Raw genomic sequence first — 130577 nt, forward strand, 5'->3', positions numbered from 1 at the left:
AGTAATTTTTTTTATTATTTCCCTTTGCCAAAAAAAAGAAAAGGTTAAAAATATTTTTAAATGATTTTCTTAGGAAATAATGTACATGCAGTGGAATATGGAAAAAGTATGTTTGGATTGATAGTCTTTTTATAAAAATGTTATTATTTTCAAAATTACGAAAATTGATCTAATGATTAGATGGAATTTATTTTAAAGGATTAAAAATTGTTAAGGTATGTAAAAGATGTTTGAATTTTAAGGTGAGGATTTTTCCACCCATAAGTGAGATTTTTGAGAAATACTAAAAAAATGTTTGGAAATATTTGAAAATTTTAAAAATTTGTTTGAGATTAGATTTAGGAAAATTAGATGGAGAAATTTGAATAAAAACCATTTTAAAATAATTATTGTATTGGAGTTTGTAATAATGGATATATAAAGTTAAAAAATTATTTTATTATGATTTTTTTAAAAAGAAAAAGGATATCCGATATCTATACTTATAATTTTACTTACATGACTATATATGTTGAAGTGTCAGTTATTAAATTGGTAAAAATTTTGACATTTGAAATTCAAATTAAAAAAAAAATACGGATAAAATTGAGCAAATACTCAATACATATAGAATAATTCTAAACACAGTTTAAGAATATGTAAACTCCGTACATTCTCTTTGATAAAATGAGATACACTATTAAAAAAATTATTTTTTTATGTGTATCTCAAATTTATTCATAATTTTTAAAAATAGTGATGAACCTTACATATCTTAAGACTACAAATATAATTTCTTATATATATAATATTATGTGTAATACTATACGTATATATAGCACTATTATTTTTTAAAATTATTTTTTATGTTAAAATTTGTAAAAAAAAAAAGTATTCTTTTTGTGTTTAATTAATGATTAGATGAAAAGTTAAAATTTTATGTTAAGAGATATTGTTGAAGAATTTTAAGATTGCCAAACATGGCCTAAAGTGGTTGGGCATACACCAGACGAGCGCAATTGTTCATTTATTTTCTTATGGTGACTTTGATTATGATAGAACTCAACCTCAAAATTTTAACTTATATCAAATGAAAGTCATGGGGATTTAATGGTGATAGTTTAAAATTTTAAATATAATTAAATAATAATGTCACGTTTAGATTTTTGGTCAAAACTATTTCAGGAAATTTCACAAACTTATAAACATGAAATCTTAATTAAATTATATTTAACAAAGAAATCTTGTTCACGGTGGAGTTTTAATATGGATGTAATTAATTAAGGTCGAGTACAATAATGAATGATCGGTGTTTGAAAACGTTTCAAAATTATATTGATTTCACTTTCATTTTAATTTTTTTTTTCCGAGACAAATGTTAGTGTTTTAGACACAGGGATGTTAAGGAACCTAAGGATGTAATCCAGCAGAGATCTTAGGAGTTTAGCATCATATATTATGGGCGAGATTTCCATGAACAACAGGGTAAAAAAGGGTCGTTATTAAACTGATAAATGCAGGGCCTATATGGGAAGCTAGAGATTGATTATAATATTTGTTTTTTTTTTTTTTTTTGCAATATTAGAATTGAATAAATAGTGTTACATCTACCGACAAATTTTTAATATCACAGTATATGACTCACCGACTTACAAAACATTATTATTATTATTATTATTATTATTATTATTATTATTAATGTTTAGTGGTATTGGAGTCATTGGTCTCCTACAAAAGATTTTGGTTGTCTTCACTTGGAGAGTCCCCGGAGATGTCATATAGTAAATCCAGATTGGAGAAGTGCATGGATAGTTTTATTTGCTTTAGGTTGGAAGTTGGAACAGATTGGCCATTCTCTTTGGGCGAGGAAGAAGCCATGATACACCAGATCAAACAAATTAGAATGAAAATATTAACAACCTATTGAAATCATGGCGATTATAAGAAGAAATGAAGAAAAAACCATATGATTGTTTATAATCAGATGAAGGGTTAAGAGTACATGGCACGATCTGCTAACACTCCCCCCCATAAAATGATAGTAATAAAATAAAAATTACAATAAAATTAAAATTTACATTAAATTAATTCGAGTTTATTTCGACATAGACACGGATATCTCACTTTTTTGATATTCAAACTCTCTACGAAATACAAATTTCAAATGAACCGGTACATTAGACATTCTCTTGAGTCTTAACTTGTTTCCTTTAACATACAATAGCTCAACTGATTGTTGTATAGTTGGAACCAATCTTATACAAATGGTTGAATCCAAAGTTCCACAAGAAAAAACACCTCCCTTATCTAAGAAGTTCTCAAAAAATATCTACATGCTGCTCTTTTATTCTCTCTTGTACGTACAAAATAGGCAACTACCCAATTATTATGTTCAAAAAATTGAGAAGCCTGTGAAGATATCAAGTGAGCAGATGGAGTCTTGGTATGTTAGGGCTCGTTTGTATGTTAGAAGCATCTGAGTTCACTTCAGTAAGGCTGTTCAATCGAATTCTAACTCGGAAATTCAGAATTATCTAGACCGAAATCTAGATTTGAAATTCGGACTGGAACTCGGACTGGGTTATTCCGGATCAAATCTGGACAGAAATCCGGATGAATCTGAATTTTTAAAAACCCGGATTCCGGATTCCGAGTTGAAATCGGATTTTTTTTTTTAATTTTTTTTTTTTAAGTCTGCATGCTATTATTATTATTTTTGAAAAACATAATATTGGAAAGTTTTATTTTATTTTTTTCTTTCTTTCTTTCTCTCGCTAAAAGCCTCTACTTTATTATAAAGAAAACCTTTACGCATGCCATCAATTGTCCTCTCAAGTCTCAAATCTGTTCTTATCCATCCAGATTTTTCTTTTCTTTACGCAAGCCAGACATCGTCCTCTCAAGTCTCAACTTTGTTCTTACCCATCCAAATCTTTCTTTTCTTTACGCAAGCTTTCTCTTTCTTTCCATGCTGCATAAAACCTCCACCACAAAACGCGAAAAACGCAAGACTCCAGCTGCTGATTTCTCTCATGCCATCTTAAATAAGAAAAATGCTGACCATGATAACTTTTCTATTTCACCAATTACAAAAAAAACCCGGCGTCCCCTGTTACCTGAGATCCCAGCAGCGCGCATGACCCAGCCATCTTGTTGCTTGTTATTGGTGGATATGCTGTCCTTGAGCAGCATAGGAATGCCGTGAGCTCTCCCAAGCAACCGACGACTGCCTCCTCCCTTTGGTGATCGGCCTGCAAGAATGGGACTTGGGAGAGAGAGAGAGAGAGAGAGAGAGAGAGAGAGGGGGGGGGGGGGGGTTGGGGCGGCGGAGACAGATTTATCACAATGGTTTTAATTCTTATGTTTTATACGTAAATCCGGGTATCGGTTTTAAAAATCCGGTACCCGGGTTTTAAACCCGTATCCGGATCGGGTAGATCCGGATTTTACAATCCGAACCGAATTTCTGAACTAGAATCCGGTTTTCCGAATTCCGGATCATCCGACCCAGATAAATAATCCTACACTTCAGTTTTAAACTCTATTCAAAATCTAAATATACAGTAGAGTAAACGTTGAGCTCATTTAGGTACTGTTTGGCTATGGAAATTTTTCATTTCAAAAATAAAATTCTCATCTCATCATTATAACTTTCTCAAATTCTTATACAAAATATAATAAATAATTTAATTTTTTCTTAACTTTTTTAAATCTCAAAATAATAATAATATTAAAATATAATATTTTAATATTTAATTTTAAAATTTAAAATTCTCATTTAAAAGTTCTCAGTAATCAAGAACTTCCATAAGATCCACAGCTAACAAAAGGCAAACAAAATTAACTTCCTTTCACATTTTGGTGTCTCAATTCTCAGTAGAAAAAAAAAGGCAAATAACTTTATGCCTCCATGAGACCTACAACTGATAAAAGGAAAATTGAAAATAAGAATATTTCCCCCGAGCGGTTAACAAAATTTTGGTGTTTCGCTCGAGCATGCCACCGTGAGTCTTTATTTTTTTCCCTCTCATCTATCTTTTTTTTTACTATTAATTAAATAATATGTCATTAAATAATATAATAATATGCATTTGGAGTAAGAAAATTTTGTTTCTATAGCACTCAAAATATCTTCTTGTAATATTTTTTATATATTGTGGGAATTTATGTTTGATTTACGTTATTTATTAGTAAAAGATTTAATAAATTAATTATTCAATCATTGTAATAACTTTTTAATAATTTGTGAGTCTTATACCTTTTCAACTTCTTATAAATAGTATTAAACCCATCTTAATATTTAAATACATATAAATTAATATTAAATTGGCTCTATATAACTCTCTCTATTATCTCAAATCATTATTATTTATAAAAAAATTCAATTCAGTTTAGTTTAACTCAACATCTAAATGCAACTTAAGAGTTTAAACTTTAAACAATGTAGCACATGTGCTTGCCAAGAGTGCTTTAGATCTCTCCCAGGATAGTATTCTTTTATAGGATTATCTTCTATATATTCAATCTTTGCTATAAAATGAATAAAGAAAGTCTTTTCTAAAATATTATATATATTTATTATTTTTTTCAAATAAATATAACATGTTTAAAAGTGTTTTAAACATATTATTATCAAATAATAAATAATTTCTTAATATTAAAATTTATTATTTAAATTATAATTATAAGTCATAAAACTATAAATTATTTTTAACACAACAATCTCAAACATGTAATTAACAATTTAAAATTTTTAAAAATAAAAAATAAAAACACCTTAACGAGTGCTCCCAGATTCTAATCAATAATGCTACATACCACCGGGAGCGTAACCCCGCCGCGTCCTCGTGACTGACGTGGCAACTGACTGACGCCACGTCAGCCGGGAAAAAAAAATAAGAGAGAGAAAAAGGCTTAAGAAAGCAGAGAACGCGGGAGGAATTGGTTTGAGGTGATTTTGAAGAGAAGCGGGCAGAGGCGAAACCGGAAGCTCTCATCGCCGAACCGGAAGCTCCCATCGCCGAGGAGCTGAACCCTTCATTCCTCTGTGCAGTCATCTGTTTTTGTGAGTAAGTAAGAGAACGGTGAAGAAAACTGTGCAGGATCTAAAAACCCCAAGCAGAGACGTTGCCGAGGAGGTAGAACTGGTTTTTAGCTTGTTGTTTCATCTGCATTTGTGGGTAAGAGAACGGTTTTAAGTGGCTTTTAGTTGTTGTTACACATTTTCTAGTTTGTTTATTTGTTCTCCTGTGTTAAACTTTATTTTTATTTGTTTTTGGGCATTTTCTATTGCTTAGTAGTGGGTTTTTTTGGGTTTTTTCAGTAGCTTGGGTTTATTTTTTTGGTACTTGCGTTTGATTCACGAAGGAGAAAGCTCATTCAGTAAACTGCACTTTAACCGGGGATGTATCTAGCATTATTGTTAGACTTTTCCTTAGAATTTGTAATGAATTTGAGGGTCACGGAGGTTTGAGGCTCTGTGATTAATTTGTAACGTTTTTGAGGTTCTGTAATGAATTTGACACTTGTGGAGGAATAGGCAAATGAGAGGTATTTTGGTGAACACCAGTATCTAGACTACTGAATTGGCAAACCAACAATAACCTTTTGTTCTTATCATGAAAACATACATCAAAAGATGAGAAAGGAAAATAATTACCACTTGGATATTTAACAATATGTTCATCAACATCAACACCTAGAAGGCTGAAGCCTGCTCTAGTCAAAAGATTACCTGCATCCCGCACCTAAACAAGAAAATCTGAGAATGTCCAATAGGGCCTGTAATTGACATATATTTCTCATTTTATGTTTTTTATTCTATTATTTTCAAATTGAATTCTCAAAATAAAAATAAAAAATTTTGAGCATTTTTTTTAGAGTGGGTAATGATAAATTTTGAGCATTGGTAAGACTGGCGAGTTAAGACTGGGAGAGCTGGGGTTTGTTTGGATTTCTCTTCATTTCATATACATATGTGTATTTGCATGTACATGCATGTTCTGGAATAGTACATATGTACATGAATTGATGATGTCCATTAATTATGATTGGCCTCCATATTTATTAAGACTTACTTAATCCTAGTTGTAGTTCTATTATATTTTCCCAGCATGGGAAACGAGAATGAACAGCCAACTACATGTCCATCATCTAGCTCAAATCCTCCATCGGAGGTATGTATGTTATATAATTGTGCACTTCAATAATATTGGTACTGTTGATTTTTCTTGTTAGAAAATATATCAATAACTTTATCCAATAATGTTAGGCCATACCATCAACCACGCAAAACATTCCACCTTACATGGCTGGTTACTTTGGACCAGTGCCTACGTGGTCACCAACTTTTCTACCATATCCGGCTGGTAACCAATATCCAATCAACATACAAGTAGTGATAACTTGTAGCGGATTTTATGTGAATAAGTTGTCTTTTTTGCAACTATTACAAAAATAAGATGCCTTAATTATCTGCAGTTAGATTGATGAGCTTTTATAATTTGTTGCAGAAATCTGGTTACGGATTTCAAGGAATCATGGAACCTCCGACTCCTATCAGCAATACAAGCTCTGCCACGAGCAAGATAGTTGGTTTAGAACTCGATAATAGAGCTGATGGTTGGGAATCTGAAGCGCCTTGTGGATCTCCTATGGTTGAACAGCGTACTGAGGAACGACCAAATCATACGGAATCTAATATTGGCAGTCCCTTGAAATCTCAAAATGTCGAAGTGGTTGATGATGATACGATTGAGGAGCCAAAGTCGGGAATGGAGTTTAATTCCCTTGAAGAGCTATTATGTTATTATAAGGAATACGGTAAAAAATGCGAGTTTGGGGTGATGACAAAACGGACTGATAGGGGAGAAGATGACTCTGTTAGATACGTCACTCTTTGTTGTGCCCGAGGTGGGAAGGCCCGAAATAGGACGTTGAATGTTGCCAAGCCACGTCCAACAGGAAAGACAGAATGTAAGGCAAGGATTAATGCCTTAAAGCAAGATGGAGTGCTGAGGTTGACGACAGTACATAATATCCATAACCATGGCCTCAGTCCGAAGAAATCCCGCTTCTTTCGATGTAATAGAGAAGTTAGTGATGCCGTAAAAAGGGTCCTAGATACCAATGATTTGGCTGGCATCCGAGCTAGTAAGAGTTACGGATTTCTCGTTGTTGGAGCGGGTGGATTCGAGAATCTCCCATTTCTCGAAAAGGATTGTCGCAATTATATTGACAAGGCAAGACATCTACGACTTGGCGCAGGTGGTGCTGGAGCGCTTCGACAGTATTTCTTACGGATGCAATATAAAAATCCTGGATTTTTTTATATGATGGACATAGATGATGACGGGAGGTTAAAGAATGTCTTTTGGTCAGACCCCCGTAGTAGAGCAGCGTACCAATATTTCGGCGATGTGGTGACATTCGATACCACATACCTAACAAATCGATATGGGATGCCCTTTGCACCATTTGTTGGTGTAAACCACCATGGGTAGTCAATTCTGTTGGGAGCTGGCTTGATTTCTAGTGAGGATACTGAGACATTTGTGTGGTTATTTGAGACATGGTTGCAATGCATGGATGGTATCGCTCCGAAAGCAATTATCACTGATCAAGATAGAGCGATGAAAAATGCAATCGCTCTTGTCTTTCCAAATACCCGGCACAATTTTGTCTTTGGCATATACTGAAGAAAGTTCCCGAGAAACTTGGCTCATATGGTTCCTACAAAACTGGGATGAAAAGTGCCTTGATGAAATGTGTATATGACACCCAACGTGTTGATGAGTTTGAGAAGTGTTGGGATGAGTTGATTACCACTTACAACTTGCATGAGAATGCGTGGTTGCAGAGCCTTTACGTTGAGCGTGAACATTGGGTACCGACATATTTGAAGGAGTGTTTTTGGGCTAGAATGAGTACAACGCAGCGAAACGAGAGCATGAATGCATTCTTTGACGGTTATGTACATTCTAGGACAAACTTAAAGGAGTTTGTAGACCAATTTGATAACGCGTTGAAAAAGAAGATTGAGAAAGAAAATCTCACAGACTTCCAGTCATTTAATGTCACAATCCCCTACATATCTCGATCTCCAATTGAAAAGAGGTTCCAAGAGTTGTACACAATTGCGAAGTTCAAGGAAGTTCAGCAGCAAGTCAATGGCATCATTGACTTGAATCCGAAGTTACATAAAAGTGATGGTGCAGTAAAGACATATATGGTTGAGGATGAAGTAGCTTTGGAGGAGTTCACTAAGTTGGTTCGGCATTTTGTGGACTTTAGTGAGGATGATGCAGTTGCAAAGTGCTCTTGTGGTTTATTTGAAATGAGGGGGATATTGTGTCAGCACATCTTGGCTGTATTCAGGTGTAACGATATTAGACATTTGCCGGAAATATACATTTTAGATCGATGGAGGAAGGATATTAAAAGGTGATACACATTAATCCACAGTAGCTATGATGAGGGGGACCAACGGCCAGATGCTAATAGATATTCAAGTCTTTTAAGTATTTGTTATCATATGATTACTCATGCAGCTAGCTCGAGAAAGCATACTGAGGATGCGAGAAGTAAGTTATATGCCATGATTGAGCTGTATCGTGCAAATGAAGAACCCCCATCTTTCACTCAAATTGGTTCTAATGTGGATCCTTCGGCAAATGATACTACGGTCGGGTGTCCTGGGGAAGTACACAATCCACGTGTTGTGCGAGGCAAAGGCAGACTTCTATCTCTAAGAAGAGCATCCAGGATGGAGATAGACATGAGGAAAGCAAAAGCAAAGACAAAGAAAGCACCGGTAAAGAGAAAGCGGAAAGAGGTACCATACTTTTTTGTTATTCGGGTGTGGAATTGGTTTATTAAGACTTCCAGTATTTGTTATTAATGTATTTTTTTTATTAATTAGCGAGATGGAGGAGATACTCGGGTCGTGGAGAAAGGAGATACACCTGTTGCGGAAGTATGCAGGAGTTTATTTGGCACTTCTGTGTTAAACTTTGATTCTGGGTATTAGTTTTAACTGATTGATGAAGGTCATAAAGAATAGAGAGGATATTTTTTGTCAAATCGAAAAGATAAAGAATAATATTTTTACTGAGTATGAGCATGGACAACGTGATGTAGAATTCCAGAAAAGTGCACATTTAAACATCTCCAATTTACCACAATTATTTGAGGTACACCTGCTAGATATTCGGACGCCTACATGTCCATCATGGTGCTGTCCAACAGCAATTTGGCCTATAACCGATAGACCAAATTGCTGCTAGAAAAGAGAAGCACCTGGAATCATGCCAATAGATCAATTCCACAAGGATATTATCCAAAAAAATATTTCATCAACCTTCCAAAAATAACATCTCAACTAACTATAATTTCCATCACATTAATCCACAAGAAATAATTACTAAGAAACAACACCATTTTCCAATCAAGTTTCTTCCATCAATTTCATATAACCAACCATTTGGGCAGAAACAAGCTGAGCTTTTACTTCAATTACATTCATCTCCATCTCAGTTAGATAACTAGGATAATATTCCACAAAATACAACGAACTAGTTAACAACAATCCCAAATTCACTTATAGTTAGCTAGGTAAAATGCATGTACAAGTACAAAACAACAATAAATCCAAAATAGCGTGCACAATCCCTTTCTTCTAGCTTCTTGTGCGTTAAGCACCAACTCCTTATTCGTAACCTCGTCGCTTTTATTGGACAGCACCATGCTTACCCTCTCGAGGCGATCCACTATCTTATGGAGCTCAATCTCCCTCTTTTCCAGCATCTCAAGTATCTTCTCTACTTCTTTCTCCTTCATTAACAGTTCATCAATTCTTTCTTAAACTTGTAGCTCAATCACTTCATTACCATCCAACTACTTGAAAAACTTACAATATGGTAAGCCCTGCTCAGAAATATTTCATGCATTTATTAATAACAGGAACTGTGCATTATATTAATGCATATACAGTTGCAACAATGGAGGATGAGTAGCGAGTCCCAAGACTCACCAAGTCGTAGATAGCATCGGAGTCTGACTTATTAGCCATACTAGTATTCTCTTGTTGCAACATGGCACTAATGGTAGCTGCAGAAAGGACAGGAGGTTGAGATGCAGAATGCCTCATGGATGGATTTAGAGAAATGCTAGAGGAATGAGCCATTGACAAGAGAATAGAAGGCTTAAAACGAGAATGTTGAAAGAATGCAGATGAGTTATAGAGATGAGAAGAAAACTTGATGCGGATTGGTTGAACTTCAGGACTGATTTTATAGAGATAGCACAAAGAACCAGACGAGCTATCATCCAAGTCAAAGAGTAATGTAATTTCGGTGAAAATGACATTTCTTAGAAACTCGGAGCCTTCAATCTCGTTTGTCAACAACATCAGGCGATTTTTTTCAAATCTCTAGCCACACTTGTCAGGTCACGGATGGATCCAATCATTTTTTTCAACTTTCAAATCTCCAGCCACACTTGTCAGGTCACGGACGGATCCAATTATTTTTTTCAACTATCTACAGTGTCTACTAACGCACCGTTTTCTTCAGTCCACACATAGTCCTCAATGAATCGAACGAAAGAAAACAAAGTGCACAGAACTAAGCAAGCAAAACAAACAATCAACATGAAATATAAAATCAAAGCAAACGATCAAATAAAAACAAAGCAAGTAAAGAAAACTGTAAAGAAGGAGAAGCAAATCAAAACACTTCCCTGGGATTTACAATGTACGGCCCACTCCATCGGGATTTGCAAAATTTTTGAAACTGTTTTCTTTGCTCGGAGAGAAACCGACGTTTATTTTGGGTGGACCATTCAGAAGGTATTCGCTCAGTCTCTTGAAATGGTAAAGAAGAATCTGCAAAACAATCAAAAAATTCAAAGTCATCTCCATTAATATGATCAATTTTCTCATCAAGTAAAAATTCAGGTGTCTGAAAAATAGAATCATTATCAGAGGAAGGAGAATTTGAGCAAATAAACTTTGTTGGTGTCAAACTCTCCACAGCATTCAAATCACTTGTTTCGTCAAAATGTGCTGGCATCTTGCAAGCGTTGAAAACGTTCAACTCAAGTGCCATGTTCCCAAAGGTAAGTTTCACAACTCCACTTTTGCCAGCTGCCAATCTCTGAGGATAGGGTACCACAGGTTGGTATCCCTTACTAGTTTTAGCATCTGCACTCACAGGCTTCTTCTGTTCTGGTCTCGCTACCTCTGGTTCTTTTTCAGCTTCATCCATCTCTGCTGCATCTTTAGGCGTAGGAGCAATTACCTCTGTGTCTATGGTCATCTCAGGTCGGGGAACTTCCTTCCCACTTCTCAAAGTAAGAACAGCTTTTGCTGTCTCAACAACGTCTCCTGAGACATTATGCACTTGATGTTGTTATTGTCTGTATACTTGAGGATTAGGTTGAGGCTGTGTAGGAAATTTCCCTTTCTCTATGGTGCTCAAGGTTGTGCTCATCTTATTAACAGTGCCACGCAACTCATTTATGGTCTGAGTATTATTTGTCGTGGCCTGAATGAATTGCTGAAGTGTATTAGCCATCTGTGCCATACTGTCATCTAGTGTCTTCTTTGCAGATGATGAAAGCTGAGGACTTTGTGTAGCTACATGAGGCTGAAATCCAGGAGGAGCTACATAAGGATAGCTCTGAGGATTTTGATATGACGGATACTGGTGCTGAGGAGCACCTTGATTAAATGGTTGCTGCTGAGGTGGTGGGGACCGACCAGGCTGATCATTTCTCCATGAGAAATTTGGGTGATTTCTCCACCCTGGATTATATGTGTTGGAGAAAGGCTGATTCTGTGCTCGATTGACCCAGTTAGCTGATTGTATTGGCTCAGACCCACCTTCTTGAAATACTGGCATGACATGATACATCAATCTAATATGGTAGAGATGAGTGGTTGATGTAAATGAGATGAGTCACCAGAGATAATATGGTAAAGAAAAATAAAATAAAATAACAAGTTTAAATTTAAGTTAAACAACTTATCCCCGGCAACGGCGCCAAAAACTTGACTCACTCAAAAATGAGTAGCACTAATGCTATTCCAAGTGCAGGAGGATGTCGTGTAATTATTAGGAATAAATTCCTAGATCGTCTCCTCAGGGAAAGTTGCTTAAAATTAAACTTGTTGAAAAAATGTGAAAATCTTCACAAAGAGAAAATAAAATGATGGTATATGCAATGGATGGAAAAGGGTACTAGTCATGGACTAGATTCATGTCTTTTGAATTTTTTTGTTTGTTGGATTGGAATGTGAAGGACTTATAAATTAAACTCAGAATTTAATAAAACTAAATTAAGCATTAAACTAAATTAGAAAGTAATCGACAAAACATGAATGGAAAATTTAAAATACCCAAAACCAAGATTCTAGAATTCATTTTTGTATTTAAATCACGAATTCTTAAAATAACACATAACAGTTGTAATCACCATTAAATGAAAACTTAAAGAAGTAAGACAAATAAATAACATGAAATAAGTAAACAGAAACTCAAAAGTATTCTATAAACTTTAAACTGAAGTTAAATAAAATAGGGAACGAAAAGTCTAAACGAAAACGTCCTTTCACGATTCAATTGAAATTTGAAACGAAAAGGAACAATTTCTTACGTATAAAAACTCTAGAACAATTCCTCTGCTCTCTACGTATGATGTTCAGAAAAATCAAAAACAAAAACAAAAGCTTAAAACCAAACATTTCTTGCAATAAATTAAGGTAATACAATTAATTTAGAACTTCTAAAACAATTCTTTATGAAACAAAATAGCACACTTGATTAAAAACTTATAAAACAATTTCTTTTATTGTATGAAACAAACTAGTAATGAAACAAACTAGTAACTTAATGGAAATTAAGGTATTACACTTAATGAAATACAATTCTAGAACAAATATTAATACACTAAAAAAAATGCTAAAACAACAAAGCTTTGAAACTAAAAGGAGAAACAAAATTTCTTAAAACAAAAAGGAGCTAATTCTTTCAAGTATACAGCAGAAAATTGTGTGTGTTGACAAGTGTTTTTCTAAGATTGAGTTGTCCTCCCTTCTTCTTCTAAAGCTTCGGTGTGCACCTCATTTTATAGCCAAACATCTTGCCAAACTCTTGCCTAACTCTTGCCAAACTCTTGCCTAACTCTTGCCTAACTCTTGCCAAACTCTTACCTAACTCTTGCCTAACTCTTGCACGGTTTCTTCATTTTGTTTCTTCAATTTGTTATTTCAATTTCAGCACATGTTCCTTCATTCACCTACTGCTTTGACCGGTCCAAACTAATTCAATTCATTCCCCCAACTACAATTCACTCTAGCCGACTTCTCTTCAAGATTCAAGCACGGCATCTCTTCAATTTGTCACATGTTTTCTTTCTTTCTTCCTTCATTTCGGTTCTTGTTTAATTCAATGGAAAGGAAGCAGCCTTTTATGACTTTTTCAATGTTAAATTTGGTGGAGAGCAGCAGCCTTTTTCTTCATATAGTTTCGGATTCACTTGAGCTACTCCTTGTTGGATTTGATTAAACTGGTCTCTTGAAGCTCTAAGCCTATATTCATCACCATATATGCTTGGATCCATGATATCTTCATTAAATCACCTTTTTGTTGTAGAACAAAGGCCTGGAATAGGCATTGCATGAACAAATGGAAATGAAAAGTAGAGAATCAATAGAAGAGAAAGACATAACCAAACATGCAAGATAAACAAAATATACATATATTTGAAGTATGTGAACTCATAACTCATACACAAAGAGCAAAAATATGTGTCCAATGAACTGTGATAACGAAAATGAAGACATGTGAAGCTATTCCAATATTGACCTAGTTCAGTTTATTTTGTTTCTCAATTCTAGAGGAACAGATTAGAATGCACAGTAATCTATAGTTGGTAGAATTCAAGCAGAAATTCATGCTTTTAATCAATTAAAATCACAACTTTGATTTATTCATTTTAACCATTTTTCTATTTAAAACCAATAATAATGTCATGATGAATTTAAAATACATTGATTTTTAATAGCTAAAATGTGTAATATTTCAGCTCAATCACTGGGTATTATACTTTGAATACCCTAAGAAGGGTCTTCTAGGATTTTTTGTAGTAGTTTTTCAATGTGGCTTCCAGCTCGCAGAAGCACACTTCTTTTCCCAAATTACGTTTGGGAAAAGATGATGAAGATATTGATGATGTGGATTTTGACATTCTAAGATGAACCCCCATAAAACAATTGAATAATGATGGAATAATTGGTAAAGAGCAGCAAGTTTTGACAATTTAATGAAGAGCAGTAAGTTTAGAAAGTATTCTGTTCAGTATAATTAGTTTTTAACTTTCCAATTATGCCAATGAAGGGAAGTTAGTGAAATACTACTCTGAAACACATAAACCAACAATCCTGAGTTATAATGGTTTTTAAAAAAGCTTCTAATCCCAAGTTTTCAATGTGGCTAAATAAAAAATAAAACTCCACAAAATAATTTTAAACAACTGCTGACAGAATTATCTTCTTCTCTCCCAAGTTTAGAACTATATTTATGTTTTACAACTTCCTTATACCCAAGTTTAGAACCATTTTCTTGTTATTCCAAATAATTATTTTCCTTGTATTTCTTAAACCAGAAATTTAACGCCCTACCAACAAAAAAAAACTAGCATTCAAAGTTCAATTTGAAAAAACCTAGCCAATGAAAATTATATCTTCCTACCAAAGCTTCAATTTGGTATATCGTTATGTCATAATGCTGCACGCTACTCTGAAATACGCTTCTCGCATTTCTTCTAACAAGACAACACTACTCTGAAATTATGTGCAACCCAAGAAAAACCATGGATTGATTCATACTAGGGCCAAGAAAAAACATTTGAATGCACATACGCGAAACATTCATCAATTAAAGATCCGTATCTAAATAAAAAAGGGCTAAAAAAAACACTATTGTCTAACTTCATGAGAATCCATCCACACCGATCCAAATAGCACCAAGTACATTCTTAGCAATATCCGTCCATCCATTTCCAAGAGCAACAACAGAGAAATATTCAAATCAAGAATTGAATAACTAAATGAGAATCATGAGAATCCATCCACACCGATCCAAATAGCACCAAGTACATTCATAGCAATATCCGACCATCCATTTCCAAGAGCAACAACAGAGAAATATTCAAAACAAGAATTGAATAACTAAATGCAAGCTTTAGTTGTAGCGTATATATGAAAAAGTCTAAACTCGAAAATGGGTATAGAAGGTAACAAGGCAATAAGAATATAAAGAAACGAAATAAACCTAAATTCCTTCGGTCTTCCCACAGCTTATCTACTGCCCGTGCAGCTCGCGGTGGTTGTTTCGTTCTGGAATGGGTTGTTTCTCAAGCAAGTGTCTTCATGGGTTCCCCTAATCTTTGAGTTAGGGTTCGTCTGGGTTTCAGCTTGGAGGTTAGGGTTAGGGTTTGGGTGGGTTAGAATGGGATGAGTTAGGGTTAATCCTGGAGCTTGAGGGTTCGGCTGGGTTATGGTGGGATGAGAGGGAGGATGAGAGGAACTATGTAGGCAACGGGGACGCAAAGGGGATGCAGCCCGGGGATGTTTAGAATTTTCCAATTCTAATGCTGCCATTATTGCATTTGAAAAAAAAATTACAAAAATTCTATTATTAAAAAATACCAACAAAATGTATTGATAAGACAAGCAGGCTCTCAATTTCTACTAACAAGCTTAGGGTCGTGCGTTCGGATCTGGATTCAACTTGTTTAAAACCGGGTGGATATCCATCCAAATAATTTGGCTAAAACTTGGGCGGGTTTTAAATTTGAGCTCGGATATCCAGTTTAATATATATTTTTTCACATTTTTTCTAAATTATTTTTTTAACACTTTGTAAACAGTTTTTTTCAAAACAACATTTTTATCCATTTCTAAAAATAAATTCTTTTAGCACTTTTTGAAGCTTTTTTTTTAAAAAAAAAAAAAACCATATCTTTTAAACACTTCAAAAGCTTTTTTTTTTTATAAATAAAAATAAAAAATATTTTTAACACTTTTTAAAGGGCCTTTTTCAATAGGCCATTATGTTATTATTTTTTATAAGCGTTTTTTTTTTTTTTTTTTTATAATGAATATCTTTATAGGCATTTTAAACTTTTTCTTGTCCATTCAAATTTTTATAAAACAAACTAATTAATAATAAACATCAACACACACAATGCAGTATATATAACATTATTGTTTATATCACAATGCAAAACATCAACTTTACAAAAAGTAAATGTGAAAAATTCAAAAGAAAAATAAGATTGTGAAAACGAAACACATAATAGAAATGCCTCCCATGATTCAGAGCCATCGTCCTGCAAATTTGGAGGTAGCTCCATTGTCTTGAAGAATCTCGTCAAATATGGATTGACTCATCAAGACCACTAGCTTGAATCTTTCTATAAGAACAATGTTTTGTATGGATTTAGATTGCAACTGAAGCTTCTAAGTAGAAGTGAAAAAAAATTAACCAACAATTATTAAACAGATCTAAAGATAAAAAAGTTCACATGGTATCAAATCAAAGTAGTAATATCAAAGAAGCAAAAATAGCAATTAAAAGCATAAAAGAAAGGAGTCAAAGTTTAAGTGAGTAGAGGCAATTGCTCCTACTTAAAATTTATAAACTTGGGATGATTGGTTAAGCAATTATGTAATGTCCAGATTCAAAGATGGAAAGAATGAATGACGACATACTCCATAAAATTGAGCAATGAATCATTTCTTTAAGAGTTTTACTATATATAAGCACAATCGCACACTAATTTATGTATTAATATTGATTTATTTATACTTAAAATTTAAATTAATACTGTTTTCAATAAAATTTATTTTTTGATCAATTATATCACATTAGTGTACAGATTAATGCATAATTATACTTGTAACTATATTTTTCCAGAAAATACCTTAATAGATGATCAAAGGAAACAAGGTTATGCCCTCTTTATATCAAAAGTGTATATATATATACATATACATATATAATAACTTCTAACCGGGTATCTTATGATTCCATTTCAACGGAAACTAATAGATGACAGTCATGTAGGGGAATCAGTGCAGAATTTTTAGATAAGAATTTTGAATTTTAAGATTAAATACTAAAAATATTATATTTTAATGTTATTATTATTTTAAAATTTAAAAAATTAAAAAAAAGTTGAATTATTTATTATATTTTATATGAAAATTTAAAAAATTTATAATAATAAGATAAAAATTTTATATTTGAGATGAAAAATTTGGCTAAACAGTAACTAAAACTTTGTGCATTTTGCTGCAGGGGAACAATCAGTCAGGACCCCCTTCCCCACCCCACCCTCTCTCTCCCTCTCTCTCTCTCTCTCTCCTGTAACCTCTCTCGAACCCACCCCTGTTCCCTTCCCTCCATGAAACCCTAAATCCCTCACCATCTTCGTGCAATCCCGAACCCTAGCATCTCCTTTCCTCTCGTTCACGAACCCCCCATTTTAATAAGAAGGCTCGATTTAGTTAGAGGCCGCGAAAGGTAGAGAACTGAGGGCAATGGGTATTTGTCGCCATTCAAAGGTGGTCTCAACTCTCAAGCCCGATGAAACATCCTTGTACAATCCGGCCCCAATTGTTCATCGCAGCTTCCTTTTGTCTTTTCGTGTGAAATTACTCTCAAGATCGGTAGAAGAAGAGGAGCGAGGAATACAGTAGGAGTTGGAGTACTGACATGCTTAGCATTGTGCAAAGAAACAAGCAGTTGGTGTGGGGGAGGCGGTCTTTAACTCGAACTTCCAGGAGAAAATGGAGAAAAAGAGGGGGAGATGAAGAAATGGATTTGTTGTTCGAGGGAATGGTCCTCTTTAACCCTTCCCAATTAGTTGCAGACCAACAAGAAGAGGAAGAAAAGAATGATGAAGAAGAAGAAGACCATCATGACGATCACGGTCCTCTGGTTCCGATTGATGCTCGAAGTACAGCATCGGCCTCATCTTAATCACATACATATTCATATACGTCATCTCAAGCCCTCGACGAAAACCTCTTCTCTGACATCACTATCGTCACTCCGCCAGAGACCCAATCTCAATCTCAGCCCCTTTCCTTTGCTAATGATACTGATCCTACTCCAATTTCGATAAAGACGTCCACAACACCAGTAACCTCTCCTATCTCCTGGCAGATTTCCAGAAAGAAAAGGCGAGCTAGCTTGCGAATTGGATACCGTAGAGATGCCGTTTCTCCTTTACTTCCCGATGCTATTAGGGATCAAATTCATACTTTTAATAGATCTGATGCCAATGCTCCGGTCACTAAGGATGAAAAAACAATTGAACATGATGATCAAATTCTGCAAGGACAACAAGAACAAGAAGAGCAAGACGAAGAAGAAGAAGGCGTTGTTGTTAACAAGGAAAAGGGAGTAGGGTTCTCGTTTGACTTTTGAGAGAGATTACACGAGAGAGAGAGAGAGAGAGAGAGAGAGAGAGAGAGAGACGGTTGGGAGGGGGGCCTCGACTGATTGTTCCCTTGCAGCGCGGCGCATAAGATTTGAAGATATTCCCTTTACGTGGCTGTCATCTATTGGCTTCCGATGAAATGAGATTATAGGATAAACCAGTTGGTAGCGTTTCTGGTATGGAAAATGATACTCTTGACTCAACTACAATTTATCTATTACTCTTTTTATATTTGATTTTTTTTAATTTTTTAATTTACTTAATAATTAAAAAAGTTTAGTATTAATAAAATTATATTTTTTTAATTTTTTTTATGATTAAAGATGTTAAAAAAATACTTAAAAAATAAAAATTAAAAATTAAAAAATTTAAAATACACGAGTGGTAAATAAGTAGTAATAGAGTGGTAACCCTATACTATCCTTCTGATATGGAAAACACTTCTGGCCGGTGTCTCCTGTAAATTGGCTTTATCAGAGACGAATAAACACCTGCCACGTAATGGGTTACTCAAGAGTTTGGTTTGGAAGCACAACTGGGGATCAAGCTCTCATTCCCTCTCGAACTAGATCTCTCCCCTCCCGAGGTCTACTCTATCTTGAATTCTCGATCTCTCTCACATTCCCTCTCCTTCACCAAAGGCCTCCCTCTCTCTCTTTCTCTCTCTAGATGCTGACTTCTTGGGCAACCTTACTGGGTTCCCCATTAGACCATTTCCTCTGGCTAAAACTTCAAATATCCAGAGTAGTAACCCAGCACCACAACCACCATTCTTATTCGAAAAAACTTCAACAAAAATGGCTTGTAATCAAGCCTATAAAAAGATAAAGACCTTTAAAACAAGAAATGGGGATAGAAATGGGTGATGTTTTCAAGGTTTGGTGGCACGTATTGAAATCAAGGAAAACAGAGATATTTGATAGATTAAGGAACACCCAAGAATCCTTGCGAGCTAGAGAGAGAAAGAGAGGAGAGTCATCTGCTTTGGCGTTGGTTCTTTCTGAAGGATTTATGGTGGGAGTCAGAGGAATGGAAGTCGCCCTCCTCATTTCTGCAAGGGCAGTTGTGGGATGTCAACCAAGTTGCTGTGTGGATCTCCCAAGCCCTCCTCGTTTGCTCTGTGGGGGTCTCCCTGCACCACTTGCCCTCCTCTTCTAGAGCCCTCGAAGAGTCTCCAGTCTCGAACTCCCTCATGGCCGCCAGGCGAACCTGAGGCGCCACCCGTAGAGCTGTCACTTGCACCACCAAATGATTCAAGGCCAGCAGCAAACGACATCGCTTTTAAAAGTCGGGTTTTAGGTGAGACAGGTTTCCGAAGTTGCGACATAAAGATAGCAATTATCCACCCGACCGTATCCTGGTTCTCAAGGACTCGATTCTCGCCAGTTTTCCTCTATAATCTGACGAATTCAGACCCGGTACAACGTAGTTTCAACTTGGAGGTTTCTGGGGACGAGAATTCCAGAAGAATCGCTCAAGTTTTACTCAAAAAGACTGGGAAAAACCCGTTGCTAGTCGGAACTTGCACTATCGATGCCCTTCGAAGCTTCACTGACTGTATGAACAAAGGTAAAGGGAGTTCTTTGCCAGCTGAGCTAGCTGGGTTGAGTGTAAGCAGCGCAGAGAATGATATTTCCGAGTTTGTTAATGGAGGTGGGGGCGAGGACAAGTTGGGATTGAAGTTTAAGGAGTTGGGTAGTGCTGCTGAGCAATGCTCGGGGCCCGGAATTGTCGTCAACTTCGACGATTTGAAGGCGTTGATCGTGGTTGCCCCTTGATCAATTGACTCCTGAGGTCTGGTGGGGTCACTTTTTGTTTGTTGGAGAAATGATGCAACGACTGAGTTAAGACAATTTTTTGTTCCTGCTGCTAAGTGTTTCATTAGGATAGAAATGAGTGACGTTTTCTTTTCAAGTTTGGTTCTTTGATATTACAAACACATCCTCTTGAGTTTGCTCTTATAAATTAAGCACGATGATCGTGAAGGAGAGACAGAGAGAAGTTTTTGTGAAGGAAGGGGAAGAAGAGAGACGGAAGGCGTAGAGAAGCGTTCCTAGGTTAGTGATGATTTTCTTAGAGGGAAGGAGAGAGGAAGGGGAGAGAGAGAGTTCTGAAAGGCCTCCCTTTGCTTGTGGATCCCTTGCAACGCGGCTCTTAGATGTGAAATTATAGCTCTTACGTGTCATTTAGTTATTAAATTCCGATAAATAGAGTTGATAGGAGGATTTAAAGATATTCTCTTCTGATATATATATATATATATATATATATATATATATATATATATATATATATATATCAACAGTTGCAGACACACGTTATGCTCATAGGGGCCATGAAACTTTTTAAATATATAAAATGCCCCTTAAAATTTATACATAATTTTACAAATATATAAAATGACCCATACAAAAAATTTATAACCCCTTGGCAGTTCGAGAAATTTGGCCGTTGAAAATATATGTAAGCTATTTCCCCAAAGGGAAAAAAATCAATTTTTTTTTTACCATTTTAAAAAATAAAAGATTCTAAAAAAACAAAAAATACATTAAAAAGACAACTATGGTCCTTTTGCTTATAGTAAGAATGTTTGAAAGAGAAAAAAATTTTGATGAGTTTTTTTTTTTTTTTGGAGCAAGTTTCAGAGGAACCATTGGCTATATATTTCTAATTGAAATCTGATTTCTATCCTTTTTTCCAGCATCACAACACAACATAGCTTAAACATCCCAAGAACACCCAATATAGACAACTGAGTTACAAAGCTAATATATAAGTGCAATAAAAGAAACTAAAGCCTCACACCCTTCAAGCCTCTACAGCTTTCAATTACTCACAAACAAAGACCAGATTACAGTACAAAGAAATCTATATATATATATATATATATATATATATATATATATATATATATTTTATCACCACCAGCTCCTTAGTTCATTTTGGCAATGAACGGGTGACAGATGCCCTCCAGCTCCTTCATCTTATTCTCAAACTCCCCTGCCTCGGCATTCTGGTTCTTATCAAGCCAAAGGATAGTCTGCTCAATTGCATCTTCGGTCTTTGTCAAAGCGTTCTTCACAGCTCTGATTTTGTACCTCATGTAATAAGCACAACTTTCCAAAGCATTTTTTGCCTCAACCTCATGCACCTTAGCTTCGGCCATGTTCTTCTTCTCAACCTTCTTCTTCCCCTTCTCTGTCTCCTTCGTCTTATGCTCCTTTTCCTGATCCATATCCTTCTCAGCCTGCTGCATTTTGGTTTTGGTCTCATTCTTGGGTTCCTTATGCTTTGGCGAAGCTTCACCCATGTCACCATTAGCAACCTGATAAGTCCTGGCGATGACTTGGTCGCAGATGCTCTCCAGTTCCTTCATCCTGACCTTATATTCATCTGCCTCGGCATTGTGGTTCCCTTCGAGCCAATGGATAGCCTGCTCAATTACATCTTTGATCCTCTTTTTGTCAGCTGCAGGGACCTTACCTGAAATCTTTTCATCTTTTATAGTGTTCCTCATACTGTAAGCGTAGTTCTCCAGTGCGTTCTTTGCCTCGACCTTGATATTACACTCCTTTTGCTTATCAATGCACTTCTCAGACTTACCTTGCGTAGTTCCACTCGTGTCACCTTCAGCACCTTGATCAATTTTGGCAATGAAAGGGTCGCAGATGCTCATCAGCTCGCCCTTCTTGAACTCAAATTCTTCTGCCTCAGCAAGTTGGTTTCGTTCAAGCCAATGGATAGCCTGCTCAATTGCTTTTTCAATCTTCTTCTTATCTGCAGCAGGGACCTTAGCTGCAATCTTTTCGTCTTTGAATGCGTTCATCATGTCGTAAGCATAGTTCTCCAGTTCATTCTTTGTATCAACTTTCATTTTATGTTCCTCGTCCTCAGCCCTGTACTTCTTAGCCTCCTGCACTAACTTCTCAATCTCTTCCTTGGAGAGCCTGCCGATGTGGGTGATTGTGAAGTCAGTCTTCTGTCCAGTGGTTTTGTCCTTGGCAGAGGCGTTCAAGATACCATCAGCATCGACATCAAAGGAAACAGTGATTTTTGAAACTCCACTAGGAGCAGCAGGAATACCAGAGAGTTCGAACTTGCCCAGCAAGTTGTTTTCATGAGTACTGCCACATTCACCCTCATACACCTGAATCAGCACGCCAGGCTGGTTATCTTTGTGGGTTGAGAACTCCTCCTCCTTCTTGACGGGAATGGTGGTGTTTCTTGGTATCAGCACACTCATGACCTCTCCAGCAGTCTCCAATCCAAGGGATAGAGGAGTGACATCTAGGCACAAGATATCCTTCACTTTCCTACCACCCTCGCGGTTTAGAATTGCGGCCTGAACAGCAGCACCATAAGCAACGGCCTCATCAGGGTTAATCCTTTTGCAGAGCTCCTTCCCACCAAAGAATTCCTGCAACAATTCTCGGATCTTGGGGATCCTAGTAGACCCTCCAACTAGAACCACGTCATGGACACTGTCCTTATCGATCTTAGCATCCTTCAAACACTTCTTAAGGGGCTCCCTACACTTTCTGAACAAATCCATGTTAAGCTCCTCAAACCTTGCTCGGGTAATGCTTGTGTTAAAGTCAATACCATCAAACAGAGAATCAATCTCAATTGTAGTTCGAGTATTAGATGAGAGGATCCTCTTGGCCTTTTCACAATTAGTCCACAACTTCCTAAGAGCCTTTCCACCAGCAATCTCCCGCTTATGCTTTTTTTTGAACTCTTGAAGGAAATGGTTCACCATTCTACGGTCAAAATCCTCACCTCCCAAGTGGGTATCACCAGCCGTAGCTTTCACTTCAAAAATACCCCCTTCAATGGTGAGAAGCGAGACATCCAAAGTACCACCACCAAGATCAAAGATGAGCACATTCTTCTCACCAGCATTATTCTCCTTGTCAAGCCCATATGCAATAGCAGCAGCAGTTGGCTCGTTGATTATTCGCATCACATTCAGGCCTGCAATGACACCAGCATCCATCGTTGCTTGACGCTGTGAATGATTGAAACGAGCAGGGACAGAGATAACAGCATTTTTTATCTTCGAACCACAGTAAGCCTCAGCAATCTCCTTCATCTTTATGAGAATCATTGAAGAGATTTCCTCGGGCAAAAACCGCTTTTCCTCGTACTTGTATTCAACCACAATATGTGGCCTCCCATCAGGGCCAGGAACCACCTTGAATGGCCACAGTTTCATGTCATTTTGCACTGAGGCATCGTCGAATTTCCTTCCAATCAAACGTTTAGCGTCTTCATACCACAGGCAAAAACATCAACATACAACAAATCATTACATTAGCCTCAGAAATCTAAACCATCAGAAAGCCAAAAACAAAACAAAAATAAAACGGACACTTCTAACAGGTTAACTATTTTATGCTAAGATAGAGATTTCTCTAAAGCCAAACAAAGATCTATCTACAACTCGGACATTTTTCTTTAACATCATCTTCAAGAAAGAAAAACAATATACATAAAAAGAACCCAACTTCAACAGAACCCATCTGAACTCGTAACAGTACCAAAGAACAAGAAACATACCAAAAACAGTGTTGCTATGATTCATGGCAGCCTGGTCCATGGCCCCGTTACCAATCAAACGGTGGGTCTCATTGAAAGCCACATAAGATGGAGTCTTTCGGTACCCAAGCTCATTGGGTATGATCTCCACCCGGTTTTGTTTCCAAACTGCCGCACACGAATAGCACGTTCCCAAGTCGATCCCAATTGGCGGACCATTGCCTTTGCCAGCCATAGTTAACAAAACTTAACCGCAAAAAGTTACAGAAAGACAAGGAAGAAAATATCTAGGACTTTCTGATTTCTAAAGAGAGAAATCTGCACTAAGTTTTGATGAGTCGAAGAGAGAGCGCAGTGTTTAAGCACGCACTACCGGTTTTATCAGGAAGGTAACAGGAGAGATCTACTGTCATGTACAATGTTCAGCAGGCAGACTTAGCCTGCAAGTCTTGGGATTCTTTGCAATTATTTGCTTGCAGAGCTTTTTAAGTCGTCGTCCTCGTTGTCGTACGTTTTCCTTTGCCATTATTGTCCATTTCTTTCTCTCTTTACCCCCCGCAAGGCTAAAAGAGTAAAGCATGACTAGCACAAAGAAAAAGCCGAAATTAAATATATAAATAAAGCATCAATAATATTATAATGCTATAAATCTGAAAGTAATCTTTTCTCTATAGCCTAGGGATTAATTCCGTAGCTATATCAATCATCATCTGGATTGGAAAAAGTAAAAAAGGAAAAGCTTTATCCTTTTGAGATGCCTTTTTAATGTTAGCGTAGTATTTATTATAATAGATATATAAAATAAATTTCATAATTATATTTTAAGAAAAGGATAAAGCTACTCATATTTTAAAACTTTCATACAATTTGATATTAAAATATTAATTTTTAATTTAAAAAAATTATAAAAATAAAATAAAATACTTCCACCAGCTAAACAGGTTAAAGTCTTGGTCGTGGTCGCCTAGATGAGTGTCATCGATCCACGTCACGAGGTGCTAACCCGCTAGCTAGCCTCTGTTGACTTATTAGATTATAAATAATTAAAATTGTTCAATAATATATACATATAATTTTTTAGATTTAAAAATAAGCATGAGACTACAATAGCACAGGAAAAAGATAAGGTAGGGACCACGTAATATTTAACAGTTCCAAGGTTATAACTTTCCAAAGACATATGATATCTATGCGGAAAAACTCTATTTATAATTATTTCTCCGTTTAAAGCACCAATATATTATTTATTATTTATTATTTTAATAAAAAAATAAAAAAAAAATTACATATAAGTGTATACTATGAAAATAATAAATTCATTTCACATTTATACGTTCATAAAATGTTTTTAAATATTAATGTATGAAGTAAGGATGACAAGCAAAAAACATTTTACTCCCTTTTTTTTTAAAAAAAAAAAAGGTTAAAATTTTTTTAAATAATTTTCTTATGAAATAATGTAAATGCGATGGAGTCTGTAAAAAGTTTGTTTGGATTGATAGTCTTTTTCTCAAAATTTTTATATTTTTAAAATTATGAAAATTGATCTAATAATTAGATGGAATTTATTTTAAAGGATTAAAAATTGTTAGGCTATGTAAAAGTTGTTTTAATTTAAGGTGAGGATTTTTCCAACATTATGTAAAAAAGTGAGATTTTTTAAAAATACTAAAAAAAATGTTTGGAAATATTTGAAAATTTGTTTGAGATTAAATTTGGAAAATGAGATAAAGAAATTTGAATAAAAATATTTTTTTAAAAATTATTATATTGGAATTTGTAATCGTGAATATATAAAGTTAAAAAATTATCGATTATAATTTTTTTTAAAATGAAAAGGGATATCCAATATCTATATTTACAATTTTACTCACATGAGTGTACGTGTTGGAGTGTCAACTATTGAAATGTTGAAGATTTTGACATTTGAAACTCAGATTAAAAATGAAAATACTGATAAAATTGGGTGGATACTCAATATATATGGAGTAATGTTAAATATAGTTTTAGAATTTGTAAACTCCACACATTCTCTTTTAAAAAAATGAGGTACAGCATTAAAAAAAATAATTTTTTCATGTGTGTTCCAGATTTATTCATGATTTTTAAAGTGAGTGGTGAACCTTACACACCTTAAGATTATAAATACAAAATAGGTAACTACCCAACTATTATGTTCAAAAAATTGATAAGCCTATGAAGAATAGTAAAACATTATCTCAAAGTGTAATTTTACATACAATTTTAAAGTGCGTAAATGACGAAACCAAAAAAACTATTAGGGTTTATTTGAAATTGTGTTAGGAGTCTAACAAAAATAATTAAATAATCTTAAAAGTTTTTTCATAATAAAATTAGGTTGTTTGAGTATTACATATTAAAATGCTTTTTAATCTCAAACAATCTAAAAAGTACAATATTTTTTGAAAAGATTATCATTGAATGAAAAGACTTATATAATTTTAAAATAATTATAACTTTAAAATTTTTAAAAATATAATCATAATTTTAAAAAAAATTAAATAAATGTCATTTTTAATTTAAAAAGTATATTTTTATAAATTAACTAAAATGTATTTATTAATAAAGTAAATTGCAAGGTGGGGATACAAGTAAAAGTGAGAAATTGGGATAGCAAAATCCTTTCAACTTTAAAGGCAAATTTACTTTGTACTGATGAATACTTTGTACAACTATTCAAAATTGGGATAGCATGCCTTGGAGAAGCTGTTGCAACTTTAAAGACTTTCAATACTTTGTACTGAATCGGGTTTAAGATAAGATAATTATGGAAGGAGATGCTTTGAACAATGCAATCAATAGTACTGAAGGACAATCGTGCCAGACAGGAATGATTATTAAAGATATCAGGCAACTGCTGACTCAGATAGAATCTTGGCCTGTTAAACAAGTTCCTAGAGGCTTGTTTGGACGTTACAAGCGTCTGAGTTCACTTCAGTTTTAAATTTTATTACATCTAAATATACAATTGAGTAGAAGTTGAGCTTATTTTAACTTAAAAAAAATTTAGTTATAAGTATACTACATATTAATATATACATTAATTTAATATAATTGATTAAAAAATAAATTTTATTAAAAATAATATTAATTTAAATTTTAAATATAAAAAAATCAATATTAATATACAAGATTAATATGTAGTTTTATTAATAAATAGCAAAACTCTTTCAATTTTAACCTCCGTAAGACCCACAACTAACAAAAAGCAAACAAAAGTAACTTCCTCTCGCATTTCGATGTTTCTCAACTCTCAGTGGAAAAAATGCAAGAGTAACGTTATGCCTCTATGAGACCCACAACTGATAAAAGGAAAATCAGAAATAAGCATATTTTACTAGAGTAGTTATTAAAATTTTGGTGTTTCACTCGAGCATGCCTCCGCGAGTCTTTATTTGTTTTCCTCTCACATTACATGCATTTTTATTACTACTAATTAAATAATATGTAATTAAATAATATAATAATATGCATTTGGAGTACTACTAATTTTATTTTTATAGTGCTCGGAATATTTTATTTTTATTTTATTATAATTTTTTTATATGCATTGAGGAAATTTATGTTTGATATATGTCATTTATTAGTAAAGGATTTAATAAATTAATGATTCAATTATTATAATAACTTTCTAATAATTGGTTGGCTCCATTAGGACTGTTCATCCGGGCCGGATAAAATCCAGCCCGGTCCGGATTCCGGTTCCGGGTTTCGGTCCGGATTAAATCCGGGCCGAAACCCGGATGACAGAACCCGGACCTATGCGGTCCGGATCCGGATAGAAAATCCGGGTTTCATATCCATCACCCGGTTAACCGGGTTTCTATATAAATGACCAAAAAGAAAAACCCTAAGTTTCTTCCCCTCCCCCCCGATTCTACGCCTCCTTCCCCTCCCCTCATCTGCTCTCTCTCTCTCTCTCTCTCTCTCTCTCTCTCAACCCTAGCTACGAAACCGTAGCCGCCGCCGCTGTGATGGTCTCAACCCCCCTCTGTCTGTTCTCTCTCTCTCTCTCTCTCTCTCTCTCTCTCTCTCTCTCCATCTTAGAGCATTTTCTGGGCAAGAACATGACAGGTTGGTTCCGCGGTGGTTCTGTTGTGCCGCTGTCGCTTGTCTTTCCTGCTTGTGTTTAGTCATGGTGGGTGGTAGTTTATAAAAGTGCAGGGAACTAAAGGCGTTTATTGGATCTTAATCTGGTGTTGGTGTTTTGGTGACTGGTATCTGAAAATGATGGGGGGCTTTATTTGGGTTCTGTTGGTGTTTGTGTTTTGAGGTATTGGTGTCTGAATCAGAAGGGTTTCTTTGCTTTTTTGTTTCTTATAGGCAGAAGGGGTTTGTTTTGGCTGTTGTTACTTGTTTTAGTGTGGGTATTTTGTGGTGGTGTTGGTGAAAAGTAGGAGTGAGATATATATGGGGAGATCACCCTGCTGTGACAAAAGGGGTCTGAAAAAGGGGCCATGGACTCCCAAGGAGGATGAGATTTTGTTGAGTATATCAACAAGAATGGTGGGCATGGAAGCTGGAGGTCTCTCCGTAATCTTGCAGGTTTTAAGCTCTCCTTTGTGCTAGTAATTGGTTAGCCATAAAGAGCCATTTCAAAAGTTTTTACTCGAATTTAAGGATTTCGTGTGAAAGGACGACTCTTCACTTGAAACCCTTAAATTTGGGTCAAAACTTGATGAATAATTTTGATTCGTTAGTTACAATGGCCTGTAAAACTTCTCTTGCAGCTGCTCCCACTACTTCTGTAGTGCCGTCTCTTGACAAAGTTGATTTCTTAAAGCTTCAAAATGGCAGGTATAGAATAGGCCACCATTGCATGTTCTCAGATTTTAAAATATTCTGTTCTCTGGGATACATAAGAGTTGCTGTAGCGTTGATTAACATATATCTATTTTCTCCTGTTTTAATCTTACGAGAATTGTGAATCACCAATGGATTTATGATTTTCAATTGCTCCTTGCATTGATTTGAAGTTAATACTTGCCAATCATAGTTTTAAGGAGAAGTGATGTCTTGATCTAATTTACAAATGTGCTGGTGAAATGTTTTGTTTCAACACTGTATTCCCCACAGGAATAACTTTCAGTTTGACATCTACAGTTATCGACTGATCGGGACATGCAGTAGGTTCCAGACAATGAGAGAGTGGTGTAAAATAAAAACATGAGTAGAACTTTCCATAAAGTTTCCATGAACCCTTGAGAGTTTTATGTAGAGCTCTGCTTACGTAATGTGAAATGATGAAAATATATGGTCAACTTAATGCCGCTATCACCTCCTCAAGCATACAAAACCTTCAACGGTCAACTTTCAAATCTATGGCTTGTGATTATATTTAACCGGTAGCAGTAACAGCTTTCTGCTGGTCTTTTGGACCAAAATATTGCCCATGTTAATTTCATTTTCTCTGACCTGTTTTACAGATGGTGCCTTAACCTCTATTTCCTAACAAGCATATGATTGGTGTCACTTATGGATGATGTTGAATGTACACAGTGATATAAGGTGTTTCGTTTCTTTTTTTTTTTTGTGTTGATCCTCTTGTTGGCAGATGCTTTAGGATCTGCTAAGATCAATGCTTTAGGATCTGTCATTTGTTGTTGTTGCCCGCAGTTTGAGTTCGAGGCTGAGGCAGGGAAAGACTTGAGGATCTCCGAAGCCTTGTGAACTGCACAACCTGCTTTCATATACGTGTATATATAGTTGTAAATTCAGAACATGATGACCATTATTGACATTAACAAATATTATTGCATACTGCTCCTTCCTATATGTACTGCTGGTAAAATTGTGCAGTGATGATGACATATGCGATAACTCTCTTCAATACAAGAGCATGTTAGAGGATTGGATGGACTGCAAAAGAAAGAAGCCAACTTTTTTTTATTTCACTCATAAATTATGCTTGTTCAGCCAACCATATCTTAGTCTACCCATGGATTTACTCAAGTTTTTGTTTTTTGCAGGATCTCTTTCGGTCCAATCACTTGAAGTTGCTATTTGGTGTGGAGATTAAATAATTGATGGAAATGCATCTGATTTTGTAATTTATATATTGTAATTTATATATTGTAATTTTGTATTTTGTAATGTATATATAGCAAATAATGGAATATGTAGTGGATTGCATTATGATGCATGCATAGATGAATATTGGTGTTTTTTTTTTAGATGCATCTAGTATTTTTAGAACACAAATATTATGCTTTGACTATGTTTTTGTAAGTATTTTTTTTTCTCTCTGAATTTGGTCATCTTTGACTTTGTTTTGCATCAAACAAATGAAACATGCATAGCTACATGTTTATTTTTTTGTTTTTCAAACTCAAGTGCACAATCAAATTTATTCTTTTGATTTTTATAAAAAAATCAAAGCTACACGTGAAAATATTGTATATACATTTAGGTTTTTATATGGGTTTAGAAAAAAAAAAAAATCGGGTTTAATCCGGAACCCGGAATCCGGGTTTTGAAAAACCCGGATTCATCCGGGTTTCGGCCCGTTTATGACCCGGGTTAATCCGGTCCGGGTTCCGGCCTAGATTTGAAATCCGGGTTCCGGTTTGGGTCAACCCGGATTTCCGGGTTGGAACCCGGATGAACAGGCCTAGGCTCCATAACCTTTTTAACTTTTCATAAATAATACTAAACTCATTTTAACATTTAAATACATCTAAATTCAGATTAGATTAGCCAACATAACTCACTCCACTATCTCAACTCATTACTATTAATAAAAAATTCAAATCAACTCAGTTCAACATTTAAACGTAACTTAAGAGTTTAAACTTTAAACAATGTAGCACATGTGCTTGCCAAGAGTGCTTTAGATCTCTACCAGGAGAGTATTCTTTTAGAGGATTATCTTCTATATATTCATCGTGGCTATAAAATGAATAAAGAAAGTATTTTCTAAAAAATTATATATATATTTATTATTATTTTTTAAATATATATAATATGTTTAAAAGTACTTTAAACATATAATTACTAAATACTAAATAACTTTTTAATAGTAAAATTTATTATTTAAATTATAGTTATAAGTTATAAAACTATAAATTATATTTAATACAAGAATCTCAAACATTCACTTAATAATTTAAAATTTTTAAAAATTAAAATTAAAAACACTTTAACGAGTACTCTCAAATCCAAATGCTGCCATTATTGCATTAGTCAAAAAATAAAAATTACAAAAATTCTATTATTAAAAAATACCAACACTGTTATTAAACTATCGAAAGGAGAGAGAGAGAGAGATAGAACTCAGAGAAGTTATGAAACTTATGAATTTCTTAAAGAATTCAACGATATATATAGGCGTACAAAGGGAACTATGCAAGTTACTATGCAGTACTATGCTGGTACTGTGCATATTTACTATGCAGTACTATGCTGGTACTATGCACTGTGCGATGTCGGCCATTTACTATGCCAGTTACTATGCAGTACTATGCTGGCACTATGCGCACTGTGCGATGTCGGCCATTTACTATGCCAGTTACTATGCAGTACTATGCTGGCACTATGCGCACTGTGCGATGTCGGCCATTTACTATGCCAGTTACTATGCAGTACTATGCTAGCACTATGCACACTGTGCGATGTCGGCCATTTACTATGCCAGTTACTATGCAGTACTATGCTGGCACTATGCACTGTGCATTTGACGGCTAGCTCAAGGTGGTCATACAATTTTACAATGTTATTTTACAACACTCCCCCTTTGGATGACCACTTATAATGAATATGCCTCGTTAAAACCTTGCCAAGGAAAAACCCTGTGGGAAAAAACCAATGGCGAAGGAAAAAGAGTACAATATTCATGTGTACCGTAAAATGCTTTAAGATTGCCTCATTAAAACCTTGCGAAGGAAAACCCAGTGGGATAAAACCTTAGCGAAGGAAAAAGAGTACAATCAGCATAAGTCTTCAAGACGTTACTCCCCCTGAAAAGTGCATGATAAAAGGTCTTCAAGTCTCCGCATTCCAATGTTCTGCACAATCTTCTTAAATGTTGCAGTTGGTAATGCTTTTTTGAATAAATCTGCCAGATTATCACTTGATCGTATCTGCTTGACTTTAATTTCACCTTTTTCTTGAAGTTCATGAGTATAAAAGAATTTAGGTGAAATATGTTTGGTTCTATCACCTTTGATATATCCTCCTCTAATTTGAGCAATACAAGCAGCATTATCTTCGTATAAAGTTGTTGGACTATCATTAATCACTGGAAGACCACACTTTTCTTGAATATGTTGGATCATTGATCTTAGCCAAATGCATTCTCGACTTGTTTCATGAATTGCAATGATCTCTGAGTGATTTGAAGATGTAGCAGATAGTGTTTGTTTGACAGATCTCCATGATATAGCAGAATTTCCATAAGTAAATACATATCCAGTCTGAGATCTACCTCTGTGTGGATCTGAAAGATAACCTGCATCTGCATATCCAACTAATTGTGGACTTGAACCATATTGATAAAATAATCCCATATCAACCGTACCTCGAAGGTATCGAAGGATATGTTTAATGCCATTCCAATGTCTTCGAGTTGGTGCGGAACTATATCTTGCAAGTAAATTAACTGAAAATGCAATATCAGGCCGAGTGCAATTTGCAAGATACATCAGGGCTCCAATTGCACTGAGATAAGGTATTTCAGAACCAAGAATTTCTTCATTGTCTTCACAAGGACGAAATGGATCCTTCTGCACATCAAGTGATCGAACAACCATTGGAGTACTCAGGGGATGAGCTTTGTCCATGTAAAAGTGTTTCAAGACTTTCTCTGTATAATTTGATTGATGAATGAGAATTCCATTTGGCAAATGCTCGAGCTGCAGGCCGAGACAAAATTTCGTTTTGCCAAGATCTTTCATTTCAAATTCATTCTTTAAATATGTAGCAGTTCTTCTGATCTCTTCAGGAGTTCCAACAAGATTTAGATCATCAACATAAACCGCAATAATAACAAATCCGGAGTCTGATTTCTTAATAAAAACACATGGGCATATTGGATTATTCTCAAATCCTTCTTTCAATAGATATTCGCTAAGGCGTTTATACCACATGCGTCCGGATTGTTTTAACCCATATAAAGATCTTTGAAGCTTAATAGAATACATACTTCTGGATGTACTCAGATTAGAAGCTTCAGGCATTTTATATCCTTCAGGGATTTTCATATATATGTCATGATCTAATGATCCATATAAATATGCGGTGACCACATCCATCAACTGCATATCCAATCTTTTTATAACTGCCAAACTAATCAAATATCTGAATGTGATTGCATCCATAACAGGAGAGTATGTTTCCTCATAATCAATCCCCGGTTTCTGCAGGAAACCTTGTGCAACAAGTCGTGCTTTATATCGCACAATTTCATTACTTTCATTACGTTTACGTATAAATACCCATTTATATCCAACGGGTATTACACCCTTTGGTGTTTGTATAATTGGTCCAAAGACCTCTCGCTTTGCTAGCGAATTTAATTCAGCTTCAATAGCTGATTTCCATTTTGGCCAGTCATCTCTATGTCGACATTCTTCGACAGTTCTTGGCTCAATTTCTTCATTACTTCTGGTAATGTCAAGAGCCATTTTATATGAGAATATGTTGTCGACAACAGTTTTATTTCTATTCAAAATTTCTCCTGTATTCATGAAATGTATCGAGATCTCGTTATTTTCAGGTACCTGTCCCTCTTCAAGGGAAGACATTTCATGAAATACCTCTTCAGGAGGTTCTTTCTCAGGAGATTTACTCTCTTCATGAGCATCAATTACTCTTATGGCCTGTGTTGGTATGGATTCTTCAGGAGTACCAAATTCATTTTGTATTTTCTTCTTTCGAGGAATTTTGTCCTTAGCACCAATAGGCCGTCCACGCTTCAGGCGTATCTTAGACTCGCCTATTGCTATTTTGGCAACTTGTCCTTCAGGGACTGCAATCCTTGCTGGAACATTAACAGCAGGAATATATGATTTTACCACACCTTTAGTGTCAGTAAATGCATCCGGTAATTGGTTTGCAACACTTTGCAAATGAATAATCTTTTGAACCTCTAGATTACATTCTTTTGTACGAGGATCAAATTGGGAAAGAGCTTTATTTTCCTAAGTAATTTCTTGTCGTGCTTCAGGCACCGACTTCTCTTTACACAATGTTTGTCGTGCTTCAGGCACCGACTTCTCATTACCCATTGTTGGAAAAATGGATTCGTCAAAATGACAATCCTCAAAACGTGCCTTAAACATATCCCCTGTAAGAGGCTCAAGGTATCTGATAATAGATGGAGAATCAAACCCAACATATATCCCAAGTCTACGTTGAGGGCCCATCTTTGTACGTTGTGGAGGTGCAATTGGAACATATACAGTACATCCAAAAGTACGAAGATGAGAGATATTTGGTTGCTGACCAAATGCAAGCTGTAATGGTGAATATTTGTGATATGCTGATGGTCTAACTCGAATTAATGATGCTGCATGAATTATAGCATGTCCCCAAGCAGAAATAGGAAGATTTGATTTCATGAGTAAAGGTCTAGCGATTAGCTGAAGCCTTTTAATCAATGATTCAGCTAAACCATTTTGAGTATGTGTGTGGGCAACTGGATGTTCAACATCTATTCCTATTGACATGCAATAATTATCAAAAGCTTGAGATGTAAATTCTCCTGCATTATCCAATCGAATAGTTTTAATTGGATAATCAGGGAATTGTGCTCGTAGCTTAATTATTTGTGCAAGAAGTTTAGCAAATGCAGCATTTCTAGTGGAAAGTAAACAAACATGTGACCATCGACTTGATGCATCAATTAAAACCATAAAATATCTGAACGGTCCACTTGATGGTTGAATAGGCCCACATATATCTCCATGAATCCTTTGTAAAAACGATGGAGATTCAAAACCAACCTTTGAGATAGATGGTTTGATAATCAATTTACCTTGAGAACATGCAGAGCATGGATATTCATTGGGTAAGATAATCTTCTGATTCTTTAGGGGATGCCCATACGAATTATCAATTATTCGTCTCATCATTATTGATCCCGGATGTCCAAGGCGATCATGCCAAGTCATAAATATTTTAGGATCAATGCACTTCTGGTGCATTACAACATGTGATTCAATTGTTCTCATTTTTGTATAATACAATCCAGATGAGAGGGCAGGCAGTTTTTCTAATACGAGCTTCTGGCTCGAAATTATTTTAGTAATGAGAAGATGCTCTTTATCGTCTTCGTTAATGGTTTCAATATGACAACCATTACGACGTATATCTTTAAAACTTAATAAATTTCTTCTGGATTGTGAAGAAAATAGAGCATCATCAATGCAAAATTTGGTGCCATTAGGCAACACAATATAAGCTCTTCCGGAGCCTTCAATTAGATTCGATGAACCGGAGATGGTATGAACATAGGCTTTACTCAATGTTAGATTTTGAAAATATTTTTTATCCTTAAGAATTGTATGAGTTGTAGCACTGTCAGCCAGACATACATCTTTATTATTCATCTCGGAGATAGAAAGTTCATCAATAAGACTCATGATTCTACAAAATATATAAAACTTTCATTACTAAAAAAAAACATTACAGAATAAAAATATTTTACAATAATATAAAGGAAATACATTAATTAAAAAGGAACACTTCCATGATCAACTCTACCACTAGAATCCTCAAAGAAATCAGAAACATCAAGACTTGTAATATCTTCTCCATCTATAGAATTTAAAGCATATGATGGTTCAGCAAAATTTGTTTCAAATTTCTTTGTTTTTTCTTTTATGGAAGATTGGTATAAGTCAACCAAGTGTTTAGCTGTACGACAGGTACGAGACCAATGTCCAGTCATACTACATCTATGGCATTCATCTTCATATTTCTTTACAAATTTATTTTGAGGACCTTTGCCCTTGTCTGAGTTGAACCACTTCTGGTGGTACGGTGTATATCTATTATTTTCCCTTTTAGTGTGGTCACTTCTAGGACCTCCACTTCTATAGTTTTTCTTACCACGTCCACGCCCTCTTTTTCTTTGAAAAGATGCACCATTCGCTTCTGGGAATGATGTAAATCTAGTACCATTCACTTCAGGGAATGATATAGAACCAGTAGGACGTGACTGGTGATTTCTTAATAAAAGCTCATTATTCTGCTCAGCTAATAGAAGACAAGATATAAGTTCAGAATATTTCTTGAACTTTCGCTCTCGATACTGCTGCTGCAGGAGCACATTCGAGGCATGAAAAGTAGTATATGTCTTCTCTAACAAGTCATCATCAGTGACTTTTTCACCACATAATTTCAATAGCGAGCTAATTTTAAAGAGTGCAGAGTTATACTCACTAACACTCTTGAAGTCTTGCAACCTCAGGTGCATCCAATCATGACGAGCTTTTGGGAGGATTACAGTTTTCTGGTGTTCATATCTCTCCCTTAAATCATTCCACAAAATAAGTGGATTTTTTCACCGTTAGATACTCAGTTTTTAATTCTTCATGAAGATGGTGCCGAAGGAAAATCATTGCCTTAGCACGGTCCTGCAGGGACCCTTGATTTCCTTCTTTAATTGTATCTCCCAGGTTCATTGCATCCAGATGGATCTCAGCATCAAGGATCCAAGATAAATAATTTTTCCCAGAAATGTCAAGAGCAACGAATTCCAATTTTGTAAGATTTGACATTTTCTACATATATAAATCAAGAACATAAGTATGTTTAATATTTCATATTCATTTTGAAAACTATAAAAAAATATATTGAAAGACTTACTTGAAGTAGAGGACTATTAGCTTCAAGATCGTCAGAACTCTCGTGCTGATAACGTGTTATTAAACTATCGAAAGGAGAGAGAGAGAGAGAGAGATAGAACTCAGAGAAGTTATGAAACTTATGAATTTCTTAAAGAATTCAACGATATATATAGGCGTACAAAGGGAACTATGCAAGTTACTATGCAGTACTATGCTGGTACTGTGCATATTTACTATGCAGTACTATGCTGGTACTATGCACTGTGCGATGTCGGCCATTTACTATGCCAGTTACTATGCAGTACTATGCTGGCACTATGCGCACTGTGCGATGTCGGCCATTTACTATGCCAGTTACTATGCAGTACTATGCTGGCACTATGCACTGTGCATTTGACGGCTAGCTCAAGGTGGTCATACAATTTTACAATGTTATTTTACAACAAACACAATGTACTGATAAGACAACTAGCTGCTAGCTTCTATTAACAAGCAGGACTGTACATTCGGATCCCGATTGGGCTTATTTAAAACCGGATAGACATCCACCTGAGAAATCCGGCCGAAATCTAGATGGGTATCGAATTTGGGCCCGGTTCAATACTTCTTCTTTTTTTAACACCTTGTAAACTGTCTTTTCAAAACGACCTTTTTATTAATTTCTAAAAAAAAAAAAAAAATCTTTTAGAGGCATGAAAAGCTTTTCTTTTCTTTTTTCTAAAAAATATTTTTAACACTTTTTAAAGGGCCTTTTTTTAAAGGCAATTATGTTTATTATTTTTTATAAGCATTTTTTATATAATGATTATCTTTATAGGCATTTTAAACTTTTTCTTGCCCATTCAAATTTTTATAAAACAAATTAATTAATAATAAACATTAACACACACAATACACTACATATTACATTGTTGTTTATATCACAATGCAAAACATCAACTTTATAAAAAATAAATGTGAAAAATTCAAAAGAAAAATAAGGTTGTGAATACGAAGCACATATTAGAAATGCCTCTCATGATTCAGAGCCATCATCCTACAGATTTGGAGGTAGCTCCATTGTCTTGAATAATCTCGTCAAATATGGATTGACCCATCAAGACCACTAGCTTGAATCTTTCTATAAAAACACTATTTTGTATGGATATAGATTGCAACTGAAGCTTCTAAGTAGAAGTGAACCAAGGAAATATAACCAACAATTATTAAATAGATTTAAAGATAAAAAGTCCATATAGTATCAAATCAAAGTAGTAATATCAAAGAAGCAAAAATAGCAATTAAAAACATAAAAGAAGGGAGACCAAATTTAAGTGAGTGGAGGCAATTGCTTCTATTTGAAATTTATAAACTTGGGATGATTGGTTAAACAATTATGTAATGTCCATATTCAAAGATGTAAACAATGAATGACAATGTGCTCCATAAAATTGAGCAATGAATCATTACTTTAAATACCATAATTGATGATAAGGGGAAGGATTACAAGGTTATGCCCTCTTTCGATGGAAAGTATATATATATATATAAACAGTGGCGGACACACATTATGCTCATTGGGGGCCGGAAACTTTTTGAAAATATAAAATGGCCCGTAAAGTTTATACATTATTTTACAAATATAAAAAATAGCTCCAAAAAAAAAATTATAATCTCTATATATTTTCCAAAATATTCTAAATTTTTAATATAGAATATTAAAAATGGGGTACCACGTTCGATAACGGTGGTGTGGGGGTGGACTCCCCCCCCCCCCCCAGGGTCCGTCCCCCTTTTCTATCTAATTGGGCCTTGGCCCATTTAGATTATCTGGACCATTTTGGACCCAAATCAGTTTTTTGGGCTCAAAATGATCAAGAAACACAATCCAGACCTGTTTTTAGACTAAAAATTTAACTACAACTATATTTATATATTAAAAAAACTGAAAAAAAAAATTAGGAATACAAATACCAATTACTAAGTTTCAAGTTCAAACTTCAACGGTCAACCTAATACTATTAGCCTATTAAGTACTAAGTAATAACCATCACCAAGGCACGCACTAAGCTATTACAAATTTACAATGATACAAATTAAGACAACTAATAAACAATTACAAAATTATAAAGACATAAAAATTATAAATACTACAAATTGTACCATTAACATTACAACTAATTATAAATTAACAAAATCATAACATTGGGAAGTTTGATCAATTTTGGGTGACGGTGAGTTCACTGAGACTCTGAGTTGTGTTGAGTTATGTGAGAATCAAATTCAAGATCATAAATCTTGCAATAATAATAAGTAAAAAATAAAACGAATTAGGATTATAAATATAAAGTTTAAACTTATAAATTAAGGGATTAATTGTACAAACCATGAGCAATGTGGGTCTAGAGTCTAATATAAACAAAGTCATACTACAATGGAGGTAGATGTAGACACCGTCCCAGGTATCACTACAATAATTAAATTTGAAATTAATACCAATTAAATGAAAATAAATAAATAAAAATAAGAGAATTGAATTCAGGTGACAAATTACCAGATCCAAGTGCATCATCACCCTCCTCCTCGGCGTTGACCTGACCATAATCAATAACATCCGAAACATAAATTGGATTCCCTGTGATCCATTTTGGGGTACAAATCAAAACCTTAACAGTGGTAGGATCTAATGAGCTCCAGAATGGATCCAATACGCTCCCTCCAATGCTAAAGGCCGACTCCGAGGCTACGGTACTAATAGGGATGGCCAAAATACTGCGGGCTATTTGTGCAAGGACGGGATAATTGGGGGCATGTATCTTCCACCAAGTTAAGATATCAAAATCTCATACATATGGTTCAAGGTCTAGACCAAAGTATCTGTCCATCTCTGACTTAACCTCTGTACTACTGCTCTTGAATGGGTTCCCTTCCATCCTGTCACCCCAGTCCATTCTACATTTTTCCTCAGCCATGGCATCTGAAACTAGTGGGGGGATAGGTGTAGGTGCCGTAATGTTTCCCTAACCCTTGATGCAATATGTTCCGTCCATACGTGCCCATAAGCAATATCCAATCCATATATCATGCCATCTACCTTAAACTAGGGGTCAATGGCAACAACTACATATAATAACATGTTAGTCCTATCAAAATCTCCCCCCTAATACTTGTCATACTTGGCTCTCATCAACAATGCCATCTCCCGCAACCTAGTGTGACCGCTCGTGATAATCTCATATAATATTTCTTTTACCTTACATATTTATTGACAAAAATGATGGGATGTAGGATACAAAAAATAAAATAAAGTCGTGGTAATCTCGTAGAAAAGCTTTAGAAAATTTACGAAATTAGATACAACATCCCAGTACTCAGTCATAGACTTCCTCAATCCCGCTTTATCTTCAAAATATTTTACATATTGGATGTCTTCCTCACCTAATAAAGCAAATGCCAACTTATACTCTTGAGCCGCCTCCAACATAAAAAAATTGAGTTCCATCATATAGTCAAATCAGTACAAAGTCCCATCTTGCAGGAGAAGATCTCAGCCATCTCACAGCAGTTCTGACCTGAGCAATAGAGTCATGAAAATTTTTCATACCATCACTGATAATAAAATTAAGAATATGTGCTGCACACCTCACATGCAAATACTCACTACTCAAGATTGTCTTATTTGCCTCTCTGAGAAAGGTCTTAAGATATCCCAATGCGACATCGTTAGACGAGGTATTATCAACTATGCATGTCGCAACGCGTGTCAATCTCCATTCCTTTATAGCGGCCTCCAAGGCCCTCCCAATCATCTCACCCTTGTGATCCGTAATTTGATAAAATTTGAGAATTTTCTTATATCATGTCCAATTGTCATCAACAAAATGACAAGTCAAAGACATATAATTAAAATTTTAAACCAATGTTCAACAATCAATGGTGAGGCAAACAAATGACCCACCAAAAAACCCCTAAACTTCTCTTTTTCAGATCGGTAATTTTTTTTACATCATTTGCCACCGTGTGACGAGAAGGAAGTTGAAACCTTGGTTCCATGTAGTGATAAAACGCTTTGAACCCTTCTCTACCCACAATTTGAAAAGGTAGCTCATCTATGATGATCATACGAGCTAGGTGTATTCTACACTCCTCAAGATCATATTTCGCGTATTCTTTCAACTCAATACCCCCACTACTCCCATCCTCCATTTTTTTAAATCCAATTTCTAACCTAGATTGACTCTTCTCTTGCAAAGATCTTAGAATTGGACCTTTTTTACATTGCTCTTCTAAGTGCACCTTTAATGGTGAGATGCCATGTTTTCTATAATGGCATCTATAAATTTTACCGCAATGGTTACACTTGGGCTCGAGGGTTATTAGAATCACCACCCTCTAGTTTGGTGAAGTGAGACCAAACTATGGAAGCAAATTTTTTGTTAGGCTTGGGGGCTGGGCAAGGCTCCGTAGTGGTAGGCATAATTGTAGGGGTAGGGGTAGGGGTAGAGGCAGGGGTATTCTGAATAGGGGTGTTTGCACTAGAATCTGTTGGCATTTCCGTTAACTCAAGCAAAAAATAAATATGAAATTATAGCAAACATGAAAAGTATTAACATCCAATCAAGTGCAATGCATTCCAAAATAGGTTTATAATAGTAATTAAGAATCCTCATTAATTTCAACCCACATAAATTAGTAACATGCCAAACATATGAAGTACTGAGCCTTATATATAACATATTTATTGTTCAACTTGCAAGGCACTTTTATAAAAACATATTATTTATTAATTTATTTGTTAATAGTTAAGAAAATGATTATTAATAAAATTATATATTTTTTAAATTAAAAGAAAATTAAAAAAAAAGTTTGACAATGGGGAGTGGGGATATTAATTTAAAGAAATTTATTTATGTATTTGTCTTTTGTAATTATTAAATATTGAGAAAAATAATGTGGAATATTGGGGAGTGGGGATCAGCAATGGGACTTGGCTGTGAGGGGATTTCACTTTTCTTCCCCGTTAATAAGTTTAACAATGGAAAGCAATTAGGGATCAGTGAGAAATGGTCCATCCTTAATTATCATCGATGAAACAATTACGTGCCTACAGTACTACGTACACACAAAGAAAATTAATATTATTTATATGTATTGTCAAATTATCACGACCCATTGACATATTAAATCATGAAAAAATTTCCATCCCTTCCCTAACTTTCTTCCTACTTGTATTTAATTAATTAATCCCAATTTATTAGTTTATAGCGTAACTTGTTTAGAAAGATGATTGATTCTCATCTCCTGCTCACATAGTCAAACAAACAACCGTTGTAATGCCAATTTTTCAATAATCATGCCACTCCATTTTCTTAGTTAAAATATATATGATATATGCTTTGAAGATATAAGGGGGTTCATAATTTTATAGTTTTATGAGATTAAAAAATAATTTATACTGTAAATTGCAATAAAAAGGAAAATAAATAACCGTGTATTTTATAATTTACAAAAAAATCGAAATAAATCACAAAACCCTAAAAATATTCTAAACAGTCGGATCATTCTATAAAATCCAACCATTAAGAACTGTCTTATTTTATTTATTTACACAAAATAATAATTGTTATATCTATAAAATGATTTTATAAAAACAAATTTACACAAAATCGAAATAAATCACAAAACCATTTTAAACAATCAAATCCATCACTGATAACTCATCACACACATGCATATTCAATCATCCACAGCACACAATTCACAAGCTCATCCTCCATCTCCATTAATCTCATCCTCTATTTAATTCCATAAAAATTTAAAATTTAAGAGAGAGAGAGAGAGATGAGAATTCGGACTTACGTTTGACGACAACGGTGAGCACAGACGACGAGGACTCAAGGAAGCAGCTGCGGTGGCGATAGGGTGCACAGATGGCGATGATAGGAGTCACGGTGCGAGGTGAGGGGGCACTGAAGCAGCAACTTCTCTTTGAAGGGGGGTGGGTTACGGGTACTGGGGATTGGGGGGGTCAGATCAGGGGGCGGGGTTTTAGGGCAATACTCGATAAACCCAAAACGACACCGTTTTGGGTTTACTGAGTTAAATAATAATAATAAAACCTCAGGTGCCAAAATGACGCCGTTTTGGTCACCTGAGGGGGTTTTTCTTAAATATATTTTATAATTATACAATTAATCCGAGGTGAGGCGGGGGACCACCCCATACCACCCCCGTCCTTGCCCACGAGACAGACTACAAGCGGGGTAATCCATCCAACCACACAAGTGCGAGGCGAATTAGCAGCGGGGTAGTGGGGGCGGGGCCCCATTGCCCACCCTTAGGTTTGGGATGTCAGATGAGACACAAAGTTATTATCTAATCTCATTTCATCTTATTTTATTCCTAAACATAATTCAAATACAAAATTTTAAAACTAATCATTACAACTTTTTCAAACTTTCAAATAAGAAACCAAAAACAATTAAATCTCCAAATAAAAATAACATTATAAAACTATATTATTACAAGATTTGAACTTTATAATATTTTTTTCAATTTTTTCTCTCTCATTTTTCAAAACTTAGAAAATACTTAACTCAAACTATCTCACTATTATTCACAATCTATCTTACTACTATTTATAAAAGGGTGGCACTAGGAGCCAGTAGGGTGGGTAGGGAGTTTTTACACCAGCTAATCTAAGTACAACACATAGGTTTCTCCCCATAATTCTATGTGCACCCTCACACAGGTGATAAAATCACTTTAAATCACTTTTTGGTTCCCCACCCACGTGACCTGCTCTTCACTCTCTAATCTATCTGTCTGAACTGTCTCTCTCTATCTCTCTCTACACTTTTGGTTTTCGAAGATTTGTGGGCCTTGCTATTTTGTTTTCAAGATTTGTGGGGTTTTGTATTGGTGAAACTTTACAAAAGGTAGAACTTTTTGTTTGTTTAGTCTTTTATTTTTGTTTTATCTCACAAAATCTACCAATTATTTTAGGGTTTATGAATTTGATCAACTAAAATGTGCAACTTTTTTTTGATCATCTGAAAGGTGAACTTGTAGGCATTTCTCTTTCTTTTTTTTTTTTTTTATATATATATATTTTTTATTTTACATATCTCACGATTATATTTTTAAAATCTAAAGATCATATATATTAATTTATCTAACATTCTTTTTATGTATCAATCATTTTTTTGGGTATAAATGTGTTGTGGCCCTTATGCATGTCTAGTCTATAAGGCAAACTAAGTGGTCTCGTGACCTTTCCTTGTCATTCTATTTTTTTTTTCAACTTGTGTGGTGCACCACATACAGTAGAAGCACATATATATACATCGTGTGATTTTCTAACAAGTTTTACATTGAAATCTCTCTTCTTTTTTTCTTTTTTTCTTTTTTTTTTTAATTCTAGAGTTTTGTATTGAGCTATATATACTATACTTAATTTGATTGTCTATTGAGCTATTCTTGCCCTATAAATCATATCAAGTTGAGTGAATGATGAGTACATCAAAAAATCATGTTGAGATTTTAGATAGTTGTAATTCTAGTCCCGATGAAGTTAAGATGATTGAAAAGGATGGTGAGGTTGAACAAGACAAGAATATGCCCAAGGAAGGCCATATGATGTCATTTTCATATATCTAGCCGTATGTGAGTCTACAGTTTGATGATATAGAGGATGCACATAATTGCTATAAAGCCTTTTCCAGAGATGGGGTCACTATCTATCAAGAAATATGAGCATACTTCTAGGAGAATAGAGGAGATTCATCAATAGTTTCAACTGATGACTGATGACGATTGTAACACAAAGGGACATATAGTCCATGGCCAAATAGTCTCCAATTTCTCATTGCAAGGTCTATCACATATTGTTTCTAAAGGAAGGCCCAAATCATTACGACAAAAGAACCCAAAGGAAAATATACCAATAAAGAAGTGATGGTGCAGCCTAAACAAGAAGGGCATGTAAGAAGCAAATGCCCATCACATAGGTATTTTTTTTTAACTTCTATTTTTATTTTTATTTTTATTTTTATTTTTTTTTTAACTTGGCATGTAAGAAGGGCATTTGCTAGTTGGTTGATGAATTTGTTTTTTTGTTTTTTTTTTATTTTTATTTTTTTGTTTTTTGCAGGAATATGGGGGAACCAAGCTCCACTATATTCTCTCCAAACTCGGCCACGATGTCAACTACATTTGATATGTATAGATACCATGTTGATCTTATTTTTTTAAATTGGTGTTTTTTTATTATTTTTTATTATTTTATTTACTTGGCATGTAAGAAGGGCATTTGCTAGTTGGTTGATGAATTTGGTTTTTTTTTTCTTTTTTTTTTTGCAGGAATATGGGGGAACCAAGCTCCACTATATTCTCTCCAAACCCGGCCACGATGTCAACCACATTTGATATGTATGAATACTATGTTGATCTTATTTATTTTATATTTAGACTTTTGATTTTGTCAGTTATTTTAATATTTATTTTTTCTGATTTATAGGAATATGTAAGACCCGGTAATGTCACAAAATGAAGAGTTTGAAGCATCGTGGAATTTTCATATACTAGATGATCATTAGACTCATTAAACATTTTCTATGTTTTGGTTGTAAAAGAATTCGCAAACTAGATGACTATAAGCCAAGTGATATGTGAGATGGATATAGTTGTGTGAGACTTATGGATGCTGCACTCTATTTGTGTAAGACTTATGGATATGCACTCTGTTTATGCCCTTTTATTCTTACCGTTTGGGTTATAGATAGATATCTCTTCCTTTGTCTAATATAAGCAACAGTTTTTTGGCAATTATTTATTGTATAAAATAGGGACATGTTTCATGCATAATGAACAATTATGATATGCAATAGCATAAAATGCAATACAAGAACGATTTACATGAAACGTTTTACAATAACATTAAACGATTTACATTATCATTCACTTAAAAAAATCTCAAACAAACTAATAATGCAATAAATAAAACTAACGATTTACATTATCATTCTTTTTCCACAAGGATGCGCAAGTGATTATCTGTCATTACTCTCAAGTTCTTCTATATTCAGCTGCAACCTCATGTCCATATAATGGTTGTTGGATGGCAGACAAGTAGGTGATGAGGAAGATCTTTGAAGGAGTTTCAGTATTTTGCAAAAACTTATTATTAAAAGAAACTATTAATCACATAATTTTGAATGTTCAAAAGAAAGAAAAATAAAAAAAAAATAAAATAAAAAAAAGCAATGTGGGATAATTCATAAGATAGAAAAGCAATGTTCCTTTGTCGCTAGAAAAGCAATGTGGGATAATTCAGAAAATAGCATACATGTTCATGGAAATCCATCAAAGAATCATGACTGGAAAAGAGTTTAGAACCAAATTAGAACTGTCAAAGAAATACTTGAAAAAGAATATTCTATATACACAAGAAGAGGTTATAACATTTCACAAATTCAACCCAAACAGATAAATCATGTTTTAAATTATTAGACAAGTTTTTTTAAAGATCGAACATCTTAGTTTAACCATATCCAATCCCAAAAAATGAGCTTATCTAAAGAAGGCAAGCAAAGAAATTGCTCGTTGCTATGTTAGCATCATGTTAACACGATCACACAGGTAGACTACTCAAATTTGGCTACAAGGCTTAGCATGCCAACTTAAACCACTTGATTGATTAAAAGATCCATATAGGTAACATGTTTGCAGGAATATACTATTCAACAATGACATGAACCCATACATTTTAAATGATCTTAAAATAAAATCAAATTTTACGCAAACATCAAGTACATTGAAATACTTCTGCAAACTCTGTTACAGTGTCATACAAATTGCTAAGCATATGCTGTCTACCAAAAGATATCAAGCAAAACAACCTGAATGATAGGATCAAGTAAAGCAGATATATTTTACTCAAATAAAACAAGCTTTTCCCCCCTTATTTTGTACTAAAATAAAACAAGAAAATAGCACAATAATATATTTTAGAATGAAGAAATCCAATCTCCCATGTTGCTTGATGTCTAAAATCCTCCTAGAATTCTATAGCGAGTTGAGAGCATACTTCATAAAATGCTAAAGCCTGTGAGATTTTACCACAGTTCCTGTAAGAAATCAAGTCTAACATCCATTTACTAGAGCAAACTCTAAAATTCAACCCCTATCAAAACTAGTTAAGTGATCACCTAGCAAATTCTAGTTTTATGCATAAGTTTGCTATTAGTACTTTGTTGGGCTCAGGCATGGATTTCAAGATAACAGACTGACGAATATATGACTAAATTTAAGCACTAATATTCAATGCTTTCAAATTTGAAGAGATAACTAAACAATCTCCATGCGAAGTGTGTTTACGTGGGTGTGTGCTATTCAAAAACTAATTACGGTAGAGAATAAAGATGGAAGCTAGACAAAAAGAAAGCATTTTTCTAGCTCATTTTTTCACCCCTTTGGGAGAACAAGTATGAAATGAGCTTTAGATCCAATAGACTCACCGTAAGAAGAAGAAAGCCTGAAATGTGAATTGGAGGGGGAAAGAAGCTGAGTCGGAAGACCCCACTTGAGATTTAGCCTGAAACCGAAACCCATTGTGTTTCTCGGGAAAAAAAAAATGGTGAAGATGCTTGGTCCATTAATTCTGGATGGAGCTCATCATGAAATGCAAAAATAAACCCATTAATTCTCAGAACAAAAATGGCACAGATGCGTCGGTAGTGTCACAAAAGGAAGAGAGAACCCTAGAATTGCATGAAATGAAAAAATAAACACATAAATCAAACCCTAAATCCCAACAGAAATTGGCATGTGAAATGCATAAATTGAAAACTTACTCACACAAGGAGAAGATTGCGCGAGAGGAAGGGGTGGTGAAATTGACGCTGCGAGAGGGAGGGGATGGTGTTTGTTGGCTGAAATGAAAGGGAGAGAGAACTCTTTAAAAAGGGCTGCAAATGAAATGGGAGAGAAATGATTCTAAAGAGTTGGATGTAGGTGTTTGGAGGCTACACCTCCTATGTGGCAAATAGTTATTGGTCGGTGTGAAAATAAGTTTTATACCCGACTGACCTTGAGCTTTTCCCTTTATAAAATGAGTTCTTCTACAGGCAAGCAGTCCTGCGCACCATTGTGCACCGATGCTGACCTGGGTGTTTAATTAAAAGAAGAAAATATATTAAAAAGAGAGGGAAACGAAAATAAAACAAAACTTGAAGAAGAAGATTTGTTATTTTTACCATTTTCATCTCTCTCGTTTGTCTCCCCTCCACGACCACTACCTCCGTTGATCTCTCTTGCCATTTTCATCTTTGGTTAGCAACTCCTCTCATTTTCTCTATCTGCAGCTGCTACTTCTGATTGATATCTTCCTGAAGTACTATACAAATCTCTCTATTCAGTTTCAAACTTTACAAGTACATAGGAGTCTCAATAAGCCTCGCACCCAGCATACGACGTTTATATGTAAAAATCTCCTTCCTGAAAAGAATAAAAGAATTGAAACTTCTCATATGTCATCTCTCGCACTCCCTTTCTCTAGATTCCGTTGCACTTCAAGTAGTTTTTTTTTTTTTGTACTAGTGATTGAGGTTGAGGTCGTTTGTCAATACGTTGTGTTTTATATGAGGCAAAGAAGTAGTTGAGAAGCGCGGGATACTCGTAAGTTTCCGAGAGGGAGGATTAGAAATTGGAAGCCGTGAAAAAGTATTTCTTCACGCGGAATCACTCCACTATTTTTGCTTTTGCGATCGGTAAAAAGTACGGCTCTCTTGTATTTTCTTTACGCGGAATCACTCCACTACCACTGCCCCCAAGGCTTTGGGTTGTACATGATATAATTAAGAATTATTTTCTTTTGGGGGTGGTGGTTGTGCATTGATTTTGTGTTAATAGAGCCTTGGTTGTAGTTGAAAAACCTTGGTTGCTGATTCTTACCGCCATAAAATGGAGATGTAAAAAAGGCTAGAAAAATTATTTTTGATTCCCAGGATATGATTTTGAGTTGTACAAGATGTATCTGATGTAATTAAGAATTATTTACTTTTGGGGGCGGTGGTTGTGCACTGCTATCATTAAGTTGGTACTCTTCTTCTTCTACTTCTTGATTTTTTGGGTAAGCTGTAATCTAACTTCTATGAGCAGGTGTTAACTTTTCTGCTCAATATTTATACAAATGTATTGTTACATTGACAATGAGTTCGTGTATACTGTTGTGTGCTTTGGTTATGATATAGGAAGCAGTGAAAATGCCTTTGATTTCAGGAAGATAATGAGTAGACAGTTGAACTGCATCTCTGATTTTCAGCAAGAAAATGAGTAGATTAAGTGTTGAACTTTGACTGCATCTCTGATTTCAGCAAAATGAGTAGATTAAGTGTTGAACTTTTTACTGCATCTCTGATTTCAGCAATAAAATGAGCAAAAAATGCCTATGATTTCAGCCTAAGACTGATATTGACCAGAACAAAGTAGCATGGTTGTCTTTATGTGTCTCTTATTTTACTGCATATATGATTTTATTGCATCTCTGATTTTACTGCATCATTTAAGAATGATATTGATCAGAAAAATAGGTGTCTTCAAGTTTGTCATGGGTTACCCTAGAGCCTTGTGTCTGTTCATTTTATATAATCCAATGAAGCCATGAAAACTCTCTTTCTTGTAAATTGGAAAGAGTTTTGCTACATACAAGCACAGTCACGCACTAATCTGTGTACTAATACCGATTTATTCATATTTAAAATTTAAATTAACATTGTTTTCAATAAAATCTACTTTTTGACCAATCGCATCACATTAGTGCACAGATTAGTGCACAATTGTGCTTGTAACTATATTTTTCTAATTGGAAAATAGTAGTTGATTTTTTAGAAAATATTTAAAACTTGGTTGTCATCAAAATATTGAAGTATATTGAAAAAATTGTGCACGTCTATTTCTCTTACTTTATATCCTGTTAAAGTCTTGAGGAAGTAAATTCAAGAAAAAGAAAGCAAAGTTAAATTGGGTTCACCTAAATAAGTTCCAGGTAAAACTTGTTCCAAACATGAGTGATCTAATGATCATTAGAGAAAAAGTTGTCTTCCAAATCTGATCCAATTGCACATCCATTAAATCAAAGTGAAGAAAATACACATGACTACATCCATTAAATCAAAATATTCATGTTTACATGTCTACATCCATTACAAAAAAATACACATGACCACGTTCATTAAATCAAAATACACATGACTGTCCATTAAATCAAAATCAACTGGCTACATCCATTACAACAAAATACACAACTTTGTCATCACAACTGCAAGTTGATTTGGCGCCTTCCTTGGCCACCAATAAATTTGGCAATGGAGACATTTGAGTTTGATTTGTTGGAGAATCAAGCGAATTAAAATCATAAGGATGTGAGCGTTTCTTCTTTGGCCATGGAGGAGGTATCTCAACTGGTTCAATGGAGTTTTCAATGCTGCTGCTAGATGCCCAGACCACCTAAAAGCAGTAAGTGAAAAAAGGTTAATGCAGAGTAAAGATATAACTAGACAAACCCCCACAAAAAATGTACTCTATACCGCTTATACCAAGAGTTTTCCTTTGTGTGATAACCTTGAATAGGAAATTTGAGAGCAAGTGAAATCGTATCTCAACATAATATCATAATATTAGCTTTTATGATCAGAAAGGCTTGGAGAAAGTGAACAAAGCAGCGAAGGAAGCATCACTAATTCCCATCTTGGACTCTTTATAAAGAACAACATATGAAGTTAAAAGATATGTCATGTGAAAGATGCGCTAAACTCAAAGATTTGGAATGCAACACAGTTACCTAAGTTTTTTTCAACAAGTCAAGTCAGTTACCAACCAAAAAGAAATACAACATACCGTGGTAGAGAAAGCATTATTGTGTTCCTTACCCTTGTACTTCAAAATTATAAACATGTAACCCCTAGAAAATATATACACCAAGGTTCAGGTAAACAATAGTACATGCACCCTCTCCCATGGATCTAAAGATACTCTAAAAAATTGTTTCCTTCTTTTCCTAGATGAGCATTTTCCAAATATTTGGATAAGAAATATTTCATCACAAGATGGAGAAATCGGGTGCAACAATGAATTTATACAAGAGAACCAGACGGCCCTAACTGAAAAATAAAAGGAAGGTTTTGCATTTACACAGCAATTTAGGACATGACCTCGCAAAAACTCAAAAGGAGGGTATCCTTACCAGGGGCTAGACTCAAAATTGCCATTTGGAATAAACATTACCACTCAAAATTATAAACAAGATCACAATATATCACCTCAACACAAATGCCGGCAAAGATATATGAGATCCTTTGTTTATTGGTTTTAAATCAAGTGCCCCATTTACCTCCTTTTCCTGTTAGGACTTCGATTCCTCTATAATAAGAACAAGCATTTGCCTATTCAAATAAAAGTCTCAAGCCTGTGTGCTGGGCACTTTATAGATGTTGGTACCAAATATCTGGATGTAATAAGGAAATAAACTAAATGCAAATGAATGGATTCAAATATGGGATAAAGGCAACCCGGGGAAGTGTTTGAACTCAACCCAGTTAGCTTCCGAACAGATTAATAACTTCAAATTGCTTTAAAAACCTAAAGTAAATACATACCAGATCCAAAGACCTAAATTCGATAACTAAATTCAATACCTAACTAATGAAAACCACAAAATCAACATATATCCACAACACAAAATCGACCAGCTCCAACATTTAATGAAACTACTGCTGTGAGAGAGAGAGCGGGGGAGAGAGAAAAATACTTGACGAGAGAGAAAGAGAGGGCACTTCTCGGCAGCAAGGATGTGATTAGTTGAGAAGGGAATCCAACGAAGAACAGAAGGCCACAAAGACCTTGGTTTTGTTGGGGACGCAGAGAAGATCGCATCTCGGCGTTTCTGATCTCCTCCGTCATTTTTGACCACCGAAGGCGAGATATGCTCATGTAAATTATAATTCTATACGTTTACCAGAACGGAAATAGCCCCCGGTAGTCGGGAAGTGGAGGAGAAGTGTTTTGCAAAGAAAGGAAAGAGAATGGGGATGACGGGAGAGGAAAAGAAAATGGAGAGAGAGAAAAATGGAACCTATCAAAACGAAGAGAGAGAGAGAGAGAGATGTAACCTAGGAAATGGTGTCTTCCTCTCAAATTCATTTTCATTCCCGCTTTTACTCCAAATGTACCGTTTAAATAAATGGTCCACATACGACATCGGTGCGCATCGGTGCCCCTCCATGCCTATACCAAAGTTTTTTTTATAAAATTCTCATTCTATCTCATTCTTCAAATTTGGTCGTAGAGGAGAATAGACATACAGTAAATTCAAGAGACATTAGGTATTTATTATTATTTTTTTATTTTAGATCCTAAAATTTAAATTATATTTAAGTTCTACTTGATCACTGAAAATTTTCATATGAGAATTCTGAGTTTTAAGATTAAATATTAAAATATTATATTTTAATATTATTATTATTTTGAGATTTGAAAAAATTAAGAAAAAATTGAATTGTTTATTATATTTTATATGAGAATTTAGAAAAGTTACAATGATGAGATGAAATTTTGTATTTGAGATGAAAAATTCAAATGGTCAAACAGTACCTTAATTACTGAATCAAATTCAATTCATCCCAAATAAATTATTGACGAGATCTATTATTTTTTTCATTTCTTATAAAAAAAATTAAACTCATCTTAATAAAACTCATAAATTATTATTATTTACCATTCAATTTAACTTATTTCAACGTACCGATTAAATACTTAGGCACGAAATCCTCGAAGGACCGTCGTCACCAACACGAGCTATTAAACTTGGATGCAAGACGCTACCCTACCCGAGCGCTAAGTCGTATATTTCCCCTGGATCCCTCTCTCTTTCACACGCAAGCACAAACACGTTGAGGGCATGTCGACGCTGAAAGAGATCCTTACCCGGCGGCCCGTGGCCGCGACGATCCGTCTCACGGTCCCAGCCGGAGGAGCTCGCCCAGCACCACCGGTGGGACCTGCTCTGGGACAGTACCGGCTGAATCTGATGGCCTTCTGCAAGGACTTTAATGCCCGCACACAGAAGTACAAGCCCGACACACCCATGGCCGTTACCATCACCGCTTTTAAGGACAACACCTTCGAGTTCATCGTGAAGTCCCCCTCTGTCACCTGGTACATCAAGAAGGCAGCCGGGGTCGAGTCCGGCAGCAGCCGACCGGGCCACGAGGTCGCCTCTACCATAACTCTCCAGCATGTCTACGAGATTGCCAAGGTGAAACAGTCTGACCCTTATTGCCAATACATGCCCTTGGAGTCCATTTGCAAGTCCATCATTGGGACCGCCAATACCATGGGGATTAAGGTTGTGAAGGAGTTGGATTAACAACATTCCAAATCCTGTTCTTTTGATTTGGTTGTCAGCCCCTTTTCTCGTTCTTTTCAATTTTTCTAAAAGATGGGCTTAAAATTGTGATGATGGACTTGTGGGATGTTGTACTTGTCTTGAATTTGTTTTAGTTTGAATTTTTGTTTGATCAGTAGAGTCTTGCATAATTCCTTGGTGATAAGATATGAAAGTAGTTAGTTGGAAATGATACTGGTGAGAAAATGAAAACCTTTGCAATATGTTCTTTATTACTTATCCTTCAGTTACTGACAGATATTGATTAGTATTTGACAACTTTTACAGATCATATTGATTTTACTTCATTTTTGTTTTCCTTTGGAACAAATGTCTGTATTTCAGATGCATGTTTAGAGATCTTGTTCCATAAAATTTTGTGTTGCTTTTATAGGATAGAGTTGGGGAACTTGGATAGCCCATTCTATCGAACGAGCTGGAGAAATGTAATCAACCAGGTCTTTTGAGTTTAGGATCAACTAGCTTCCCAAAATTGGTAGAAATTCCCATTGCATGTAAGAGGAGTCAAGGGGAGAAGTACTGAGCTGATGAATGCATCGCATGGTGTTAGGAATTTTTTAATTATTTCTTGAATTATTTTTTTGACAACTATTTTATTTCTTGCATTATTGGAACTGCATGTTGGATATATGCAGATATCAGATTCAGTAGCAGTGCACGAGTGCGTAGTGAATATTGAACAAGCAATCTGGTCCTGCATTTTCCTGTCTAGTTTACTAAATTTAGTAGATTTTCAATTTTTAAAGACTTGTGAATGCACTGCAATTTGAGCTTTTGGATTATTATAAGAGCTTGGCAAGCCATTTATGGGAGTGAAAGTAGCAAAATTGGGGAGCATGTCCAACAGTTACAGACCTGCTGTGCTTATATTAGCATTTTGTGCTCAGGTTTACTTAAGATAAATATGCTTTTTCTGTGTTGAGATATAAAATAAATATTAAAATCTACCTCTTTCCATTAGTTTAAACTTTTGGGATAAGTGGTGATTTCACATAGTATCAGAGCAAAGTTCTTGAGTTTGAACCCTGATTCTATACTCTACTCCATTTAATTAAATATTTTACGTGCTGGGCTACCCATTGAGGGGGAGTCTGACCACACGTCAGGGATAGTGTTTAATATCTAAAATAAATAATAAAATTTACTTCTTTTCATCAGTTTAAACTTTTGGGAGAAGTGGTGATTTTACAATTTGGATGAGAGATTTATAGCCATTTGTATTTGGAAGCTTGTTTCCGAAAGGGTCTTAGATCTTGGGTTTAGAATCATGGGTTTCGTTGCTTTATTCAGCATTGAAACTCAACCATCCATCTCCTTGATTTACACCTTTACATATTATGGTATGTTAGAATGGGCACTTTTTTTTGTCTATATTGTTTTTTTAGATGGATTTCTATTCTTTTGTGGCTGGTTCTTAAATTGCTTGTCAAACGCTTGGAAACCTTGGCTTCTAATATTGGATAATTATATTTTTATTTTTTATTTGGTGCCGTTATCTAGCAACCGTGAATAGGGCTGGTTAGCGAGGCACCCAGACCCAACTTGCCTGCCCAAATCGCCAGCTTGTTGAGCAACGAGCTGACAATTTTTTTTTTTTGACAAAGCTAGCGGGCAGGTGGGATACTCACCTGCTTGATAATCACCCGTCCGCGCACAATACATGTATATTTGAGAAAAGAAACCCAAAATACCATTACACATTCACATTGTCGCTTATCTCTTCTTCTTTCTTCTTCCGATTTATTCTTCTATCATTCTCTCATCTCCTCCTCATAGGTCTACCTCCTTTTGTTCTCTCTTCTTCTCCTGATGGATCTAGCTCCATTTCTTCTTCTCCTCCTCTCCTTCTTAGTCTTCTCTTTTTTCTTGTTGTTCTTGTTCTCTTCTCCCTGTCATCGCACTACCGCCCATTTGCTTGATCCCACACCGTGTCGCACCCTATCATCTCCTTAGTTCATCAAAACGCAAGCAATGATTCTCGAGATTCTTTTTGAAATTTCATTTTCTTCTTGTTTTCTTTGTCTTCCTGGTGCCCTTTTTTGGCAATTTAGCCATGGCAAATAGTGTTGCAAAAATGATGACAATAAAGTGAAAGTAAGCAAGAAATAATCAAACAATCAGTTACACGATACAAATTTACGTGATTCGGCAACGTACCTACATCTATGAAGTTGCAGAGGATTTTATTATGTTGAAGAATCACTAGATACACTTTAGGGTGATTTTTCACCGTTCAAAACGGTCAAATTATACAAAATAAGTGTATTTTTAGGGTTGCATGATGGAAATCCTAATTTTCAATTTTCTGTCATACTCGCTCAAGCAGAGTGTCACGTGCGCATCGAGTAAACTCTATTTCTGGTTTTTGCTCTAGCGTCGAGTCGAGCGAACTTTTTTATTTGATCTTTGCTCTAGCTAAAAGTCTGAGTGAACTTTCTATCTTGAATATTCTTGAGTAAAAAACAGTGCCAAAAACAGCTTAATTGAAAATCCACTTTAAAAAACTATAATAAATCATTATTGGGTCGAATCATCAAATGGGGTTGCCACAACGATAAACTAGACTATACAAAACCCAACAAATGGGAGGTTCAATGATTGGGCAGGTTTGATTTTGTGGTGGTTCGATATATGTTGAATGGTAGGGAAGTCCTGCCCCTCACTTATCTGCCTATAGGATAGGGACAAACAACTTCTCTGTGAGGTAGGGGTTCTTGTTGGAGACCTCGGTCAAGCCTCCAAACACTAAGGGTCTAATTCTCGCTTTGTTGCACCTCTAGTGATCGATGAGACTCCTTTGCTTGGTGTAGATCACGTGTAACCCAAATGGAGCTTAGGTGTGATGAGGCTAGGGTTCAATGGTGGGAAGTAGGATAGTGTTTGGGTTAGGTGATCACGGGTTAAGTGATTATGGTGCACAGCTAAGTGACCCTTGGTATGCTAGGCGCCACTTGTGTGCTAGGGTTGGATGATGGGCTATCTTGGCTAGGGTTTAGAGATGAGTGAGTGAGGCTAGGTTGGATGAGGAGTTCGTCCAAGGCTATTGGGGGTGTATTCGGCTAGGGCAAATGTGGTTTGTGAGATATTAAAAGTTAGGAATTGTGAAATTCTTAAAAAATAGAATTTGAGATCTAGGAGGATAATGGCTGGCCGAAAATGGGTAGGATGGATAAGAAAAATGTATTTTGGTGGGAATATGGGATTTGACAATCAAGGAAATTGACCAATCAAATGATGGAGAAAAAAATGGAAGTAAGACTTTTTAGGATCTAGGGTTTCGGCCAAGCCAAGGAAGCTATGGCCGAATCTCTCAAGGTGAGATCTAGGGTTTTTGTGGTTTTTTTAGTTATGGGATTTGATGAGTGGCGCATAAGTCTTGATGGGAGGCTAGGGTTTTGTGATTTGAGGCAATTGAAGGTGATGGAAAAAGGCAAAAGATAGGTTGACCGAAATTGATGTTTTGGAGATGGAATTCTTCAAGAAACTTCAAGGAAATCTTATGAACATGCAAGAAATCACATGAACACAAGAGATCTAGCAAAACTCCACACAATCTGAATTCCCTAATAGAGGATTCGGCCTCGACACTCCAAATCAACCAACAAAAAGATAAAATAAAAACAAAAGAACCAAACAATCTTCGATTCACAAATTGCACAAAGAATTGAAAGGAATCCTCGATATATTAAAGGATATATTGAATCAACACAGATTCATGAATTGCACAGTAAAAATCCTCTCCTTGGGGATTCATGAATTGCACCCCAAAAGAGTCCAAGTGCATGAGCACCGAAAATATCACTCTCCAAACCCTATGGCTGGCCACTCAATGTTCAATTTGTCAAAAGATTCTAATGAAATGTCTGTCTAAGGGTCCTATTTATAGAGTTTACAAAGTGGAAACCTCCAAAAGGTCCCTAAGCAAAATAAAATAAAATAAATAAATAAATGAAATAATAATTAATCAAGTCTTTAAATAAAATAAATAAAAATGATAATTTAGCCATGGTGGCCGAGACATGCATGGCCCATGGTGGGCTAAGGTGGTGCATGGTTCACGGCTAGGCTAGTCATGGTCTGGTCCGCGACTCGCTGCATAGCATGGCATGGTGCCACGCGTTGGTCTGGTTGTGGGCATGACATGGTGTGAAGCCTAGGCCTAATGGTGGGCACAGAGTGATGCCGTACTGCTACTGTGGTGCTCAGTCAAGTGGCTTGGGCGGTAGTCCTGCATGGCCCGAGCTGATGGTCTGGGTGATGAGCATGTATGGCCCAAACTGACGGTCTGAGCTATAGGGCTTTAAGGCACAGGCTAGAGCCGTGCGCTGGATGGCGTGCATGTGGGAGCACGCCACTAGCCTTGCCTGCAAGGCACAGGTTGGTACCGTGTGCTGGATGGCATGTTTGTGAGGGCACGCCACTAGCCTCACTAAGTGGTGTTGGGGCACGCATGCATGCTCGCAGATGCACGCACAAGCCTGCACACCTGGTCTGCACACGACCATTAGTCTCCATGGTTGCCCACTGCGTGTCATGGTCTGAGCCAAGGCATGTAAGCAGACTAGCCATGTGACTGTCCTAACCCTCCATGAGTTGTGTCGATGTGTGGTCCCAGGCAAATTTCCTGGGGGTTGTGACCGTTCTACCCGCCTCGCGGATAGGGTGCAGGAAGGGGCCACCCCGCTAGGCGGGGGGTGGGTTGAAATTGCACCTCGACACCCCTCGCTCAACCCAATAACCCATGGGGTCTATAAATTAATTTTGGATCTAAAGTTTTTTTTAAACTCAAATTATAACATAATTTAAATTATAAATTAAAATATATATACATTCAAAAAGAATATAAACTCATTAGAGTTTATTTTGGATTGCCTTGACCTCTTAAGCCAACATTTATATAGAAGGCCAAGATAATACAATAATCAAACTTAAACAATGTAGGACTTAACAATTCACCACACATTATTCAAGTATGATTATAATATTGCCTTAGCCTCTTATATAAAAGTTGGTCTAAGAGACCAATGCAATCCATTAACTCAGAATTCAATTTCAAACTTTTAACAAATTATATATACCTATATATAATATATTTATTTAAATTATTTATGTAAATATTAAAAATATAATTTTTTATATTAAATAAAAGAGGAGTGTGGATCGGAATGCGGGTCGCTGGAGGCAGGCCCCCGCTGCCTGTGAGGTAGGGGAGGGGGAGGAGAGGGCAGCTAACAACCTGTACAGGGCAGTTAGTAGCCCTGACCTTGAAGTCTAGTCTTTACAGGCCTTGGGCGTGGACTTGTTTTTACTTCAGAACTAGCCTTACCCGAAATGGCAAGATTGCAAGGCTACCAATACTTTCATATTAAATGGGCCACGTGGTTCATTATCCTCCAATACCATTGATTAGTCACTTTTGATTGATATGTACTCTAATACTATTTATAAACAAAAATAAAAATAAAAATATTATTTTAATAATAAACTTTATTTTAAAAAAAAAAGTGTACTAATTACATAATTTATAACTGTGCCTATTATCTAGTATTATTCATAACAAAAATTTATTAAATAATTTTAAAAAAAGTGTAATGTGATAATTTCATTTTATCACAAAATTTCCGGCAGTAAAATTACTTGCATGATGATCAATTTTGAATGACATGAATAGCCCATTTGTGCTAGAGAAATACTTTTTGCAGTTGAAAAATGCAGTCGGCGTGCAGTCATGGAGAAAAAAGTAAATTAATAAGGGATCTACATGAAAAAAAAAATTATTTTTATAACTTTTTTTTATTCATGTAGGTCCTCCTGAATATAAAATAATTTTTTTATTCATTCCGTACAGTCGACTTCACGCCGACTGCATTTCCCGACTGTATGTAGGAAAGCCCTTTGTGCTAACGAGGTAAGCCATGTAAGTTAACAGAGTCACTCAAGTTTCCTCCAACGGAGATATGCAGTGGTGAAAGTTTAGATCGAAAATAGTTTTGTTACGTATAAATAAAGTTATGTATTAATTTATGTATTAATATTAATTTATTCATATTTAAAATTTAAATTAGTACTATTTTTAAAAAAATTTAATTTTTATTAATCATATTAAATTAATGCACATATTAATACGTAATTGTACTTGTAACTAGATTTTTTTAATCAAAAAATTGGAAAATTAGTTGGTTGGTTTGGTTTTAGATCGGTCCGGTCTGAAGGATCGATCTGAAATCAATTTTTATATTGTAAAAATTAGTCACATCCAATCAAATTTTGGTTATTTACTTTTCAAAATTAGATTGGACCGATTTAAAAATACATATATACAAATTAAATTGTTAATATTATATAAAATATTATATATAATTTTTATATATAATATATATAATGATATATGAAATTTTTATATATATGTACATATAGTATATAAAATAATTTTATATTAAAATTTTATAATCTTGAATATGAACATTTATAATTTATTTGATCATATATTATAAGAGTTGACTAATATAGTTAACTTAATATGTTAGTATTAATACTATGATATTAGTATAATATGATACTATGATATATATTAATATTATACTATGATATTAGCATAATATTATAATTTATAGTAGTAACACTATAATATTATGATACATTAATATATAGTATAAATTGACACGATTAAAATTAGAAAACTTGACCGAATTAGTAAAATCGAAAATACTAGTTTAAGAGAATAACTGGTGTGGAATTGATTATTGAAAATAAAAAACCGATGTAATGGGTTCAGTTCTAAAAATTCTATAAAACTGGACTAAATTGGATCGGTTACATATCTTTCAAAAAAAAAAAGTTTGGTCTGGACACAAATATTACATAAAAATATTTACATGTGATGAGATTGTAATTCTTTTTATTATAAAATAAATTTAATGGATAATATTTATCAGTTGAAAATTTTTACTCATTATTCATACATTACACACTTATTTTTATTTTTTCAACAAATGTATAGTATAAGGATGATAAGTAGAACAAATTTAAGAAATGATATTTATAATCGTAAAATATACAAGTTCTAAATAATTTAAAAAAAAATAAATACGAGATTTATAATAAAAAAATTAATTTTTAAATATAAATATTAGTCTTTAAATCTACAGGATTTGCGTATCAAGCAAATATTTCTCTTTGACAAAATTTTTTTTGAAGAATTCCTCAATTCTCACACGTGGAATTCGGACATTGGGTACAACAGTCCGTGATCAACCCGGCGAATTTGACTCATTTTTGTATTTTGCCCGTTCTTTAATTTAGTTTTACATATTTGCCACCTTTACGGAAGAATTTACTCAAAATATGGATAATTCGATCGAAATTATATTATTCTACGTTCTCCACCATCGATCGGTCTTATACCTTCCACCACCGATCCCCTCATCCCCCATGAGAAGCTGAGCTCGTTTCATCACCCTCTTCTCTTCTCCCATGGCGAATACCGTTATTTCATCCCCATCCTTCATCGGCCCATCCCTTCCGTCCCTCTCTCGCCATGGCCTCCACACCCTCCCTCACCGAGGTCGGCTCTTCTCCACCACCACCAGAGTCAAGCTCAGCTTTCATGACATCCCTCCCATCGATTCCGTCCACTCTCCGGTTGATTTATCCGCTCTCCTTAACAGGGCCGAAGGCCTGCTTTACACCCTGGCGGACGCCGCTGTCGCAGCCGACCCAGCCTCAAGCTCCACTGAGGCGGCCGCGCAGAAAAGTAACGGGTGGTTCGGGTTTATCTCCGATGCCATGGAAGCTGTTCTCAAGGTAAAACATATATGAATTATTTGTCGGTAGTTGTGTAATTTTGCAAAAAAAGGTGGGCGAAATGATTAGATTTTTGTTCTGTTATAATTTGCAAGAGACAGACGAAGTAAGTTTTGAATGAATTGCTTGTTGACTCCTGTAGGTATTGAAGGATGGAATTAGTGCTGTGCACGTTCCATATGCGTATGGATTTGCAATTATATTGCTTACAGTTATTGTTAAAATTGCCACATTTCCTTTGACAAAGCAACAGGTGAGTCTTTCACTGTACATGCATCCGATTCCAGTGTGCCTGTACGGGCCTCGGCAGTGTTGGTATTTTTGGTTCGTGACATTCAATACTGTTTGTAGGTTGAATCAACACTAGCTATGCAAAACCTTCAACCAAAGATTAAAGCCATTCAACAAAGATATGCTGGTAATCAGGTGAGACGGTATCTCGGTTTTATGTGATCGCACCAAACATTCAGTTTGAGCAAAAATATTTCATACTTATTAGTTTGTTTTGGCCCAAAGTAGTAAATATTGTACTTTCTGATATCTCTATCCCCTTTTTCTGTGTTTAGGAAAGAATACAACTTGAGACATCAAGGCTATATAAGCAAGCAGGGGTTAATCCTTTGGCAGGTGTTCTTTTCATAAATCTGTTAACGTTGCAATTAACACTCTCAAATTCAACCTGTTGATACTTATTCCAATTATATGTTCATTTGGTCGTTGGTCTTTAGGCTGACACAAGTTCAAATTCGTTGTCCGTGGACCGTGGCAGTATACTAATTGTCATGCAAAGATGTTCTTAAAATGCTAATCAGCTTATACACACACACATGCATATATTAACATCTTACTGATTTTCCTGCAAAGGTTGTTTCCCCACTTTGGCTACTATACCAGTCTGGATAGGGCTATATCAAGCTCTTTCAAATGTGGCAAATGAGGTAATTAAGAGGTTAATATCTTAATATCGTTTTGGTGATGTTATTGGACATAAATCTTATACCTTCACAAAAAGTTGGTCATTGCTAATTTTTGTAAAAATTGTATCTGAAGGGACTGTTGACAGAAGGTTTCTTTTGGATTCCCTCTTTGGGTGGCCCAACTTCAATTGCTGCTCGGCAAAGTGGATCTGGCATTTCTTGGCTTTTTCCATTTGTGGTAATTACACTTTACTTTCACTTGGCTTGTGGAGCTAAAAATTGTATTGCAGTGTCTTTAATTATATTGCAAACATTCAATCTCTCATAGCAATTCTTAAGTTAAACACCATCTTTATGGATGTTTTTATGTTAATTACTGATCATGGAAGTGTTAGCTTGAGCTCTCAATTTGGGGCTCATATCTGAAACATGTAGTGAAGCACAGATTTTTGGTCAGTAGTCAGGCATCAGGATGCTTTTGGTATTGTGGCCTGCTTCCCATACTGTCCTGTCTTCCCTGTCATCCTTAGTCTCCTCTATTGTGTGCCTTGACCAAGACTTAACAGCCAAAAGAAGAGAGATAGGTCATTTCTGACATTTGGAAGGTTAGGCTTGCGTTGGCAGTTTGACATTTCTTCCTATTTTGTCTGCTTCCAACATTAGTTAGGTAGATGCATGCCATGGTCCATGGATGGTAAGCATGTCCTAGGATATAAATGAGCTGTGTTCCACACGTATCTTTGAGGATCTAAAGCATTAGGTCCACAGTTTACAAAGCGGGTAAGGGATACTCCCTCATTTATCAGTTGTATTTTCTACATGTATGGCACTGAATACCCAAGTTGTCTTGCATTCTTATGCATTTGATGTGGCTTTTACAATCTATAATTCTTCGTGCAGGATGGCCATCCACCTTTGGGCTGGAATGACACTGCAGCATACCTTGTTTTGCCTGTACTCCTTGTTCTTTCTCAGTATATTTCAATGGAGCTCATGAAGCCTCCCCAGGTAAAGCATTAGCCTCTTCCCTGAACCTTTTCATTTCTCTGTTCTCAAATTTTCCTTCTATCGTGAAGCCTTAATTTTCTTTTTTTGGCAGACTGATGATCCATCTCAAAAGAACACTCTTCTTGTTCTCAAGTTTCTTCCACTCATGATTGGTTACTTCTCCTTGTCTGTCCCATCAGGATTATCCATTTACTGGTTGGTTTCTCGTTAACACTTTCATTTCTCTGTATCAGCCCCATTAGGATTATCTGCATCCATATGCTATTGTTGATAATTGCTTTGTATAAATTTATTCTTTTTTTTAATAGGTAATCAAGAAGTTTTATTCATAAAAGTAGGCAAAGCCCAAGTACGCAGGGAGTATACATAAGAAGTACCTAACTAGGGTTTACCACCGAAAGTAGAAAATCATGGACATTAAATCTGTTAACAACAATGGGCCCTGCTCATAAGAACAAAGTTTTAAAAAAAGGAAAACTTTAAGCTCAACCATTGTTCTCTCGGTCTTCGAAACTTCTATCATTTTTCTCCTACCAAATACACCAATACATACATATGGGAACAATTTTCCAAATTGCTACCACTTGTGAACTACCTTGGAGGCTTCTCCAGCTTGCAAGGAAATCCACAAGTCTAAGAGGCATGACCTATGATAATCCAATTCCAGCAAAAAAATCATCCCACATGGTCTTGGCCACCTTGCAACGTAGAAGCAGATGATCTACTGATTCTTCATTTTTCTTACACATGCAACACTAGCCCAGCACCATTACCTGACGTTTCCTTAAGTTTTATGTAGTAAGAATCTTGTCCAATTATGATGTCCAAACAAAAAAAAAAAATGACTTTTGAAGGAGCTTTCGTCTACCGTATACTCTTTCATGGGAATGTGGTCATTCCTGAGCTAGTTAAGACATGGTGAAACGGTCTGACAGGGAACCTACCTTTCTTGGAGGGATTCCAATTCATCTTATCTATGTTATCCTCAATCGTGCTTACGGATACAGTCCACATAGAACTCTATGATAGCCTCCAACTCCCAATCTTGGGCTGCCTAATGAAATCTACATTCCATTGAGGGGAGCCTCTAGAAAAGACCACAAGGTCAGCTATCGCTACATCCTTCCGCTCGAGCTCAAAAATGGCAGGGAATGTGTCTTTGAGGCTTTGTTTACCACACAATTTGTCGTACCAAAATCTGACACGAGTACTGTCCCACCACAATATGTTCATGTCTCCAGAAGATCTCCCACCATTTTCTAATATGTACTTCCACAAGCCCACCCCACATGGATCATGTACCTCATTTGAGCACCATCCTCCCCATGCCTCCCCAAATTGTGAATCTATAACGGACATCCATAGGTCCTCCCTTTCATGTTGGTACCGCCACAACCATTTACCCAACAAAGTTTGGTTGAATTTCATCAAATTTCGAATCCCCAATCCACCCCCAGAAATTGGAGGACAAACAACCAACCAGTTTATCAGATGAAATTAGAACTCTTCCCCCAACTCACTCTAACAAAAAGTCTTGTTGTAACTTTTTGATACAGTTGGCAACCTTTGGGCTTTGTGGGGAGCGGGAACAAGGACAGAAAAGTGGTGGGTAGGTTAGAAAGAGTACTTTTAATCAAAGTGAGCCTACGATCTTTAGACAAATACAACCTCTTCTAAGAAGCCAATCTGCATTCCACCTTCTCAACCACTCTTTGTATAAATATCACTCTTTTGATACATGCAGAGTGGTTTGTATGTCCGACAAGAATGTGAAATAGTATAAAACTTTGAGTTAGCCCTATGACCTTTTTATGATTTTGTTGCACCTACTGATTCTGCCAATAATTTTGTGATTTGATCTACTATGCTGAGAATTCTCACAATGATAACAAATATGTTTGCTCAGTCCAATATGGTGGCTCTGAATCTTCCTTCTAGCATGAGTTATTTTATTTTAATTCAAATAAAATAATTAATGACAGAAAGAAGATTCCGACACTTAGATTAGCAGATTATCCAATTGATTATAAGAACACATACACCCTATTGGACTAATAAAATATATTTATTATCATTATGAGTATTTTGGGTGTAGCCAATTGGTCAAAGGGTGGACTTGGGATGAAAGTTAGACTCAAACATCCTGGGTTCGATTTTAATTTCTTTTTTTATTATCTGGTACATGATATGTTGCTCGGCAGGTTCTATGTGATTGCTCTTGTAACAACTAACATGTCATGAACTGATTGCATTAGATATTTTGTGATACAAAGTTAAATCATAGGGTGTTTGACCGATATATTTTCTCTTCACCCTTTTTAAGCTTTATGCATGGACATTAAAAACTATGTATTCTGAACAAACTTGGTGGTTTGTTAATTCATAAAATTTATTGTGTGATTGTTAGGTTCACAAACAATGTTCTCAGCACTGCTCAACAAGTATGGTTACGCAAATTAGGTGGTGCAAAGCCTGTTGTAGCTGAGAATGCTGGTGGAATCATTACAGCAGGACGTGCAAAACGATCAGCTTCTCAGCCAGTACAGCCTGGCGAGAGGTCAGTTTTACATTACGGAATGCATACAAGTATCTTCAGCTCTTTCAAAGTTTTCTTACTGGCAAAATGGCAACCAACAGGTTTAGGCAGTTAAAAGAAGGAGAAAATAAGAAAAAGTTGAGCAAGGCCATGCCTACAGAAGATGTTCAGAATCTGGCTTCGACATCTGATTCTGAGGATGATCCAGATGAAGAGACTAAGGATAAGGTAAAACTCAACTTTTAGTTTCGTACTATCCATTCAGTTGGAGAATTGTTGCTGTTGTCCTCCCGAAGCACTTTGTTATGCAACAAATATCATGTTTTCTTTTTGTGAGTAACTGTTAATGCAAATAAAGAAGCAAAGATGAAAGAGCTCCATATTCTGTTGTTATGATAGTAATTCACATGGGCAGATTACCCTCCATCTTGATTGCAATTTTGATATCGTATTATGACTGCTACTTTTTTGAAATTATATTTTAATCTTTTAAAATAAAAAGAGCATACTAGTTGAATGTTTAGGCTCATTGTTAAAATTTATTGGACCAATGAATGGAAGATGCAGAATTCATATGGCAGCATAATCATGAGCTGATTGTGTTAACATCCTGTTGGCAGTCGGTGGTTCCACTACCTCAAGTTTTTCATTTCAGCTATTGTTGTGAAGTTTACATTGATTAGTCTTTGGCTAACACCAAACAATAAAGAAAACAGGCTGTGTTGTATTTGTGTCTGTTGCCTGCATGCACGTCTATGGAATTATCTAATATGGTATTTGTTAAAAGGAAGACCACAGATGAGGAGGAAGTTCTCCTGTCTCACCATCCTACAATCCCAGTGAGATTAAGAAGGCATGTTGGTATACATATTGCATAGAGACAATGAAGTGAAAATCAGGCCGGGTGCCTTTATTTCAAGATAGAAGTTGATCCATATGTGAGCATAGTCCTAAACAAATAAGGGCAGTGGGCACGTATACTAAAAAAACACTGCGCAACCGCTTTATTTTATATTATGAATGGAGAATCATTATCAATCTTGACAGCTTCCAACTCAATTATGATCTGAAGTTAGGGTGCATAGTTTTATCTTGTAAACAGCATTCTTACCTGGTTTTCTTTTACTTAACACAGGATTTTAAAACTAACTTGAGATTTTGACAGGGTGAGGAGGCTCTTGAAGAAGCACATGCTCCTAGTAGCGGTAAAGAGGTACCAAATTATCCACGCCCAAGGCGGAGCAAGCGATCAAAGCGGAAACGTGCTGTATAGAGAGACAATGTACTATATTTTGTAGTTTATGTTGAGTCTTGTATATCTCAGCAAATTTTATCTTGGTTAATATATAGTGGCCATTCTTTTTTATGTCGGTTCATTCATCTTAAGTCGATATCCACGTTCCATGTTATTTTAAGCAAAGGTCTAGCCACCACGATTGTTATGCGTGTTTTGAGTAATTAATTACCTTTAGAAAATGGGGAGGATCTATAATTCTTTCTATAAAATGAAGCGACGCAGCATTTCAAGCTCTGTATCAGAGCAATTCTCATTCTCGGAAGATCATGTGAAGCAACATGAGTTTATGTTGATGGAGTTCATGTCGTAGAACATAAATAGCAAAACTTACAAATTAGTGGTGAAAATAACCTCAATGGTGATTCCATGGAGATGATTTTTCTGCATTTGGCCTCGAGATATACGTTTGATCATATCGGTTTCTCTCTCTCCCCCTCTCAACTCACATTGGCCTGAGAGCTGGCCTAGAGTTTTTTTTTTTTTTTTTGGGACAAGACAAACTACCCTTTTTGAGGTGTAGAAAAGATAAATAATCCGATTTTGCAAACAGGGGGGATCCACTGATATGGTAAAACATATGAACATCTTGGGCCCCTTCATCTCTGCTGCAATGCATGAGTACCATAACATTGTTCTGCAAAGAAATTTTATGCCTTGGTTTCTTTCCTTTTGAGCTTTCATAGGTTGGATTTTAAATCATCTGTTGGAAGATTTTAATGGGGATTCAGCTTATGGTGATTCTATGATAAACTTTGCTCTGAATAAAGGCTTCCGCTTCTATAATACACACCCCCGACTAATTTCCATTTTTATACAAGCACAACACCCCTAAAGACACGGATTCTCAAACTAATGGATACATCTGACTTTTCCTAATCCTCGAAATGTGCTGTAAGACTAAAACTTCTAACTTTTACTTGCTTTTGCAGCACGTACAAGTGCATCCATCTATTTATGTCTAAACGGGGGGCGGTGATTCCCTGCAGGGTTGGGGCCTGACGGAGTCTTATGAATCTTCTTTCCTTTAACCTGTTTTTGGTCATTGGACTAATCAAAGAGTGCAGGTGTATGACATTTGTATTAACTTATTATCCATATAAATGAGAAGAATAATTGAACTTGAAAATAGAGTATTCCTTGTTCTTACCCGACTAGGTGAGGCATCCCTATTGTGCGACGTTGAGCTTGGTTGCCCTTGTCTGAGCCTCAAATGAACTGTGTTCAGCATTTAGAAAAACAGAAAGGCAAGGTACATTAGAGCCTGTAACAAAAAATGGTCTGCTGGCTTGTTTTCCTCTGTATTTCAGTGTTATCATATAAAGTAAAGAGTTTAATCTATCAGTAAAAGAGATTGATGTATACTGAGCAGGGGAAAATGGGGTACTGGCTTACCTGATTCTATAGGCTGGACACTCATGGTGAAGCAAGGGCATTGAGAAGCTGCAAGCAAGAGCCATGCCAAGATAAGATGGATTGGAGTGAGTCTTCTCATTTTTGCTCATGAGTTTGGTGCATGCTGCCTGTGGAAGCTTTTAATATTGTGTTCGAAGAAGCATGAAGAAATCATAACAAGACCTGAAAAAACAAAATTGTGGGAATGTTTGTTAAAAAGTGCTCGGGAATCCTATGCCATTACAAGTTGATCTGATAAGATCAGGAATGGATAGCTTGTCCTCATTGTAGATTGACTACTCTCAGGTATCATTGCATCCATGATAGATTTCTTAAGTACTTGTTATCATTTTATTTTGAGTGGCTTGAGCCATGCTGTCGGCATGGGACGTAGGGACCCGCCAATTCATTTTTAAATGATTGAGCTCCCTGATACTGTCATATGTTTTGATTTATTCTTAATGTAGGGGATTTAAATTCGTTCTTAATTTGTCCATTTATGCATAGACATAAGTTAAATTTCCAAAAGGAAATATCAATGAATAAATTCATTAAATGTTCATAGATTTTATGTTGAAGGACCAGAACTTTTTCTTTTATAGTATTAAGCATACACAAGTGCATCCAGTGATGAGGTTCTTATTGCTTACCATGTGAAGGAAAAGCCTTCTACTGCCGTGACTCAAGTCTCAGGGTTTTGTTCCAATGAGGTTCTTTGTTGACCAGCCACCCAAGTGGCATGACTTGTACATGCACCGTAAGGTGCATTGTCTTATTAGGCACCATTCGGTGCCTTGTTTCTATTAGGCTCTCACTCCGTATTTTTAGCAGCTGAATGCTGCACCGAAATCAGCAGCTGAAGAGAACTTCTCCTATAAATAGGAGAAGTTCTGATCAGCAGAAAGAGGCAGTGGGTGAGAAGAAAAATAGAGAGAAAGAGGGACGTGAGAGAGAGATAGAAATTTGTAGAGTGATTTGTAAATCTCGTACAAATTCTATAAAAGAGGCTCCAGTGGATGTAGGCAATTTGCTGAACCACTTTAAAATTATTTTGTGTGATTTTCGGATAGACCTGTGGCGCAACAATTGGTATCAGAGCCACTAGTTTTTTTTGTGGAGTGGATACGTACAGTCTAAGGAGGTTCTGTCTAGGAGATTGGAAATTTTAAGTGTGTCCATTGTGACCCTCCAATCTTTCCTGGGAACTGACTTAGTGTGGTACTATTCATTTCTACAGTAAAAATTCATCAAGAGCTCTGGTTCAAGCTGTCCGAAAATTCAAGTTGGTCAAAATAAATTTTTGACACCTCCAGGGTGTTCCTCGCGTTGAGACGAATCCGTTGACGCAAACGGAATCGAAAACGGAGGTCGGAAGAGCCCACACGCGCCCCTAGAAGATCGGCGCGTGCATCTGCTGCGCTTCACGCACCCCACGCGCTTCAGAGGAAAAAGACGCGTGTCAGACACGCTCCTCACGCGCCCCCACGCGCGCCTACAGTGGTTCAGCGCGTGAAAATAACTCTCCCACGCGCCCCCACTCGCACACAGTGCTGTAGCGCGTGTGTCACACGCACCTACTCGCCCCACGCGCACTGTTCAGCGCGTGCATCACACGCGCCAGACATATCACAACCATCCGTTTTCCAGATCCATTTTCGGCTTGATCTAAGCCATTCGGAGTCGGATTTGAGCAATCAAATAGTGCTTTCCTACTATTTGGATCGTTCCGGACTCATCCGTACGATTAGAATTTTGAAATTTTGAGTCTAAAATTTCGAAATTCAAATGGAAAGATCTGGAAGAGATAGGAGTTCTGATAATGCCAGTAGCTCCGGGCGTCGGTCCACTGTGTCAAATGCCAAGTTTGAAGTTGAAAAGTTCGATGGAACAAGCAACTTCGGCATGTGGCAGTGTGAAGTCATGGATGTGTTGATCCAACAAGAGTTGGATATTGCGTTGGGAGGAAAGCCAGATGATATGACTGATCAGGATTGGAAGAAGCTTAATACTCAAGCTTGTAGTACAATCCGATTATGCCTTACCAAAGAACAAAAGTATTTTGTCATGAGAGAGACAAATGCTAAGGTACTTTGGCAGAAATTGGAGGATAAGTTCATGAAGAAGAGCATTGAGAGCCGTTTGCACTTGAAGAAGAAGCTCTTCAGATTCCAATTTCGTGAAGGTATTTCTATGTCTGAACATCTGAATAGTTACAACCAAATTCTTGCTGATTTGTTAAATTTAGATGTTGAAATTGAAGATGAAGATAAAGCTTTACTTTTGTTAAATTCCTTGCCCGATACATATGAGCATCTAATTACTACTCTATTGTATGGGAAGGAAAGTATTAGTTTTGACGATGTATCTAGCTCTTTAATTAGCAATGAGTACCGGAAAAAGGATAAGCAGGTACATCACGATACATCAAGTGAAGCTTTAACAGCAAGAGGGAGACCACAGTCAAGGTATCCCAGAAAGAAGAACGGTTTTCATTCGAAAACCCGGGCCACATCACGTGGTTCATCAGTCGGCAGAAAACTCGCCAGAGACGAGTGTTCCTTTTGTCGTAACAAAGGACACTGGAAGAAGGATTGTCCCAACCGGAAGGGACAACAGCAGAATCAACCCACCACAGCCAATGTCGTGGACAGAGATGATGATTCGGATTTTTCCTTGATAAGCTCATCATCCATTTGTCATTCCGATGAATGGATTATGGATTCCGGATGTACCTATCATATGTGTCCCAATCGGGACTGGTTTACTGACTTCACAAAGATCGAGGGTGGAGCAGTACTTATGGGCAATGACAGTGCCTGTAAGACTCAAGGAATAGGTAGCATTCGGTTAAAGCTGCACGATGGCAGCTTCAAGACTCTGACAGAAGTTCGGTACATTCCGGACTTGCGAAAGAATCTCATCTCACTGGGATCTCTGGATTCGAAGGGATTCAGAATCGTCATTGAAGACGGAACTCTCAAAGTACTAATGGGAGTTCAGGTGGCAATGAAGGGCTTAAGGCGAGGAAACTTGTACTTCTTGCAAGGAAGTACTGTTGCTGGAAGAGCTTCCACAGGCTGTGAGAAGCTAGATGAGACTGATGATGACACCACCAGTCTTTGGCATATGCGTATGGGACACGCAGGAGAAAAAGCTTTGCAGACACTGGTGAAGCAAGCCTTACTCAAAGGTGCCAAGACTGGTAAACTATCTTTCTGTGAGCACTGTGTATTGGGGAAGCAGAGGCGGATCAAGTTTGGAACCGCAGTACACAATACACAAGGAATACTTGACTATGTGCACTCCGATGTTTGGGGACCTACCCAAAATGCATCTTTGGGAGGTAAACATTGGTTTGTAACTTTTGTTGATGATTATTCTCGTCGTGTGTGGGTGTATACGATGAAGAATAAAGATGAAGTGCTGAAAATCTTCCTTGATTGGAAGAAAATGGTTGAGACTCAGACCGGCAGAAAGATCAAACGTCTCAGATCTGATAATGGAGGTGAGTACACTTCAGACCCCTTCATGGAAGTATGCCGGAGAGAGGGAATTGTCAGACACTTCACGGTACGAGGTACACCGCAGCAGAACGGTGTGGCAGAACGAATGAATCGTACTTTATTAGAGAAAGTGTGATGTATGTTGCTGAATGCTGGATTGAGTAAACAATTTTGGGCTGAAGCTGTGACATATGCCTGCCACCTCATCAACCGACTACCTGCAGCTGCCAATGATGGGAAGACACCCATTGAAATGTGGAGAGGTAAACATGCTACTGATTATGACTTTTTACACATTTTCGGATGTCCTGCTTACTATCATACTAAAGAAAGTAAGCTTGATCCTAGAGCCAAGAAAGCAAAATTCTTGGGCTTTAGTACTGGTGTAAAAGGGTACAGACTCTGGTGTATAGAGTCCAAAAAGGTGATCATCAGTAGAGATGTAACATTCAACGAATCTGAGATGCTTAAGTCACATAAGCATAAAGAGTCCAGTGAAGGCAGCAGTAATGGCGAAACATCAGATGATTCGCAGAATGTGGAGTTTATTACTTCAAAGAAGCATGGACAAGATGAGACTGATAATCCAGTCACAGTACCTCCATGTCAACCCGAATCAATAGCAACCAACAGACCGAGACGAGAGAAACGTGTACCAACACGTTATGCAGACTATGTGACATATGCATTACCAGCTGAAGGGGGTGAAATCCCAACCACTTACAGAGAAGCCGTACATTCCAGTGAACAAGTTGAATGGACAAAGGCGATGAATGAAGAGATGCATTCTCTTCACCAGAACCAGACTTGGGAGCTTGTGCCGCTTCCAAAAGGAAAGAAGGTAATTGGCTGTAAGTGGATCTTCAATCAGAAAGATGATCCAGCTGCTAAAAATGGAGTGCGATACAAAGCTAGGTTGGTAGCCAAGGGCTACGCTCAGACAGAGGGAATTGACTACAGTGAAGTATTCTCTCCGGTTGTGAAGCATTCATCCATTCGGATATTGCTAGCTTTGGTTGCACAATATGATCTGGAGTTAGCACAGCTTGATGTAAAGACAACTTTCTTACATGGTGATCTGGAAGAGGAGATTTATCTGTCTCAACCAGAAGGATTCAAAGAAGCTGGCAAAGAAAACTGAGTATGCAGTCTGAAGAAGTCTCTCTATGGCTTGAAGCAGTTACCTCGGCAATGGTATAAGCGGTTTGACCGCTTTATGATGGATCTGAAATACACTCGTTGCCAATACGATCATTGTATATATTTCAGAAAACTTACAGATGGATCTTTCATTTATTTACTTTTATATGTAGATGATATGTTAATTGCATGTAAAAGTAAGGGGGAGATAGACCGCTTAAAAACTCAGTTAAGTAATGAGTTTGAAATGAAAGATCTGGGAGAAGCACGAAGAATACTGGGGATGGAGATCAGCAGAGATAGGGTGAAAGGTACAGTTCACCTTACTCAGAAGTAGTATCTGAAAAGAATACTGCAACGATTCAACATCGACTCGAAGACGAAGCCGGTGAGTACTCCTATGGCCTCATATTTCAAGCTCAGTGCATTGCAGTCTCCTAAAACCGATGAAGAGCGGGACTACATGAAGAATGTCCCATATGCAAGTGTTGTTGGAAGCTTAATGTATGCCATGGTGTGTACACGACCTGATATCTCCCAGGCCGTTAGCTTAGTTAGTCGCTATATGCATAATCCTGGAAAGGTTCATTGGCATGCGGTTAAGTGGATTCTACGGTATATTGTGGGGACCGTAGATATTGGTTTGAAGTTCGAGAAGAGTGAAGATAGTCTAGTAACTGGGTATGTTGACTCAGACTATGCAGGAGATCTTGACAAACGCCGATCGACAACTGGATATGTGTTCACTATGGCTGGAGGACCAGTTAGTTGGCGATCAACTTTGCAGTCGACAATTGCACTATCATCAACTGAGGCTGAATACATGGCTGTAACAGAAGCCGTGAAAGAAGTCATTTGGTTACAGGGACTGGTAACAGATTTGGGCTTTGAGCAGCAAGAGGTTACCGTTTACTGTGACAGTCAAAGTGCAATCCATTTGGCCAAGAATCAAGTATACCACTCTCGAACAAAGCATATAGATGTCCGTTTCCACTTCGTACGTGAGATATTGGAAGAAGATGACATCAAACTTCAGAAGATTGGCACTGAAGATAATCCAGCAGATATGTTGACGAAGGTCGTCACAGGAATCAAGTTCCAACACTGTTTGGACTTGATCAGTATTGTACACTGCTGAGCACCCTCGGGTGCAATGGAGCATATTCGATAGCAGAAGTCTCTCATGTCAAAGAAAGAGGTGTATTCATTTGAAGAATGAATCAATTTGCAAACAGCCGGGTATGACACACTTGGGTGGAGGGGGTGATTGTTGACCAGCCACCCAAGTGGCATGACTTGTACATGCACCGTAAGGTGCATTGTCTTATTAGGCACCATTCGGTGCCTTGTTTCTATTAGGCTCTCACTCCGTATTTTTAGCAGCTGAATGCTGCACCGAAATCAGCAGCTGAAGAGAACTTCTCCTATAAATAGGAGAAGTTCTGATCAGCAGAAAGAGGCAGTGGGTGAGAAGAAAAATAGAGAGAAAGAGGGACGTGAGAGAGAGATAGAAATTTGTAGAGTGATTTGTAAATTTCGTACAAATTCTATAAAAGAGGCTCCAGTGGATGTAGGCAATTTGCTGAACCACTTTAAAATTATTTTGTGTGATTTTCGGATAGGCCTGTGGCGCAACAGTTCTTATGGCTTGGATTCATGGCTCTCTCTTTCTTGTACTTTCCCTGATCTTGGACTCAGCCTGAGTTACACATCCTAAACCCATGAACTCATTCTTCACTCTATGTTTTATGAAAGGAGGATTTGTGTTAATTTATCCCGAGTTAAACTCACCCTTTTCCCTGAGTCCATGATGCTTTAGTTTCCTTTGGTTTGGAGGGCTTCAAATGAAAAGGAGAGATTCTGGAGCAAAAGAGAGTAAATGATTGGCAATGTTTATTGTATGATGAATTAATAAGCTAAATTTTGATTCTAAAGTCAAATCGTAAATGCTACTTGCTTCTTTCTTCCTCTTCCTTCTTCTTCTTCTTCTTTTATTTTTCCTTTTTTTGGTAGGTGCTAGTAACTCGTTTGGCTTAGATTGATTTCCACCAACATTAATCACTAATCCACTAATGAGTTTAATATAAATTTTAACCCGAAAATTTTGGCTTTGGCCAGGATGAGACATTTAATAAGAAAACTCTACCACAAAGAAATCCCAAAAAGAGAAGAAAGAAAATGACTGTTGGTTGATAATCATTCAGATGGGAAAGTCACCCAAGTCATGATTAGGATCGTGCAATCCATGGCTTGATGTAGATACATGTCCTTGATGTCAATGCTCAGACGTGGGGCACGGGCCAATACGCCGGGTAATGATGAAAAGGAAGAGGACTTGAGATTTTTACTCTCAAATTATAGAACTTGCACGAATTAAGCGTTGGATCATGACATGGCCCATGGGTAGTAAATATCAAAGCCTACATGAAAAGAAGCCGATGAGCTTTTACCCAACAGATCCAAGAATTTTGTTATTATGGCCCAAAAACATCATTCAAATGGGCCCCCAAGCTCTTGAGCTTTGACAACCCAAAATTAGCTAAGATCCCGTCAAAACCCCCATGGACAAGACATGAAAGAAGTAACACAGGAGGGATCTTGGGTTATGCCAACCACATAAGAGGGTTGCCGAATGGAGCGAGCATCAAGTTTCTCTAATATACTAATGTACACATCCTTCAGTTCCCGCAGTTTCCATTCTGGCTTCCAAGTTCCAACAACGAGAGAAATCAAAAGAAATGCACCGCCTCAAGTTTTTCTATAAAGAAAAGTATAGTTACAAGTACAATTATATATTAATCTATACATTAATATGATGTAATTGATCAAAAAGTAGATTTTATTAAAAATAGTATTAATTTAAATTTTAAGTATGAATAAATTAATATTGATACACAGATTAATACACGACTTTACTTATATGTAGCAAAAACCTTTCTCTAATTTACTACGTGCTCGTGCATTTTCCTCCCTCCCTAGAGTCCCAGTACTTCAATCTGGCCTGGGGGATGGTGTCCTAAAACCCACAACAAAATCAATATAAAAAAAAAAAAAAATGCCTAATTTGTGCAGTATCCACGTTCATATTTCATCGTGCGTTTATATTTACCAAGATGAGTAATCCTCTTCAAGTTGTGAACCAGCAATCAAAGATGGATCGACCCAAAATAATCATATTTCGGACCAGCACTAATTAGATTAATATAAACATATGAAAAATAATATTTATAATTATAAAGTCAGTAAATGTCATATAATTTTTAAAAAATTAATAATAAATATAAATATTTTTTTTAAAACTAAATTTTTTAATAATCGACTTAATTATTTTTTAAAATAATTATACTGTAATTACACAGTCAGCCGACGACTCGGTAGTAATCATTTCTTTCTGTACTTTTTTACGTTAGTAATAATTTCTTTCTTAACTTTTACAACGTATACAGACAACAGGACCTCGGAGACGGTAATGCTTATCCTCTCTTGTCTTTTGCCAACGTGTTTGTCGTGACTGTCCGCCTCGAAATCAACACTTCTTTTCTCTCACGCATGCACCGCGTCTTCAAATACCACCTGTTTGGACCATTTTCAGTTTTCACTGATTTAAAGTAAACAGGTTTAACACTAAACAACCCACTAAGTAGAAAATATCACTCTTTTCTGGAAAAATATTGTAGGGTTACCTTCCCTCTGTGCCTTGCTAAGTCTGACCACTACAGTTCACGGCAATGAAAAACTAGGGCCGCAGCCCGCAGGACAACTGCCCACAAAAAGACACAGTACTACGTACACTGCATGAGAAGAACACAAAACCTTTGGCATAATTAAAAGTAATAATTAAGTAAATATTTTTTAATAATATTATATATATTTTTTAAAATATTTAAATATATTAAAAAGACTATGTAAAAAAATAAAAAATCTCAAACCACTAGCGAGAGTCCAGCTGGAGCTCCAAGCGGTGGGAGTAGACCGCCCTTTTAAAATACACCACTAATAAGGACAGTTTAGTCTTTCCAGCCTCATTAAGAACACAGTAAATCGCACTCAATTGGCATCAATCTCCTTCCTCTTGACTATAAAACTCCAAGCAAACCCTATGCCTTTATCTCACGTCAAGAAAATGGCTTCTACCTTTGTTTCTCTGCGTTTTACCCTCTTTTTCACTGCCACATGTCTTATCTCGTGCATCTTCACCGAAGCTACACCTCACTACAACCACCACCCAAAGTTCATTTTAACCCTGGTCAACAACTGCCCTTTCACGGTCTGGCCTGCAATCCAGCCTAACGCCGGCCACCCCGTCCTCGAGCGCGGCGGCTTCGCGCTCAACACCCTGACCCACCGCTCCTTTCCCGCCCCAGCCCAGCATTGGTCTGGCCGGATCTGGGCCCGTACTGGCTGTAGCTACAACCACGGCCGCTTCTCGTGCGCCACCGGCGACTGCGGCGGTCGGCTCGAGTGCAATGGCCTAGGCGGCTCCTCGCCGGCCACGCTAGCTCAGTTCACCCTCCACCACGGCCACAACGACCTCTCCTCCTACGCCGTCAGCCTCGTTGACGGCTTTAACGTCCCCATGACGGTGACCCCTCACGAGGGCAAGGGCCTGTGCCCCGTGGTCGGTTGTCGCGCCAACCTTCTCGCCACGTGTCCCGACAGGTTGCAGCTCCGTTCGCCACCGGGTCACGGTCCGGTCGTAGCATGTAAGAGTGGGTGCGAGGCGTTTGGGACGGACGAACTTTGCTGTAGGAACCACTACAACAGCCCGCAGACCTGCCGAGCATCGAGCTTCTCTGATTTCTTCAAGCACGCATGTCCCGCCACGTTCACGTACGCACATGATAGCCCATCTCTCACGCACGAGTGCTCTTCGCCACGCGAGCTAAAGATCATCTTCTGCCACTAGGCACCTAGATTATGCTACCAATGCGTTGTCTTGCTGGGAAAAATAAGTTAAGTTTGGTTTCTTATTCTGTGTCATATGCTGTATGTGGCGTCCATGGCCGCTTAGCTTTAAGACTGGAATGAAAATATTGAACTCTCTCGTGTCTGTTTAATGTTTTGTTAATTGGTAGATATACGTATTTTCCGTTCTCTTTTTTCATTTTTTGTTTATAACGTGAGGGAGTGAATGATATGGACCTACTAATAACCAAGTAATGCAACGTACACTTTTGGAATGCACTAGTGATCGGCAGTTTTGGAATGCAGTGCAGTCGTCAAGAATTTACTACGCAGCAAGTGTTATTCTAAAAGATAGTAAAATTTATTATTAAAAAATTAGTGTTTTTTTAACGCAAATTCTGTATTGATTTAAATATTTGTCTGTCTAATAACGAGGGCATGCTCCAGTGAAGAAAGTGAGTTCATTCATAGCCACGATGCATGATTGCGCTGACCAAGGTATGCTTAGGTGATGCATCTATACAGTGAATTTACTTCACAATTTAAGCATAAATCTGTTTTGGTGATTAAAATATTTTTAAATTATTAAGTATATTTTATTATCCCTTTATTTTGAATCCCGAATTTTTTATATATTTTCTCGCTGTAGTTCCATGATTTGGTGAACGTTGGTTGCATCCAAGTTCGAACGCAAGTATCTTACGTACTTTCCATTAAGCACTCATTAGATAAGACTGTTTGTCTGGTCACCATCACGAAAATTACTGGCGTAGTGCATGGACGTATCTCTGCAGAATATCTCGTGGGAGCGGGAAACATTTTTGACAGAGTTTTTCTGAAAACACAAATGATGTTACAACTTACAACTTTTAGCATCGAAAGTTATAGCTCCTACTCCGAGACCATCACTGCTACTGCTCTGTTTGCTTTTTTGTTTCCTTTAAGGGGCACTGCTTTTTCCTTTTTTTTCTTGACTGAGGCAGCCCTTGGGCATGACGAGGGGGCGCGCGGTACAGTGAGTACACCCCTTCCAAGGAAGTAGTAAGAGTGGATATTGGCCCTTTGTATAAAGTTAGCATGTCAAAATTGTAAATTTCAATATGAAAAATTCTATTTACTATCGGGTCCACAAATCATAATCATCTTTTGACTGGCATGTGTGGGACATCGAGGTCCTCTCCACTGCCTTTTGTACACTGCCATTCCAGGAGTTTCATGTTTCGTCCTTCGATAGCTTGGGCATGGTGTTCTATGACGATTGCCTTAAGTGAGATTGTGTACATGGCATATTTCACTATAATTTGCCATTGGATTGACCTAAAAATCACCCAAGTAGCGATAGGTTCTTGATTTCAAGCCAAGAAACACGAGACTAACTTTTTATAGCCATTTTTCATTTATTTGGTTTTGATTTTTTGCTATGTAAAACGTGTTAGGTACATCTACTAGCATTCAACATTTCAATATTTGTACCTCTTTTTAATTTAATAAAATTATTATCCTACCATAAAAAAGATGTAGGTCTCTATGGGCTGCAATGAAAGGTATTGACATTTGACACCTTTTTACTTGTATTTTTTTTTTTTTTTTTTTTATCCAACCTCTTATCTCTTTGACGATTGACTTACTTGCATAACTAGATGCCTAGCTAATAGGAAAGGAAAGCCCTTGGCGCCTTATTCTCTTCGCGGCAGGAGAGTGAGGACTGTAAAGTGCAAAAACTACACTAGTTTGGTTTGATCAAGAGGCTATTAATATCTATGCCCTCTATGTATGTCCGAGGCACAGACTGGAGAGCACCTATTGATTACATGCCAGTTCACTAGAATACCATATAGGGAATATTCCCCATGGCCTATAAACACTTCAAAGTAGGGGTGCTACCCGCACCATACGGTATGGTGCGGGGTAAACCCCCCCTCCCCCCCGCCCCGGCCCCCCGCCCCTGTATGGGGTGGATGGGGTAAATCACCCCCGTCCCGGGGGCGGGGTACCCCGTCCCGCATGACGGGATACGGGGTGGGGGGGCAATCCGTCCGGCCCCCCGCACCCCCCTTCTGGGCCTTGGGCCCAGAAACCGTTTCTGGGCCCAAAATGGCCCAGAAATTGCTATTTTTGGCCCAAAAAAAGTAATTTCTAGACCATTTTCATTTTTCAGCCCATAAAATTATAAGTAAAAAGGAAAAGAAAAGTTAAAAAACCAGATTAAAAAAAAAAGTGTTATGAATGGTAAAATAATAATAACTAAGTTATTACAAAATTGAAAGGCTAAACAATTACAAAATTACAAACATAAAAGTGTCCAATGGACATTGTATCAACATTACAAATTATTGAATACAAAATTCGAACAAATAATTAAAAAATAAATATTCTAAAGAGGCTTGTCAGCTGTGGCTTGTCTTTGAGTCAAGGGGTGTGATAGTTGGGGCGGCCCGGGCTTCAGCACATTTTTATGTTGCAGAGGTGCTAGACGTCTCATGTGTTACTACAAATAATAATATTAAAATTAATAACGATGAAATGGAAATGAATATAAATAAATTAAAATAATAGAATAAAAAACATTTACCAGGTGGTCCAAATCCAGACTGATCACCACCCTCATCGGTCTCCTTAAAATCTAAAATATCCGGAACATGAATATCCTTTCCTATCGTCCAACTCTATGTGCATATCAATGCCTCTACAGTTGTAGGAGACAATGAACTACGGAAAGGATCCAATATACGACCTCCGGTACTAAAAGCTGACTCTGAGGCAACGGTGCTAATAGGGATGACCAAAATACAGCGGGCAATCTCAGAAACTACGGGATATTTCTTTGAGGCATTCTTCCACCATCCTAATATATCGAAATGATCATTATCATCTTGGACCATATCCGCTAACAAATAGTTGTCTAACTCAGAAACAACCTTCATAGATTGATGGACAAGTGTGGGATTCTGTGCGAGGGTCTTAGTCCACGGCATTCTGCGCTTCTTTGTAGGAGGCCCGGTGACGGTGTCTGTAGTTGGCGTTGGGGTCGGTGTATGTGTCTTCGATGTAGTACCACCCTTAATTGCCATAAACTCGTCATACAATTTTTTCAGTGTCTCTCGGGCCATTTCACCAATAATTTCAGTCCATACCTGATTGTGAACAAGTCCCAACCCATATAACAAGCCTGAAACTTTCAGACGGGGATCAAGAATAACAGCCACATATAAGAAAATATTCATTCTAGTCAAATCTCTCCAATACTTGTCATATTTTAGCATCATGCTCACTGCCATCCCCCTCATCCTTTCATTGGAACCCCTACGCATATCTTCTAATTCTTCTTTTACCCTACATATTTGTTGACAAAACCCATGGGATGTAGGGTACAAAGAACCAGATATATTCAATGTGACATCATAAAATAATCCAAGAAAATCAACAAAGGTAGAAACTACCACCCAATCATCATCATTAGGCTTTCGTGATCCACCGTGCTCATCAAAGTATTTGACATATTGGATGTGTTCATCACCCAATAATTGAAAGGCTGCCTTATATTCTTGGGCCGCCTCCAACATCAAGAAGGTTGAGTTCCATCTGGTAGGCACATCAGTACAAAGACCTTTCTTCGATGTTATGCCCGCAGCCTTTGCAGCAACTTTGAATTTCTCCAATCTAGAAGGAGAATACCTCACCTATTTCACAGCCATTCTAACTCGTGCAACCGAGTCATCAACATCTTTCAACCCCTCAGTCACAATTAAATTCAAAATATGTGCAGCACATCTAACATGCAAGTATTCACCACCCAAGAATGTCTTATTTGCATCTTTAAGATAATTCTTTAGATACCCCAATGCGACATCATTAGACAACGCATTATCAACTGACACAGACAAAACTTTTTCCAACCCCCACTCCTTTATTGCGGCCTCCAAGGCCTTCCCAATCGTCTCACCCTTATGATCAGATATTTGACAAAATTTAATAATTTTTTTGTGCAGAACCCAATCAACATCAACAAAATGCACAGTCAACGACATGTAATTCATATTTTGGATTGAAGTCCAAGTATCGGCAGTGAGGCAAACTACCAAACCCGCCAATTGGCCCCTCAAAACATCTTTGTCACGGAGGTACATCTTCTTAATATCCTTTGCCACAGTGTGACGAGAATGAAGTACAAATCTCGGTTCCAACTCTTGGACAAACTCTTGGAACCCTTTACCCTCCACAAACTGAAAAGGCAGCTCGTCCATGACAATCATACGAGCTAACTTTCTTCTACACTCATCGGGGTTATACTTCGTATACCCCTTCAATGTTGGCCCCCCGGCCCCACTACTCCCATCCGCCATTTTAAAATCTAGTCTAGATTGACCCTTCTCTACTAAGGATTTTAAAATTGGACTCTTCTTGCATTGTTCCTCTAGATGGACCTTCAGCTGGGATGTACCATGTTTCCTATAGTGACATCCATACATTTTTCCACAGTGATTACATTTAGCTTGTGGGTTGTTGGGGTCACCACCCTTTAGTTTGGTAAAGTGTTGCCAAACTATGGATACAGGTTTCTTGCCCTGTGTGGGCTTCGGACCAGGGCAAGGTGTACTCGTTATAGGGGTAGAAGTAGGGTTAGTTTCTGGGGTAGGGGTGTTGGCTGGGGAAGGCGAGCTATCACTGAAATCCGACGACATTCCTGGTTCTCCAACAAAAAAGGATAAAAATAAAATTCAAAGTGCAATCCAACACAATCAGGGCAAAAATGCATACAAACAGAACAAGTCACAAACTAATCTTAAAATACATAAAATAAAGCTCTATAGACCACTTGCCACAAACTAATCCGAAACCCTAGCTTTGCTTACATGTGAGCACAAAATGATTTTCAAAACCGATAAAATCCAATACTTCTAATTTAAATAACTCAAAGAACCCAAAAGTCTAATCTTTAAAGTCTAATCCTTTGTATTTATAACAAAAGAATAATAAAAAAAAAAATCCTTTGTATTTATACATGTGAGCAGAAAATGAACTTCAAAATCTCAAAATCCATGGTCTTTATTTTTGGAGAAAAAATTTTGTCTATGATCCATCCAACAAAAAAATTTTCAGTAGAAAGGAGCTTTTATTTTATTTTGATTTTGTTTTTACCCAAAAAATAAATTATCAAAACTTATTTATCATTACCTATTTTGAGATTTATCGTTTCCAGTCCTTACTATACTATTATATCCCGTTAAATGCAATGAAAATATTGAATTTAATTGTTACATTTCTAAAGGGTTTCACTTTTTTAATAGTTTACAAACTAGTTTCTAAACCCATAAAAAAATTAGGGGGGGTGGGATTGGAACCCCACAGGCCACAATCTGAAACCCTATTTCAAATTTAGGGGTTTCAATAGTTGAAACCCCTAAATCAAATTAAGGTTTCGGATTGGAACCCTAATTAACCCTAAATTGATTTAGGGGTTTCAATCATGAAACCCCTAAATCAATTTAGGGGTCCGAAGTTCAATGAAATTTACAAAAAAAAAAAAAAAACAATCCATTCAATCCAAACAATCACACAATCCATTGAATCCACAGCACACAATCCAACAAATCCCATCCTCCATCTCTGATTCAACCCCATCCTACCTCCAATCTCTGATCAAAACTAAATAAAAAATAAAAAATAAAAACTCAACGGAGAAAATCAAAAGAGGAGGAGAAATGTTACCGTGCGGCGTGCGTCCGGCGTCGTGCGTCGTGCCAGAGAGAGGGAGGATGGAATACGTGCGGCGGCCGGACTGGTTGCCGGTGGGAGGAGGGAACACCGAACACGGGGGTTTTAGCAAAAGGGATTAGGCCGAAGGGGGAGGAAGGAACTCGGGAGGGGAGGGGAGGGGAGGGGAATCAGGGGATCCGGGGGGGGGGGGGGTGGGGTTATGGGTTAGGGTTATTGAAACGGTGCCGTTTTGTGATTAACAAAACGGCGCCGTTTCAATTAGTGGGTTAATAATAAAACCCACTAACTAAAACGGCGTCGTTTTGTGGTGGACAAAACGGCGCCGTTTCTCTTAGATATCCGGTTATATATATATATAATATAATATATTATATATTATATATATATAACGGTGCGGGGCGGGGGAAACACGGCCCGGGGGGTTCGTTTCTGTCCCCCGCCTCCGCTGGGGGTTGCCAAACGGGCCGGGGGCCCCCGCCCCGGCCCTAACGGTACGGGGCGCCCCACCCCGCCCTATGCGGGGGCGGGGCGAACGGGGCGGGGCAGCGGGTTCCGGGGCCCCGCTGCCCACCCCTACTTCAAAGTTTCAGTAGATGCCAATCGTAATCTAGATCAACTGCATCATACAGCCCAAGCAAGAACCTTTGTTTTTTTTTTTTTTTGATGAAAATTATGCTTTCATTATTCCTTATAAGAAGAAGAAATACAAGGAGGAAAGTCCATCAATCAAATCATCACTAACCCTAAGGCATTTTTAGCTAAAGCATGGCCTACATTGTTGGTACCCCTTTGAACAAATTTGATAGACCAGTTATCCTCCAATGATATGCTTTAACTCCAGTTTTCAGCAAAGATTAGCAACTTGTAAAGCACTGATGGATTATGCAAGAAAATTTTGGGTATAGGAATCTTCTCATTCTAAGAGCATTCATAATAGATTTTATAAAATATAAATTTTTGTCAAATATAAAAAAGATGACCAAAAGTCCATTCAATTGAATCATCTATTTTATTTTTATTTTACATTTAATTATAATAAATTATCTACATGTAGAGGTTACTATTCATCTAAACATTTTTTTTTTTATAATTATTTCTCTATCGTTTCATCCTTTTTCCTTTTTATCTTATTTTCATTTTAAACCTTTCATCACTTTTGCACAGCCCCACTCTCTTATCTCTAATTTACTCTCTAACATTCCGTTTATAATCCCTTCGACTTTTATGCAAGCAAAAGTTTTAATATTGTTAATAAGAAAGGCAGATATTTTTTTAGAATATTTTCAAGAATTATCGAAAATAGATATTCTTTTAATATACTTTGACAATATTTTCATTATATAATCTCTGTTTTTTATTTTTTGAATTAATTTATATTTTGGTTTAGCTTATAAATTTGGATTAATTTAAAATAAAATATAATTATATGACATTATATATGAAGAGATCTTGCAAATATCAAAATATATGAGAATATTATTGGTAGTTAGATAAAATATTTAAAATGAATTAAAAAAAGATTAATAAGTATAATATTTAAATTATATAAAGAAAAAATAAATAAGCTAATGAATAGTATATTATAAAAATCAGTATATAAAATAGAAAAAATAGGTTTAGGTAATGTATTTTAAAGAATATGATATATGAACCATTGGGAGTGCTCTAGGGGTAGCTACCACCCTGCCTTCCCAATTATGAACTACAACTCCAATGTCAATCATACATTTTGCCTTGTCAAGAGTTGTATCCCAATTGAGTTTTATAAAACTTTCTAGAGGGGGTTACCAAGATTGGTCAACGTGGGGGGCTATTTGCATTTCTGATAATGCTTGCTCTATCTAGCTGCTTGTAGTCTTCAATACCTTGAATTGTTTTGTTCACCAGAGTGCCTGAATGCAAAAACGATTCTTCAAATACAAAAGAATTTCTCGTCTTCCATATTTTGTGAGCCATTATTGCAAGTTCTTCAATTTTATCATCACTCAAGAAAACAAAAAAGATTTTTTTTACCATTCCCACGAATGTCATTTTCTAGCTTGCACTTTTGTATTTTCCTTGAGCAAAGTCCCCAAACATCTTGTGCTAAATAACAACTCCAAATGGCATGCTCCACACTTTCTTCATTGTTAAGACATATTGGATAGTTTGAATTATCAACCACTTGCTTTTTGAACAAATTTAGTTTGGTCGGAAGAGATTCAATGCATGCTCTCCACAAAAAAAATTTGACTGCATTCACAATTCTAATGCTCCAGATCTTAGACCATGTCTTATCCTTATTGTCCTTCATTTATGTCCGACCTTTCTTTCTATCTTGAGTTTCCCCTCTGGAGATGAAATGTACTTCTTACTGAAAATTTTTCATCTGTTATGTATCTCCATATTGACCTATCAGGGTTGTTGCATGTACTTATGGGGATACTACTGATCTATTCTGCTTCTTCCTCTTGAAAAACTCTCCTTAACAAGTTCACATCCAATTGCTTTGAAATACTATCAATCAGTTCTTTAACTTTGGCCTTTTTCTAAACTACTTGTGTTGAAACCAAGATTTCAAGTTTTGTGTAATTATATATTTATACATAGATTTTGATGATAACAAATGAATTCAAAGAATAAAGGAATTTCAAGCTCAAGTTGTTCACACAATGGAATCAAGCACATCAAAAAACCAAGCATGAGCAAGAAGGAAACAAGTTCACATTAAAGTCATAGAGTAATGTTGTAAATCTCTTAAAATTCGAAATTAGGATTAATGTTCAAAATTAATATTTTATCATAAAGTATTAAAATATATTTTCTACATGTGCATGAATATTTTTGAAAATTAAATTTGAAAATTTTGAAAGATGATTGATTGTCATCTTTTGCATGTGCATGCCTTGATTAAAGGGTTGAATTTTGAAAATATTAAAGATGATTGATTGTCATCTTTCATATGTGCATGTTTTATTTGAATATTTTCAAAAGTGATTGATGCTTTTTTAGACTTATACAAAAGGTAGATGATTTTGTTTGAAAATTTTGAAAAGTAAAGTGTGCTCATTTTGTCATATGCAAAAAGTAAAAGATTAGGTTTGAATTTTTTGAAAAGGAAAGTGTGCTCATTTTGTCATATGCCAAAAGTAAAAGATTAGGTTTGATTTTTTTGAAAAAGTGAATGATGTTATCTTTGACAATTGAAAAAGAAGAACCTTTTATTTGAATTTTTTGAAAAAGTGAATGATGTTGTCTTTGACATGTGAATCTTTTTAAATTTGAATATGAAGTCTCATATGCCTATAAATAGATCATTTGATAGCTTCACATTTACAACGCCAAGAGCATATAATATTCATTCAAAGCTTTCATTCTCTCTTCTCTAAGCATTGAGTATTAATCCTTGTTCATTTTGAGAGATATAGTTTGCGCTGTATTGTTCTTATTTCACTCATTGAGGAGTGTTTTCTGATAACATACCCACTATCAGCTTTTGTATCAGAAAAATGGTGTGTATAACCCTTGTGCGTGTAGAAAGTATTCTACACGGGGAATAGTTGAATCACCACGTGTAAGGTGATTGCAAGTGTAGAGGGTGTTCTACACGGATCCTTTGTAGCGGTGTTGTTCAAAGATGTAATAGGTTTCTATCTCTACCTGAATGAGGTTGAATAGTGAATTTGGGAATCCTCAAGGGGTAGCTTGAGGCGAGGACGTAGGCAGTGGGGCCGAACCTCGTTAACATACTGAGTTTGCTTCTCTCTTACCCTTACTCTTTATATTTATTGTTATTTCATATTTTGTTTATATTTTATATTATATATTTGATTTATAATTGTTATTTTTTAATACAACTCAATTCACCCCCCCTCTTGTGTTAGTCATCTGGGCAACAACTTGTATGGGTGATTCTATATTGAAAGATACTGGTCTAGGCAGCCACTTATCATTCCAGATATTGATTAATGCCCTATCTCCAATCCTCCATAGCAATCCTTTTTCAAAAAGTGGTTTGGAAGCCATTAAGCTTCTATAGATGAATGAAGGACTATACCAAAACTTAGCCTTAAGGAAATTTCCTGTTGGGTAGTATTTTGCTTTGAGAACCTTTGCTGCTAATGATTCTATATCCTAGATTAGCCTCCATCCTTGATCTCTAAAACCAAGACCTCCATCAGCCTTTACTCTCCCCATTTTCTTCCATTTGATCCAGTGTATATTGTTTGTATCCTCTCGTCGACCCCACTAGTAAGATTGCATTATTCTGTTTAGCTTTTGCAGCAGACTTTTTGGGATCTTGAAGATTATCATGCTATGAGTTGGAAATGCTTGGAAAACTACCCTTAGCAGGATTTCCTTACTAGCTTGAGATAAAAACTTTACTTTCTAGTTACTAATTTTGCTTCTGACTTTGTCTAAACATTCTTGAAAGCTTTTAACCTTGTTCTTCCTAGGAGAACACATAATCGCAAGTATTTTTCATGTGACAAAGAGGCTTGAATCCCTACTATAGCCAGGATAATGTCTTGGACATCTTGCTTAGTGTACCTGATATATATATATATATATATATATATATATCCATATCCATTAATCTTATAAGTTGTCTACTCAAGTCCAAAGGACAAAAGGGTTAGCTTTGCAGAATAATAGATTGTCATCTATAAAAAATTAATGGTTAATAGAGATAGAGCCTCTTGCAGCTGGGATCCATGTAATGTGACCTCTTGACTCAGCATTGTGAAGGATGGAGCTAAGTGCTTCTGAGCAGATGATAAAAAGATAGCGTGATAAAGGGTCCCCCTGTTGAATACCTTTAGAAGGCTGAAATTTATTTTGACGAACACATTAATAAAGATAGAGTAGGATACAATGCTAACAAATTTCATTATGAGCTCTATCCATTTGTTATCAAATCTCATCTTTTTCATTACTGTTTTAAAAAAAGTCCATTCAATCCTATCTTAAGCTTTATTCATTGTGTGCATAGTTTTACATGCCATGATTATGTTGTCTAAGATTAATCTTGCAAGACGAGTACTTTGATTTGGAGAAATGATCTCGAGAATGATAGATTTAAGCCTGTTTGACAAAACTTTTGCCACTATTATGTAAAGTACATTGTATAGGTTTATTGATTAGAAATCTTAAACTTCAATTGGTGTTTTCTTTTTGGGGATCAAAACAATGAAGTTGTCATTTACATCTTCTGACCAACTTCCTGAATTAAGAACTTCCAATGTAACTTCACAGACACTATGGCCCACTGTTCTTTAATGATCTTGGTAGAAAACAGCAGGAAATCCGTTAGGTCCATGTGAACTTAGTGCATTAATCTCAAAAATAGCTTTTTCAACCTCCTACATGATAAAAAACTTAGTGAGACTAGAATTCATCTCATTGGCTACTCTTGGTTGTACTGAGGAGAAGGCTTCTTCAGTTCCATCTAATAAGTGTGGATAAAAACAAATTTGCAAAAACCTTCTAGAAAATCTCACTGGTTTTCTCTTTCCTAGTAGAAAAATCACCCATTCCATTCAAAATTCTGGTGATTTTGTTGACCTTCTTTCTTTGGTTTGCACACATGTGATAAAATTTTGTGTTCCTTTTCCCTTCATGTAACCACCTCTATTTTGCTCTCTGCTTCCACCTTATGTCCTCGTCCTCTAGCAACACCCCCACTTCCTTTTTCATTTCTTTGATAAGACCTTGAGAGCAACTATTTTGTGAACCCTGCAAATGTTTAAACTGCTCTTTTTATTATTATTATTATTATTAACTCCTTTTGCTTTCCCAGTACTGTTTTGCTCCATGATCCCTAGTTCAGCTTACATCTATTCAAACCCTTAATGGTGACTTCAAGTTTACTATAATAATCATATATGGGCTCCCATGTATTTTTAATCACTTCTTGACAATCCTCCCTTTAGGATCAACTAGCTTCATATCTGATTAGCTTCCTTTTTGTCTTATGTTGCCAGTCTGGTTACATCAATTTAATAATAAAGGGCTATGGTGTGACCTATGATCAACAAGAACATTCACCATAGTACTATTTGAAAAAAGAGAGTGCCATCCATTATTGCCCAACACTCTTTCCAATCTTTCCTTTGTGAAACTATTGCCTTCTCTATTGTTACACCATGTGAATTTTGCACTCTGATAACCCATGTCACTTAGTCTACAATCTTCAAGGATAACCACAATACCTGCACATCTTGTTTGAGCAACTTGAGTAGTCTCCACCCTCCATCTCTTCTTGCTGTCACAGGATGTCCATAAAACCCTGTTAAGAACCAGTTATGATTGTCAACCGTATCTGTTATCTCTAAAGTAATTTACCTTTGAGAGAAAGAATTTAGAGCAACAGTGATGCTTGTTTTCCACAAAAATGCAATTCCACCACCCTGCCCCTTATTGTCAACCACAAAACTAAAATCAAATCCCGCTTTATTACAAATCTTCTCTACCTTTTCTCTGTTACATTTAGTCTCAATAAGAAAGACAAGTGTAGATATAGAAAAAGAGAAAGATTTCAATCTTTGCGTAGCCATAATCATGGATACTATATGGTTTGGTCAAAACCCAAAACTCCATCAAGACATTAATCTAGGTGTTATGCAGATGATCACTGGAGTAAAACACACAATGGAAGAATTGTGTGGAGCACAGAAAGCTGAAGATATGGAAAATGGAATTAGCTGGACCCCCTGCAACGGACAAATGGAAAATCAACTATGTTGCTACTATGAGAACAAAATACTCAGTCATTGCTGCAATATCAAGGAACTCATCAGGGATTATCCACCATGCTTGGACATAAAAGATTCCAGCCACATTGCTCTTCGAAGCAGAAGGTAAGCAACGATTCTAGCATGCCTACTTGCAGAAAAAATATGTATTGACCAAGTACAAATTGAAGGTGACTCATTGGAGTCTTTAAAGTCATCAATGAAGAGCCAATTTTATGGAGATTAAGAGGTTTAGTTGATGATGCAAATGAATACCTGCCTATAACAATGGATTGAAAGTTTATGGATATTTTCAGAACTGCTAATCGACAAGCACATATAATTGCTGAGGGGGCTACGGATACCAATATTATAGACTTGTATAAGGGAAATTGTATCTCTGACTGTTGTAAGGTGCAATTTGGATAGTGAGATAATATGAGATGGTTTTAGATAAAAATTAAAAGTTAAATAAAATACTGTTGAAATATATTTTTTAATATTATTATTATTTTAAAAATATTTGTGTGATCTTATAATATGATTTTATTGATGATTATCTTTTTTTCAGCAAAAAATAAAAAAAGAGGCAATTAATAGCAAAATAAAAAGAAATGAAGAATTTAAGAGGAGCACTCACATTAGTCCAATGGATTTAGGCTAGTTACCGAATCCGGCCCAAAGGTCACAGATCAATGGTGCAAGGCTAAATCAAAAGTTTCCTCTTAGACTAGACAGCGTCACTCACATCAATCCATTCTTTTCTGGCTCAACACATTCGACCTAGCTACAGGTCCATAAATTATCATTATTATCTTAGCATAGTTACTGCTACCATAACTCTAAAACAAGAAATAAAGAAGATTATATTTATAAAATCAGCATATTTTAATCTGTTTTCAATACGATAAGATTTAATTTATTAAAAAATATATAATTTTAACATTTTTTTTATTAAAATCAAATCTTAGTAGTGTTTAATTGAGATTGATATAAGAAAGATACGCAACGCTTTGTTACTATTGCTATTTTGCCATTAAGAACAATTTTTCATATTACCATGAATCGGATGGTGCTATGCAATTTCCTATACTTGTTGTTAAGGACGTGTCCCACCGAAGAAATGCAACCGTTTAACTGCAAATATCAAGAAGACTTTGGTGTGATACGCCTGAGGACACTTCGATGCTTAAGTCAGTAAAATGTTTCACTCAAATAATTCAGAATTCAAAGATAGATTGATTTTGGAGTTACCTGATATATATAGAGAATTCCTATCAAGTTCGATCAACATTATATGAGATTACTTTCATGTGATATTTATTATGTTCTATGTTTATCGACTTAGATCATTACTATGTAACAGAAATAGTCATGTACGTGCATGAGACTTACTTCTTCCTAAATAAGTGACGTGTAGTGTGTAGATCCCTATTGGGCCTGGACTCATCAGTTCGAGCCTGCTTATAGAGGATTTTTATATTGGACTTAAATACGAAATGGGCCCTCCAACTACCCCGCTAATTCCCTTTGCACCATGGTGTGAGGAATTTATGTTGAGAATTTTTTTCAAAACACTTTTATTATCATCGTGTATATTTTGTTGGTGTGTACCTTGTTATGGGCCCCTTTCCCTTACAAGCCCCATTTTTAAACAGACCCCAGCCCATCTACGTACCCCGCTATTCCTTTACATTTTCAAAAATCGAAGAGTCCTTCATGATTAACTGCTAATGTAACGTCGGTAAAGATTCCGTGTGACGGTTACTTTTCTGTTCCAGTGTTAGGTCATGATGCTTATGACTGGCATTTTGTATTTGCCCCTTTTAAATACTCGTCTACCAATCTTTTTTATTCTTCTCCTGACTACCTTTCCCTGTTCCCATTCTTGCTCATGCTTTCCTTTGTTCTTGTTTCTTGGCGTTTACCCACCTCATCTTACTTACTTATTTACTTGCCATTTTTCCTCTCAAACTTCCATGGTAGAATATGGTGGTAGTTCTGAACAATCTTCCCCAGCACCAGAAACCCAGTCTTTGATGGGTATGGGTGGCATTCAGCCCTGAGACAAAAGCATTTTCCAGTGATTAGGGATGAATTATGCATCCCTGAAGATGCAATGTTGGAAGTTCCTTTGTCTGGGTGCTGCGACGACGAATGGTTCATTGAAAAAGTTACCCTAACCACCTCCCTTTTGTCCCATGGGTTGAGACTTCCCTTTTATCACCCTCTTCGCGACATTTTAGATTTGCTCGGTTTGGTGCCTACTCAACTCCATCCCTTCACACTGAGGGCCTTTTTTTGCGCTGCGTAGTTTTTTGTATGGTCCTAGAGCCCCTCGGGGACATTTACCCTGACCTGACTACTCGGGAGTTCTTGTCTTTTTACAATGCGAGGCCCGCCACCAATGGTGACATTGCTAGCTTTCGCAAGAAAGACAAAAGGTAGACGTTGGCCCGATTTGAGACTCGAAATTCAAATGCCAAGAACTGGACGAGCAGGTTCTTTTTTATTACTGGCCAGGGATGGGAGTTTCCTGCCCCTCAAGCCTCTCTAAAAGATTTTCAAGTTAGGGCCATCTGAGGCACCTTTCCTAATGATAAAAGTATGTGGGTGAACATGGACCCTTTGTCAATTCAAGAGTTGGCCCAAATTAAAATTGTCCGCTCTTGGGCTCAGGCTCACTCTGATGATCTTTGGACCAACTTCCTATTGCTACCCACCCATATTGATTGGTTTATGATGTCCCCCAACTGCTCCCACATTCAAGGGCGATCATTCATGATCTCTACCACAATTCCTCTCCCTAACTTTGGCAAGCCTTCAAAGAAAGGCAATAAGGACAACCAACCATTGGAGGAAAAGAATAAGTCGTCCGAAGAGGAAAAAGGCGAAGAGAAAAAGGAGAAGAAGAGCAAGAAAAATAAAGATGAGAAGATGGAAAAGAAAGAGAAAAAAGAAAGAAATGAGAAACAAAAGGAAGAGAAGAGGCAAAAGAAGAGGGCTCGTGCCGAGGACACCTCTCCCCCTACGCCCAAGCAAAAGAAGGCCCTGACGTCCTTAGAGGGTGACCACGTCCAGGTGCCTACCCTGCTAGCCTTTGCCAAACTCCTTGTGGCTGGCTGGTCTTCTGTGCAGCTGCATTCTCCCAAACTGGGAGACGATGAGGGCTTGGCTAATTTGGCCTTCTCAGATCTAGCTGCCACCTTCCAACTTGACCCCCCCATCACGCACCCTAGCGTCCAACCCCATTTTTGAATTCCCCATCTTTGATGACCTGGTGGGGGAGGGCAAGTTGGACGTTGAAGTTGTAGCTTTAATTTGGATCCTGTCATGGGCGAGGAGGTTCATCCGCCTGTGACAGGAGGTCACATCCCTCCCTCGACTGGGAGTGTTTACAAAGAGATAGCGAATGTTCTGCCTACTAATAGGGCGGATAGAGCTCCTGCCCACGCAAGAGACCTGGGTGGCGGGTTCGGGGGCACACCACTTCTCCATGAAGAAGGGGCGATGAGGTGGGTGCCAACTCGCCCCTCCCAGAGACCCTACCGGTCACTGTTTCTAGGGGCAACACTCAATCGTTGCCTCGCAGTGGCGAGTACCTGTCACTTCCTCCTCTCTTCTCCCCATCCTTTGGCAAAGACATCGAATCTCTCTTTCTTGATGGCTTCGGCGGTTTGCTGGGATGAGACATTTGTTTACTTTAGGCCTATTTGGCCTACACCAGGACCTTCCTCCCATTTGTAAGCCTTAGAGGTCCCCCTAGAAGGAATAGAGAACTCAACGCCGAGGCTTGATAAGACCTTCCTACCTAGGGGTATTCCTATTCCTGAGGAGATCTTTGGGGGCACCTCTTCTTCCTCCGCCAATACCCAAATGACTAGCCACCTAAAAGATTGGCTTTCTAAGGTATCACCTGCAATTAACTTGCTCTCCCCCTTTTTTTTATAAGTTCTTATGCGATTTCTTACTTGAGTGCCTAGAGAGCGGCAAAACTTATGCTATGTTGCCAAGCTCACTTTGGAAATATGGTTGGTGGACCGATCAAAGCTACAGATTCTGGCAAAGAAGAAGAAGGAGTTGGAGATACTGCTAGACCAGTTGGAAGGCTATTCTCACTCCTTGCACAGGGATATGGAGATTCTCAAGGGTGAAGTCTTCAAGCTCCGCAACACCGTTCGCCGTGCCCAAGAGGCAAAAACTAAGGATGACTTCACCTTGAGGCTTCTTCAATCAGAAATGGACTCTACAAAGTTCCAAGTTTCTGAAACGGGTTTCAAATTGAACCTTGCTCACCTTAATTCTGAGCTGCTTGCCTGCAATTAGGAGTTGGGTTCAACCTGCGAGGATCTAACCCAGGAGCAAAAACGCAGCAAGGGGCTAGCTGAAGAGTTGGTGGCTGCTATGGAGAAGAACTGTCTCACCGTCCTTGACCCTTTTGAGGCGTAGGGGCCCTTGACAAAACTATAGGAACGTCACCAACAATACAAGGACAACCGCAGGTATTCAGATGAGGAGCTTAGGAAATCAAGTCTGGCTTTCCTTGCCAATGACCGGCAACTGACTGAGAAAAGGAATGAATTAGCTACTGCTCAGACGGAGATTGCCCGCCTGCATGGCCAACTAGTCCTAGCACCTGCTACCAGGGATCGTGCCTTCGCCTATGGCTATGGTGCTAGCATCTTGAGGCTCAGGTCCCGCTTCTTGACTGACCCTAGTATAGACCTCAAGAATCTAGATCGGAGCATGTTCCTTGCTGAAGTTACTCCCCGCCGCCATGTCAACACTTTTGGGTGGGATGAGATGCTTGAGGCATAGCTCCACTGCCACCACTCGCTAGGAATGACGCCCCCTAGCTTCCTTCAGATGGATTTTTTTCCCCTCTTTTTCTCTCAACTTTTCTTGTATTATGCTTACTCATTGTATTTGTACCGTTTGTCACTTTGTACTAATAACAGACTCTGGTTTATCGAGCCTTGATAATGAAAATATGTTGATTTTCCTGTTGTGCACCCTTGGCCCTTGCCTTTTATTTTATTGGAATTGTTTGCTCTTGGTTTTTTGTTTTTTAATTCGCTGAGGCTCATGATAGGCACTTTAGGGAGGGGCATGGTCTAACGATTACTGTGCTCCCTTTTCATGGCACCGTAAGCAGTGTTTTTAAAATCATACCGTACCGGCCGGTATATTCCGTACCGGCCACCGGACCGGTACAGAAATTCTGTAATTTCGTACCGGTTCAAATACCGGCCGTACCGGCCGGTACCGGCTGTACCGGCCGAGATTTCGGCCTGTACCGGCCGGTATTTCGGTTTCCTTTTTTTTTTTTTTTTTCATTTTTTCAAACAATAAATTTATTTTTTTACCCCCAATTTAGACTAAACTATTTATAATTTATATAGATATATGTATTTATGTATAATTTATTTATATATAAATTATTCTTTTGAAATATAATTAATATATATATATTTATATATATAATTTATTTATATATCGACTATCCTGAAACGGTACACGAAACGGTACCGGTACCGAAATATTTCGTTCCAGTGCCTTGACCGGTACGGCATCCGGTACGGTATTCAAAACATTGACCGCAAGCTGCTAAGCCTTGTCATAGGTATGGCATGGTCTGATGACCTCTGCTCTCTTTTTTCATTACACCGTAAGTTACTAAGACTTATCATAAGTGTTTAAGGTTGGCATGATTTACTGACCTCTGCGCCCTTTTTTCATAGCACCACAAGCTGCTAAACCTTATCATAGGTGTTTAAGAGTGGTGTAATCTGATGACCTTCGCACCTTTTTTTTATGGCACTGATAGCTGCTAAGGCTTGTCATAGGTGTTTAAGGGTGGCGTGGTCTGATGACCTCCCAGCCCTTTTCTCATGGCACCACAAGCTATTATGGCTTGTCATAGGTGTGGCGTGGTCTGATGACCTCCACGCTATTTTTTCATGGCACCATAAGCCACTAAAACTTGTCATAGGTGTTTAAGGGTGGCATGATCTAATAACCTCCATGCCCTTTCTTCATGCCCCGTAAGCTGCTAAGGCTTGTCATAAGTGTTTAAGGGTGGTGTGGTCTTGTAACCCAGCGCCCTTTCTTCATGGCACCACAAACTGTTGAGACTTGTCATAAGTGTTTAAAGGTGGCGTGGTCTAATGATCTCCACTCCCTTTTTTCATGACACCTCAAGCTACTAAAGCTTATCATAAGTGTTTAAGGGTGGCATGGTGTGGTAACCTTCACGCCCTTTTTTCATGGCGTACTCACTCGATTTTGCACAAATGCGCGCCTGTGTGTATTTATTTCTACCAAGAGATCATCAATGAAACAGAGCGTGACATGATTTGTAATAAACAGATGCAAATGTTACCACAAACATGGATATATAAAAGTAATAGCATCAATACAAAAGAAATGAAATCAAAGTACATGGAACAACTACATGCTATTGATAAAATTTCCTTAAGTACTCTACATTCCACAGGTGTGGAAGGTCCTTCCATTGGCTGTCTTTCAAATGGTTCGACCCAGGTCTATTATTTGCTACCACCAAGTAAGTCCCTTCCCACCGAAGCCCCTTCTTCCCTTCATCGTGGGTAGTCACCCCGCTTTTCTTCAAAACTAGATTTCCTATCTTAAAAGTCTTGAGTTTTACCCTTTTGTTGAAGTATTGCTTGGTTTTAGATTTTTCCTGTAACATTCTGGCTTCCACTATTTCTCTTTCTTCCTCCACTAAATCAAGGTACTCCTATATTTTTTTATCATTTGGGCAGCTGAGAAGTGGCTCGTTCGATAACTTGAGAGCCCCACCTCAATTAGGAGAACCGCCTCACACCCATAAGCCAATGTGAATGGAGATTCCCTTGTTGAAATTTTTGCTAATGTTCTATATGCCCAAAGTACCCGTGGTAGTTCATCCGCCCATTCTCCCTTTTTCTCCACGACCCTCTTCTTCAAAATTGAGAGTAGTACCTTGTTTGTTGTTTCTGCTTGCCCATTCACTTGAGGGTGGCTTGGTGAGGAGTACTTCACCTTAATCTTTAACTCCGCACATCATTCTCTATAATGATCAGAGTCAAACTGGCGCCCATTGTCTGACACTATGCTTTGTGGGATTCCAAATTTGTAAACTACATTTTTCCATAAAAACCTTGTCACGATCTTGCTTGTCAAATTGCCAGTGACTTGGTCTCCACCCACTTTGTGAAATAACCTACAGCGACAACCATGAACTTTACTCCGCCTCTCCCTGTCGGAAACAATCCAACCAAACCGAGGCCCCATTGTGCAAAAGGCCATGGTCCTGTCATGGATGTTAATCTCTCTGGAAAGGCGTGCAGTATTGGCACGTATGTCTGGCACTTGACGCACTTTTTAGTGAATTCTCGAGCATCTCTTAACACGTTAGACCAATAATATCCTGCCCTTATCACCTTTCTAGCTAAAGTTTTTCCACCAGAATGGTTTCCACATATTATTTCATGTATTTCCACTAAGACATACTGGGCTTCTTGTAGGGAAATATACCATAACAATTGGGTTGAGAAACCTCTTTTATAAAGGACTCCATTAATGAGCATAAACCATGCTGCCTTTCTCCTTACCCTCCTTGCATCTTCCTTTTTCTTTGGTAACTTTCCTTCATCTAGGTACTAGGCCATACTATTCGCCCAATCTAGGATATTGGAGACCAGGATGCCTACCTCTTTTCCAATGGTCGAGATCTCGATGATTATCCTTTCCACTTACCATGGGAGAGGCGTCTTTTCCATTCCTAATGTTGTACGTGCCAATTTATATGCCACTTCGCTATCTGCCCTTGGTATATAGGTTATATCAAAATACAAGAAGAGGTCACGTGCCGCCCAAACTCATGCTAGATACTTTTTCAATTTCTCTCATTTTTTAACATATAAGCCCAACACTTGATTTACAACCACTACGAGTTTGACTTTACCTCTATCTTGGTTGCCCCTATCTTGGCGGCTTCATGTTGAGTATGGCTTCTATCTTCTCTGGAGAGGCCTCAATTCCTCTTTCAGATACGATAAATCTGAAAAACTTTCCTGACTCAACTCCAAAAGTACATTTTGCAAGATTCATTCTCATTCTATAACAGCCTAAGCTTTCCCATTAGAGCTACTGTGTCCTTTTGGGGAAAATCCAAAAATTCTGCCACAAAGTCTGCCAGCACTTGACCCTTTACCGCCCTCTTAGGCATATATTCTAAATCAAATTCACTTAGTTCAATTGACCACCCTACCAGTCTTCCTGAGCTATTAGGTTTTCTTAAGGTTTTTGCTAACGGGCTCTTTATAAGCACTCTTATTGTGTAGGCTTGAAAGTATAAGTGGAGTCTTCTCGCCGCCGTTCCCAAGGCGAAGGCTAACATCTCAACTCGAGGATACCTTACTTCTACTCCTTTGAGAGCCCAACTTATGTAATACACAGGATGCAGGAAAACCACCTCTTCTTTTACTAGGACTGCTAATACTGCATGTGGGGAAACTACTAGATATGCACAAAGTTTATCGCCTTTCTCTTGCTGCTTTAGGAGTGGTGAGCTAGTTAGGTGTTGCTTCAATTTTTTGAAGGCCTCATCACACTCTTCGTTCCATGGGTGTGTCTTACGTAGTACTCGCAAAAAGGGGAGGCATTTGTCTGTCAATCTGGCTATGAATCTACTTAAAGCGGCTACCCTGCCCAAACTGCTGAGTTTCATTCATATTTCTTAACAGTTCCATGTTGAGTATGGCTTCTATCTTCTCTGGAGAGACTTCAATTCCTTTTTTCAGATACGATAAATCCCAAGAACTTTCCTGACTCAACTCCAAAAGCACATTTTGTAGGGTTCAGTCTCATTCTATAACGGTGTAAGATTCCAAACACCACTCACAAGTCATCAAGGTGCCTGGTGGGTTCCTTGATCTTCACTAACAAGTCGTCTACATATACTTCCATAGACTTCTCAATCCGTTCCTTGAACATGCAATTAACTAACCTGATAGCAATACATCCCCCAATCCATTATAAATGAGGTTTTCTCCTCATATGCTACGTGCATTGTTATCTGATTGTAACCCGAGCAGGCATCCATAAAACTCAGCATACGGTGTCCTGCTATTGCCTCCACAGTAACATCGATGCGTGGTAAAGGAAAACTGTCCTTTAGGTAAGCTTTATTTAAGTCGGTGAAGTCCACGCACATTCTCTACTTCCCATTCGCATTTTTTACCAACACAATGTTGGATAACCACTTTGGGTAATGAGTTTCCTCGATGAACCCAGCAGTAAGTAATCTCTTTACTTCCACGTTAATGGCAGCATACTAGTTCACACTAAACAAACTTCTTTTTTGGCGTGCTATCTTGTGGGTGGGATCCACACACAAGCAGTGTTTAATGATGTTATCTATGCTGGGCATGTCTTCATGATTTCATGCAAACACATCCATGTGTTCTATTAACAGCTGTTTTAGGGCTTCTTTATCCTCTCGCGCAACTTGGCTCCCAATATATGTGGTAGTTATGAGGCAATCTGGATATAGTGTCACAAGTTCCAATGGTTCATTAGTCTCAGCATGCTAATGACTCTGCTCGTCTTTGACCTCCACCCCTTTTTCCAAAACCACTGTCAAAGGCAATGGAAAGGGTGGTGCCAATGCTTCATTTCGCCCACTTCTTAACTCTTGCATATCACATTCTCGTGCTAGAGCTTGTTCACCTTGCAACTCTCCGACCACGTTATCAATTGGAAACTTCATCTTGAGGTGGTATGTGGATGTTATCACCTTGAGATGGTTGAGTATTGGTCTTCCCAATATTGCGTTGTAGGAAGATGGAGATTTTACCACCAAGAAGTCGATCATGGTGGTGGTTGTCCATGTCCAAGTATCGAAGGTTAAAGGGAGGGTGGTAGCCACAACGTGTTGTATTGTATCTCCAGAGAAACCCTTTAGTGGCGTTAGGGAGGGCCTTAATTTATTGGCGTTGATACCCATTTTGGCGAACGCTTCCTAGAATAGTATATTTGTAGAGCTTCCATTATTGATTAGTACCCGCCTGGTTATGTAGTTTGCTATCACAAGGGTGACCACTAAAGTATTATCATATGAATACAGCACTCCTTCCTGGTCCTCCTCCCTAAAAGATATTGTCATCAGGTTACTAAGCTTCTGGTGCTTAGGGGCTTTATCTGTTACATATACGTCTTCATACGTTACCCTTCATGCATACGCCTTCCCGCTAGATGTGGATATGCCTCCCCAAGCAAAGCCCCCTGCTATTGTCTGAATTTATTCTATGGGTGCCCCGTTCCTATTGCCCTTTGAGAGTGCCATGTTCCTATCGTTTCGGTGAACCTCGGTTTGGTATTGTCATTGTTGCTCAAGGCTACTACTCCTTGCAATACCTACCTAGTCTCCCGGCGCCTTCTAGGTTTTGAGCATTCTGCCATCATCCTTCCAACTCTCTCATTCCCACCAATTCGGTTAATCTTTTCTTCATGGTTATACAGTCCTCAGTCCAGTGCAACCCTGTCTGGTGGTACTTGTAGTAGCGACTGCCCGCCTTAAGTTGATGCCATTCTTTACTCTCATTCTCTTCTTCCCGTATGTTTAAATTACTATGCATCAGTCTAGCATTGTGATTTGGTCGCGTTTCTTTCCTCCTTACCTGTTGACTCACACCAGTTTTTCTGTCAACCTACCCACTCCTCCATTCAACCTTGTTGTCCTTCTTTCGAGGATCCTCCTAGCCTTCAGTGTGTCTTCCACATTAACAAAGTCATCCGCTCTATCCATGAACTCCCTAAGGGTGAAATGAGTCTTTCTGGTCAGCTTTGCCATAAAGGGACTTCATGGTCATATCCTGCCTAGGAGGCGGCGAGGGTAATCTTTTCATCCTAGTCGTCTGTTGTTAACCTTTTTTTGTTGAAGCGGGTACGGTAGGTCTTAAATTCTCATCTTCTTTTTCCTTTAATGTTAGCAGGTACTAGGTAGGCAGTTGGGCACTGACGCCTCCTACTGGGTATAAACTAGGTTAGGAATTGTTTAGCCAACTCTTAGAAACTGCTTATTGAACTTGGCTTGAGGGTTCCAAACCACCCTCTTGTTGTTCCCTTTAGGATCAAAGGAAAAGCTCAGCACGCAATCTCTCTTGGAAGACCATGAAGCGTGATGTGAGCCTTGAGGTTCTCCAAATAGTCTACTGGATCTTTGGACCTATCATACATGTCTATCTGGGTTATCTTGAACTTTGGCAGGAGCGGCATGGCCATAATTTGTTCGCTATATGGCAGGTCAATTTGGTTTAGCAAGCATTCCACCGAGAAAGATCCCCTCATTCTCCTCGCTATCTCTTCGTAATTTCCCACCAGTTCTTTCAATTCATCGTGCATCTTCTGCTTCTTTGCCCTTCCTAGGCTTGACTCTGCATTGCACTGCACCTCTCCCTCACTTTGCTCACCGTGATCAGGTATGGTGGTGTCATCAAATTCACCATTCTTTCACCACAAATCGTCATTTTCTTTCTTCAGGATTTCTATGGCCTCCAATGCCTTCTTCAGTTTTTCCTCAGTTGTTGCTAGTTGTGCTTCCATAGCTGTTGACAGTGTATCCATCTCTCGGTTTGCTAAGGAATAGGTTACAGTCGGCATGTGAGAAACACGTTGGTCTATAACGAGAGACCAAATTCAAATCCCACTAATGGTGCCAATGTTAAGGACATGTGCCACCACCAAAATGCAACCATTCACCTGCAAATATCAAGAAGACTTCGGTGTGATACGCCTGAGAATTGACACTTAAGTCAATAAAGTGTTTCACTCAAGTAATTCAGGATTCAAAGATAGATCGTTTTTGGAGTTATCTAGTATATATAGAGAATTCCTATCGAGTTAGATCAACATTATATGAGATTACTTTCCTGTGATGTTTATCATGTATTGTATTTATCAACTTAGATCATCTCTATATAACCGAAATAGTCATGTACGTGCATGAAACTTGCTTCTTCCTAAATAAGTGGCTTGTAGTGTGCAGATCCCTGTTGGGCCTAGGCTCTTCAGTTCGAGCCTGCTTACAGAGGATTTCTATACTGGGATTAAATACGAAATGGGCCCTCCACTTCTATTAGGTATATTTACTTTGTCTGTTGGAACCTTAAGAATTCATTTGAATCAACAAGGAATGGATTTTGATATATTATCAAAATTGTTAACTTTAGCTATAATATATCGAAATTTTAAATAATTCTATAGATTGGTATGAATTTGTGACGGGTGGTGATCATATTCACTTTGGTACGATAGTAGGTAAACTTGAAGAGGAAAGAAAAATTACTTTAGGTTTTGTTGATTTGCTACTTAAAGATTTTGTTGAAAAAGATCGAAGCCGCAGTATTTATTTCACTTGACATTGGGTCTCTCCACCTAGTGTTCTACCCATGGCTTCAGGAGGGTGAATTTGGCATATGCCTACAGATGCAAGTAGAAAAACTCAAAAGGGAAAAGTTTCAAATAGATCAGGGTGTCCTTTTCCCTTTTACACCATCTAATGAAATTTCGACACATCATGGTTTTACGAGAATTAGCGTGGATGTGAGTATAGCCTTCCTTTTTCCATTTTCAAACTTCTCACTTCCTCTCTTTCTTCTTCCCCAAAAATCTCCCTCTTCTCTATTCAAACCTACTGTCTTCATCGAAAACCTCTCTCTCCATCAAAAACCTCATTGGAGCTTTGTCAAACCTATCCCATCTTTGTCGAAAATCCAATATCGTCTCCTTCTCCCCCCCCCCCCCCCCCAGCCCCCGTCGCCCCGTCAAACCCATTCCATCCCCACTCACTGGAGCACTATGAACCCACTGAACCCCACTGAACTTGAGCAACAAATGCACCCACAGAGCAACAAATGTGCAAGGCATGATTTGTTGAGAATTTTTAATGCATTTTTGCTATCCCAAATACTACTATTTCTTATCAAAATAGATCAGGTCCCATTTCTTAGATTGCTTACCTTTCATGTCTAAATAATTTCATTCTACCACTGGATTAGAGATCAAACATGATGATGATGAATGGTATTGATCATATAGGAAAGGTAAATCCTAGCTAGCTAGCTTTCACTTCATTCAAATTAAATAGAGACAAAATATTTGACATTGGATCTGTTTTTTTGCACGCTAGGATCTGCTTCCAAGTTCTAATTAATTAATACAAATAAAAGAAACACTACTTCATTGGCAATTTTTTGTACAAATTGAATGCAAAGAAAAGAAGTGGTGAGACGTTCTTTGTTTTACACCCATTACAGAGGAACAAATACACATATTGGGAGGAGGGATAACGAGCGACAAGGGAGGGGTAGGGGGAGATTGGGTTCTTTTTTGGGGGGAAGGGCACAATCAGGGTTTTTTTTTTTGGGGGGGGGGGGGTTGGAGACGAAGGGCACAGTAAAAGATTCACTACATGAACTTCTATTCTTTATCTTGGTAGAACTCCTACATGTCATAGTGTTATTAGTGGGTGTAAAACGAATCATTCTACACCCATCTGGCTGGAAGCCCCTCCCAACTCAAAAATAAATCTCAGCCTTCATTTTAAAGTATCTCCTACTTTTTATGTCTCTATTTCCATAATTTAGGTCTACTATTAAACATGTCGACCTTTACATGTTTAATAGTTATAACATAACTTTAATAATTAAGCACAAATATAAAGACTTCAAATAGATTTCTATATTACAATGGTGCTTGAAAATATTGATTTTTAATTTAGAAAATAAGAAAACAAAAAATTGCATTGTCATGTGTGCTTTCCAAACTAGATAAATTAGGATCCTCTTATTCCAATGTCTAAAGATTATATTTATTAAATATTCAAATAGAATCAAGGATCTTCTATGATCCCCTTTTGATTTATATATATATAGAAAGAGTAATACTATGTACAAATTTCAAATAGATAAATTTCATACAAGTTCTTTGTAAAAGAATGGATTCCACTAAAAAAGAATAGTCTTTTATACACTTTTTTAAGGAGGAGTTTATTTCTTTACAAAGGCTTGCGCAAAACTTATCTATCTAAGATTTGTACAAATTATTTCTTTTTATCAAAATACGAAAGAACCCCACTTGGGGTCTGGCTCTTATACGAACATAAATGGTATACGTACCCATTCAATTTAGGTTCCCACAACTTTCTCCACTTCCACTGTCACCGAAAAAAAAAAAACGTGTGCAAGGGGAGAGAGTTAAGTTTTACCACTTTGTAAGTCTCTTCAATTCAACGTAATTGTGGAATAATGATGTATAAGTTTCAAATATATAAATTCTGCATAATTAGTTTATTAAAAAGCAAACCCATTATTTGTGGCGGAACCAGAACTTTGACTTGGGGGCCATATCGATCTATACGATGACGATTATGCTTGCATATATGCATGTGTATGTATATATTTCTATTATACATTTTGTTGTTTGTAATTTTAAAAAACACATTATAGAAGTAATTTCATCTGTTATTCCTTTAGTTTATGAAGAACATTTTTTATTAAAATTTTTAATTCAAATAGTATAAGAAATCTCACTGGATATTTTTGTTCATGTATTTTTCATTAAGTAAAATTATGAAAAAGCTCACTGGATATTACTTGGATATTTTTGTTGTTTTGCAGGCACGAAGTAAGCCAGGGCTTCTTCCTCAAGTCCTGTCATGATCCTGCACTCGACGAAAGAGCTTTACAAGCGGCATTACCCTTCTTCACTCACGCAACATTGCTGGATCGGGCTTTTGCCCATTGTCCAAGATTCCCAACTGATATCCCCATGGGAGTGCAGGTTGTCTCAGTGCCAGTGTCGTTGATCATCCAAAAAGATCAGCTAAGCATCATTAGCTTGGTCAACCTTTACCTGACCAACTACTTAATACTATGCAGGCTCATCAAACAACACTTTTTAGCTTTCTTCAGGATTTGCCCCCTACTCAAGCAAGCAATCAAATACAAAATCAAAGACTGCACTAAAAAACTTTCGAAAGATGTAATTACGTATTCTTATACTGATTACTCATCTCTATAAAGAGACTTGACTACTAATTGTAATACACAATTCTCTTAAAAGAGATAATCAGAATTCCCTTCTCCTCAACAAAATGCTCAATCCATATCAAAAAACAAAAAACTATAGTCTAAAGAAAGAAGAGGGGTCGTACCCAGTCCCAAACATTGTGTTCTTCAAATCTGTCTTTCGAGGATAAGATGATGAGAGGACCAAGGCTAGATGATCGTGTCATTCTCTACATGTCTAAAAACCAATCACTTTACCTAGCATTACTAATAAAGGAATAAAAATAACAAAAAACTAAATTATAATACAAGAAACTAAATTAGGTGGTCCAAATTGAGTACAAAGGTCCAACGTAGGCCATTCCTTGTCGGTGGTCCCTTTTTTATTTTTTATTTTTTATTTTTATTTTAGATACATATTTCTAATAACTCACTTCAAAAATTTAGGGCTAGTCTGTTGGTACAAAATCAAATTATATCATATTATCTTATTTTATATAATTATTATATTTTATTCAAATTCTTACATAAAATATAATAAATAATTCAATTTTTTTAAATTTTAAAATAAAAATTATATTATAATAATATTTTATTTAAATTTTAACGAAATTATCTCATTTTCTCTAAACTATATAATCAAAGAAGACCTAAAATTTGTCATATTTTAAAGTCTCCAAAGATGGATGGAATAAATTTCTCAAAAGAACCTTTTAAAACGGAGTACTAAATTGTAAATTTTGATAACTTGAGATTCAATTTAAAAAATAAATAATAGTTTTTTAAAGTAAAACTAAAGAATTTCCCCTAGAAAAGAAAAAGAGTTGGGCCTACAGCGAGGTTGGAGAACATTTTTCTTTTCTGTATATTCGTTATCACGAAGGTACCCAAAAAAAATAAAAAATAAAAAGATATTCGTTATCAGGAAAAGCACAATCAAATCGAATCCAATAGATGAAATTTCATATGCATATTCATATAAACTAGAATCTATAAAGTATCTGTTGAATGTAAAGATTATGGGGGCATCGGGGGCTGAATCTAATGCATGTTGCGGTCCTAAAGTCACATTTGCTTTATCTTAATGATTAATATTTTTTTTATTTTTATAAATTCCTTTATAATTATAAAACTTCTTTTTTTAAAAGTACAATCAAATATGTAATATGAATAGTGTTAGATGCATGAACCCTAGTATACTAATTAATCCTTAATGTGGACATTACATGCTATAGTGTCATGTTGATCGGGAGTTCGTGCACCAACCATTATTAATCAAATAGAGAAATAATATTTATAATTTTAGGTTAGGCAAGTCCTGCATATTAAAAAAAAATGATTAATTTTGAAACATATATAAAAAAAAAATTGTTTTTCTTTAATAATAGACCTAATTTTTTTAAAAAAGAATACGCGAAACTTACATATCTTAAAATTATATTTAGTATTATTCAATCAAATATTATTACTAACGTATTTGTATTCTATTGAAAGGTTAGTCAATGACATCATTTAGATTGGTTAAGGGATTAATACTAAGATAATAACCTTGCTAACAAATAATCATGATGATGACTATAATATATACGATGATTTAGAATTATTTCATACATATTACTTCATCGCTATTTTGTTTTGGTATGAACTATTTTTGGGTAAGAATAAGTTTTATACATCCTACATAAATCGATATGTTATTTTAACATAATCTTTTAAGGCTCTGTTTGGATAGTAAAAATATTTAATCTCATCTCATCTTATCATTATAATTTTTCTAAATTTTCACACTAGATATAATAAATAATTTAAAATTTTCAAATATCAAACAATAATAATATTAAAAAAATATTCTAACAATATTTTATTTAACTTTAATCTTATATCAACACATTATCTAAACGACACCTTAAAGAAACACGTGTTTTTAGTTACGTTTCTTTTTTAGACTAAGAAATCTCACAACAAAGTAGAAATAACACATGGATTTACAGCATATTTGGATACCAAAAACATTTAAAAATATATATGAATAATAATGAAATTGTTTGAAAATCGTAGTGAAATAATTTAAATTAAGAAGTTTTATTGAGTTTTGAAAAATGTGAGATAAAAAGTTGAATATAATTTTATAATATTATTTTTGTTTAGAAATTTATAAAAGTTATATTTTTTTTTGTGTTTTATTTATAAATTTGGAAAAATTATAATGATTAAATCAGAAATTTGAAAATTTAAAATCAAAAAGTATTTTATATTCAAATGATGTTTGAAATGAAAATATAAAAAAAATATTGGAGAACAGTTATATTTCCAAACAAATCCTAAATAAATGTAAGTAGTAAGAAGAATAATATAAATAATAGTCATACACGTTGTCTTTGTCCAACAAATTCTTTATCTTTCTCTCACTTTTTTTTTTTTTGGGTCCCAAATTTGTATTCTTAAAAATAACACAAAGTTAACAATACATTTATCTCATTCAAATATAATTTTCTTCTTACAATAAATTAATAAATTTTTTCTAATTAATGTATATCTTAACATTATGAAAAGGAAAACATTATATACTACACATTTATCCCGTCGCATGGTTATCATTAAAAAAAAATTAATTTGCAAATATCGTGCTTCTTGGATCAAGTTTTATGGCAATTTTTTTTTTCATTTTTGATTTTTTTTAATGGAAAATCAGTTATGCAATTTATTTTTTATTCATACGAAAAAAATAAAATAAAATAATTTCATTCAGTCACTCATTTGCACACTTTTTTTTATAGTCAAAGTAGCACTTTGCTTTTGCAAATATAGATAAGAATGAACAGTGACGATCATATTAATAAGTCTATGGAAAAGAATATACATGTATCTGCGGCGATAATGGACTGGACCTGACCAGGGAGAACACCCCAACCCCAACTTGCAAAGGTCGTGGGGAGCCCGCAATCGGAACGTTCTATCTATATAAAAGAAAAAATATAGTTATAAACATAATTATATATTAATATGTGTATTAATATAATATAATAAATTAAAAAATAAATTTTATTAAAAATAATATTAATTTAAATTTTAAATATGAAAAAATTATATTAATTGCGCGACTGTAATTTTTTATAACAAAACTCATCTATAAATACAAAGCATACCTCGACTGTACAACTCTCTCTTTCTCTGTGTCTTTTTGCTTCCCGCATACACAGAGCCTGATCAGGCTCCTCCCCCATCCTCTCTTCTCTCTTTCTGGAGCCTCGTCTCTCTCATGTCTTCCCAAGCAAGCCTCCTCCTTCAAAAGCAGCTCAAAGGCATATATACATCTCAATAATCCCCCCCCCCCCCCCCAAATCTCTCTTTGCGTGTCAGAAAATTTAAATTTAGGTTTGTTTTTGGTTTTGTGGGGTTAGCTATGAGTGGTTGTGTGATTGATCTTTTTTCGTGGTGCAGATCTTTGCAAGAATCCCGTAGATGGGTTCTCCGCCGGCCTGGTCGATGAGAACAATATCTTTGAATGGAGTGTAACCATTATTGGACCTCCAGATACTCTTTAGTAAGTCATTTAAATTGTTTTATAAGCATAAATTTCGTGTCTTTCTTTTCATGGGATCACTGATTGGGTTTTGAGGTTGAGCTATAATGAGTGAGGCGGTAAATTTTGGCTCTAGGATTGGATCGAGGCCTGGGATTGTTGTTTCGTGGAGACTTTACCTATAAGTAGTTATTGGGGTTTGAAATTTGATAATTAATTGGGTCTTTGGTGATTGTGGATTCTTTGATTTGACGTGTTTTCATATGGTTATAGGCCACTGAGGCCAGTTGATAACTTGACATGGGGTATCCATTTATCAATTATTGGGAAAAGAAATTTTAGAAGGAAGCTTAAGCAACTCTTAGCTTGTTCCTAGGCTACGAGTTTCTGTTTAATTTTGTTTCTGATAATTCCTAATCGGCTAGTTTGGGTTTGGAATTGTTGAAAGTTTCATATTTTAAAGTTAACCTTTTGTTACACACGGGTTTGTTTAAAAAGATGAGGGCAAAGAGAGAGAAAAAGAATTTCTCATAGAAGCCAAAGAGTCTTACTTTTTTCAGTTATAATAGTAGATATTTTTCTTCTATTTGTCCCACGGCTTCTAAGTCCGGGGATGTATCGCTGCTGTTTTTGGTTGTTTAGTTGGTTACTTTGATAGCTTGCATAAGCCAATAACATTGGTTAAGGGTTTGGTTGTTTGAATGTTGCTTTTGAAATATCTACCGAATGGTCCCAAAAACATAGATATCTACCAAATGTTTGCTATATGGTTGAGTGAATTTTTGTTCATATTGTGATTATCGTGCGCTCTATAATTGCAGTGAGGGCGGTTTTTTCAATGCCATTATGACCTTTCCATCCAACTACCCAAACAGCCCTCCGACAGTGAAGTTTGCTTCAGAGATATGGCATCCTAATGGTTGGTTACTTAATGAAGTATAATATGTTTGGTCTTTTTTTATTTTGCTAGTGGCATGCTTCCTAATACTGATGTTTTGGTTTTCACCTTAAAAAAAAAAAAATACTGATGTTGGTTTTAAAACCTTTTTTTTTTTAAAAAAAGAAACTGATTTTGGTTGCTGCATCGATTGCAGTTTATCCTGATGGCCGTGTTTGTATATCAATCCTACATCCTCCTGGTGAGGACCCGAATGGCTATGAGCTTGCAAGTGAACGCTGGACACCGGTTCATACGGTATGTCATAAACACTTCAAACTAGTCTTCTCTTGCTTCCTTTTTATAAAGTAGGTAAATCTGAGCTTGGAAGTCTTTGCTTTCCAAGTTCTGGTTCAAGGAAGGTTGTGCTATGTTCATATTCTAAAGCAGTTGTTGAACTGTAGATTAAATTGCAAAATGTTTTATAATATTTCTTTGTAAGTGCAAAATACTATTAAATATGATTGTGAGCATAGATGAGTGTGTGAATATACTAATGGCAGGTTGGTTTGGATACACTGAAGTATAAAAATAAAACTTGTGATGGTTCAATAAACTAATAAATTAATAGTGGTTCAATGAACTAAAATCTCTATTATAACTTACAAGAACTAGGGACTGTGAAATAATTATTGTATTAAGCTTTAGTAGATTGCGTGTATACATATTATGTACTTGACAGGAAAGTGGTAGTTTTTGCTGGATTTACCATGCAATACAAGCATGATGATTGTTAATAATAATACTTTATTAGTAAACTTTGTTTACTTATATATAAAAAAAATAATAGTAAGTACAATAGAGCTATCTTGCAATGTAGAGCTATATTGCAATGGATGGTGATCAAGTTCTATCTCACCTTTAAACCCCAAGGGGTTCGCCTAAGTGGTGAAGGCCTTGGTCTTGGGGTCTCATTCCCTTCAAGGTCCAAGGTTCAACACCTCATAGGTGCAAACAATCCTTTGGGGCTACACCCCCTGGTGAAAAGCCAGCGATTTAACCAGTTCCGTGTAGGGAAACTTCCGAGGGTGCGGTGCACGGGACCGGGTTTATTCTGCAGGGGTGGGTCCAAAGGGCCCTACCTTGGAGAGGTTCCCCGACATTAAAAAAAAAAAAAAAAAAAAAAAAAAAAAAAAAGGTTCTATCTCACCTTTATATAGCATCAGATGTGGTACATGCAAAAAGCTAGTGAATCATCTTAAATTCCTCATCTGAAGTATGGTTGAGCATTTGACCTAAAAGCCTGTTCCCCATGATCACTTTCAGACATTGAGTGTCTGTCATCATTATTGGCAGTGATCCACAAAATCTGAACTGAACAGTGTCCATTAAAACCGAAATACTCAAATCTATTTCCATTTTCCTTCCTCTGACCAGTTTGATAGTTCTTCACTTCCCCTAAATACTCAAATCCATTTTCCATTTTCCATTGAACTATTTTGTTGCTTGGTTTTAAAGGATTCGAAGCTTGCTTTGACTCATCCTGAATGCCCTGGGAAACAATTCAAGTTTTAGACCCGCCTGTTCAGGGTTCTGCCCTGGGATTTGATAGCAGACTAAAACAAACACCTAGATGCGTTTTAACCCAACCATTCCAGCTAATGCTTGCATACTTATTTCCCAAATATGTCATCACACCTTCTTTGGGTAAAAAAGCTTACAACTTGTGGGCTTACTTCTAGTTCTTTGATTCAAACAATACCCATTTTTAAGACTAGATCTATCAACCACCACCTTGAAAGACAATTTATATTTATATTTAAGTTATCTTTTATATGCCCTTGAAATATTATGCTCAGGGTTCACCCTTGATTGAATGTATGGCAGAAGCTCTCACACTAGATATCTATGGCTTGGTGCAAGTGATTGATCGATCTTTACTATAACCTTGCACTTACAAATGTGTTTTCTCTTTCTTGGTTGCAGGTTGAAAGTATAGTTTTAAGTATAATATCAATGCTTTCCAGTCCTAATGATGAATCTCCCGCAAATGTGGAAGCTGCTGTGAGTGATTGTTAACTATTATCTTTTATCTTAATAGTGATTAAAGAACTTATAGTGTGGATATAGAATTGTTTGACATGAACATAATTTTAGTAGTAACCCCTCGGGGAGATCCATAATGTTGATAGCCTTGTGATAGATTACTTTAATCAGAAAGACAGTTAACAGATGAAGAACGTGCTAAAGCTTGTCATACTCGAGGAAATTAATGGATCTTATAGGAATTCCCAGGCAAAGGGGGATTAATCTAGTTTTTTTAAAGCATCCATTGAGGGAACTAAATTCTCTTAACTAGATTTTACCCAATGAATTATGAACATCATAGTGAATGAAGAACACAAAAAGGCTGATATCTTAATTTTAGTCATTCATATGGTGGCGCTTGTGTAGGTGGTAGAACTCATCAAAGAATACTGTGCTTGTGTGAGGATCTTGGGACAGTGGACATGTCGCGGATTACTTCATTGACTTTGATGAGTAAAATGTGATATGTGACTTTGTTCTCGGACACCTGATGCCAACAAAAAAAATGTAATATGTCATATAATCAGGGATCTGCGTGAGTCCAAGGCAACTGAGTGAAATATGCTGATGATACTTGGAGAAGTACCCGTTTATGATGAATGTTTGAGAGAATGGAGGAAAATGTCTCAACAGATTTCTTCTCACTAAAAAAAGGTCCATGTAATCTGGTGGCAGAACATCAAGGAACATTATACTTCCGTGCAAAATCCAGAAATGTGGTGCCCGCCACCATGTGGTGGGTTATTTCTCTGGTGTTGGCTACTGCCAAAATGTTAGGTGTTGGCTAGTGCCAAAATGTTAATATGTACTGATTGCTGAGTATGAATTAATCTCGTGCAGTAGTATTTACAAATGCTGATATCCAAGATGCCCTCAGGACTGCTTATTGCTGGCTAGTGTCATAATGTTAATATGTACTGCTTGCGGGGTATGAATTAATCATGTGCAATGGTATTTACAAATGCTGATATCTAAGGTACCCTCAGGACTGCTTATTGTCTGCTAATAAGTATAGGAAGCCAAGGTCTCAAGCACATATGATTCTGTGCTTTGGAAATAGCTTCCTTCTTATTCCTCTACTGATTTTCTGCTTTGATCCACCAAGTCCTTGTGTAATTTTGTTGACTGTTTGGGATATGGTTGCTGTTCTTTTTTTTTTTTTTTTTCTTTAACGAAATTGATGTTTGATTTTCCTTTTTTCTCTTTTATGGTCGTTTATTGGTAAGTTACTGCTGTTCTTTCGATCTGTCCCTCCAAATCATTTATATTATGTATTTTAGTACTGTGAAGTTAATATGACAAACCCGTGCTCTATGATCTATGCTTTCATCTCTTATTGCAGAAAGAATGGAGAGACAGGAGAGATGATTTCAAGAAAAAGGTCAGCCGATGTGTAAGAAAATCACAAGAAATGTTATGATACATCGTGCTATGCTCTTTTGTGCTAGTGAATGCCAGAGAGAGGTTTTAAGTTCTTGTGCTCGGGGGGACTGGTTCACTGGACAATATGTTGGTTATTTTAGCATGCTGCTGAAGTTCTCACACCTATCTCTTATTTTGTTCATCGGCTTTCTCAGCATGGTCAATTGTATGACGTGGGTCATCTATGTATTCAAAAGGCTTTGGTTAGTGGCGTTTGGTGACAAGAGGTCTTGTTGGGTACTTTATGTTATCTTTTTGAGTATCTTGGGATTAACCCTAGGAATCGATTTCGATTCTGATCAAATCTGGTATGTGTTTCTTTTTTTCTATTTTATTTTATTTGTTGTATTGCAAAACCAAAATATGTAGGCAAGCTAATAGAAATGATTTCGGATTCCTCCCTAATATATCTGGATATTGAAGCTGCCTGTAATGCCTCTGTTCTGCACTTCCTATTTTCCTTCTTCTCTGATTCCTTTTCTTTAAAATTGAATTTATTTTCTTCTAGATTAGATTATATAAGAAGGTTATGTTATGAGATTTTTAATCCATATTCGAAGAGTAAAAAGAAAAAGAAAATTAAATAATAAAACAATGGTAAAAGAGGTTGAAGGGTATTTGACCTTTATTGTGCTGAGAGCACTGGTATTGACTTACCTAAATATCTTTGCATTTTTCAAATTTGGCTAAATATCAATAAAATGATGTATATTGAAATAGTCAAAATAGGAAGCTATTATAGTACTACTAAAATTTCCTTTAAATTTAAAAATACTGTTTATCTTCAAAAGAATTATTTTATTCTAAAAATATGCTCCAACTACACCAATGGAATTATTTCATTTTTTGTATGTGAAAAACTAATATATTACACAAGCAGGAAACTATTTAAATTAATATACAGGCAGGAGATTCTGTACACGTGCAGGAGGATAATGTACGTTTTTGTGCAAAATACAAGCAGGAGGTAGAGTTCCTGTACATTTTTTATAGATGAAAAATAATAGTTTAGAAACAAATAATTTAAATAAATATTAAAATATATAGTAACAAAATATTAAAAAATAAACAAAAATATTATTATTAAAAAAAAATTATTATATTATTATTTTTACTAATTTAACGTAGAATTATATCTTTAATGATCAAGCATTGGCCTTTCGCCTTGATATTGAAAGGTAAAGCCAACAATTTTATTAAATGCCGTCACGATTGAAAGATGGCTATATTTCACCAAAGCCGACAATTTTATTAAATGCCCTTCTCTGAAATAGTCCCCGGGGATTTACGAATTCTCAATCAATTGCGCGCATGAGTACACTACCCTACCAAGTACGTACGTAACATGTGTCTCGTATAGAATACAGCACGTATTATAACATAAGACATGAAATATATCGAAACATGCATGACAACACATGAAGAAGCACGAAATTACATGGATTTTGATCCCACAAAAAGATCAAACCCTCCACAAAATTAAACTCAGTCTTGTTTGGGTGGGTTCACGTAGCTCCCCATCCTCACCACGATCCCGTCCATATCACGCACGTAACCAACTTTCTGGCCCCATTCTTTTGTTTCCGGCTCGCTCACCGGCACCGCACCATTCTCCACCGCCCTCTGTCCCAATCCACATTAAATTACAACAACAGTACCAAAATTTTCATGTAAATTATTTCAATCTTGTACAATATATATAAATATAATTAAGGAAGCTGATTTGTGGCATACACGTATATATAAATTATATATATACCTTGTAGGCAGCATCGACATCTGGGTAGGCAAAGCAAACCTCAACCGGCTGTCTCTGGCCACTGGACCTGGCGGTCTGCACAGCACCGGTTAGGTCATCGGTCTCGTGCTGGTGCAGCGGTGTAAACGCTATGGTGGTCTGTCCGCTCTCTAGCTCTCCCCACCTACAACCCAGGCAGAAATATTAAACCATAACACATTCATTCATCTACAATATTTTTGGATCGATCCTGCCTTATATATATACTATCGGTTTAGATTTGACTTGTAAAATATACCTGTGAGATTCGTCTAAACGACGGACACTGTGGCCGAAGGCTTTGGCGTAGAATGCCACCGACTTGGCCACGTCCTTCACGTATACGACTGTGTAGGCAAATGCTGGGCTTAGGTTAGACGCCATTGTTGTTGATCACCTGGCTCATGAGCACCATGCATGGTCATACGTTGACGGCGTTTTATTCTTGAGTTTCTGATGGATTTTACACGTGGCAAGCGTTTGTAGAACTTAAACATACACGTGGAGCTCATGCATATTGTGACCAGATCCTTGCTGTCCATCTGTCATTGGGGCATGCATCCTTTGTTCACTTGGTCCAAATAGAGTTCAGATTTTCCCAATTATCACGTCTAAAATGTAATCAATCTTTTTATTTTTAACAAAAACTCTACATGAAGTCACATTTTTGTATATTCTATATGTACTCTATTAATTAATATGATTGATTATTTTATTTTTTAATATAAAATAATTTTTTTTATCAATTACATCAATAAAATACGTAAAGAGTATGTAAAAGTAATTGTAGCATAACTCATTTTTTAATTATGTACTAGTAATTTCCTAATTTTTTCTAAATTGTCAAAAGATGATAAATTTTCTAAATTACAAAATGCAAGACATGATAAATTATAATCGATCTACTTTATCCTTAAAACTCGTCTATTAATTAGATAAATGATCAAAGGCTGGTGACGTGGTGATCATATGATTCAAAAGAAGAGGTGAAGAGGAGATAGTTTCATGGTAAAATGACAATTTTGATCATTTGATGATGATGATGATGATGATGATGATGATGATGATGATGATAATAATAATAATAATAATAATAATAATAATAATAATAATAATAATAGTAATTTGATGGGGATAAAATGGCATTTTATGAAATTAATATCTAGAACAGGATGATTTCATTAATTACGGAAGAATATAAAAGCTAACAATTGCATAGTTTTATGCTAGCTATGAAGTATCATGACTGAACCTCATATCTATGTTCATCAGATTAAGATTTGCTTAAGTTTTTCGCTCGAACATTTTTATTATTGGGGAGATTTTTTTTTTTTTCCTCTCTAAGCAAATAAGAAAGTATATGTATGGATCAAGTTAACTGATTGTTCTGGGTGGATCCTTTCCATGGATCCTTTCCATTATGACAATCTAATAAACATTGCAGAATTTTAATAATGGGTATCCTACCAAGCACATTGTTTGATGTGGTCCATTGCGCCAATTAGTGTGCCCATCAATTCTGATGCCGAGAAATTTTCTGTGTAATTTAACTTTGGAAGGATTTCAAAAGGCTTGAAATGTTACTAAGAATATTGAGGATGGACCAGTCCAGAGATTTGGAAGGATTTGTGATTGTAGAAATTACCACGTGATTTTCTCCTTCAATGATGATTTGTGTTATATGATATTGAATTGCCTCCATTGCTAACTTTGCTGCCATGGCTTCTCCAAAGTTTGGATTAACAGAATCCACATATTGTGTTTTCGCAAAAATGATTTCCTTTGAATTTGATCTACAAATGGCAACTGCAGTAAATCCATTTTTTCCGACAACTACATTATAGGAGAATGAAAATTGTCCTATAGGGGGAGGGGACCATTCAAGTAGATTATTGTTTACTTGGATCTTTATATTCCACATACATTGAAGTTTTGTGAAGATTTTGATCACCAGTTGGGTAAAAGGGATGGGGGGTTGACAAGGAAGATGATGGGTGATTTGATTTCTCAGGAACCACATGGAGTCCATTAATACAATAATAGCAAAGAGCTGGAAACTATGAAACGTATCTTTCTTATAATTGAAAAGTTTGGAGGGATCTATGATCATTTTTAACCATATTTCAATTGGTTGTGTAGCAAATGATGAGATGCTTATAGGCCAAGGGGAGTTTCTCCAAAGGATTTGGAAGTGAGCACACCTTAAAAATAGTTGATCTATGGTTTCCTCTTCTGGTTGGCATATGGGACAGAGTGCTTCATTTTCTAAGAGGAATAAAGTGGATTTTAGTTTGGATCTAGTTGGAAGTGTATTTAAGATTACCTTCCATAGAAAGAACTTAGTCTATCCTGGATTGTGTTCCAAAGTTTTTTCCAATCTGATTTTGTGAATGAAGAAGGATGAAAAACTTGAATAGTCTGCTGAGAAATGATGTAGTCATAGGCTGACTTTATAGAAAATTTTCCTGAGGGGTGATTTACCTAATTGGTTTGTCTGTCATACAAGGATGATCAATTTAAGGTAAATGAATTTTAACAATTTCTCTAGCACTTTTAGGCTTAAACAAGGCTGTAATGTGTATATCATTCCATCTATGGGGTTGTTCCAACATCAAGGAGGAAACAATTATTTTAGGATCCATTTTAATGGAGTTGTCATTTGGTAATGGTCTGAAATATTGCAGTGAAGGTATCCAGGAATTTTTTCAGAATGTTGTGTTAAATCCATTGACAACTTGGAAGCAAAGATTTGCTTAGACAAGGGGTTTGGATTTCAACACACTCTTCCAAACCCAAGAGTTATAAATTTTTTGGAGAGACTTCTAAAAAGGATGAAACTTTTAAGTACTTTTGAGAGAGGAATTGATAACAAAGACTTAGGCTGCATTTGGATGTTAAGCTTAATTGAGTTGAGTTGAGTTTTTTATGAATAGTAGTGAATTGAGATGATTGAATGAGTTTTTGGGATCCACTTGAGTTGAGTTCAGATGTGTTTGAATGTTAATATGAGTTTAGATATATTTATAGGAAGTTGTAAAAATGAAAGGGTCCCACCATTGAAATCAACTGTTCATCTGACATTCATTCTCACTGTCGGTGCAAAAGACAAAAACTTTTTGTACAAATTGCACTATGCTAGAATGCAAAAACAATAAACTATAGCCTAAAGTAGAAAATAGTATGCCGTAGTATGACAATATGGCTCCAGCCATGTGGGCTCCATGAGAGAGATGGAAAACTGTGTCAGGTGCAATTAATATTTATCAATTACAGGGCCCCATGATAAACTCAATTGGACTAGTACTAGTCAAGTTTATAAAAATGACCAATGAAGCCATCTGGGCCACGTGCTTTTGAGGATGATGTATTTTGGATGGCAAGACTGATTTCATGAGCATATGGGATTGAAATTATATTCTCATGAAATCAGAAAATATTTTTTGATTGAGAAATTTTGAAGGGAAAAAGATTTTCTAAGTCAATAGGGAAGTTTGGATTTGAAGTAGTATAAATCCTATTGAAGTGGCCAATGAAGGAATTTTGAATAATGCTAGGATCAGAAGACCACATACCTTGGCCGATTTTCATGTTGTCAATCGCATTGCTCATTCGTTTGGTTGTTGTGGACAAGTGAAAGAACTTTGTATTCAAATTAGTACTGGTAAGCCAAGTAAGACGAGATTTCTATTTCCAAAGCAGCTCTTCCCTTTTTAAAAGTTCATTGAGATTTTCTTGTAACTGCTCTTCAAGGTTTCTGTTAAAAAGGAGACATGGAGAGGCTTGGATATTGATGAGAGCTTCATTGAGAGATTGGATATTTGATTGAATGTGACCAAAGCTCTCCTTATTCCAGCTTTTTAGAGCATTTTTTGTAGCCCTCAGTGTTTTGCTGAGGATAAAGGCAGGGGTGTCTAGATTTTGTTGGAGCCAAGCTTTTTTGACAATTTCAACACTAGAAGGGTCTCATGTGCAAAATTCCTCAAACTTGAAAGGTTTTTCAGGTTTAAACAACTAGAAGTTGATAAAGGAAGGGGGAATGATTTGAGGAGGCCATTAAAAGGTTAGAGATATGAGCATTTGGGAATAAAAGTCTCCATTGATTGTTTGCTATGCCTCTGTCTAGGCATTCCCGAATGTTGGTTAGGTCATTTCTTCTATTTGACCAAGGGAATTGGGGACCATCAGCACCTAAGTCAATGAGACCATTTTGCTCCATTAATACATTAAGACCATTGGGGTTAGAGAAGCATGCAAACAAAGGGGCATCCACCTCTTTTTTCATTTTGGTTTACTATAGAGTTAAAATCTCTCATGCCTATCCATGGTCCTAGAAAGGAGTTGATGATCATACTTAATAGATTCAAAAAATTAGATTTGTGTTTATATAGAGCTGAGCAGTACACAAAAGTCAATAACCAAGGAGTTTGCACTGGATCTAAGTACACCAAAAGAATAATCACATTGCTAGAAATATTTGTAACTTCCACGTCCAAACCAAGTTTCCACATGAAAATTAAAGCTCTCCATATCCTAGATGGGAGAATATGTACATGGAAAGGAAGACCTAATCTATTTACAACATCTTGAGTATATTCATGTGCCAAAAGTGTTTTCGCAAGGAAGACTCCATCAGGGTGATGAGTCTTGATGTTTACCCTCAAACTATGCATTACATGGGGTCGAGCTATGCCCCTGCAATTCCATGAGAGGAGCTTCATTGCTTGGGGGTGATAGCTTATGGCCTGCCACATTGACCTCTGGTGCAATGAGAAAAACTTAGATAGTAGGGATTGGGGGCTTACCTTTAAAAGGATAGATGTCGAGCTTTGGATATGAATTGTGCCTTTATTTTTTTGAAGGAGGACGTGATTTGCATGTGAGTTGATTTTTTGAGATGAGATGAATGTTGACAAATGAATATTTCCTTTAGGAGATAAAGATTCTATAGGATGGGAAGGGGGTTGATGGATTGGTGGTTTTTATCCTTTAGGGTTTGTTTGATAAGAATTGAGAGGGAGATACATTAATAGAGGGGGCCATCTTCGAGAGTTTTTGAAATATCCCTCTTCCATGGGGTAGTTGGAGGTTTTGAGTAAGAAATGAAAAATTCACAAGGCTTTGGTATATTAGAGATAGGGGGATGGGGTAGGGACAATTGTAGAGATTCACTGTGAGAGGATAAAGATATGCGGGTTTCAAAGGGGATGGTCGACATTGGGGATTGGAATTGGGCTAGGCTAGATTCTATAGGGCTTAATGAGAGAATTGTTTTTCTAGATGGGTTCACAATGAGATAGATTTTATGCTTGTAGTGTGATAGTTCAATTGGGCCTAGAAGTTGGTCAAATCGGGTTATAATGGATTTGAAAAAGAGAGAGTCCAAATGTGGATTGGTTCGGATGAGAGGGTTCTCGATTACAGGGATAGAGAATGGAAGTTTGAATTAATTGGGAGTCAGGGGATGAGATCAGGATTGAGATTTGGGGACTAGAAAGGATCTCTTAGGGATTTTGATGAGCCAGGTGTATGGTTAGATTTGGGTGCGTGGGTAGAGTGGGGGACAACATGTTTTCTGAAGTGCAAGCTAGTGAGCTCGAGGGTAAAGGGAGATGGATAAATAGAGTGAGTTGATTTGTATTTAATGTGGGTGTCTCTGACTCTCTGTAGGATTTTCTGACATTAAAGAGTCAAGTTACTGTAGGGCTACATTCTATGCATGGTGTTTCGTGGATGATTGCTACAATCTCCGAGCTGGGACTGTCAAGAATGAAAAGGTTTGGGGTTGCAGAAATTCGGTTGTGAGCCCAAAGAGTCGATTATGATGTAACCTCCATTTTCTCTTTTCCTTTGCGAGAATGGAAGGCATCGTTGATAACTTGTAAAACATTTTCTTCTAAGCCAGTAAAATGATGAAGAGGAAGACGATTCTCCATTTGAATAGAGTATGGAGGGGAACGAGTGGTGGAGGGAATATCAATGGTAAATGTGTTCCTTTGGTTTTGAGACTTGGTTCGTGACTGGTTTGGATTGTCTACCACAGTTTTGAACACTGTACCAGAGGCCGTATCGGTTAGGGCACTAGAATGAAATATTTCGATTCCAGTACCGTTTCGAGATGGTCGATATATGAACAAATTATATATATAAATATATCTATAAATTATATTTCAAAATAATATTCTATATATGAATAAATTATATATAAATACATATATATAAATTATAAATAGTCTAGTTTGAATTGAGGGTCAAAAAATGAGTTTGCAGTTTACAGAAATGAAAAAAAAATGTAAAGGCCGAAATACCGACCGGTACTGGCCGAAATATAAGCCAATATTTGGGGTAATATGAAACAAATGTAATACCTGTATCGGACTAGTGCCTATACGGAATATACCAGTCATACCGGCCGATATAGTATGGTATTGAAAACACTGTTGTCTACCTTCATCCATAGACCAAAGTGAAAATATTCAGATGACCTTATCGAGAATGTCAATTGATGATGGGTATGACCAAGACGTCCACAGGAGTAACAAAAGTTAGATAAACATTCATATTTGAATGATATTTTGACTGGAGACTGGTTTGGGCAAGGAAGATTGAAATCTTTTTACAGAGTGTCGATATTTTAACCTCTATTTTGACCTTAAGGAATTTAGATTTTTTTGGTGAGGCACCTAAGCTGGAAGAGTAATCAACACATGTAAAATAATCTAACTCAGGGATGTTTCCCATAACTTTTCCTATCTTTGTGGCATTTTCAAAGGACATCAATTTTAAGGCGAGGCCCTGGATTTGGAGTCAAAAAGTAGTGTGTTCAAGGTCAAATTCGAAGAGGCTTTGTCCTAGGTGCCAAAGTTGGAGAATCATATGGAAACCTCAAAAGTTTCATGTACAATGCGAAAGGATACTACCCTTGTCATTGGCCATTGGGAAAATAAATAGGAAGGTATTGCAATCTATGTCTTGTATTGAAATTCCAACTGCAAAACTTCAAATTGCTTTGAAAGTAATGTGAAATGCGTATTTGTTAAGAGGATGAGAGGAGATTAGACAACCTACCAGCATATGGTTTGAGGTACGAGCATTTAGTAATGAGATCTACGTTTAAATCATTCCAATAGATAGCTTCTGTGAGTGAGATTAGGCTGTCAACGTTTGGAGGAGGAGGTTCCAAGATAGGAAAGGTTTGGACAAGTGGGGGAGGGGAAAGTAGGGAGAGAGTATCAGATTAAGGGTCATAATTGTGATTGGAGTGAGAACAATGGGGAGAAACCTTTTAAGAAGGTTTGGGAAAGCTCACAAGGGAGCTAGACAACACTTAAACCTTTCTTTTCTTATCTTTTTATTGGAGAGAATTTGAAATAACATGATCTAGATCCCATTATATTTATATAAAAACCATATTCATCAATATTTAATATATAAATCAAATGAATTCTCCCAAGACAACCAAAATATAAATTAAATTATAAAATAAAATTTATATAAAAAAATTATAAAACAAAATTTATATAAAAAATTATTAACTGCCTAGCCGTTTAGGGCGAATTTCAACAGCATTCGATCTGATTGTAGTTGGTCTTTAGAATAACAGATTGATAGTGATTACTCTAATAATCTTTCGAGATTAACTATTGATAGGAGGTAGACGACACCCCAAGTGACATCTAGAGTAGTGTAGAGTTGATCTTACAAATAGTATCAAGCATAAACACTAAAAATTCTTAGTCCAAATAATCATATATGATGTTTTTTTTTTCTCTTTTTAAAAATGTATCTTTTTTATAGCATCTTGCGACTAGAAAATATAAAGTCTTTATACCATATTTTCTTCAAGAGAAATGATAGTTGCATTTATTAGTGCATAAGCATCGCATAATCATTTTAAAAAAATGAATAAATATGATGTTCAAATAAAAAAATTAATTTTTTAATTATAGAATTTTTTTTTCAAAATAACTGTATAGCAGTTATACTTTACAACTATATATAACATTAGAGAAAAGCTTCGGGTCGGTTTGCTATAAAACGCATTTTTACAGCAGGCCAATAATCACGTGCCACGTATGCACTTCATGAAAATCACAAATAGACCTGCATACACCCAAACCTCTCTGTTAACTCCGAATCGACCAAATGTATCTCCTCATCTCCTCTGTTATTCAGTACATCCCAAGCCACCCCTTTCTCTCCCAACGATCCTACACCATGAAGCTAGTTTCAGGCCAACGACCAGCATAGTTCCTACTTCCACAACCACCACCACCACGATGATGACAACGGCGGCTACGTTCATAGGTATTTCCTCTACATTTTATTCTCTAGATATAAGGTTTTATTCTCTCATATTTTCTGGTTTTATTCTGTGCATTTCATTCTCTAGGTTTAAGGTTTTATTCTCTATATTTTCATTTTCTTCATTCACTAATGGCATTCATGCTGAAAGTCAAAAATTGAAATATTGTGCGGATGAAATTGAAACAATCAACGAGAGAGAAATGGCATCAATAATCATTAATCCACTAAATGTGTTTGCTATTTTATTGTGCTATAAATATATACTTTTGTGTAAAAGTACTATCTAAAGCATTTCATACAGTTAGAAAGAGAAAAAATCAATGATCTTCTGTCTACTGGGAATGGCTTACTTTATGGATCAAAATGCTTCTAATTTATTACATAAGTGATCATGTCATCCCTGAGTTATAATGCTAGTGGCTAAATTTCACACTCTTTTTCTTTTAAAATGCAGTATATATCTTCAATACATATTTTTTTTTTTGAAAAAAAAAATATTGGGTTTTTATTTTGGAACTTTGTGGTAAATCATCCAAGATATTTAGGTTAACCCTATTTAATTATGTGGTTTTCCTAGTATTAATGTTTACATGTGATTTAAAAATAAAGTTCCTTAAATCCCGCAAAACCTTACATCTTTGTAAGGATGACCGGTACATCAATATACTAAAAAACTTTATACTGTTATGAACTCAATGAAAAGGAGAGAGTTTCAAAAGATTGAGAGAGAGCGAGAGAGGAGATTCTCTTATTGATCTGTATATCATATAACATCAATATACCCATATATATAAGGTTACAAAAGAGACTATGTTTTTACGACTAGTACTATGCATTTGACGGCTAGCTAACTATGCTTTTGACGACTAGCACTATGCGTTTGACGGCTAGTTAAATGTGGTCATACAATTCAAGATGGTTTATAACACTTCCCCTTTGGATGACCATATTTAAAGAATATGCCTCGTTAAAACCTTGCCAAGGAAAAATCCTGTGGGAAAAAACCAATGGCGAAGGAAAAAGAGTACAGTATTCATGTGAACTACCAAGTGCTTTAGGATTGCTTCATTAAAACCTTGTAAAAGAAAACCCAGTGGGATAAAACCTTAACGAAGGAAAAAGAGTACAATCAGCACAAGTTTTCAAGACTTTACTTCCCCTGAAAAGTGTATGATAACATGTCTTCAAATCTCCGCATTCCAATGATCTGCACAATCTTCTTAAATGTTGCAGTTGGTAATGCTTCAGTGAGTAAATCTGCTAGATTATTACTTAACCGTATCTTCTTGACATTAATTTCAACTTTCTTCACATGAATTGCAATGATCTTCTTGTGTGGATCTGAAAGATAATCCGCATCTGTACATCCAACTAACTGTGGACTTGATTCATGTTGATAAAATAATCACAACTGGATCTTTCTGCTCATTACTACTCTTTTAGAATTGTACTCTTCTGGAGTTCTTGTAAATAACACAGTTAGTGGAGAATTCATCAATATTAAACTGCTAACCTCCTTTTTCAATAAAAACGGTGGCCAGCTTTTTAGATTAGACAAGCACCGCGGATTTTCAACTCTTCTGTAAGTGTCAGGCGTGCTATCAGGCGCCGCAGAGCTATGAAGCTATATTTCGTCTCTTTTCTCTTGCTTCACGAGAGATACTGTATCATAATTTTCTCTATAAAAGAGATATTCAGCTCATCTTCATTCGCATCTCATCTTCTTCAATTTTCTGTAATCATACTGCATTTTTACTCTGCAATCTCTTTCTGCATTCTTATCTTGCAATCTCTCTGCAATGGCTCAACAATCTTCTCAGGGTCAATATGAGGTATTCTGCACCTCGTTCATCAGTTGTTCCTACTTCTACCACATGTGCTATCATGCAATATAATGATCTGACTCATAGGTCAGATAATGAAGCTATCTATGAGCTTGTGAGTCTCGATACCCAATACTCATCATCCATTGTCGCATTTTCTCAGCGACTGCAATCCAGAACTTGTGGAGTTGACAAACTCCACGAGAATATTGCTATCCTTCAGTGACTTCTTCTGGAGTCCAACATGAAGATAGGAGCAATAAAGCAAGAAAATAAAAATTTAAAATCCTTGCTTAAATCTTCTTTTCGATTGTCTACCCCTTTAGATAGGGATGCCATGCAGATTCTTGAAGAATAAGAGCGTTTGAAGAATGAGGCAAAGTGTCTCAAATTTCTGTAATTCTTGCTTCAAGATAATAAAATAATATTTCACAAATATTCATATTTGTGTTTCTATCTTCTGGTAGATGTCTTGTGTGCTCCCTTTTATTTCTTCTTTAATAATGCACACTTCTTATCAAACCCATAATATAAATTTGAAGTACTAATTGTATTCAAAAGATGGTATTTCAGAACTAATAATATCATCCATTTTCCCCTTGAAGCCGCAAGGGTTTCAGATTTATATTTCAAATATGTGCAGTTTTCATAAGCTCTTCTGGAGCCTCAATGACATTTAAGTCATATAAATAAACTGCAATAATAGCTTGTTTCTATTTGCATTTGGATTGCTTTAGATCATATAAGGATCTTTGAAACTTGATAGAATACATATTTCTAAATGTATTCAGAAGCTTCATGCATTCTCTATTCTTCAGGGATTTTCATATATATGTTATGATCCAATGATCCATATAAATATGCAGTTAATCATGCATATCCAAACTCTCAGTAACTTTCAAGCTAATAAAAATCTCAACATGATTTCAACCACTTTAAAAGCATATCATCATTGTTTCTTCAAGAAACTAATTTGTGATTTCTATATCACATTTTCATATTAAAAGTTTCAGGTTTTTTATATCATGTATATAAATATTCACTGATATTTAACAAAAATCACCTCTTTAGGTGTTTGAACTTCAAGTCTATATTTATCACATTTTACTTAGTGATATCAATTCTGCAGGAATTGAGAAACTGACTCGTGATTTATATATCACATTTTTATTTCCTTTCTATAAATACTCACTGACATTCAACAAGCATCACCTCTTTAGGTGGTTGGACTATAAGTCCCGATGCATCATATTTTACTAGTGAATCAATTCTGCAGGAATTGTTTCTTTTAAATTTTGGCCAATATTTTACATCGATATTCTTCGACGGTTCTTGATTCACTTTCTCCATTACTTTTGATAATGTCAATTGCCATCTCATATGGAAATACGTTGTCGACAACGATTTTATTTTTATCTATAATTTCTCCATTATTCATGAAATGTATCGAGATCTCGTTATTTTCAGGTACCTGTCCCTCTTCAAGGGAAGACATTTTCATGAAAAATCTCTTCAGGAGGCACTCTTCAGGAGATTTATATAGGAGAATTTTATACAGAAAATTTAAATGGACTTTATTGCTTGTTCTGTGTGTATGACATCTTCAGGAGCGCCAATTATTTATGCCTTTCTCTTTTGAGATGCTCCATCTTTTGTATCAATAAGTCTCACATGCTTTTAGATATATCTTTAGACTACTGAATTTCTTAATTGTCCTACAGGGACTTCAATCCTCGCTGGGATTTTAGCAGCTAGAATATGAGACATTTTTATCTTATTGCATCCAAAATTTAATTATCATCTGAACTTCTGATTCACATATGATAATTAAGATAACGTCAAATAATTTCATCTTATTTGCTTCAAGTAAATTTTTCTTTCCACTTCTGGTGGTAATAAAAGAATCTTCTGGTTCTTTTATGGACGTCCATATGAAAATCACTCGACTTATCATAATTGATTTTGGATGATCAAGATAACCATGAAAAGATACAAATATTTTGAATCATATCACCTTTTGATGCATCATTATATTTGATTCAATAATTGTATAATATCATCTCAAAGAGAAAGCTTATAGCTTTTGCAATACGAGCTTCTGGCCCGAAATCATATCACGTCTAATCTCTTAGTTTCTTTGAATGAAACACATCATTCTTTTCACTTCAGGGAATAGAATGATATAAATTCATTATCATTCACTTCAAGGAATGATGTAGATCTAGTAAGACGTGACTAATGATTCTCATCAAAAGTTCATTATTTTGCTCAGTCACTGAAAGACCAGATATAAATTTAGAATATATTGTGAACATTTGCATTTCATATTGCTACTTCAGGAGCATACTTGATATTGCTACTTCAGGAGCACATTCGAGATGTTCATTCAAATATATATTCTTTTCACAATTTCAATTATGCAACTTCAGGTGCATAAATCATAATAAGCTTTTGGTACACGTATCACTCATTTAAATTATGAGATACTCAAAAGCTATTATTGATTTAGGGCGATCCTTCATAGATGCTCCATTTCCATGCTCAGATAAATCATATCATCAATAAATAAAATTTGTATCTAAACTATGTAAATAAACATAGAATTTATCAAGTAATAATAATGAATATAATCATAAATATTCACCTCAGCAATTGTAAATAATATATTAAAAATTTACTTAAAGTTGAAGATCACTGACTTCAGAATTATCAGAACCTTTGTACAACTTCAATAAACAAGTCCTTTTATAATTGTCATGTCATTTTGACTAATAGTTTCTATTATTATTATTTCTTTCTTTCTTTCTTTCTTTCTTTTTTATTTCTGACAAGAGCCACGACATAAAAACTTTTATGGCTGGCATGCCATATTTGAAACTTTTTATGGTTGGCATATTTGACTAATGATAATGTGTTGAATATTGGCTACCAGCACTTTCAGAGAATCATTGAACCATGACCTTACCATGCTTGTGATTTCACCCGACGGGCCGACACACGTATTGAGGGCCCACGGCATGCCATATTTGACCTTACCAATCCCTTTAATAACAATAAAGAGAATAATCTATGACGACAATAGTTGAATAAACAATACCTGTTATTTGCTTTTGAAAAACCGTTTTTGATGACCGACAAAACCATTATCGTAGTCAATGAAACGGGGAAGAAAGATCAGGCCACGCAACTAAAGGTTTGCTTGAGATCTGGAGATTGTGAAGCCATCTGGAAGCTGCAACGTCCGAACTAGCGACCTAAGGATGGCTTTCAATCCATTTCTGTACAGTCCGTGTAGATGATTCCAGAGATGGGATCCTGCTGGATTCACGTGCGACAACAGCACACGCGTCGACAATATCTGAAATTTCCTCTCTCCTACACCGACACCCATAGATCCTGTGAACCCAGTTTTATCCTCCCTAATCACAAAGATCGGCAAGAAAGAAAAACATGAAAGAAGCGTGGAGTAATAAAGAGAAGAAGAACGAGGAGGGAAATAAATGGCTATGAATTTGAAGGAGAGGGAAGCTGAAGAACAGCCCTGTAAAAGTTGTTTTTCTTTCCTTCTCGTCATGACGGGGACGATGACGACCACCACGTCCATGATCTTCCTTTTGAGCGATCACAACCGAAACGTCTACCAAAACCACTGCTTTCTCCTTCCTCGCTCACGCCTCAGCTCGACAGGTCCAGACTCTGGTGGCTACGAGCTTGGCGCAGGTTAGCCTTGAACATGTCGAAAAATATCCAGAGGGTGAGTCCGATGTATATGGGCCTGGTGAAGAGCGAGTCCCCTGTGAGGACATCGAGGATGCCGTTATGGTCATCCCCTGTGATCCAACTCCAACTTGTAGCACGAGCACGGAGAACACATCCCCTGTGAGCCTTCGTAGTTTTCGATCTGGATCCGTGGCTTCGAATTTCTCCCAATTCCACACGGAGGACGCCTGGGACGGAGTGTTAAGAGTAGGTGGAGTTGGCCTGGTAGGCGGTGGAGAAAAAAATCGCAATCTTGCTGATAACTTGTTATGAACTCAATGAAAATGAGAGAATTTCAAAAGATTGAGAGAGAGCGAGAGAGGATATTCTCTTATTGATCTGTATATCATATAACATCAATATGTCCATATATATAGGATTACAAAAGAGATTGTGCTTTTGACGACTAGCACTATACGTTTGACGGCTAGTTAAATGTGGTCATACAATTCAAGATGGTTTATAACATATACTTCTTTTCAAAAATTCCCAATAGAAGTAGATCTAAGGTCTAAATGGGTGGTCCCTAGGTACAAAAAGAAAAGTAACTTTATATGCATGTCAAGGGTCCCCTAGCTGCTATTATTACTACACCAACTCATAATCTCACATCAATCAATTAAAACCCACGTTCTAGTCTTACAGGAATAGATATATATATATATTATCTATATCCTCCATTGCTCGATTTTATTACTTTGAATACTAGGGTAATTGTTCAAATGTCTTTATAGATTTATTTAAGTTTTAAGTTAGAAACTTGAGCATTTATGTCTTATATATTAATTTCACCGTTCTCTATGCAAGAAGATCTACTCACCAAGTCTCAAGATATTAGGTTGCATGAATTATGAGTACATCAAGAGATCATGTTGAGATTTTGGACAGTTCTAATTCTAGCGTTGATGAAATTGAGATAATTGAAGAGGATAATGAGATTGATGTCGACAAGAACATATCCAAGGAAGGCCATAAAATGTCATATTCATATATGGAGCCGTATGTGGGGGGTTAGAGTTTGACAACGTAGAGGATGCACTTAGTTGCTATAAAGCCTTCTCCAAACAAATTGATTTTAGCATTCGAACAAATCATACTCGATTGTCAGGCATAGATAAATCATTAATTGGTGTAGATTATGTGTTCGAGAGAAGGGTTCCGTCTGTATAATATTAAATTTAAAGAGAGAGCAAGACCCAAGGCTCCAAAAACAAAATGTGGGTGTAAGGCGATAATGGCAATAAAGAAGAATGGAAGAAAATGAATTGTGTCCAAGTTTGTGCTCTAACATAATCATGAGTTGTTGACACCTCGGAGTACAAGTTTGTTTCGTGGGCATAGACGGGTGACTCTGACTCAAAAAAAATTAATAGACACGCCAAATGAGTCAGGAATACCAACACGAAAAATAATGTCCATTTTGGGTAAAGAGCACAATGGTGATTATAATATTGGTTACATTCCTAAAGATATTCAAAATTATTTGGATAATGAAAGGAAGCAACTTCTTGAAGTGAGGGACGCAAAAAAGTCATATGGGTACTTTTTGGAAAGCGAACGTAATAATTCAGGCTTCTATACTCGATCCAAGTTTATGGACATGAGTTGATGGAAAATTGCTTCTGGGTAGATGGTAGATCACGAGTTGCATATCAATATTTTTGGGATGTTGTTACATTTGATACTACGTATCTAACAAATCGGTATAAGATACCCTTTAT

At 36.4% G+C, this 130577-nt stretch overlaps 8 protein-coding genes and 3 long non-coding RNA genes across 15 annotated transcripts; 5 read left to right on the top strand and 6 right to left on the bottom strand.

Annotated features, from left to right (window-relative positions):
• Positions 1-2010: 2010 nt before the first annotated feature.
• On the bottom strand, positions 2011-3281 carry LOC122291766. Its single transcript, XR_006236758.1, has 2 exons — positions 3096-3281; positions 2011-3018 (listed from the first exon to the last, which is right to left on the bottom strand). It is a non-coding gene; the product is annotated as an uncharacterized LOC122291766 (long non-coding RNA).
• Positions 3282-9416: 6135 nt separating this feature from the next.
• LOC122291767 lies at positions 9417-10070 on the bottom strand. Its single transcript, XR_006236759.1, has 2 exons — positions 10010-10070; positions 9417-9903 (listed from the first exon to the last, which is right to left on the bottom strand). It is a non-coding gene; the product is annotated as an uncharacterized LOC122291767 (long non-coding RNA).
• Positions 10071-21128: 11058 nt separating this feature from the next.
• LOC122291763 (heat shock cognate 70 kDa protein 2-like) lies at positions 21129-24551 on the bottom strand. Its single transcript, XM_043099731.1, has 3 exons — positions 24049-24551; positions 21404-23757; positions 21129-21373 (listed from the first exon to the last, which is right to left on the bottom strand). Exons 1-2 carry the CDS (start codon positions 24260-24262, stop codon positions 21422-21424), a joined length of 2550 nt encoding a protein of 849 aa, XP_042955665.1. The 5' UTR covers positions 24263-24551; the 3' UTR covers positions 21129-21373; positions 21404-21421.
• Positions 24552-27911: 3360 nt separating this feature from the next.
• On the top strand, positions 27912-30309 carry LOC122292436. The gene is made up of 2 exons (XR_006236928.1): positions 27912-28593; positions 28779-30309. It is a non-coding gene; the product is annotated as an uncharacterized LOC122292436 (long non-coding RNA).
• A 22336-nt stretch (positions 30310-52645) lies between these two features.
• On the top strand, positions 52646-54150 carry LOC122291230 (54S ribosomal protein L19, mitochondrial). 3 transcript variants are annotated; one of them, XM_043098878.1, is made up of 2 exons: positions 52646-53127; positions 53913-54150. In XM_043098878.1, the coding sequence occupies exons 1-2, from the start codon at positions 52771-52773 to the stop codon at positions 54045-54047; spliced, it is 492 nt and encodes a 163-aa protein (XP_042954812.1). In that variant the 5' UTR covers positions 52646-52770; the 3' UTR covers positions 54048-54150. The 3 variants fall into 3 exon arrangements, with proteins under 3 accessions (XP_042954812.1, XP_042954814.1, XP_042954813.1); XM_043098880.1 differs by lacking the exon at positions 53913-54150 and adding an exon at positions 53651-53807 and having other exon boundaries at positions 52648-53127; XM_043098879.1 differs by lacking the exon at positions 53913-54150 and having other exon boundaries at positions 52649-53392.
• A 6487-nt stretch (positions 54151-60637) lies between these two features.
• On the top strand, positions 60638-66907 carry LOC122292523 (inner membrane protein PPF-1, chloroplastic-like). The gene is made up of 11 exons (XM_043100924.1): positions 60638-61080; positions 61223-61333; positions 61432-61506; positions 61647-61707; positions 61945-62018; positions 62131-62235; positions 62898-63005; positions 63097-63200; positions 65413-65562; positions 65643-65769; positions 66707-66907. The coding sequence occupies exons 1-11, from the start codon at positions 60751-60753 to the stop codon at positions 66812-66814; spliced, it is 1353 nt and encodes a 450-aa protein (XP_042956858.1). The 5' UTR covers positions 60638-60750; the 3' UTR covers positions 66815-66907.
• Positions 66908-67596: 689 nt separating this feature from the next.
• Positions 67597-69166, bottom strand: LOC122292524 (CLAVATA3/ESR (CLE)-related protein 46-like). The gene is made up of 3 exons (XM_043100925.1): positions 68231-69166; positions 67986-68053; positions 67597-67867 (listed from the first exon to the last, which is right to left on the bottom strand). Exons 1-3 carry the CDS (start codon positions 68328-68330, stop codon positions 67787-67789), a joined length of 249 nt encoding a protein of 82 aa, XP_042956859.1. The 5' UTR covers positions 68331-69166; the 3' UTR covers positions 67597-67786.
• Positions 69167-76968: 7802 nt separating this feature from the next.
• On the top strand, positions 76969-77930 carry LOC122292867 (osmotin-like protein). Its single transcript, XM_043101409.1, has one exon. The coding sequence runs from the start codon at positions 76973-76975 to the stop codon at positions 77777-77779; it is 807 nt and encodes a 268-aa protein (XP_042957343.1). The 5' UTR covers positions 76969-76972; the 3' UTR covers positions 77780-77930.
• A 21874-nt stretch (positions 77931-99804) lies between these two features.
• Positions 99805-100221, bottom strand: LOC122290941. The gene has a single exon (XM_043098606.1). The coding sequence runs from the start codon at positions 100219-100221 to the stop codon at positions 99805-99807; it is 417 nt and encodes a 138-aa protein (XP_042954540.1).
• Positions 100222-108428: 8207 nt separating this feature from the next.
• On the top strand, positions 108429-113598 carry LOC122291932 (ubiquitin-conjugating enzyme E2 7-like). 3 transcript variants are annotated; one of them, XR_006236810.1, is made up of 8 exons: positions 108429-108585; positions 108725-108827; positions 109628-109725; positions 109901-110001; positions 111670-111747; positions 112138-112507; positions 112612-112747; positions 113114-113598. XR_006236810.1 is itself a non-coding variant. In XM_043099993.1 (6 exons), the coding sequence occupies exons 1-6, from the start codon at positions 108543-108545 to the stop codon at positions 113189-113191; spliced, it is 501 nt and encodes a 166-aa protein (XP_042955927.1). In that variant the 5' UTR covers positions 108429-108542; the 3' UTR covers positions 113192-113598. The 3 variants fall into 3 exon arrangements, 1 of the variants encoding a protein (XP_042955927.1); XR_006236809.1 differs by lacking the exon at positions 112612-112747; XM_043099993.1 differs by lacking the exons at positions 112138-112507; positions 112612-112747.
• Positions 113599-114421: 823 nt separating this feature from the next.
• Positions 114422-115391, bottom strand: LOC122291933 (uncharacterized protein Mb0911c). The gene is made up of 3 exons (XM_043099994.1): positions 115230-115391; positions 114953-115115; positions 114422-114816 (listed from the first exon to the last, which is right to left on the bottom strand). The coding sequence occupies exons 1-3, from the start codon at positions 115352-115354 to the stop codon at positions 114679-114681; spliced, it is 426 nt and encodes a 141-aa protein (XP_042955928.1). The 5' UTR covers positions 115355-115391; the 3' UTR covers positions 114422-114678.
• Between the last annotated feature and the right edge of the window lie 15186 nt (positions 115392-130577).

The sequence above is a fragment of the Carya illinoinensis genome, chromosome 13 (assembly GCF_018687715.1).
Source record: "Carya illinoinensis cultivar Pawnee chromosome 13, C.illinoinensisPawnee_v1, whole genome shotgun sequence".
Classification (NCBI taxonomy): domain Eukaryota; kingdom Viridiplantae; phylum Streptophyta; class Magnoliopsida; order Fagales; family Juglandaceae; genus Carya; species Carya illinoinensis.

Bases quoted from the DNA above. Each gene is read 5' to 3' on its own strand.
- LOC122291933 (XM_043099994.1), bottom strand. From the start codon at position 115,354: ATGGCGTCTAACCTAAGCCCAGCATTTGCCTACACAGTCGTATACGTG. The intron at 115,116-115,229 runs GTATATTTTACA...CCTGGGTTGTAG, and splicing joins CGTTTAGACGAATCTCACAG to GTGGGGAGAGCTAGAGAGCG. The intron at 114,817-114,952 runs GTATATATATAA...GGATTGGGACAG, and splicing joins ATGTCGATGCTGCCTACAAG to AGGGCGGTGGAGAATGGTGC.
- LOC122291763 (XM_043099731.1), bottom strand. From the start codon at position 24,262: ATGGCTGGCAAAGGCAATGGTCCGCCAATTGGGATCGACTTGGGAACG. The intron at 23,758-24,048 runs GTATGTTTCTTG...TGTGGTATGAAG, and splicing joins TCATAGCAACACTGTTTTTG to ACGCTAAACGTTTGATTGGA.
- LOC122292523 (XM_043100924.1), top strand. From the start codon at position 60,751: ATGGCGAATACCGTTATTTCATCCCCATCCTTCATCGGCCCATCCCTT. The intron at 61,334-61,431 runs GTGAGTCTTTCA...TACTGTTTGTAG, and splicing joins TTCCTTTGACAAAGCAACAG to GTTGAATCAACACTAGCTAT. The intron at 61,507-61,646 runs GTGAGACGGTAT...TTCTGTGTTTAG, and splicing joins AAAGATATGCTGGTAATCAG to GAAAGAATACAACTTGAGAC.
- LOC122291932 (XM_043099993.1), top strand. From the start codon at position 108,543: ATGTCTTCCCAAGCAAGCCTCCTCCTTCAAAAGCAGCTCAAAG. The intron at 109,726-109,900 runs GTTGGTTACTTA...CATCGATTGCAG, and splicing joins AGAGATATGGCATCCTAATG to TTTATCCTGATGGCCGTGTT. The intron at 110,002-111,669 runs GTATGTCATAAA...TCTTGGTTGCAG, and splicing joins GCTGGACACCGGTTCATACG to GTTGAAAGTATAGTTTTAAG.
- LOC122291230 (XM_043098878.1), top strand. From the start codon at position 52,771: ATGTCGACGCTGAAAGAGATCCTTACCCGGCGGCCCGTGGCCGCGACG. The intron at 53,128-53,912 runs GTGAAACAGTCT...GGATATATGCAG, and splicing joins ATGTCTACGAGATTGCCAAG to ATATCAGATTCAGTAGCAGT.
- LOC122292867 (XM_043101409.1), top strand. From the start codon at position 76,973: ATGCCTTTATCTCACGTCAAGAAAATGGCTTCTACCTTTGTTTCTCTG.
- LOC122290941 (XM_043098606.1), bottom strand. From the start codon at position 100,221: ATGGGTATCAACGCCAATAAATTAAGGCCCTCCCTAACGCCACTAAAG.
- LOC122292524 (XM_043100925.1), bottom strand. From the start codon at position 68,330: ATGAGAAGACTCACTCCAATCCATCTTATCTTGGCATGGCTCTTGCTT. The intron at 68,054-68,230 runs GTAAGCCAGTAC...TGCTGAACACAG, and splicing joins TGTCCAGCCTATAGAATCAG to TTCATTTGAGGCTCAGACAA. The intron at 67,868-67,985 runs GTAAGAACAAGG...GACCAAAAACAG, and splicing joins GGGATGCCTCACCTAGTCGG to GTTAAAGGAAAGAAGATTCA.